Source organism: Mirounga angustirostris, unplaced genomic scaffold (assembly GCF_029215605.1).
Source record: "Mirounga angustirostris isolate CCGP_5_RB_7025 unplaced genomic scaffold, mMirAng1.0.hap1 SCAF_3, whole genome shotgun sequence".
Classification (NCBI taxonomy): Eukaryota; Metazoa; Chordata; class Mammalia; order Carnivora; family Phocidae; genus Mirounga; species Mirounga angustirostris.
This window is the reverse complement of record NW_026991711.1, coordinates 96,164,322-96,308,500: the sequence shown is the minus strand read 5'-3', so window position 1 is coordinate 96,308,500 and position 144,179 is coordinate 96,164,322. Positions and strand designations below refer to the sequence as shown.

General features: G+C 45.9%; 2 protein-coding genes across 6 annotated transcripts; one reads left to right on the top strand and one right to left on the bottom strand.

Annotated features, from left to right (window-relative positions):
* Window positions 1–26,883: 26,883 nt before the first annotated feature.
* Window positions 26,884–39,851, top strand: LOC123838556 (5-hydroxytryptamine receptor 5B). The gene is made up of 2 exons (XM_045867499.2): window positions 26,884–27,666; window positions 38,808–39,851. Exons 1-2 carry the CDS (start codon window positions 26,884–26,886, stop codon window positions 39,138–39,140), a joined length of 1,116 nt encoding a protein of 371 aa, XP_045723455.1. The 3' UTR covers window positions 39,141–39,851.
* A 9,810-nt stretch (window positions 39,852–49,661) lies between these two features.
* On the bottom strand, window positions 49,662–139,367 carry CCDC93 (coiled-coil domain containing 93). Of its 5 annotated transcripts, none has more exons than XM_064586430.1 (25): window positions 139,159–139,367; window positions 134,690–134,799; window positions 133,152–133,246; window positions 124,110–124,221; window positions 119,611–119,709; window positions 118,765–118,821; window positions 109,211–109,311; window positions 108,587–108,604; window positions 101,270–101,306; window positions 98,132–98,224; window positions 97,795–97,845; window positions 96,856–96,942; window positions 81,511–81,627; window positions 78,402–78,464; window positions 74,571–74,644; window positions 73,073–73,154; window positions 72,531–72,602; window positions 71,215–71,268; window positions 69,750–69,812; window positions 66,761–66,869; window positions 63,144–63,226; window positions 61,142–61,179; window positions 59,630–59,714; window positions 54,845–54,958; window positions 49,662–50,069 (listed from the first exon to the last, which is right to left on the bottom strand). In XM_064586430.1, the coding sequence occupies exons 1-25, from the start codon at window positions 139,358–139,360 to the stop codon at window positions 50,016–50,018; spliced, it is 2,070 nt and encodes a 689-aa protein (XP_064442500.1). In that variant the 5' UTR covers window positions 139,361–139,367; the 3' UTR covers window positions 49,662–50,015. The 5 variants fall into 5 exon arrangements, with proteins under 5 accessions (XP_064442500.1, XP_045724943.1, XP_064442501.1 ...); XM_045868987.2 differs by having other exon boundaries at window positions 134,690–134,803; window positions 139,159–139,346; XM_064586431.1 differs by lacking the exon at window positions 108,587–108,604.
* Between the last annotated feature and the right edge of the window lie 4,812 nt (window positions 139,368–144,179).

The window sequence follows — 144,179 nt, the reverse complement described above, 5'->3', positions numbered from 1 at the left end:
ACATGTTTTAAGCTTTTCTTGCTCCGTGTCTAGGAGATTGTGATTTGCGCCTTTGGTGGGGCAGAAGAACCTCTGGAGAGTTCTCATGTACGGGTAGGTTTGGGAACATCCATATGAATATAGCCTCTTATTAAACCTTTATGTTCTCATCTTGCAGGGTGAAAATGCCCAATACAGGAAATGGTGTTAGGATGTTTAGTCATCCACAAATGGGTGGCCCAGAGGAGGCACACAGACCAGGCTTTCCAGAGGGAACAGCTGTGAGTGGGTTTGAATGGCTCCCCACTGCCTCCAGCCGAAGCCTCGAGATCCCCCGTTCAGTTGGAATGTGGTTGATGGGTGTTGGCACAAGAGAGGAAACAGGTTTGCCTTGGCCACTTGTATAGGACTCCGCATCCTCATCTGTGTTTAAGGGGGAATGTGACAATTTTTTTTTTAAAGATTTTATTTATTTGACAGACACACAGCGAGAGAGGGAACACAACCAGGGGGAGTGGGAGAGGGAGAAGTAGGCTTCCCGTGGAGCAGGGAGCCCGATGTCGGGCTTGATCCCAGGACCCTGGCATCATGACCCGAGCCAAAGGCAGATGCTCAACAACTGAGCCACCCAGGCACCCCGGAATGTGACAATTTTAACTGGATGACACTAGTGGACATTTTTTGTTGGGGACGCTGCCCAGCGTCTAACCTTCCTGTGTTTGGAGACCATGCCATTTAAAAATGCCCTGCTGGGTCTTCAAAGCACTTCGCATCAGAAAAGTCCCCTGCAGCCAGGACTGGCCTGCGACCTAGCTTTGACAGATGAGCTATGCCTGCCCCGGCCACTGAAGGAGGTACTAGTGAAGTAGGCGGCAGCCTCATCATCCCGCTCCAGAGGCCGCGGCATCAAGATCAGAGGGCACTCTGGCTGGGCCACCCAGGCGACGGGCATGACCAGCTGCGGTCTTCCAACCCTGGCCCCGTAGCCATCTGTGATTGCCATTCTTTCAATTCACTCCTTTTTAATGAATTCAGAGTAGCTCTCTGTTGCTCATAACTGAGAAGCCAAGGCCCCTCTAACATCTAGTGATTTTCAGACTGGGTTTCTCGCTCTCCCTCTGTGGCTAAAATGTCAGGGTTGCTCCCCATCCTTCAAACTCTCCATGCCCAGAGCTGCCCTGCTCCAGAGCTCACGGGGAATGGTGGGTTCGGAGCAAGGCCGGGACTGGAAACATGAAAGGCAAGGATGTATCAGAGGAAGAACGAGTGGCCCAGCTCGCCACCTCTCGGGACAGGTCCTGGAAAAGCTGGTGCGGAGCTGGAGGCAGGAGAAAGTGGTACCCTCGGCATCGCTCAGCCTGTTGTGTGAAAAGTTTTCATTTCTCTTGGGAATATACTTAGGGGTAGAATTGCTGGACAGAGATCGATCGATCTATCTACTTACTTATCTAAAGAGAGATTTATTATAGAAATTGGCTCACCCGAGTGTGGGAGCTGAGAAGTCCCCGATACGCCATCTGCAAACTGGAAACCCAGGAAAGCTGGTGGTGCGGCTCAGTCCCGTTCCTGAGGTCTGGGGACCTGGAGGAGATCCAGTGGTGTGTGTCCCAGGCCACGTCTGAAGGCCCAAGAACCAGGAGCACCAAGGTCCAAGGGCAGGAGAAGATGAGTGGCCCAGCTCAAACAGGGAGAGGGCGATTCGCTCTACTCCTGCCTTTGTGTTCTCTTTGGGCCCTCAGTGAATTCAATATATATTTAAAAATTACAAGTTTCAGATATACTTGGAAGGGAAAGCCACCAAAATAGTGGGGAATACTTAGGTTTATGTTGTCTTAATGAAAATAAATGTATTTGGCTAAGAATGTGGGGCCCATCCGCTCAGACCAATGCGACGTGCAGGAAAGAGACTAGGTTTTCTGCACCGTCAGTCAACAGAGGTGGTGGAGTCGAGGAAGAGTGAGCCCAGGGTTGGGGGTGGGGGCTAAGCAAAGGCCGTCCTGTGCCCACAGCCCCCTCCGTGCCCCATGGTAACACAGCCCCTCATCAGATGGGTGATTGCACGGTGAGGGGAAGCAGACAAACGCAAATATCATCAGGAGCGGAGTCCCCTCTGCTTGTTTTCACACCTGAAGGAGGACCTGGGAGAAGATTACTGACTGAAGAAGTCTCACCTCCTCCTCAAGAGCCTCCGGGTACTGCGCATGCCCCCCTGCTTTGGTAAAAGCCCAACCCCGGAAACCCAGTGTTGGTGCATCTATATGGTCACCCCTGTTCTGCCCATCCCTGCTACAGCCTAAAACGAACTTCCAGGCTGGAAGCTCATCCTCCGGTTGGTCACAGGCCAGGCGGGCAAGGGTAGCATCCTGCTGCTTCAGCTGCCTTCCCTGCACCTTGATGTGCCTGGCAGGTGGAGAGCCGAGCCAGTCTCCGATGCTTAATGAAATGTCAAATGTTGAATGTCCAGTAGTTTGTATTTATTTACTTACTAGGGAGTTAGAACACTTTTCATTATCTTCTTTAGCCATTTGTATTTCTTCTTTTTGGATTGCCTCATTAGGACCTCTGTGTGCTTTTTTCTAACACTGTATTTTGAAAAAATTCGAACATAGGGCAAAGTTGAAAAAAATGATTCAGTAATACCCATCAATTTACCACTGACATTGTACCACTAATATTTAATTATACTTTCAGTCTGCTTTTATTTGGAATTTTGCTTTTTTATTTGTTGCATTGCTTTATCTATTAGCATTAACCCTTTATTTATGATCACATGTTCTAGCTCCTTGATGGAAGGATTTCTCTAGTTTATTGACTTTCTCTATTCCATACTTCTGCATACGTTCCTCTCTTCACCTTCTATGTTGGTTCACTTTCCTTCCTATCAAAATTCAGGGCCCGGTTGTCTGTCTGCAATTGTAACTGCTTCTTTATCATTCATTAGAAAATTTGTATTTTAAGTGAATCGATATACCAAAAATGCAGTAATAACTTAATCTACTTATGAAACAAGGCACTGGTCTGGGCATCAGGAGTCCTGGACCAGTGTGATTTGGGATTTCACCATTTTGGCCCTCAGTTCACTCATCTACAAAAAAAGAAAGAGGGTAAGATAGATTTTCTGGATCTGCCATTCCATTTTATGGAAAAAATAGAATAATAGTGGGATTACATTTTAAATAGAAATTAGATTCCAAATTCAGGCCATAATGTAGAAAACTTATATAGTTAAACTTTCCCTAGAAAATTCATTAAATCACCTAAAAAATACAGCGTGAATGTCTCTTGAGTGACCATTGGTGGTCATCAATGCTAGGTTCATTTTGGCCGTATTTTGCATGCCTGATTAGAGATTTGACATAATACTTCTCAGTAAATCCAAACAAAACTGATTGTTTCTCCTGAAACAGACTTTTTTTTTTTTTTTTTGGAGGACAGGTGAAGTGATTGTCTTTTTTTTTTTTAATATTTTATTTATTTATTTGACAGAAAGAGACAGTGAGAGAGGGAACACAAGCAGGGGAGTGGGAGAGGGAGAAGCAGGCTTCCCGCTGAGCAGGGAGCCCCATGTGGGGCTCGATCCCAGGACCCTGGGATCTTGACCTGAGCCGAAGGCAGACGCTTAAGGACTGAGCCACCCAGGCATCCCAGTTGTCTTTTTTTTTTTTTTAAGGGGACAGGTGAAGTGACTGTCTTGACTTTAGAGGTCATTTCCAATGGGGGAAAATGCTTGTCTCACACTCAGTCAAGTGAGATCCTCACTGTGATAGAAACATGGAACCTGACACCAGCTTCAGATGTAGCAGGTGGACAGCTCCCACGTCACTCCCTCTTCCTCCAGGGAGCACGCTCACTGGAGAGTGGAACTGTGTCTGTTGGGGGCTTTCATCTCTGATAGGACACTCAACCCCCAAAAGGGCCTAAAGTATAAAGGGCTTTTCTCCACCATCTAACGAGAAGTCTAGGGCTTGGGGATTCAGGGTTGGTCATTAATTGCTGTGTGATCTTCTCTGTGGTTTCCTTTTTTTTTTTCCTCATGGTGGCAAAAAGGTTACAGCAGCTCCAGGAATCACAGCTTCACGTGACAATATCCAAAAGCAAGAAGGAAGGCAAGTTTCTCTTTCAGTCTCTTTCTCTTTTTTTTTTCCCTGAGAGGTAAATATCTTCCTAGATTACCCTAGCAGTTTATCGTTCAATGTGTGGACCATGGACCAACAACACTTGAGAGCTTTTTGAAATGAGAAATTCAGACTCCACCCCAGACCTATTGAACCATGATCATTTTCCACAGCAGCTGGACCATTTTGCATTCTGGCAGAAAAGATTAAGAGTTCCAATTTCTCCACATCCTTGACAATACTTGTTATTTTTCATTTTTTATTTATTTTTTAAGATTTTATTTTATTTATTTGACAGGGAAAGAGAACGTGAGAGAGGGAACACAAGCAGGGGGAGCAGGAGAGGGAGAAGCAGGCTTCCTGCCAAGCAGGGAGCCCGATGTAGGGCTCGTTCCCAGGGTCCTGGGATCATGACCTGAGCTGAAGGCAGATGCTTAACGACTGAGCCACCCAGGCACCCCTATTTTTCATTGTTTAAATTATAGCCTTCCTAGTGGGTGTAAAATGGTATCTTGTGAGTTTAATTTGCATTTCCCTGGTGACTAATGTATTTAAGCCTCTTTTCATGTGCTTGTTAGCATTTGTGTATCTTCTTTGGAAAAATGGTCATTCGGATCAAAAGTGGGTTGTCTTTATGGTTGGTTGTTGTTGAGTTGAAATAGTTCTTTATTTTAGAATCTAGACCCTTATCAAATAGGTCATTTGCAAAGATTTTCTCCCATTTTGCAGGTTGTCTTTTACTAGTGTTTTTTGATGCACAAAATTTTTTAATTTTAAGTTTAATTTACCAATTTTTTTCTTTTTTTAAGATTTTATTTATTTATTTGACAGAGAGAGACACAGTGAGAGAGGGAACACAAGCAGTGGGAGGTGAAGAGAGAGAAGCAGGCTTCCCAGAGAGCAGGGAGCCCGATGTGGGACTTGATCCCAGGATCCTGGGATCACGACCTGAGCCCAAGGCAGACGCTTAACTACTGAGCCACCCAGGCGCCCCTCTTTGGTTGCTTGTACCTTTCGTGTTATATTTAAGAAAATATTACCAATGCTAAGATCATGAAGATTTTCCTTTATGTTGTCTTCTAAGAGTTTTATACCTTTAACTCTTACATCTTGGTCTCTGATCCATTTTAGTTAATTTTTGGGGGTATAGCTCAGGGGTAGAGCATTTGACTGCATTTTAGTTAATTTTTGTGTATGGTGTGAGGTAAGGATGTAACATCATTCTTTTATGTGTGGAGATTCAGTTGTCCCAGCTCCATCTGTTGAAGAGGATGCTTTTTTCCCCATTGAATGGTCTTGGCATTGTTGTCAAAATCAGTTGGCCATAGATATATGGGTCTATTTCTATACTCTCTATTCTGATGTTCTATTGTCTATCCTTCTGCCAGTACCACACTATTTTGATTATTGTGACTTTGTAGTAACTTTGAACTCGAGAATTCCTTCAACTTTGCTCTTTTTCAAAATTGTTACAGCTATTTAGGGTCCCTTGAGAGTCATGAATTTTAGGATTAAGTTTTCCATTTCTGCAAAAAAGCCATTGTAATTTTCAGAGGGATTGCGTTGAAATGGTAGATCACACTGGGGTAGTTCTATCTTAACAATATTGTCTTCTAATACATGAACACAAGATGTCTTTCCATTTATTTAGTTCTCTTAAAATTTCTTTCAGCAATGTTTTGTAGTTTTCATTTACAAGTCTCACACTTCTTTGGTTAACTTTATTCCTAAAGTTTTCTTTGGTGCTATTGTAAATGGAATTTTTCCTTAGTTTCCTTTTTGAATCACCCAGTTGTTTGTATATGGAAATATAACGTGGGACGCCTGGGTGGCTCAATCGGTTAAGCGTCTGCCTCGACCCTGGGGACCCTGGGATTGAGTCCCGCATTGGGCTCCCTGCTCATTGGGGACTCTGCTTCTCCCTTGGCTCCTCCCTCCTCATGCAGGCTCTCTCTCTCTCTCTCTCTTTTGCAAAAATGAATCTTAAAAAAAGAAAGACATATAACCCATTTTTGCATGTTGATATTGTAACTTGCAACTATAATGAATTCATTTATTAACTTTTAATATTTTTTATTCTTTAGAGTTTTTTACATGTAAGATCATGTTATCTGTGACTTGCTTCCTTTCTAATATGGATGCCTTTCATTTCCTTTTCTCATCTAATTGCTGTGGCTACAACCATGGTGAACAGAAGTGGTGACAGTGAGAATCTTCGTCTTTCTTAATCTTAGGGGAAAAGCTTTCTGACTCTCACCATTGAACATGATGCTAGCCGTGGGTTTTTCATCTCTATCCTTGCTTATGTTGAGGAAGTTCCCTTCTAATTCTAGTTGATTAAGTGTTTTATCTTGAAAGGGTGTTAGATTTGTCAAATGCTTTTTTTAATTATATGCTGGTATAATTTTTTAAAGATTTGGAAACAGCACCCAAAGGTCAGCTTTCCCCCATTTCATATTCAAAACATGCAAGAAAGAGAAAGAAAAGAAAGCATTTTTATTTTCCACTGTGATTGCCATTCCTGAAGTCCTTAATGGAAATAATGGCTAGTATTTGGGGAAGTTTTTAAAGAAAGACAATCTGAGAATTTCCAGATTTTGTCATGAAGTCAATCATGGCAGGGTAAGGGTGGGTCTGGTTGTAGTAACTTCCATAGCCCTGTATCGTTTCATCCTCAATAAAGAACACTGTGATCCTGTGAGTTTCATATCTGGCCAACAGAATATAAATGTTACCCCAAAAAGACAACAAGGACTAGCAGCTTTCTTGACTAGATGAGTTCAACTGTCTGATTGCTCAGGAAACAGAAAAATCCCCATTGGACCGTACAGGCATAACACAAAACATTCAAAAGAGAAAAAACAGAGAAAACAAGAAAATCTTCCATGACAAGATCATCTGGGAAGCGAAAAGCATTTTTTTTTTTTTTTAAGATTTTATTTATTTGAGAGAGGGAGAGCAAGAGAGAGCACAAGCAGGGAGAGGGGCAGAGGGAGAAGAAGCAGCAGACTCATGACTGAGCAGGGAGCCCAATGAAGGGCTCGATCCCAGGACCCTGGGATCACGACCTGACCCAAAGACTGACGCTTAACCAACTGAGCCACCCAGGTGCCCCAAGTGAAAAGCAATTTGAATGGAGAGCTTCATAGCACAAAATGTGAGCTCCTTGAAAGCAGTTAAGTCTTTTCATAATTTTTTACTTTGCTCCTTTGTGCGTGATTTAATTTGTATCTATTTCCAAAAAGATATACACTAAAAACCCAACAAGACCATGAGTAAGAGAAACAAAGCTAATTTATTAAAATTACTGCAAAGAAAGGAGACAGAAATATGCAAAAATAATTTCTGCAATTAAGAATTAAATATTAGCTGGGCGCCTGGGTGGCTCAGTTGGTTAAGCGACTGCCTTCGGCTCAGGTCATGATCCTGGAGTCCCTGGATCGAGTCCCGCATCGGGCTCCTTGCTCAGCAGGGAGTCTGCTTCTCCCTCTGACCCTCCCCCCTCTCATGCTCTCTCTATCTCATTCTCTCTCAAATAAATAAATAAAATCTTTAAAAAAAAAAATTAAATATTAGCTACAATGAGCTACCACTTCACGTCACTAGGATATCCACAGTTTGAAAAGTGGAAAATATCAAGTGTGAGTGAGAATGTGGAGAAACTAACTTGTATACGTTGCTGATGGAGAACGAAAGGGTACAGGCACTGTGGACCACAGGTTTGGTGGTTTTTCGGTGGGTTACACACAGCATTACCATATGACCCAGCAGGTGTATTTTCCACCACCAGGTGTATACCCAAAGGAATTGAAGACAGGGACTCAAACACTCACTCCCATGTTCACAATAGCCAGAAGGCAGAAACAACCCAGCATCCACCAACAGATGCATGGTGAAACAAAACGTGGTTTACACATTTCAACTGCATATTATTCAGCCATAAAAAGGAATGAGATTTTGATCCATGCTGCAACACTTGCCCCAGCCTCAGTCCCAGCTCCCTTCCCTCCCCACGTACATCAGTGAACTTGTCACCCACCTTGTTTCCTTCCGCCAACCTTGTCCCAACGCTAACCCAATTGTATAAACTGCTGGCAAAATAATCCTCCTAAACACACACCCAGGAAGGGGGCAAGCACAGTGGCTCGTGCCCGGTGCCCTCTCTCAGACTCCCATCATAATGTGCCCACAGCCCAGGAGGGGGAAGTGTACCTGCAATGGAACAGCCAGAAGTTCAGGACCAGCTATACCTGTCGTGAAATTTGGGTCATTGTTCTCCTTTACAACAACTTAAAAATTAGTGATTTTTGTTAAAATTAGGTCAAATTGGGAGTGATTTTCAACTACTGGCATCAAGTATTATGAAGTCTCTGCCCCCCCGGTGCCAACAGTCAGAGTCACCAGTACCTAAGCATGCTTCATGTGTCCCAATCCTGCTCCAGCGTGCCTACTTGTTCCTCACCACTTTTGAGTATTGGATGTCTTTGTCTGGTGGACAGAGTTCTTCCAAATCTGATGTCTAACCCCAGTCGAGCTTATCCAAGCCCTATACCTAGCTCCCTCCCACCCCACAACAAATGGTGTCCGCTTTGCTCATGTACAACTCCTATTTCACAAACTAGGGATGTTCCTTCTCAAATCGTTCGAGCAATTTCCTCTACCTGAAGCCTCCTATGCCATTCCTGGTCCATTTCAAATCCTACCCCTGGGCAAGTCCCAGCTCTTACCACACCTCCTCCAGGAAGCCTCCCCTCAGGCCTTGCAGCCCATCAGTGCTTTCCTGTGAATGTGTTGTTTGAATGGTAGCTCATGATTCTTTATTAGTCATCGTCTTGTGTTGCTACCCATCTATTTCATGTGTATTTCTTTTTTTGTCCATCAAATCATGTCTTCTCATGGCTGTTGCAGGTCATGTTCCCTGGGACACAGGCGCTGAGGTGGAGATTAGTGTGCAGGAGGTTAATCAGGTGTGACATAGGGGGAAACATCTCCTTTGGGAATGAACGGAGGTTTGGGCTGAGGGAACAGCTGAACCTTGATCTCGCTAATGTCATAGCTAACCCCATTGCCAGGTTCAGAAGCTGTGACTGACCCTTCCGAGTCTCGAGTTGGGCAAAGGGGGCCAGGACTGGAGAGTCTGTGTTGATCCTGGCTGAAGGCTGCCCCCGGAAGGGGCTGCGACTTTGGGCGAGGGACTCCCTCAGCGGAGGCAACTCCAGAAGGAGCTGGGGGTGGAGGCCCATCTGTGGCAGCAGCCCCAGGGGACGGAACAAGTCCTTCAGGCCAAAAAGGAGACCTGGGTGTCAACTATGGTAGCTTAAAGAGGAAGTGAGGGAAGAAAGGGGGAGAATGGAGGGAGAGAGGAAGGGGGAAGGAGTCCACCATGCTAACTTGCCGGGTGTCATCTGGAACAGACAGTGACGAGGTAGTCACTCCCTTATTAAGGGTGCAGGAGGACTGTGCTGAGCAGTGAAGTGTCCTGACCAAAGGGCACTCTGCTGGCCACCGCTGAGCTGGCGCCAGCGCCCACATCTTCAGGCTCCAGAGATCCCACTTTGTTCTTTGATCAGTTGGCAAACCAAGCCTCAGGTCAAGAAGTATGTAGAGAGGCTGCAGGAAAAGTGGGTGCCCAACAAAGAAAGAAAACCTTGAAAGCCCTCTGCTTTCTCTGTAACCCGGAGAGACGGAGAGAAAAATTTCATACAAGGAAAACGATCCATTGCATAAACTATGTTTTTCAAGGTAGAAGTCAAGTTTGCCTGAACTTTAAGAGTATCCAGAGACCAGACTCTCTGTAAGGGCCAGAAAAAAAGTTCAGGCTTCATGAGATAAAAGTGTGCCTGAAATGTGTTGGGATCAGAAATTATAAACATCAAAGAAGGTCCATGGAAGAGGCATGATAATCCCACCCATAGGAAGTCACATTCCAACAAAAAGAAAGATCAAAATGAGAGCGAGGCGGGGGGTGGGGCGGAGTGCAGAAAGCAAGGGGGCCAAGAAGAGCCCAGTCAGTGTGATCCTGGTGACTTGAAAGCATTATTCCCTGCTTTCCACTTCAGAAGTTCATTGAGGCAATTTCTCCCCCTCCTGCTCCCCTCCTTCACTCCCCCCCACTGCTTCCCCCCCGCCCCCCATCACAGCAGGAACACAGGAACCACAGGGGCCTCTACTGCAGCAGGAATTTGAAGTCATCTCAGAACCAGATAATAGTCCCCCGGACTGAAAGTCTAGGGCTTCCGGAAATCATAATACCTCTGCCCTCAAGGATCATGGGCAAAATTGGGATTTTCATCCAGGAGTGTGAGGCAGAACAGGGAGTGAGGGATTTTTCTCAGAATCTGTACTTTTTCCAAATAATTCATGCTTTTCAAAACTTTGCAGCCAAAATTCACCAACAAGGAGCGCTTGGGTGGCTCAGGCTCAGTGGGTTGAGCATCAGGCTCTTGGTTTTCGGCTCAGGTCATTGTCTCAGGATGGGGGATGGAGCCCCAAGTCTGGCTTTGTGCTCAGGACAGACTCTGCTGGAGATTCTTTCTCTCTCCCTCTGCCCTTCGCCTGAGAGAGCTCAGGCTCTCTCTCTCTTTCTCTCCCTCTCTCAAATAAATAGATGAGTAAAATCTTTTTAAAAACATACATAAAATTCACGAACAAGCAATAAATTGTAGGATATTTCCTGATGGCTCTCTGTATTCATCCTATAAATCTATATATTAAACTTACCAAGTGTCATCTTGTCTTGATCTATTTTTCTTATGTATGCTTCATGCCATTTCCTAATTCACCTTTCCAAATTAAGAGCCTTGGAGTTCTTGGATTCATTTTGTGTTTTAAGCACTTTTCTTTTTTGCTCCTGGGGAGTTCAAAATTGCAACTATTGGTCTTTCTAGAATGTTACAGGATCTGAGGCTAAATCACCTTGTCCTTGGGACTCAGGGCAGGGTGCGGTATGTAAATTAGCCTACAGGGGGAATGGAGGTGATTCCAGACCTCATTATAGCCCTCCTTCTCAATTTTGCCTTCCTGTGAACTGCTTACCACTCTCTTTCATGCACGCCTCTCCTTCCATGCCTTATTCTGCTTCTATCCCTTCTTCTGATGAAGGGCCCAACAAGTGGCAAGATGAGCCAGAGGGAATAAGACTCGGGTGGGAACAGACCCAGAGCCTCCAGACTGTTGAACTGGGCAGAGTCTTCAGCAGCCTGCTTGCGGTGGATCCATGCTGAGATGAGCTCAGTATGCGTGGGGTTCTGGGGGGACTGGGTTGTCTTTATGCTCATCATTGACTCTGGAGAACTTTCAGCTCCAGACCAAGGGTCTTTGCCAGAGGCCTTTGCTTTCACAAGAAAGGTGGGATTTTTAAGGGTTGAGGTTTGAATGCATGGAAATGTAAAAACAAAAACCAAAAGCACTTATTTTTGGTACTGTAAAAGAAAGCAGCCTGGGGGGAAGGGGGGGAACGAGCCCATCTGCTAATTAAGACTCCAAGAGTAGTGGGAGGAACAATTACTCTAAGACATTGTCTCTCCCCACATTCCTGCAAACAAATTAGCTCTGACACCCACATAATGGAAAAACAAAGGCCATTTATGCCTAGATGTTTCCTGGAACATGTTTTCTCTTCCCCATCACCATCTGATTATTAGCATTACTTTGATAGTGGGTTGGAGATAAGCCCATTGCTTATCTGGAGAAATTATTTTTGCTCACTTTCATTCAAAAGCAAAGCCACAGATTGAGGAGGGGGGAAAGATGACGGAGGAGTAGGGGACCCTATTTCAACTGGTCCCCGGAATTGAGCTGGATATCTACCAGACCACTCTGAGCACCCACAAAACCAGCCTGAGATGTAAGAAGATCTGGATCTCTACGAACAATATCGCAGGCGGTTGGTTTTGAGGTACAAAGCGGGAGCCATGATTCCGCGGGCAGATATCGGAGGATAAACGGCAGCGGAAGGGTGCCTGGCCGTGGGGATCCTACACCGCCGGTGAGTGACAGCATTGTGCGCTGCGGATGGGGCACAGACTCGCAGAACGCAGAACGGTAGCAGTGGGGAAAGGACTCTAGGGCAGCCCCCAGGGTGGAAAACCAGACCTGCGGGGTCGCGCGCACGCGAACCGCAGGCCCCCTGGACAGAAACCGGAGCCACGGTGGCGCGCACGCGAACTGCAGCCTCCAAGACGGAAACCCGGTGCGCCAGGGTCCGGCCGGTGAACTGCAACCCCCTGGACTGAAACCTGGAGCGGCAGGGCCGCGCGTGTGAACTGGTGGCGGCTGGCAGTGTTAGAAACTCAAAGGGCAGAGACGTGCCCCGACCTGGAGGCAGGTCTGGGGGTGCTGCGGAGGGGCGCACAACCCAGGACGCTGCAGTTTATAGCAACACGGACAGAAACGGAGACGGTGTGGCCTGGAGAGCTCACTGAAGAGCAGACTGAGGTTTCTCTGCTCTGAGGCAGAGGGTTGGAAACGGTCTCTTCTGCTCTGACTCGTGGAAGAGACACGGAAAGCCACCAGGAAAAGCCGCCAGAGAACAAAAGCCCCAAAGACTGATTCCCGCTGAGCCCATCCCCCGCCCTAGGGGCGCAGGGCAACTCCGCCCAACAGGGTTGCCTGAGTAACAGCGCGGCAGGCCCCTCCCGCAGAAGACAGGCTGTGAAAACAAGAGGCCAGCAACCCTAAGGTCCCAAGAAAACAGGTGCATCTTGCCTGGGTTCTGGTCAATAATTTGGACTCTATACATTCCCTCAAACACCCATCAACAGAATGACTAGGAGGAGGAACCCCCAAAATAGAAAAGACTCAGAGATTATGACTTATGCTGCAGATTTACAAATGGATGCAGATATAACCAAGATGTCGGAGATGGAATTCAGGCTAGCCATTGTGAAGACAATGGCTAGAATGGAGAAATCAATTAATGGCAACATAGAGTCTCTAAGGGCAGAAATAAAAGCTGAATTGGCAGAACTTAAAAGTGCTATCAGTGAGATCCAATCCAATCTAGATAATCTAACAGCTAGGGTAACTGAGGCAGAAGAGTGAATAAGCGACCTGGAAGACAGTATAATAGATAAAAAGGGAAAAGAGGAGGCCAGGGAAAAACAACTCAGAATCCATGAAAATAGAATCAGAGAAATAAGTGACACCATGAGGCATTCCAATGTCAGAATAATTGGAACCCCGGAGGGAGTGGAGAGAGAAAGAGGGCTAGAAGATGTACTTGAGCAAATTGTAGCTGAGAAGTTCCCTAATCTGGGGAATGAAACAAACATTCACATCCTAGAGGCAGAGAGGACCCCTCCTAAGATCAAGGAAAACAGGCCAACACCCTGGCATGTAATAGTAAAACTTACAAATCTTAGAACCAAGGAAACCATCTTAAGGGCAGTTAGGGGGAAGAGATTCCTTACGTACAGAGGGAGGAACATCAGAATAACGTCAGACCTATCCACAGAGACCTGGCAAGCCAGAAAGACCTGGCAAGACATATTCAGGGTACTAAATAAGAAGAACATGCAGCCAAGAATACTTTATCTGGCAAGCCTTTCATTTAGAATGGATGAAGAGATGCAGAGCTTCCACGACCGGCAGAAGTTGAAAGAATATGTGACCACTAAGCCGGCCCTGCAAGAAATATTAAGGGGGGTTCTATAAAAGGAGAAAGACCCCAAGAGTGATCTACAACAGAAATTTACAGGGACAATGTGTAAAAACAATGTCTTCACAGCAACATGATGACAATTAATTCATATCTTTCAATAATCACTCTCAACATGAATGGCCTAAATGCTCCCATAAAACAGCACACGGTTGCAGATTGGATAAAAAGACAGGACCCATCCATATGCTGCCTACAAGAGACTCATTTTGAACCTAAAGATACATCCAGACTGAAACTGAAGGGTTGGAGATCCATCTTCCATGCCAGCGGACCTCAAAAGAAAGCTGGGGTAGCAATTCTTATATCAGACAAATTAGATTTTAAACTAAAGTCTGTAATAAGAGACACAGAAAGACACTATATCATTCTTAAAGGGTCTATCCAACAAGAAGATCTAACAATTGTAAATATTTATGCCCCCAACATGGGAGCAGCCATCTACATAAGCCAACTGTTAACTAAAATAGTCACATTGATAACAATACGTTAATTGTAGGAGACCTCAATACTCCACTCTCAGCAATGGACAGATCATCTAAGCAGAAAATCAACAAGGAAACAAGAGCTTTGCATGGTACATTGGACCAGATGGACCTCATAGATATTTACAGAACATTCCACCCTAAAACAACAGAATACTCATTCTTCTCGAGTGCACATGGAACTTTCTCCAGAATAGACCAAATACTGGGTCACAAATCCGTCTCAACCGATACCAAAAGACTGAGATTATTCCTTGCATATTCTCAGACCACAATGCTCTAAAACTGGAACTCAATCACAAGAAAAAATTTGGCAGACATTCAAACACTTGGAAACTAAAGACCACTCTGCTCAAGAATGTTTGGGTCAACCAAGAAATCAAAGAAGAACTTAAACAATTCATGGAAATCAATGAGAACGAAAACACATAGGTCCAAAATCTATGGGATACTGCAAAGGCGGTCCTAAGGGGGAAATACATAGCCATCCAAGCCTCACTCAAAAATATAGAAAAATCCCGAATTCACCAACTAACTCTACACCTTAAAGAACTAGAGAAAAAGCAACAAACGACGCCTAAGCCACGCATTAGAAGAGAAATAATTAAAATTAGAGCAGAAATCAATGAATTAGAAACCAGAAACACAGTAGATCAGATCAATGAAACTAGAAGTTGGTTCTTTGAAAGAATTAACAGGATCGATAAACCACTGGCCAGACTTATCCAAAAGAAGAGAGAAAGGACCCAAATTAATAAAATTATGAATGAAAGGGGAGAGATCACGACGAACACCAAGGAAATAGAAACAATTATTAGAAATTATTATCAACAACTTCATGTCAATAAACTGAGCAATCTGGATGAAATGGAGGCCTTCCTGGAAACCTATAAGCTGCCAAGACTGAAACAGGAAGAAATTGACAACCTGAATAGGCCAATAACCAGTAACGAGATTGAAGCAGTGATCAAAAACCTCCCAAAAAACAAGAGTCCAGGCCCTGATGGATTCCCTGGGGAATTCTACCAAACATTCAAAGAAGAAATAATACCTATTCTACTGAAGCTGTTTCAAAAAATAGAAACAGAAGGAAAACTTCCAAACTTATTCTATGAGGCCAGCATTACCTTAATCCCCAAACCAGGCAAAGACCCCATCAAAAAGGAGAATTTCAGACTGATATCCCTGATGAATATGGATTCCAAAATCCTCAACAAAATCCTAGCTAATAGGATCCAACAATACATTAAAAGGATCATCCACCACGACCAAGTGGGATTTATCCCCAGGATGCAAGGGTGGTTCAACATTCGCAAATCAATCAATGTGATAGAACACATTGATAAGCGGAGGGAGAAGAACCATATGGTCCTCTCAATTGATGCAGAAAAAGCATTTGACAAAATACAACATCCTTTCCTGATTAAAACTCTCCAGAATATAGGGATAGAGGGAACATTCCTCAAGCTCATAAAATCCATCTATGAAAAACCCACAGCGAATATCATCCTCAATGGGGAAAAGCTGAGAGCCTTTCCCTTAAGATCAGGAACACATAAAGGGTGCCCACTCTCACCACTGTTGTTCAACATAGTACTAGAAGTCCTAGCAGCAGCAATCAGACAACAACAAAAAAATAAAAGGTATTCAAGTTGGCGAAGAAGTCAAACTCTCTCTTTTCGCAGATGACATGATACTTTATGTGGAAAACCCAAAAGACTCTACCCCCAAATTACTAGAACTCATCCAGCAATTCAGTAATGTGGCAGGATACAAAATCAATGCACAGAAATCAGTTGCTTTCTTATACACTAACAATGCAACTGTAGAACGAGAAATTAAAGAAACGATTCCATTTACAATAGCACCAAAAACCATAAGATACCTCGGAATAAACCTAACCAAAGAGGTAAAGGATCTATACTCTAGGAACTACAAAACACTCATGAAAGAAATTGAAGAAGACACAAAAAGATGGAAAAATATTCCATGCTCATGGATCGGAAGAATAAACATTGTTAAAATGTCTATGCTACCTCAAGCAATCTATACCTTCTACGCCATCCTGATCAAAATTCCAATGACGTTTTTCAAAGTGCTGGAACAAACAATCCTAAAATTTGTATGGAACCAGAAAAGACGCCAAATAGCCAAAAGAATGTTGAAAAAGAAAACCAAAACGTGTGGCGTCACAATTCTGGACTTCAAGCTCTATTACAAAGTTGTCATCATCAAGACAGTATGGTACTGGCACAAAAACAGACACATAGATCAATGGAACAGAATAGAGAACCCAGATATGGACCCTCAACTCTATGGTCAAATAATCTTTGACAAAGCAGGAAAAAACACGCAATGGAAAAAAGAGAGTCTCTTCAATAAATGGTGCTGGGAAAATTGGACAGCCACATGCAGAAGAATGAAACTCGACCATTCTCTAACACCACTCACAAAGATAAACTCAAAGTGGATGAAAGACCTCAATGTGAGACAGGAATCCATCAAAATCCTAGAGGAGAACATAGGCAGTAACCTCTTTGACATCGGCCACAGCAACTTCTTTCAAGATACATCTCCAAAAGCTAGTGAAACAAAAGCAAAAATGAACTTTTGGGACTTCATCAAGATAAAAAGCTTCTGCACAGCAAAGGAAACAGTCAACAAAACAAAGAGGCAACCCACAGAATGGGAGAAGATATTTGCAAATGACACTACAGATAAAGGGCTGGTATCCAAAATCTATAAAGAACTTCTCAAACTCAACACCCAAAAAACAAATAATCAAGTCAAAAAGTGAGCAGAAGAGATGAACAGACACTTCTCTGAAGAAGACATACAAATGGCTAACAGACACATGAAAAAATGTTCATCATCATTAGCCATCAGGGAAATCCAAATCAAAACCACACTGAGATACCACCTTACACCAGTTAGAATGGCAAAAATGGACAAGGCAAGAAACAACAAATGTTGGAGAGGTTGTGGAGAAAGGGGAACCCTCTTACACTGTTGGTGGGAATGCAAGTTGGTACAGCCACTTTGGAAAACAGTGTGGAGGTGCCTCAAAATTTAAAAATAGAGCTACCCTATGACCCAGCAATTGCACTACTGGGTATTTGCCCCAAAGACACAGATGTAGTGAAAAGAAGGGCCATATGCACCCCGATGTTCATAGCAGCAATGTCCACAATAGCCAAACTGTGGAAAGAGCCGAGATGCCCTTCAACAGAAGAATGGATAAAGAAGATGTGGCCCATATATACAATGGAATCTTACTCAGCCATCAGAAAAGATGAATACCCAACTTTTACAGCAACATGGATGGGACTGGAGGAGATTATGCTAAGTGAAATAAGTCAAGCAGAGAAAGTCAATTATCATATGGTTTCACTTATTTGTGGAACATAAGGAATAACATGGAGGACATTAGGAGAAGGAAGGGAAAAATGGGGAGGGAGAATTGGAGGGAGAGATGAACCATGAGAGACTATGGACCTGAGAAACAAACAGGGTTTTAGAGGGGAGGGGAGAGGGGGGATTGGGTAGCCTGGTGATGGGTATTAAGGAGGGCACGTACTGCATGTAGTGAATCACTACATCAAAAACTAATGATGTATTGTACGGTGACTAACATAACATAATAAAATTAAAAACTACAAAAAAAAAAAAAAAAAAAGCAAAGCCACAGTAGTGGGGAGGCTGGGACCAACATAGAAGCCAGGGCAATTTCTCCCTGGGTGAGAGGCGGGAAAGACCACCGTCTCCAGCCCCACGGAGAACCCAAGTCTGGAGGGCTGAGGACAAACCACCGTAGTTTATAGCAGAGAAGAGGAATGTGTTCTTAAAAAAGTATTAAATTTCAGTGTAAGACATAAATGAAGAAATGTGGTTAACAATCATTTTCTAAAGGCAGATGACACTATGGCAGATGTTAATGTATAGAGGATACGTTTCTAGATTTATTGTCAACTCTAGATGTAACGGGGTACCTGGCTGAGACTAGCTTCCATGCTTTTTAAAACTTGATAAAGGCAAGCAGTGGGTGTGGGGGGAGAGAGGGCTATTTTAAAGTTGCAGGCAGCTTTTTGGTGTTTCTGGAGGTGGAGGCCTAAATTCCACCTTTGCTGGCAGGCAGCTCTTTTGAGTATTTTGGTTATGCCAAGGCAAAGGGGCAATCCTTTCTGGAACAAGAGGTTCCAGAAGCACAAGGAGAGTATTTTCCCTCTGTGTGGAGTTCTTCTCAACTGGTCAGGTTCCCTTAGGGGAAAAAAATTCCTCCAATGTGGATTGAGACTATACTGTCCTTAAAATATTTTCGTTTGTTCCTGAGGGGTGTGTGTGTGTATGCAGAAGCACGCTTGTTCGAGAACTTAACCACCTGTGATAGGAGCAAAATGGCACTGGGACCATAGCCGGGAGCATGCAGTGCATGTCTTCTTTTCATCCTTTCTTCTTAATGCTTCACATCAGGCATTGTTGCAGATTGGATCATTCTGATTGCAGGGAACATACCTCTTCTGGGGTTTCAACTAGTATTTGTCTAGGAGAGGGAGGGACTTAGGCAAGGCCTGGGGAGGAAACCTTAACCTGGATGGGAGTAGACATGCTGGGGGCTGGACACCCCAGAAATGGGCTACAGGGTGTGAGGACTGAGGGGTTGAAGGTGGAGCTCCAGAAAGGGGAGAAATGTTCGAGGGCCCTCACGTGGAGGGAGGTGGCTAACCCTTGCAAAATGGTGATTCCCAACAGCTATATCCAGCACCCAGTGTTTTTTTTCGGTGTGATTGCTTGTAAAGAATGTAAGTTATCACATGGGAAACCATGCCAATGTTGAGGACCTTTCTCTCGGAAACCACAGGAGGGGTACTTAGAAGGACTCAGAATTCCTGTGGTCAAGCAGGACATTCCAGATGGGAGATGCCAGCTAGAGAGAGACATCTGATTGGCCTAAGTCCGTGGTTCTCAACTGCGGCTACTTTGACCCCATGGGGACATTTGGTAATGTCTGGAGACATTTTTGATTGTCACCGTTGGGGATCTACTACTGGCAGCTAGTTGGTGGAGATCAAAGATGCTGCTAAACATCTTAGAATAACAGCCCCCCCGCCGCGCCCCCACCCCGGACACCCTACACACAACAAAGAATTATCTAGCGCAAAATGTCAATAGTGCTTAGGTTGAGAAACTCTGATCTAGATGGGGGTAGTAAATGCATTTAGTTGTTTATATGAAAATATAACAAAAGCTGAATCTCCGAAATATGAATAATGTTGATTTTAAAAGAAAAGATTGTCTGGCAAAAGGCAACACAACAAGATGTATTTATTGACGGTCAAGAATATGTCAGGTTTGGGGGCGCCTGGGTGGCTCAATTGGTTAAGCGACTGCCTTTGGCTCAGGTCATGATCCTGGAGTCCCGGGATCGAGTCCCGCATCGGGCTCCCTGCTCAGCGGGGAGTCTGTTTCTCCCTCTGACCTTCCCCCCTCTCGTGCTTTCTCTTTCTCATTCTCTCTCTCAAATAAATAAATAAAATCTTAAAAAAAAAAACCAAAGAATATGTCAGGTTTTGTTCTGGGGACTCAGCAGCCAACAGAACAAATTTCTTGTCCTCATGGAATTTGTGTTCTAGTTGGGAAAGTAGACCCTTAAGAACTGTGTACATTTCACGTCATAATTATAATGATAGTCTTTGTGAATTGACTCATTTAATTCAACAATCCTCTGAGATATGTGCTACTCTAACCCCCACTTCTTGAAGACCGTGAGGCATAGAAGTAAGTAGCTTGTCCATGATCCCACAGCTGCCAGTTAGACCCAGCCTGACTTCTTGATAGCATTTAACATTGCTTATAGTCAAACAGACTTTAGAGCTTAACAACATGATTTTGGTACCAAAACTTACTTTGTCTTGCTCCTTCCTTCACGTGTAGAATGAAGGTAATAAAAGTATCTCATAAGATTGTTGTCAAAATTAAATGTGTTAATGTATAGAAAGCGCTTGACATTCAGTGGGGGTTAATGAGTTATATGGAGGAAATGGCAAGTGGATAGAGAATGACTGAAAACATACTTTAGACGAATGGTTCTCAAAGTGTGGTCCCCGGATGAGCAGCATCAGCAGCATCAGCATCAGCATCAGCTGGTTATAAATACAAACTCTTGGCCCCTAGCTCAGACCTAATCCTGGGGTGGGGGGTTTGGTGTCCCAGCAATCTGTGTTTTAACGAGCTCTCCAGATGCACACTGAAGTTTGAGAACCGAGGAATCAGATCATTCTGGGGAGGTGATGTTTGAGCTATGATGTGGGAATTGCTCTAGACCCTGCCCTGACTTCCTCCCTGGCTACAGACTGGTTTGCCTTTCTTCTTTCAGTCATTTGGAAATTCTATTTCCTTCCTTCTTTTTTTTTGCTGTTTCTTTCTTCCACTTAGCTTCGTGCTTTGCAGACCCTTTCTCCTCACCTTCTTTTTTTTTTTTAAAGATTTTATTTATTCATTTGAGAGAGAGAGAGAGCACAAGCAGGGGGAGAGGCAGAGGGAGAGGGAGAAGCAGACTCCCCACTGAGCAGGGAGCTCGATGTGTGGCTCGATCCCAGGACCCTGAGATCACGACCCGAGTCGAAGGCAGACGCCCAGCCATCTGAGCCATCCAGGTGCCCCTCTCCTCACCTTCTATGATAAAGTATTTTCCCTGATATCCTTAAACACCGTGAACTGTTCTTCATCTTCCGTGAACTGGCCCTTGCTTCCTTCCTTCCTCCCTCCCTCCCCTCCTCCAGGCAGGTTTCGGAGCCACTCCAGGCACTGAGTAATGCCTGGAGGAGGAGCAGGGAGAGGCCCCACCATATCCTCATGGACCCTGTCATCTAGTAGAGAGACAGAAATGTGTCCCTGTCCCAGGACTGGCTTCCAGGGCCAGCCCGAGCAAGGACACCAGCGGAGTCTGGGGGTGCAGAGGAGGTGGGGAACAGAACAGCTTCTCAAGGGAGGTAACGCTTGTCTGAGACTTAACGAACAAATAGGAAAAAAGCCTGATATAATGATATGTAAAAATCATCTGGAAGAACACAAGGGCAATAATATCAAAGAATGAATGCTTTTTAATAACTGCACAACAGCCCAGAAACAAAATCATGGGAGAGGCATGAAAGTAGTAAAGAGAAATAGAAGGATCAGCTGACTAAAGATGAGAGAAATGTTCTCCCTGTGTTTTCATAAAAACAAAAGCTGACAAGCCAAAACTGAATAAACTCTCATTTAGTCAGTGTTGGGCGATTCCTGATCATTCTCTGTTGGTATGTTTGGTATGTTGTTGCTCTTCTTTTGCCTCTAAGCCTTGGCTCACCCTTCTCCCCCTGCCCAGCATTCCCTCCTCCTCTTCTCTCACCTCTGTCGGTAAAAATCCTCCAGGCTCTTAATGTCCACGTCAAAATCTGCCTCCTTCAAGAGACCTTCTCTGCCCTTCCTCATCGGAGGTGATTTCTCTCCTCCAGCAAGACCAGAAACCGTTGTTTATACTTCTAGTCAGCTGCTGGCACATTTTGCTGCATTCTGGTGATCAGATTTTTTTCTCTGGTAGCTGGAAGGGATCCAGGATCAGGACAGCATCTTAGCTGCCTTTGTACCAACACCATGTCTTGCTCTCAAGAACCCAGGCTGGGCTCCCTTGGACAGGATTACACACAGCATGGGGATGAGATGGCCCAGACCCCATCACCTGCTGGGTCCCACACGACGCCAGAGGAATCAAAGAGTAACCTTTCTAAATCTGTTCATAAATTTCAATAGCAGAAATAGAGAGCAGGAAAGCAATTTCTGATTACAGAGTACATTAAGGACATTGATGGAGACAGGATCAATGTATCTTACTATATAAAAGAAAAGCTTATTCAACAAAATGTAATAGAATAAATGCACAGAGAGGAATGACAGGGGAAAAGGCATGTGACAACAACACTGATGAAAATCTGCTCCCTAATTACATTGCAGTTGATCGACAGTCATGAGTTCAGTACCCAGATTCCTGTATTAAGTAGTTAAAATGGGATGAAGAGCTCTACATAGATAGATAATAAATCACCATGTGGAAAAACGCAGGATTTTTAGCCAATGAAGAAATGCAAATGAAAACAAAACATATCATAATACACCATTTAAACATTTTTCTTCTAATGATAAAAAAAAAAATGATTTTGGCAAGGTTGTCAATCTTTCTCTCTTGTTTCTCCAAAGACCGGGCCAAGAGAACAATAAATCCATTAAATCTCTCTGAGGTACAATTTGGAAATATGTAAAAAGAACAATCATACTGTTCCTTTGTTTCAGCTCAGTTATTAAATTTGGGAGAAAAATGCATCAAAGAAAAGTCCCAAAGGGGCAAAAGAATGCTGCTCATTGTAATGTGAAACTCAGCAAACGGAACACCTGTCCAGTACTGTGCGGGGTCAGGGCTTTGATGGTCCTTGGCGGCCGCAAGCAACAAGCTACTTGCTAAGTGTTCCAGATGTTGTCAGAAGACATGAGACAACAGGTCAGAGACGAAGGACATTATTGCTCTGGGCAAGAGCTGTAGCCGGAGCTCCATGTGTATTTGTGCTGGCTCCCCACATTTCCCAAGGCCCACGGGGGTTATGGATGGGCCTGTGATGGACACCTGGACCTGGACGGGGTGGGGCATGAACTCCTGTGTTACAGGAGTGCAGCGCTGGGCTTGGGGGATCCTCCACCTTCTATGGTGAGCAGAAGCAAGCTTGCCCTGTGTCCGGGGGGAGAGGTCACCCCATCCGTTAAGCCCGCCTGCTGCAAACACAATTCTGCCAAGTGGCCTGCGTGGTGAACAGTCCAGGGCCCTGTATCCTTGGCGTGCCCTACAAGAACGTGCAGGAGTGCTCGGGGCCCATGGATCACCTCTCCCAAAAATGCCTTTCGTTCCTTCAACACATCCATTCAAATTTACTCAGGCACCTTCTGCGTACACAGAACTTGATGTTAAGAGACAAGAGTGAGAAGATTCTCTGCCTAGGAGGTGCTTAGAACTTAGTGGGGAAGGCAGGTAACAAAAAGGAATGAAATTAAACAACATGATGTCATGTGGTGAAGTGTTGTGAAGACAAATAAAGCAGAATAGTGAGATAGAGCACACCTTATTAAATAATTTAGCTTTCTGATAAATTAGATTTATTCATTACCAGAAAAACCTTCTGCTATTAACATTGTAAAATCTGAAGACATTTGGTTTATTTTTTATATCTTTATTCAAAAGGTAAAATTAGATGTTGGAGAGGTTGTGGAGAAAGGGGAACCCTCTTACACTTTTGGTGGGAATGCAAGTTGGTACAGCCACTTTCGAAAACAGTGTGGAGGTGCCTCAAAAATTTAAAAATAGAGCTACCTTATGACCCAGCAATTGCACTCCTGGGCATTTGCCCAAAGACACAGATGTAGTGAAAAGAAGGGCCATATGCACCCCAGTGTTCATAGCAGCAATGTCTGCAACAGCCAAACTGTGGAAAGAGCCGAGATGTCCTTCAACAGATGAATGGATAAAGAAGATGTGGCCCATATATACAATGGAATATTACTCAGCCATCAGAAAGAATGAATACCCAACTTTTACCTCAACATGGATGGGACTGGAGGAGATTATGCTAAGTGAAATAAGTCAAGCAGAGAAAGTCAATTATCATATGGTTTCACTTATTTGTGGAATATAAGGAATAACATGGAGGACATTAGGAGAAGGAAGGGAAAAATGGTGGGGGGAGAATTGGAGGGAGAGATGAACCATGAGAGACTATGGACTCTGAGAAACAAACAGGGTTTTAGAGGGGAGGGGGGAGGGGGGAGGGGTTAGGCCGGTGATGGGTATTAAGGAGGGCACGTACTGCATGGAGCACTGGGTGTTATACGAAAACAATGGATCGTGGATCACCACATCAAAAACTGATGATGTATTGTATGGTGACTAACATAACATAATAAAATTTTTTTAAAAAAAGGTAAAATTAGGATATTTAGAATCTCCTTTTTTTAATGATAAGCCTCTTTCCTGTTGGAAGTGATATTTTGATTCATTGATTCTTCGTTGCTCATTTCTTCTTCCTTTTGTTTATTTTCTTCATCCGAAAGCGTGTTCCTCTGTGTTGTTCACGCTTTACATTCCTCCCACATATTTCAGAGTTACTTTCTCACTTTGGTTTTAAGCAGATAGAGCACCTTTAGAGAGAGGAATAGATGGTTGATCAATGGTCAGGGGAGGCCCGAAATGGTGACACTGGAGCAGAGACCAGAATGGAGTCAGACCAGAATGAGCCTCGCCTGAGGGAAGAGCATCCCAGGGAGAGAGAGCAGCACATCCACCAAAGCCCTGAGAAAGGAATGTGCTTGACCCGTTCAAGAAACCTGAGGCCAGGGTGGCTGGAGTGCAGTGAGCAGGACGAGAGGAATCTGAGATGTGGGGGGAGAAGCCCAAAAGCCCAAGCTGACTTGTAATTGAGACAATAGAGTTTTCTTTCTTTTTTTCTTAGAGAGCGAGCGAGCCCGAGAGTGCACTCAGGGGTGGGGAGGGGCAGAGGGAGAGAGAGAATCTTAAGCAGGCTCCACACCCAGCACGGTGTGGGGCTCCATCTCACGACCCTGACATCATGACCTGAGCCGAAATCAAGAGTCGGACCCTTAACCGACTGAGCCACCCAGGTGCCCCAGAGACAGTATAGCTTTCTATCATAACAAACAGACTTTTTATATAAAGTAATTTCTAGAAGAGGGTTAAAGGAAAACAATCAGACTGGACCCCAGTCCAGTGTATAGAGGGCAGCTTGGCTTCATGGACACATGGGGTGGGGGGGTGGGGGAGGAGTCGGAAGAGCTGAGTCCCAGCTGTGAGGCACCAGGCAAGTCCAGAGACCTCTGTTCTTCATCTGCAAATGGGAGTGAGGCCTAAAAGGGGTGTGGGTAAGATCAAGTGAAATAAAATGCGTGCAAGAGTTTTCTTGTTACAAATGTTCGAGGGATTGCAATTGTGCAAACAGGACCTACATCAAAAGATCACAAGAGAGCTGAATGGAAGGTTTAAACTCAAAGTTAGATAGTCGCAACTTAGTCACCACGTACTGAACACTTCCTCAACCCTCTGTAACTATACAGTTCTGTGATCCTCTCCCAACAGATGAAGTATGCAGTAAGCAGAAAGTACCTACTTAGGAAACGGATGAAGAAGGGAGAGCAGAGAAGGACATTCTTGGGTGTCCTTCCTGCTAGGTCCAGATCCCCAAACATTGCCCCAGGTGCCAGGGGTGGGACTGCTTAAGAGAAGAAAACCCTTCCACCTGCTACAACCTCAGGGGCCCTTCCAGAAAGCGCCTCTCTGAGAGCTGACTCTCATTGCGCGGTGCCCACTCTGGCTGTTCTAGGATGTTAGCAAGAAGCCAGTGGATGACTTCTGGTCTGCTGCAGTGAAAAGAAAAGGGGCCCTTTCGGCTCTGCGTTCATGTTTCTATCCTACACCCAGGAACAGAAGTAATGCAGCTTTGGGTTGAATTAATTATGACTGAACTATTTTTTAAAAGCATGAGACTGAAAATGGGGGGCCGGTGGAAGGTTAGGGTGATTTCGCCTCCTCCAATTGGTTTCTACCTTTGCCTAAGGGTCAACAAAAAATAATTCCAACCTGGATGTGAAAGCCTGGAAGGTATATAATACAATCAGGAAAGCTAGCAGATGCAAAGGCGGTGTGGGGTGGGGTGGGGAGGTCGGTGGGGCAGGGTTAGGAATGGCGAGGACGGGTTGTAATCGCTCCCTCTTCTGGGACCTCGGCCAAACTGCCTAGAGGCTGCCTTCTTTCTGCCCAGAGCCAGAGTGAACTTGTCAAGGCACCGTGAACCCCTGTGTCGCGGGTGAAGCGGCAGGATGGGGCCGGCTTTAGGAGCGTCCTGTTTGGGGTACCTCAGTACCCGAACCTCCTCTTTCAGGTATACGTGGGATCGTGATTCGATGAAACTAGAACTCCTCCGTCCGGGAGAGGGGTTGGGGCGCGCCTCTGTTTGTCGATGTCAAACCGGGTCCGAGGGATCCGCGAAGGTGGCGGCTACGGAATGGCTGCGCGATCGTGAACCTTCTCCGGAGACGACCGCAGTCAGGGTTCTCTCCGCAGGGGGGAGGCGGGGAGCCCGGCGGGGCGGCGTGAAGGCCTGGCTGGTGTTGTGGCGGGTCCCTGGGCCGCCACCCCCTCCCCCGCCCGCCCTCCCCTGTGCAGCCCGGCTGTGGGTGGGGGCACCTCTCCAACCCGCCCCTGCGCGCGGACACTCCTCGGCGCTCCCGGATTCCCAGCCCTGTGACAGCCCGTTGCCCCGGGGACGGCGCGGAGAGGTGGGAGGGACGGGCGCGCCGAGCCCAGCTGGACTCCTGAGGGGGTCCCACTCTCTTTTCTTCTTCCACTGGGAAGGAGGTCCACGAGGGTTCAGAGCCGAGGAGCCAAAAGGGGGCTGCGACCCAAGGAGGGACTGAGTAGGGCGACCTGGACCCCTCACTGTCCTCCCGGGGGCACGCAGCGACCCCTTCCACGCCCGCACCCGCCGGGTCCCCACGAGTCCGGGGCGGCGCGCGCGTGTCCCCTGCCGGGAAGCCCGGATCCCGCGCGCCGCGCGCCATGGAAGCAGCTAACCTCTCGGTGGCCGCCACCGGCGTCGCCCTTCCCCTGGCATCCGAGGCCTGCAGCATGGGCCCGAGCCCCGGCGGGGTCGTCGGGTCGACCCCGGGCGGTGCCGCCCTGCCGGGCCGCGAGCCGCCTTTCTCCGTCTTCACGGTGCTGGTGGTGACGCTGCTGGTGCTGCTGATCGCGGCCACTTTCCTGGGGAACCTGCTGGTTCTGGTCACCATCCTGCGCGTCCGCGCCTTCCATCGTGTGCCGCATAACTTGGTGGCCTCGACGGCCGTGTCGGACGTGCTGGTGGCGGCGCTGGTGATGCCCCTGAGCCTGGTGAGCGAGCTGTCGGCCGGGCGGCGCTGGCGGCTGGGCCGGAGCCTGTGCCACGTGTGGATCTCCTTCGACGTGCTGTGCTGCACCGCCAGCATCTGGAACGTGGCGGCCATCGCCCTGGACCGCTACTGGACCATCACGCGCCACCTGCAGTACACGCTGCGCGCCCGCCGCCGCGCCTCGGCGCTCATGATCGCGCTCACCTGGGCGCTCTCGGCGCTCATCGCCCTGGCGCCGCTGCTCTTCGGCTGGGGCGAGGCGTACGACGCGCGGCGCCAGCGCTGCCAGGTGAGCCAGGAGCCCTCCTACGCCGTCTTCTCCACCTGCGGCGCCTTCTACCTGCCGCTTGGCGTCGTGCTCTTCGTCTACTGGAGGATCTACAAGGCGGCCAAGCTTCGTTTCGGCCGCCGCCGCCGCCGCCGGGCCGTGCTGCCGCTGCCCGCCACCGTGCAGGTGAGGGGCGCGCCGCCCGACCGGGGCGCGGGGCGCGGGGGCGCTGCGGGAGGAGGCGGCTCGGCCAGCCGGAGAGTCGGCGGCGGAAGCTCGCACACTTGGGCCGCGCACCCGGGGCGCCCGAGGAGCTGGGCATCTGCTGTCAAAGGGGCGCGCTGCCGCTGGCGCGCACGCGAGGGGCTGGCCCCCAGCGGACCTGGCGCGCGGGGGAAGCGCTTTCAGGACCCGCGCACTAGGGCTGGCGGGGGCGCGGGCGCGGGCGCGGGCGCCGCCGAGGCACGCGGCCGTAGGGGGTCTGCAGGGGCGGCGTTTCTGGGGAGTGCTGAGGGCACCACCGATGAGCCGAGCCCTTGGGGTTTGCCCAGGAGCGACTGTGTCCCTGTGACACCGGCAGCCGCCAGCTTCCGGGTGGCGGGACTGCGGCGGGCTGGGAGCGCGTGCGGAGGGCCACATGCCTGCGTTTTCCCTTCGCCGCCGCACCCAGGTCCACCCTCTGCAGTCCAGAAACGGAATCTCCAGCTCTGGCGGCCAGCTCCCTGCCAAAGAGGGAAGTGAGCGGAAAATAGAGCCCAAGTATCATGTTCCTCTCACTACCCCAACCTCAGGGTTTTCCTCTAGCGGCTTTGGAAGGAGCTAGAACCGTCCGTTCAGATCCCGGCTCGGGACACTGGGGGCAGGTGCTTAACCTCTGCGGGCCTCTTTTCCACGTCTTTAAACAAGTTCATTCCTGCTTCATAGGGCTCTTGGTGAGGAAGGATCTCACGAGATGGAGCATGTGAGGCCCCAGCACAGTGCCTGGCACCCCGGGGTGGCAGAGCTGGCTGGGGTAGGGATCACCGGGGTGTTGTTGCCTGGCAGTCCGCAATGGGCCGGAAGCAAACCCTGGAAATGAATGAGACAGAGGAACACGGATTTGGCAGAACGTCTCTGATTGCATTTAGAACTGGAGCTTTCTGCCTTTTGGCAAGACCCTAATAAATATCAGCTCCCTCCTCATCCTAGAAGCCCCAAACTTTCCTTTTTTGGGGGGGTAGTGGTCAGGCTCCAAGTCCTGGAGAATAATAATAGGACTTACTGCCCCTTTCCAAATACAATAAAATAGTTGCCCTTTGTCCTCAGGCATACCTTCCAGGACCCACAGTGGATGCCTAAAACCACAGATATGCTATTTTTTCCTATACATACATACTGAAGATAGAGTTTAATTTATAAATTAGGCACAGAGGTTAACAACATACCTAATAATAAAATAGAACAATTTTACCAATATACTATAATAAAAATTATGTGACTGTGATCTCTCTCTCAAAAATATTGTACTGTACCCACCCTTCGTCTGGTTATGCTATGAGATGATAAAATGCCCACGTGAGGAGATGACATGAGGTGGTGACGTAGGCATTGTGACGTAGTGTTAGGCTACTACTGACGTGGATGAATCAGGAGGATCATCTTCCAGACCTCGGTTGATCACAGATAACTGAAACTTCGGGAAGGGAAGTGAAACCATGGCTAAGGGGGTGGGGGGTGTGCCAGAGACCACTGTGCATGGCCCAAGGAAGGACTGCTGGTGGGCGGGGGCAGGGAGAAAGAGACAGTAAGTTTTCTGTTGTTAGTTTTGTTTTAATTTTGGAAAGTTAACTCAGATACGTAGGCTACGCAAACATATGTGTTTTAAAAAAGCAGGCTTTTTCCTCTTCATTAAATGGCAGAGGGATTTTGTAGCATAAAATAGGAATGTCAAGACTAGAATTGGAAAGTGTTGGTAGAGCAGAGCTTTATTCAGAATTAATGATGTTCTTTGAAAGGTCCCTTGGAAATGCCTGGGGTGATTATAGCTTTTCTGTCTGATTGCGGAGGTAGGGCTGATTTTTAATAGCTACATCAATCCAATGTGCACCTAGAGAAATCATGGCGGAATGGATGCCAGAAAGGCTTGCCAAACCTGAGTTGGGCATTCATTTTTGAACGACCCCATCCAGGCAGGTGATATCAAGAAGAAGAGAGTGAATAGAAGCCTGGCCAATCCGGGGTGGCCGTGGGTGGGGAGAAAGAGCTCGGGGAGGCAGGGCCAGTGGTGTGATTTTCCACTTGCTGGCAGTGGGACCCGGGGCAAGCCCTTCCCCCGCTCTGGGCTGCAAGTTCTCTAATACACAGTATGGGTCTAAGCCCTGGCTGGGGCTCTCCAGTCATGTGATGCTGAGATTGTAGAGGGGATTGTGTTGGACAGCATCCCGCTTCCTTAGGCTTCGGCCAGCCCTCACTCAAATGCCTGGGTAATGCTGCTCCGTCAGCATCTACAAGGTTTCTGACCACAAGACACCCAAACGGAAACTTAAAATAATATGTCTGGAGTACTATCTACCTTTCCCCCGCCCCTCCTGCTGTTTCCTGCACTCTAGGGAAAATGAGTTGAATTTAGGTCCTGAAACGTGTCTGTACTGCTTTCTGTGGGTGATGGAAGCACTTACGGAGTCTGAAGGCTCTGGTAATGGGGCTGTGTACATCCTTCATCTTTTCCGCGATTCTGTGGCCAGGTCCCAACACTGAGATATGATCAGAAAGGGACCAGCAAGAGTTCCTGTGCAGTGATTTAATTCTCTGGGGCAAAATGCAGTTTTTGAAAGTAGAACCGGAAACCAACGTTTACTAAGTGAGTCCTATAATCCAGACACTGTATTTGATGCTCTACACCCATCTTCTCTTTCATCTCCATGACCCAGCTGGGTTGACCCTATCGTCTCTATCAGTCTGGATCAGCTGAGACATACTCAGCCACATATGACCCCCAAATGGACAGCTTATCTCACTCTCAGAGTTCAGTGTGGGTCCCCTCCTGCAGAGCTCTCCACCAGGCAGCAACTCATGGACCTGGACCCCTTGCCATCTTCGAGCTTTGCGGTCTAGAACGACTGGCTTCCAAGGTTGCCGTGTGAAGGCAAGAGATGGATGGAAATATAGCAGCTTTTAACTGCCTTTCCCCAAAGCGGACACATGACAGCTCTGTGCTCGGCCCATTGGCCAGCCACTGGCTGTGACATCCAGGGAAACACGTGGATTATTTGGTGAACACTGTCTTTAGCACCAACCCTCATTTTCCACTTGATAAAACTAAGTCGCCACAGAGTCAGTTCATTTAAGACCACAGAGTTAAAGTGTGGAGAAGCTGAGGTCACTGTTCTTTACTTTGTCATTCCTCCACGCTGTCTCCAGGGATTTAACTGCTGAGCACTGTTCCACTGCCCTCAGGTACCTCACCTTCATAGGAAGGAGGCAGCCATATCTCAGTCAAGGTGGGGCAGCATGGGATCAGGGTCTCAAAACTCTGCTCGTGAACTCTGTCCTTTCCAGGAGAGCTGACCACAGCTGAGCACGGAGGCACTCCCCCGCCTTCTCTCAGGAGACAGGGTTCATTCCTACCCTGCCCTCCTTTCTTTCAGCTTTCTAGAATGCGTACCACATATAGAGTATGTCCTGCTCGCCTCCCCCACCCCAAGCAACCCCCATGGGTCATGATTGTTTCCCATTGGCCGGTGCCCTTTACTATTGAGAAGAAGAAAAAAGCAAAATCAATGGAGATTATGTAGTTGGCTTTTAAAATGTGACATCAAAAACTGTGGGGTTTTTTTCCGGTTGTTTGATTACCGTGCACAAGCTGATAAGCAGGGTCTGATTATTCGTTAGGCACAGTAGGTGCACTACCCAGAGCCGCAGTACTTTTAGGGGTCCATGGAAATGGTTCAATTTTAATTTCTTTTAAAATTAGGGGAAGAATGAATATAAGAGCAATGAATATATAATAATGTATCCAGCCTCAGTTATATTAGTCTTCATAATAATATGGTCATAAAATATAATTTTTAATATTTTTTAATGGAAGAAGGGGCCCACAGAGGCAGAGATGCCTAGGGCTCATGAATGTGATAATACAGCCCTGGCTGACACCCTTCACTCACTCACTCACTCAATCAATAAACATGTGGTGGGAGACAGTGTGCCCAGTGGTTAAGAGCATGGGATTTGGAAGCAAGCAGACCTGGATTTCAATTCTTTTTGTGCCACTTATTAGCACTGTAGCTGAGTGACTCAGTCTAAGCCTGCATTTCCCCATAGGTAAAATGGAAATATTGCCACCTGCCTCATAATATTCTTGTGATGAGTAAATGAGATAATGGTGTATACAGAGTCTCTAAAATAGTAAACCATAAATGCAAGCTGCTAGCATCTTCATTATTGTTCCCTAAAATTCCTCTTGTAAGTTCTAAAAAATGAATGATGATTTTATTCCTCTTACTGCTGTTACTCACCATCCTAATAGGGGAGTTACTTTTCACTTGTTTAACAAACTAGCCCAAAGCTTAGTGGTGTAAAACAACAAACATGTACTAAGTTTCTGTGGGTCAGGCTTGGGAATGGCTTTGACCTTCTGGGCTCAAGGTCTCATGTGGTTGTAGCCAAGATGTCGGGTGGGGCAGCAGTCATTCCAGGGCTTGACTGGGGCTGGAGACTGCTTCCAAGATGGCTGACTCACAGGGCTGTTAGCAGGAGGTCTCCCCAGGGCTGCCTAAGCGTTGTCACAACATGGCGCCTGGCTTCCCTTCTTCCCGGAGAGCACCGTAAGGAGGAAACTGCAATGCCTTTTATAGACTAGTCTCAGAAGTTACATGAGATCTCTTCCCCTATAGTCTAGTCACTAGAAGTGAGTCACCAACTCCAGCCCACACCCAAGGCAAGGGGAATTAGGCTCCACCTTTGGAAAAGTATCAGTGAACTTGTGAACAGATTTTAAAACGACCCCCGTAAGACACACAGATGGTGTTCAAAATTACTTGAGCGACTGTTACTGACCTGCATATTAGGCACTGTCGTAGCCTCTGAAGTTTCAAAGAATGAGTGAGCAAGGTCTCTATTCTCAAGGGATTAATTTTAATAGACCACAACTATATAATTAAAAATTCAATAAAATCTTATAGGTGCTCTGCTAGAAGTCTGTCCAGAATACAGTGAATGGTCCTGAGAGCCTGAATATGGGAAAGCACTTTGTACATGGCCAAGGGCAAAATAGATGTGTAATATTGAGCTGTAGGGTTTGCGACAACTTCGATCTGAGTGTTAGATAATGTTACGTTATAAAATATTGGCCTCTCTAAGCTAACTCTCTGTATTAGCATAAATAAGTTTTTGTGTTGTCAGAAAAATAAATAAGTTTTTGTGTTGTAAGCATACAGTACATAAGCCTTGAGTGACCTGAAACATCTGTACAGAGCCCTTTATGTTTTTGTCACTTGTCCAATGTTTAGTTGTCATCTGGACCACCCCAAAGACTAAGCTGCTGGTGGGACTGCGGGCTTGTTGGAGACAGGAAGAGCGTGGTGGAAAATCGTTCTGATTCCATCTGTTAAAAGAACTGTGGGCTCAAACACATTCTCATGCCAGACTGCAAGCTTATTTTAACTTTAGGAAAGTACATTTTATGAATCAAATTGTATCAGTGGTAATAAAAAATCTGGTTTATGGTTTGATTCTTTAAAGATTGGCACCTAAGAGTCTGCGAGTTTCCGGAAGTACTTGGATGTGTCAAGGAGCGTTTTTAAAATCTGCACCTTCAGAAATGCCCCTGGCCTTCCCGTCCCTACAAACTTCTCCCTTGCTGTTTCCTTGCATTGTTATGTTCATTCTGTCTCTTTACCTCTACTTCCATTTCTCTTTTCTCTCTGATTGGATTGTTGGAGAAGAGTGGAGGGGGAGAAGGAGAAAGGCGGGGTGGGGGGGTAGGCAAATACCGTGCAGGGACCATGTGTCTTCACCAATGACCTTGCAATGATCTACTCCTCAAATCTGTGTGGTTCTTGGAATAGATTGAGCTTCTCAGTGGAACACTGAGATCCAAATTCCATGGTTCTTAACCTTTGGGTAGGTCGCAGATGCCTTGGGCTTGCTGCCCAGAAAGGTATGTAGGTGCTTAGTCACCCGATTTGCATAGGGCAGTCCCTGAAGCCTATCTCTGAAGACTGATGCTGAGCCTTCCTTCCCTTGGCTTTTCTGAGAGATGGAACCCACAGTGTAATAGTAACTGTGACTCTCTGAAGCAGGGCTGTAGTTGTCAGGGCATGGCCCCCAAGGGGGGCAAATCAGAACCCTGAGTCTGGACAATACATGTGCAAAAGGCTTTGCCTCCCTTCTTTCCACTACTCCCTCCTCCCTACCCCCTGTGCCAAGAATCTTTGGCTTGGGCTTCCAGGGATTCCAGGGTATGAACTCTTGCCTCAACAGAGGCCCTTCCATTGGCATCCACTCGTAAAGTGGGGATGACTTCAGATCAGATGATATTAGAACAGAAAACACAGATGTATTCCCCTTCTCCGAATTAACTCCAGTGGATCCTTAGCCAATCCACGGTGACTAAACTCCCCACAAAAATCCATGTTCTCCAAAAACAAGAAAGATAGCAACTGTACCTTATGTTATTATGATCACACGCAAGAGCTCAGCAAAACTATACTCTATACTCTGTTGTGAATATAATTACACTGAAGGAAAGGTTATTTTTTTTTTCAAGCCCAGCATGCTCTGCTTTTTTTTCTGTAAGAAAACTTCCTGAATTTCATTTCTTTTCTCTTCTTTTTTCTTTTCACACAAGAGAAGCAGCTGAGAAAATTTCCTGATCTAGTTTGTCAGACATGCTAGACAGTTTCCGTTCACTTTGAGGGGCTATTTTGGTTAGTTAACTTCTTAAAGTGCCTTTGGGAAATGCACCGTGGAGCTTGGTTATCTCAGTGAACGCTGGGCAGAGAGATTGGAGCCCCAGCTGTCCCAAGTCCTGACCTGCCTAGCTCTGGATAGAAACAGGGAATTCCAGTTACAATCCAGATTGCCTTCAGCCCGAGTCAGAAATCTCTGTGTCCTCTCTCCCTCTCTCCCTCTCGGACGTTGTAGGGCTCAATTCATCACTAGGATCAGTATGGGCGCCCAGACACCAGGCTTAGTAAAGAGTCTCGTTGCCATACTTGCATGCCTGACCCGAGGGGTCACAGTGGAAACTACTGTTTGTTCCACCAGTGATTAGGACCATCTTTCTTCTTTTTGCTTGTCTCTCCTATTTCTTATTAGGATGTTTAATTGACAACATTAGAGGATTACAAATGCTTGTGGGTTCTTTCTGTGGCAGCTGGAATTTTTTTTTTTTTTTTTTAGAGAAGAAGGAAGGGACAAAGGGTCGGGAAGTTGAGGTTTTGGCGGGCCTCCCGTGTGTTCCTCACAGTAAGCCCGCAGCCAAGGCTCTTCACAGTTAGAGGTGTAGAAGTGAGGGCATGGCGGGGCTCTGGTTAGAATCCTGTCTGGCCACTGACTTGCTCTGAGCCTCGCTTCCTTGTGCCTTCCTTACTGGTTGCTGTTCTTACTGAGTAAGATAGCGGGGGGAGCCACCCAGTCATGTACCAGACCACTGTCAGCAACCTGGAAGTCAGCCTGCCACAGCTCACTGGGCACTGGCAGGAGCCAGGAGACTCCGAATCAGAGTCAGAGGACTTTATTACGCTCGGCACACAGGCCCACACGAGTGTCACATGGACACTGGTTCCCCTTACCCTCAGACTCGCGCGGGAGTGACCTGGAGCGGCCCAGATGCATCTGCATCACGGCAGAGAAACTCCTAGGTGAGAGAGCTCAACTCTGTATTGCCCAGTGTTGGACAATCGATAAACCTGCCTTGTGCTCTTAGGAAACCTGAATCTTTTGTAAGGGGCTGCAAGCTAAGCTGCTGTTTTTCCACTGGGAGACACTATCTCTATCTTCCAAGGTTGTTTGCTTTACAAACATCCTCGATAAGCCAGTCTAAACTTGGGGCTGTCAGTGCCTTCGTTAGCAAAATGTGCATAAATGCAAGAGACCTGAGAGAGAATCGTCTCCCTGAAACATCTCCCAAGTCAATAAATTTTTACTGTTTTTACTATATGCCATTCATGATACTAGGTGCTAGGGACTCTTCAGGGGACAGGACACTCATGGTCCCTGCCCTGCTGGCCTGTCCGTGGTGACTCAGAATCCTTGCCCTGACATCAGAGTACTGATGGGAACAGTGGGACAGAATATTTCAAATTGGGACTTGATGGGAAATTCTACTACAGAGTCCCCAGACACACAGTGGGTGGTAAATAAATGTTTAAGCATATATTGTATGGCAGATTTGGTCCTTAATTAATTTTAGATGAAAAAGCCTCAGATTCTATGGAAGGTTAAGGTAAACTCATCTTTTAGGTCCCGTCCCAGCATGGCAGAAAGAGGCCATACAGGCCTGGAACCAGATTGACCAGGCAGGCGCCTTGGTTCTGCGTTCCTCCCCCCGACTTGTGTGGTCTTGGCCATGGCATTTGGTGTCTCCAAACTTCTGTGTATTCAGAGCACCTTTCCTTTTACAGCAGGACCCAAAAGTGCCAGGGACTACTGGCTGTGTGTATCCAACAGCCTGGACTCTTCCCTGCATATTGGGGAGCAGGGGGAGGGTTTCTAGCCAGAGGTCAGAGGCCCCTTAAAGCCTGAATGGTCAGTGTTAAGACAGGTGTGCAGACGGAAGTTGGGGTGAAGAGGTGAGGAGAGAGAAGACCAACGAGGAAAGATGGAGAAGCTCAGGGATGGCTCCAGAGCTGGTGGCTAGAGACCCTAGACATTGCCAGGAAGACATATGTCCATTCTGAAAAAATCTCAAGCATATGTATTCTTAAAATAGATTCTACTGGGGCACCTGGGTGGCTCAGATGGTTAAGCGTCTGCCTTCGGCTCAGGTCATGATCTTGGGGTCCTGGGATCGATCCCTGCATCGGGCTCCCTGCTCAGCGGGAAGCCTGCTTCTCCCTCTGCCTCTGCCCCTCCTCCCACTCATGCTCTCTCTCTCTCTCTCAGATAAATAAATAAAATCTTAAAAAAAAAAAAAAAGATTCTGTTGGAACCCATCCAGATCAATCACCTTTGCTAACGGTGCAAAACAGGTAGGGATTAAGAGTGTGGTCTCTGGTTCAAAATACTCCCGTTTGACCTCCAGCTCTTACCATAAGCAACTGGGTGATCTTGGACAAGGTATTTAACATCTCGGAGTGTTTTCTCAACTCTGAAATGGAGATAATAATACTCCAAATTTTGATGTAAGAATGAATTCAAATCATCCCTTACAAGACTTAAGCATAGTGTCTGTTTATGTCTGTTTTACAAGACTTAAGCATAGTGTCTGTTTTATGGTTAACTTCTCTGGAGCTGTTCTTAGCCTCTTTTGGCTTTCTATTGGATATTACACCTCAAACGACAAAAGCCAAGGTAGTCAGTCTCCTTGCAAACCGGAATCATCATCCCAGGCTGTATGGCCTCTCTCTGCCACTCCGTTTCTTTGAAGCCGTTTCTGGAAAGATTCCACGGTCTTCCCGCATCTCTCTCTGCGAGGGGTGTAGCAGGCTCAGGAGGGAAGCTGGGAACACGGGCTTCTAGCAAACAGAGGCCGCGGCGGAGCGGAGCTGGATGCCGCTAACCGCCGCAGTGCTGGAGGCCAGGTCCTTTAAACCAACTTACTCTGTGAACTTGCCTTTTGTTTCTTTCCCCCAGGAGCCCCTTTGAGCTGAATTCACCCCATTTCTTTGCCTCAATAGCATACCAAGGATTTGGAATTTCCGTTCCCCGGGGGAGGGACTCAAGTGCCTGGGAGGCCATTTAGGTCAGCAGAGAAGTGGTTGGAAAAGTGCCCAGTCCTGAGCCCGGAGGGAGGAAAACGACCACGCCACCGTCCACTTTGGCTCCTGCTCTGATAAGATGGTTCCCTCCCCAAGACACGGCTCAGTACTCATGAGATGGTTTCAGGATGGCACGTCTCTATGGCTCAGACTTGTCTGGTGACTTGAGGATGGTCCGCTATGAGGGGATGGGTCAGCGCGGTCTCTTCTAAAGGAGAAGGGAGACGCAGGTGCGGACCTTTCTGTTGTCATGATCACTGGTTCACTGAGCAGCCGTTTCCTGAGCACCGGCCAGGCACCAGGTGCTGCTGCCGGGCAGCTGTGTGTACAAGGGGGACAGTCCCAGCGCCAGTTCAGCTTGGCCCGGGGTGGGCGGACAGGTGTAATCGCCATCGCCGCACAAATTGCTACAGAAGAGGAGAAAGGGGTGCCAAACAGGGAGATGTGTTTGAGTTTAGAGGGTTAGAAAGGCCACTCTGAGAGGCCACTCAGCCTCCAAGCTGAGACCCGAGAGGTGAAGAGGAGCTGACCAAAGGATGGGGGTGACAGGGTGGACGGTGCACCAGAGGCTCCTTAAATGGCAGTGAATTATTACCACAATGGCATTTACAGTTTTCTGTTTGTTTGTTTTTTTAAGCTAGGCAGTACAGAACTACTCCAGAATCTAAATCTGGAATCCATTTAGCACATCGTTGTATAATTTCTTGCAATATTGATGTTTATAGGCTGCCTCGCCAGCTGCGAACTTTGTGCCTGGGCTGGGCTGGGATCTGTTCTCTTTGGGGTCCAAGTCCCAGCCCCAGCCCACTCCATGATTGTCGAATGGGTCATGTGCCAGGAGTTGTGCCGGGCAGCCAGCACATTCCCAGTTCACGTCGTCTCCCCGGTGGCCTTACGATGGGGGGAGAGGACTTTGTCACCCAGCTTCACAGATGGGGGAAAAGCAGGTTTGGCCACTGGGGCTGGGACTCAAGCCAGAGTCTGACACTGAGGCTCCTGCTCTTATCTGCCACCTTCCCTTTTTATATCTTATTATCTGACATCGTGGGGACCACCACTGTCACTCCAGGAAGAAACTTCCAGACTTATTATTATTATTTTTTTAAGATTTTATTTGTCAGAGAGAGCCTAAGTAGGCAGAGCGGTAGGCAGGAGAGGGAGAAGCAGGCTCCCCGCTGAGTAGGGAGCGGGATGCAGGACTCGATCCCAGGAAGGCAGATGCTCAACCTACTTAACCGACGGAGCCACCCAGGCACCCCCTTCAGGGCGTATTTTAACCTACACTTTCAGGAACGTTTTCACCTAACATTTTGGATGGATTCTGGTATAAGCGCATCTTGAGAGGCCGCAGGAGAGGTGTTGGCCACACTGGATTTATCATCCCACGTCAGGTTTTATGTGTTAATCGCACGTTTCCTTTGTTCCAAGGTGGAGGAGGCCCCTCAGGAGGCTGAGGTGGTGTTCGCGGCGCGTCGCCCAGCGGTGGCCTTTCAGATGAGCGGGGACTCGTGGCGGGAGCAGAAGGAGAAGCGGGCAGCCGTGATGGTGGGCATTCTCATCGGCGTGTTTGTGCTGTGCTGGATCCCCTTCTTCCTGGCGGAGCTCATCAGCCCCCTCTGTGCCTGCAGCCTGCCCCCCATCTGGAAAAGCATATTCTTGTGGCTTGGCTACTCCAATTCTTTCTTTAACCCGCTGATTTACACAGCATTTAACAAGAACTACAACAACGCCCTGAAGAGCCTCTTCAGCAAGCAGAGATAAACCCAGGGCTCGGGGAGACCTGCAGGTAGGGCCGTGGGCAGAGAACTGCTGTTTCTTTCCGCCGCAGGTAGCTGATGCCGATGACATCAGAGCCGTACCGTCGGGCCTGGACGGTAGGCGCCGCAGTGCCAAAGGCTCGCCGGGAAGACAGCGCATGCGTGGCAAGCGTGCAGCCACGCCCTCTTCCCGGGTGTGTGGCAGACATTGCTAATCGATCGGGGCACGTTTCTCCCCGCAGCGGGACCTCTGCCTCAGGATCCTTATCCGCGCTCTAGGTACTGCTAACTGGCTGGAATGGACACAGGAGTCGAAGCTGACTTGCCTTTCCTTTATTTAATACCCTGTTCCTCCGAGGGGATCCCTCGGCGCAGAGCCCCAGGTGGCCTGTTTTGGGGCCCACTCAGGAGACTGTCTCCTTTGTGAAACAGCCCCCACCCCGTATCCACCTGATGCAACTTCCCTTCCCCAATCTCCCAGGCGGTGTATCCCAACTGGGGAGATGGGCATCATCTGAACGTTGGTTTTTTATTAAAAAAAAAAAAAAAAAAGTGTCTGGTGCAACCCGTTATCTACTGAATCAGACTTTCGGAGAAGTCTGATAATTGTATTATTGAGTTCTTTTTTCATCAGTGAGAGACAGTGCTAGATACTTCGATTGTTCTTTAGACCAATTAAATTGGCCTTGGGCGGGGGGGGCGGGGCACTCAGGCAGGAGTGCTTTTTAAAGCTCCCTAGGGGATTCTAGCCGGCCAGAGTTGAGGATCCCGGTGGGGTCCTTTCTCTGCTTCTGAACAAGGGAGAGCAGCTATGAGAAATGTTCCCACCACTTCACCATACACACGTGTATGTGTAATAAAAATACTATTGAAGCATTGATTTCTGGGCTCAAAATCATTCATATGTATGGCTGATCACACACACACACACACATTCACATATGCCATCGAAACAGGGATGACTGCAGTCTTAAGACACAACAATCCCAAACTGCCATAGTGAATCTTGGCCTTCCTGAAAATACCAAATGTGGCCCAGGTATATAGGGGTCCAAGGGCCTGTTTGAGGGAGGATACCTAGACTAAGTCATGCTGGCCATAGTCCCCCTGATTTTGGGAAGGGCTGGTTGCCTACCGATTAGGTTTTTTCAATATACCCAAAACAGTACACTCCCGCATCGGCTCACCAGATATTTGAGGTATGTAGACATTCTTTAAGCTTATACTATAGAGGACCTGTACTTTGGGGTTTATCAGAGAATAGAGGTCCACAGTGCCTTTTCCAAAATCTTTGGGGCCAGATGGGCTTTGGAACTTAGAAGCGTTTTCAAGTGTTAGAAAGGCAATATGGTGTATATTGCATAAATTAGCTAACACCCCCAGCTCGGTTGGGGGCAGCAGTCTCTACTCAACCTGTGCAGTAAAATGTATGAATATTTATACTGTGAGAAAAGACTAAAAATAGCTAGCTAGCACAGAGTCAGATCAGATTTTGTCACTGAATGTGTTAGAAACCACCTCTGGTTACCAAACTTTGTGTTTTTGCAATTGAGGACCCGTACCTCAAACCATCCACAGTCCCAGCTTTGCTGCATGTCAACCCTGTTGAGGGGAGGGATTCTGAAGGCAGTCTGGGGAGAGTACGTGGTTCAACTATTCCTTTGTGGCTAGCGGTTGGGACACCACAAAGGTGCTTTGTATGGCTTTCTACAACAGCTTTCTTGAAGTCCTATTTTGGAATTTTATTCTTTCATTGGAAGATACTTGAAGAAACACTCATGTGAAATATGTCAATGCACTTCACATAAAAATGTGAAGTCCTCTGTTTCACTCTTTGTGAAGCATGCTTTCTTATGATAATGAGGACTTTTATTATGTTTCCATTTTTCCCTTGATCAGGAAGAACAGAACCACATTTCTGGCCTAACTTTGGAATCTGTGTAGGAACTGGCATCCTATTGATTTGTGTCTAAGGTTTCTAGCCAGTCTATAATTCCAATTCTTACTTAGGTTTTCCCTATCCTAGTGTTTTCTGTTCTATTTGTATTTTACTATCCTAGTCTGTGTATTTCCTGCAACCACCTCAAATCCTCTGTGAACCAAGCCAGGAAAGAAAGGAATGGGCACATTGTTGTGTTTGAAGGGTTAGAGCTCACGCTTGGGGCTGTTGGGGATTTTGCCCTATCCGCTGAAACACACTAGGTGGTGGTAGAGATCTTCCCTGTCCCTCTCTTCATACTGTTTATCAAGCATCCACCATGTGTTGCTGCTGTACTAGGTTTTAGATACAAATGCTCATTTGATCCTACATCTATCCTGCGAGGTAGGTACTGTCCTCATCGAACCCCATTCAGAGGGTAAGTAGCCTGCCTGTGGTCACACATGAGTACATACATGGCAGAACTGGTATCTGGACTCAAGTTGACCTGTATCCAAGCATGAGGAAGGACGGGAACTCAAAAGAAGTCGGCCTGGACTCCATGTTTCACTGTTTGCTTGCGTTTTGCAGCATGAACACTGTACCTGGTGTAGTGGGTCTGCTTGCATTGTTTAGTTGGATTCCAGGCAGGAGCCTTAGAGGAAGAATCTAGGTAGAGTTGGTGAGGGGCACCTGTGGAATTTTTTGGTTTACTCTTCCTTCTGGGTAGGATGCTTTATGATCGTGTTCATTTGCCTGGGATTTGGCTTAATGTAGGATCATGATGGAAGCATCCCAGGCGGAAGGAATTACGTATGTGGACCCTTCTTCTTCTTCTTTTTTTTTAAGATTTTATTTATTTATTTGAGAGAGAGAGAGTGAGAGAGCACAAGAGGGGGGAGCGGAAGAGGGAGGAGCAGACTCCTCGCTGAGCAGGGAGCCCGATGCGGGACTCGATCCCGGGACTCCAGGATCATGACCTGAGCCGAAGGCAGTCGCTTAACCGACTGAGCCACCCAGGCGCCCCTGTGGAGCCCTTCTTAAAAGGAGGTTGCTTGCTTGCTGATTTGGTGGCAACTTCTATTGGACCTTTCAGACTTGACCCTTTTCTTCAGTTAGGGGGACCTTCCCTAACCACCACTATAATTACAAAATGCTTAATTTCTGAAACAGATCAGTTGATGACTGACTCTCTGTAAGGCTGCACCTGTAATTCCTTTTAATAAGAGTATCAAAATAACAGTCAATGACAAAGTATCTGATTTATAATGAACATTGCAGGAACTGCTTTAATAACCATAATGTCTCTGCTCTGCCTCAAATCTCTTTGCTTGCAGTACCTAAGACGGGGGTGGGAGGATGTAAGAGGAAATAGTCTCTTCCTTGTCGAGATTCATTTGCTAAAGTATCTTCATGTCAGAATCCAATTTCACAAAGTTCCAGGTCTGTAGGATGGATGGGGCTAACCCAATGGTATTCTTTTATAATGCAGTCATGTACAATGGATAAAGTATGCTCCCTTTCTCCCCTTTAGCATGGCCTCCATGTTTCTTCATGCCATGTTGGACGGGAATTTGGATTCTGACCATGATTGCTGGCCAGCATGAGCATCTATCCCCACGTGGGTACCATCCCTAGAAGCCTGCTCTTCTGGCCCCTGACCTGGTCCCTCTACACTAACACTGGGTAGTACAGAGAAGTGTCTGAGTCTCTGAAATGTCTATGAGTTGGCTGGGATCTCACCGATCCAGGCTGGGCTCTTCTGGGTCCAGCTTCAAGCAGCAGTTTGTTTGGGTCTAGGTCTGTTCCATGTGCCTCTCAACCTCCTTGGGCCAGCACGGTATGTTATTTTCAAGAGAGGTGAGCAAGTGGGCAAGCCTGACCACTCAAGCACGCTTCCAAACTTTTGCTCATAGCAAGTCTGCTAACAACCCACAGACCAAGTAAAAGCCCAAAGTCAAAGGATGGGGAAGAGCATTCCACCCACCAGGACGCCAAGACAAAGGTGTCTGTTCTGGGGGAGTGAAGAATGGCAACAAATAATTCAGTGTTCCATACGTGAAAAAGGCAGAACATAAAAAATCAGAGTGTGGTATAAAAAGGGTAAGCACAGTGTCTAAGACTTTTGTTTCTGGTATATGTTCATCTGGATTATCAGTCATCTCTTATCTGGGGTCCTTGCTGTTGCCCTTGCTTCCCTGGTCTGTGGTCAGCACAGCTCCCAAGGTGTCTCTGTTGAAATCTCCAAAGCCTCCAATGATTCCCCACACAGGTACCCTTCACGTTCCTCAAAACTCACCTGCTGGGCCTGCTTCTACCTCAAGGACTTTACACTCAGTAACCCCTCCGCCTGGCATCTCCCTCACACAGGTATCCCTCACCAGGTGGCTCATTCCCTCACTAGTCATCAGTTTGTTTGTATTTATTTAATGCTAAGAACACAGATATCCTAAAGAGACAATGGAGAAAGTTTTTTCTAGGCTGGATTTTGATCATAAAAACACGAATGATTCAAACTTCTGAAACAAAACAGCACACAGATCTAGAAAATGCAAAACATTTTATTTCTTACCTGAATTAAGTTGAAAACATGTAAATGTTATCTTTAAAAAATACCAATATTAGGGGCCTGAGTGGCTCAGTTGGTTAGGCATCTGCCTTCAGCTCAGGTCATGATCTCAGGGTCCTGGGATCGAGCCCCACCTTTGCTCCCTGCTCAGTGGGGAGCCTGCTTCTCCCTCTCTCTCTGCCCCCCTCCTGCTTCTGTGTGTGCACACGCTCTCTCTCTCAAATAAAATCTCAAGAAAAAATAAAAGTTATCAAAATTAAATTCATGCAGAGAAACTACCCATAGCTTTTAAACCATAGAACACCTGGTTTTCTATAGGACAAAAATAAAAGGATGTAAAATAATGTGCAGTTTATAGAATTCAAAGAAAATCAGGGTGGCTAAGAGTCGGTGAAAGAGGCAATTAGGGGCAGGAGGCATTTTTTAAGGTAGACACTCTGGTGACATCTACAACAAGCCTGGAGGGAACCAGGAGGCTGACACCGAGCAGGCCCTGACAGGGGGTACACCACTGGGTATGTGCAGTGGCCAGCAAATTAACTGGTGCTCTGGTGAAGTTTCTGGAATGACAACCAAGGTAGTTCCCAGTAAAGGATCTGAAGGTAGTCCCTAACTATTCATTATAAAATTGCAAATCACCACCAAACCAGACACTCCCGATCCTTCTTCCTTAACCAGTACGCTGAAGCAACACGGCTGTAGCTTACATGGTCTTACCTTGCTTGTAAGTCTTCCCCACTGGAATGTAGTGAAGGCAAGTTCTTCTGTCTGCTTTGTTCACTGCTGTATTCCCAGGGCCTGACCCACAAGAGAAGCTCAAATATTTGTTGGTTGAATGAAGGAGCTATCAGGGATTTATTTTTCTCATGGAACAAGAAATATGGGGGCAAGGGGTCCCTGGGTTGGTTCAAGAGGCTCGCCATGCTTCAGGGAACCAGGCTCTTCCCATCTTTTCACTCTGCCAAGCTCCCCGTGTCGGGATGTCTCTTCTCATGGTCTCAAAATGGTTAAGGCTGCTCTAGACACCTTGTCCTTCCCCAGCAACTTGCAAGAACAGAAGCTCTCTTAATGCACCTTGTACTGATTACCAGCAGCAACGTCTCCTTGGCTCAGGGGTACCATCTCCATCTTTTGCACCCCAAAGCCAGAGGGACAGGGGTGGTGCTGTGACCCTCACGAGAGAGGGGCAAACTGCTTCACGGTCCACTGCCCCCTTGCCGTCCCCTTACTGCTTCCTCTCCCTATAGCTGCTCTGTCAGAAGAGGTGAGCCCCCTTTCCACTTCCCTATTTCCCCCCAAGACCCAAGAAAAGGAGAGATTAATTACTTTGGGCATAGGACTTTAAATTCCTAAGGAAAGCAGACTTATCAAACATGAATCTTCTGTCATGTTTCTGTTTGGTAGAAAATCAAATCAAATTAAGATTTAAAAACTTTATTTTTTTTGAATAGATAATACATGTACATGGTATAAAATTCAAAAGGTACAAAAGGTATACAGTGAAAAGCAATTCCCATCCCTCTCCCCAGAGGCAAACAAAGCTGTCAGGTTCCTGTGTACCCTCCCAGAGATAGTCTAGGCACACGCTAGCAGGTATGCATGACAGATGTGCGTGAATGCGCCACGCACGTGTGTATACCCATCGACACACGTTTTCCCCAACCCCTCCCCTCTTTCAAAAACAAGCACCAGTATACCAAGAGCCTCTTGTCCCCCACTTAACCATGCGCCTTAGGGATCATCCCACGGCAGTACATACAGAGTGACTCTGTTGTTCCAAATTTAACAGCCCACTGGACGGATTCACCATGATTCACTTAACCACTGCCCTCTGTTGGTGGTGGTTTCCAGCTTCTTGCTATTACAGATAATGTTGCAGTAAAAGTCCCTGCATATGGGGAAAACTCCTAGAAGTAGCACTGCTGGCTCAAGCGGTCTGTGCATTTGCACTGTTCGTAGATACTGCCGGACTGCCCCCCGTGGATTTGTACCGTTCGTACTCCTGCCAGCACGGCATTCCACGGCTGCTCCCCACTTCCTGGTTTCATGTGGCTGAGTCACTTCAACCAGTCACGTGACCGTGAGGTTCACAACATACTTGGAGCCAAAAGAGACTCATGACCTCATCTCTGACACTGGTGTGTTCCCTTTCTCTTTCTCCCTGTCTGGGGAGAAAAAAAAACCCACGTGAAAGGTAATTGCTTTGAACGGTGTGAGACCTCTGACCCCTCGGTCATCCCGACCTTTGAGGTGCGAGTCTAACAAAGACACTCTGAGAGAGTCTCTCAAGCTGCTGAGTAAAACTGTCCACCTGTATGCAAACAAAGCATAAATCAGACGAAAGCTTCAGTCTAGACTCTGCTAATTAACAGGGATGCGAAGTTGTAATTTAGAGAAGCTCTTTTATGCGGCCAGAATCTCTGGGCTGTTGACCCAAGCCAGGCTCTGGGGAGACTGCACGGTTCCTGCTTTCACCGCTCTCCCACTCTGGGGGGTGAGCACGCAACAGACTTCGTGAAGGACGAAGAGATCCAACAGTAGCTTGTGCCACCGAGAGAGACAGCAGGGGAAAGGGTAGAACGTGACCAGGGCTGCAGGCAGGCACTGAATGGGTCTGTAGCAGATCAGGCCGTCCCGGAAAGCCACTGCCCGTGACCTTGGACGGATGGCGGACCAGGCAGAGGCAGCAGCAAGGACAACAACCACGGGCAGGTGCGAGCTCGGCGCATTTGAGGAACTGATGGAAGGCTGATGCGGAAAACCCACAGTATTCCCCACAATGTCAAATGTGCCACACACCAGCTACTAGATCCCCTCAGTGCTTTTACACATTTATCGTGAGAAGAGTGGGGACCGTGACAACATGATTTTTTACAAAACGTTTCTGAGCCCATCGCCATGTGCTGTTAGAAGAAATGCTCTGGACTTGGGGAAGAGGACTGAGAGAAGGCCCGGGGGGCTCCGAAGATGGCTCGCATGAGGCACGCCAGCTGACCGGTACCCAGCCACACAGATGGACGGCAGCTCCCTGCCCTTGCTGGGGCTCTCTGCGGGACTGCTGTGCAGTAAGATGTGCTTGTACCGGAAGCCAGCACTGGACACAAGGACAGCAGAAAGCACTTCCTTAACGTTCTTTCCCAAAGCAAGCTTCAAGCCAGCTCTGCACCTCAGGCTCAGCCAAAGTGCCCGCTGAAGTTTATCACTAGAATGGCTGCTTCCCTCGTACACGGATCATCAGTCACGTGCAGACAGGGCAAGACGAGGCCATGCCCGAGTGACAGGAATCAAGGTGGCCCGGGTCACAGGCCACTGCTTGTGGTCCAAAGTGCCTTTGCTGTCAGACCTGCTTTGGTCACTACAGACATGATCAAGGCCAGCAGTAGTCAGCCTGAGGTCATGGGGATGGTGCTGCATGAGGCTGCAGAGGGCTGCCTGAGGCCTTCCCCGTCCTCTGCTCCTGGTTGCAGGAGCTTCCAAGAGCTACGCTGTTTGTCAGGAAGTACTTCCTCAGCCTGAGAAAGGCCTGCTATCTGTTGCAGCCCCTCGGCCTTCTGGTCCTGCTTCAGTAGACACTGGCAGGACCTGGCTACCCACAGAATATGGGCAATGGACCAGAACCCAGTGAAAACCATACACTTGAGACTCTAACAAGAACTCAGGCCTGACAAACCTGGAATGAGCTTGCTCTCTCTGTTCAAAAAGGAAACACCCCAACATGTCACTTTGGCAGCATTCTCTAACATTTGGCACCTCCCTCTAGTGCAATGAGCTGACCCCAGGGACTCATGGGACCGAACCCTGGCCAAGGACAACAAGAAATATGTCCAAATGTCTCCCCACATGCCTCACGGTCCTCTAGTCTGTACTGCTCAGCAGCTCTGATTTTGGTTTAGACCAAGGCAGCCCCATGTACTCGGTGAGATGCATGTTGGGGAGGGTGGCGCCCCACCCCGAGACTGGTGGAGAATGCCAGGGTACCGGGTGGTCAGCTCCGGGAAGGTTGCCAGGTTAGCAAGCTCATGGCTCTGACCGAAGAGGGGAAACTGAATGCTTCCTCAGGAAGCCTCATTCCTCCAGAAGCACACATTTCATAAAAGTAACTTAAGCATGTTTCCTGCTGACTTTTTTTTTTTTTTTTTAACTCCAGAAAAGTCTGTGGGCTTAGCCCAATACCCACCCATACTCTGGGAACACAAGATATCCTGGGAGGAACGCTCCTGAGTGGCTTCTGAAATGAAGTGGGCCTTGGGGCATCACGTCAGCCTCTAAGGCCCGACTGTAAGGCACGCTTACGGTCCTAATTCCTCACAAAGGCACCATCCACTCTGTGGGGCATCTGTAGGAAACACACAGTTCTCAAAACTGGCTCCTGCAGTCTAATCCAAGACGTGTCCAAGGAATAGGAACACACTTGTAATCTGTACTAGACCTTGTGGATTAAAAGGGGAAAAAGATCTTCTGATACCTCCCTATACAAAACCAAATCAAATGAAATTCTTTGGAAACATACCCAATAAATGCCTCTCACTTTTAAAAATGGTTATTAATTAGTTGCTTTGGAGTGGTCATGCCATACTTGCCCCGACAGCATGGAGACGGGCTACGGAACCCCAGAATATAACCTCCCTACCACCTTTGGACAAACAGACAATTTCATAACTGCTCTCAACAAGAGAGCTTCTCAACAAGAAAACACACGTTTCCCTGAATCTGAAATAATCTGCAAACTGCTGTTCCCCCCTCTCCCCGCCCTCAGAGTGCCACCTGCTCTCTGGCTGTCACGTGCTTCAGCTTGTTGGGGCCCTTTCAAAAAATCAATCTGCAGATGACTGCGGCCGCCGGAGCAGCCGAGGGGAGATGTACGTGGCCCAGGAAGGACACACTTGGCACAGGGGAGCATCCCTCTGGAAGCAGCCAGCCTCATCGGACAGGCCTCGCTGCCCGGCCACAGAAACCAATGGCTGCTGCTAATCTGGCATCAGATTTCTAAAGGGTCGCGTCCGTACCTGCTGACCAGTATGTGTGCAAGGTTCACGCAGAATGAAGCGCAAACCTCCTGCTGGGGTTCACAGAACACGGCTGAGCTGCTGGATCCCTGACAGCCAGGGCAGGAGGGGCTCCGCGTCTGGTCTGCTCTGCTCATTTCCAGAGGACAGTCTACTGCTCTGCCTGCCTCCAAGGCCCCCCCGAAGGCTGGTCCCAGCCTGCCTGTCCTGCAGAGACAGGCCCGTCCACTCCTTGCCCAACAAGCACGCTTGGACTCTCCCTGCACCCTTTCAAGTTTCTAATTACAGTCGTACTTTATCCAAAATGGCCTTCCCACCTGTGTCTGCCTATTAAAATGCAACTCCCCACTCCGATCTAGCTCCAGTCCTACCTCGCCCACGAAGTCTCCTGGATCTTTGCACGCCCCACTGCTCTTCCTCCTCCAATGCCCTCTGCTTTCTGCTCGTGGCCGGTCGCTCTGGCATTTACCACATGCTGCCCTGGAGCTCAGCGACTGGTGCGTGAGTCTCATCTCTGTGCGTGGCCCAGGACCTGTCCAGAACGTGGAGCTCATGGCGTGTATGCGTAATGGGGAGGGATGCACAAGACCAGCCACGCCTGGCTGGTACTCATGTGAGAACTGGGCATATTAAGGTGTCATGCTTGTGTAGGGGTCCTCAATATGAGGCCCCTGTTTTCAATTTTTGGTGAAATAAACTTGAGTCGTATGTACGAGTTAAACCAATGGCAGCCACTGAGTTTTCATTCTTGCGGTTATACCATTAAGACTGCTAGCTGGTGTCTCGAGGAGCCAGGAACAAAAGGCACCAAGGGTAAGTGAAGGGCCCACATGACCAACACTCACATGGGCTGGTCATTCAGCTAAAAGCCTTTACTAAACAAAACAAAACAAAACAAAAATCTCAAGTGACCAAGCTCTGGGCTATTTCTGCCCTGCCGCGGGCCACTTGCTGGCTGCCCGAGGTGCAGGGCCTGTGTTTTATACTTCCGTCTCCCCCAGTGCTTACTTCTCACTGGTTGCTCAATTAACATTTGCTGAACAAATGAATTCCTTTTTATTCAGGGAGTCCATACAAATACAGGTATGTTTATGTGTGCAATGTTACTGGAGAAATTGAAGCTGATCCGATGCAGAACGAATACTGCCCGCATTTCCTCATAGGATGATGGGTGTTATCCGAGCCATCATGTTTACACCGTCTGATTCCATCAACAACAGAGAGATGAAATGGAAGCAAATGGGAAAAAGAAAATATCCGGGTGCTGAGATTATGACCCCTGCATCTCTCTACTGTAGTGTTCAGAACCATTTCACCATCTCGCAGTTGATACATGGCGTTAAAGGAAAAAAAAAATCAGTGACATACGATGATGTCCGGGAACTTTCAGGAGGCCTTGGCTTTTACCTTGGACAGCAGCACCTCATTCTTGCGGCCCTCCTGGAAAGGAAGCAGAGAACGTGTGCATGAGCTTTCCCAGTCCCAGGAGACACAGTGACTGACCGAGTAAACAGGCCCCCTCGCACGCCGCCACCAGCAAGACGGAATGGCCAGGACGGGTTCACCTGATCTTCGGTGCCAAAGTAACTGTAACGACAACGGGCTTCTGGACTGTAAGGCCGAGAACTGGATGAGGATTAGGCACTGTCATTCCACAAGACTTCAGGAAGCCACTGCAATCCTCAGGGGCCAGAAGCAGCCAGCAGATACTTAGGAACCCATGGACCACTATGATAAGGAAGGGGAAGGTCCTTGGAGCCCGTGGCCAAAGGGGTGACGAATGGCACACCTCAGCAAGCAGAGCCCATGGCGAAGTTCTTACTCTGACAGCAGTGGAGATTGGGTATATCCTTAGCTTTAAGAAAGAAACTCACAGAAGACCGGCTGAGAGACATGCACTGAGAGACACTTCCCCTTTTAAAAATGAGCTGTATGAAATCCATTACTGCAGGTGCTAAGGGAGGTCACTGGTCCCTCTGCATCCAGTGGGGCGAGGTCACCTCTGCATCACTCTGTATCCACCTCTTCAAACATGTTCCAGAGCTTCTCACTACACCTGCTCCTTCCCTCTTATTCCCACCAGCCTTGACAGCTCAGGATACCTCCACCTGCTAGCAAACAATGTCCCCTCCTTCCTTGGGCCATGTCACCAGGAATCTGGTTTCGGTTTAAGCTGAGAGGTGAACGTGGTAGTGGGAAAGGCCTGGAGAGGCAAGCTGGAGGGCCCCGGCCCAAGAGTGAGGCCAGGCCTCCAGGAGCCCTGCTTCCCTGGAGATGCCCTTAGTGTGGAAGAAATCCTTCCACCTTAACCCTCTGCATCCAAGACCCCCAAAGTCAGTATTTCCATTTCCCTGGGCCTGGCTAGGTGCTCCTGGAGGCCCTTGGTTCTTTCTGGCAGTGCCATGGCTCATGGATGCAGTGACCCTTTTTTTACTAAGTGCCAGTTCACCTGCAGGTACTTAGCCTTCTCCTCAGTGCTGGGAAATAGCTGGGCTCTGGGCCAGTGGGGAAGGCTGACTGACTGTCAGAAGCAAGGCACTCTGACACTTTTTGAGCACATGTTTCTGGAGGGGGAGGGAGTTAATTGTTCCTGGGCCATGGTAAGAGAAAGAGGTTGAGAGGAAACATTAGAGAAGAAAGTTGTCCTTTTAAAAACGAGTTACTGAAGAGAAATAAAATAAAATAAAATTAAATTAAATTAAAATAAAATAAATAAAATAAATAAATAAAATAAAATAAAATAAAATAAAATAAAATGAGTTATTGCGATTTGCTTGGGGAGAAAGCCTCCAGCCAAAAACAAAGCGTGGGTGTGGGGGTAAAGATGGAACAAGAACAGGCAGACAGTCATACTACTCTATTATTAAATTACCTTCTCTACTTCTGTGTATTTTTTGAAAATTTCCATAATAGAAAAAGATAAAACAACAAAAGAATGAATAAATACATTCAGTTGTCACCCACTTGAACTTTTTGTTTTGTTTTGTTTTAAATATTACAACAATTTATTAAAAAGTCCATCTTTCTCTTGTTGATCAAGTTTGCAACATAACAAACTTCTCTGTAGTCTATCTGGGTAAATCAGTTTTTAATTTTTTGTGCTAGGGCTCACTTATTTATTTTATTTTTTTCCACTTGAACTTTTAAATGAGGCAAAAACAGCTCAGCAGCATCAACATGCTCCTGTGGTGGCGTCCCCGGCAGGGGCCAGTCTATGTACACAAAGCTGAGATGGTGCCGGAACTTCCCAGTACGGGTATCCTGGGCCGTCACCTGCTCTGTGTGAGCGCTCATGAAGTTTCATGCAATCTACCGGAGGCCCTTGGGGAAATTACAGAATGATACTGTCCATCTGTTCAAAGCAAATGCAGAAAGGGTCCTTTAGGCATTTCTTTCCAGAAGAGAAGGGAAAAAACTTGCCTCTGTTTCTGTCCTACTCAAGACCACACAGGGCCCACCATGTGCCAGACACGGCACTTCAGCCCCCTCGAAACTATGTACTCAAAGTCAGCTTCATGGAAATGCACGGCCTGCATTCGTCAGTGCTAGGCTAGAGTTTAAAGCTCGCTTTGGTGACCTTATGAGAGACCGTGGTTTAGAGACGTAATTACTTAACGTAATACGGCAATTAAAGAGATTTCAGAGTACGTGTTGTTCCCTGGCCGCCTTGCTATTATCACACCTGCTGCGATGAGCAAGCCACTGGAAACTTAGAGGTCACTGGATGTCTCTAACCAGTGCCTCGACAGCCGGGGAGGCTGGGGGTCAGGATGAGGGGGCAACACTGGAGCTGCTCAGTGAACGTGCAGTACGCCAGACCTGATGAAGGGAACGACAAAGGTGGCCAGGGCCGTGCTCCGCGATGCTGCTGCGCTCTGCATGAATAGTACCTGCAGCCACCACAAGTGCCAGAGACCAGGATGCGGCAGGGATTTAGAACCCAGGAGGAGACCAGGCAGGAAAGAAAGCAGACAGAGAGGGTTCTGGAAGAAGACCCTGCCCTGGGATGAAAGTCTGCTCCTTCAGACCAATCTACCACACGTGAGATCTTATCTGGTAACTGCCGTCTGTAAAACAGCACAATTACTCCGGCTGAAGGAATGGGGTGGAAACTGGGGAGCCGTGAGCCTCCGCCAGCGCTTCTTCCTCAAGCTGCGGTGGCCCCAAGGAGGGGCCGAGTCACCGCAGAGAAGTGGGTGGAAAAAGTTTAAGAATTCAGGACAGACACGCAGTTGCTAATTTTAAGTTTTTGCCAAGTAAAATGTTAAAAAATAAAGAATAAATACTATCATTTTCATGTCAAAAAACAAGAAAATATGCTTCTTTTTTTTTTTTAAAGGTGAGTCCTTTATATGAAATCTATTCAGTTGTCTGAAGAACATATATTCCCCTTCCCTTTTTCCCCGACGAGCTTTGGACGGAGGGAAATGGCATGGGCAGGCACATGGTCTAGGGGTCTCAGCGGCCCGGAGGGACACACGCATGCTCTCTGACGCGAGGGTCTCTGCGCCTGGGGAGGCAGGATCACAGAAAGCCTGATGCTTACCGTCTCTGAAGGAACCTCTGCCTTGGGAGGTCATCTTTAGCCTTCAGCCCTGAGAGCGCATAGTGCGAGAAGGAGCTTTTCCATTTCGCTTTTATTTGCTTTGATTTTGACAGCTTATACTTATCTTCCTCAACTTATCTGCTTTTTGTTTCTGCTGTCATAAGGGTAGTGCTGGCGTGTCCCAGCAACATTTAATTCCTCCCCGCTGGGCCTTTTTTCTGAGTTACTTGCATTAAAGAGGGAAAAGAGCTCTGAGGGGGAGTGGAGGGTCCTGTTGGATCCCTGCCAGCTCGCTCACTAGCCCTTCCGAAACTTCAGCTCCAATGCCCGCTAACCACAAGGGGCTCCTAGACCCAAGCACATCACCCAGTCACTCTTCCAGCTGCCTGGCCTTAGGTCTCACTCTTGCTGTGCCCATGGCCAAATCCGCACCAAAAGAGACCTGCCCTGACCACACCATCTCCATTAGTGCTCCCACCCCCGGCAAAAACTGAAATTAGTTCTCATTGGTTATTACTTGTTTACTAGGCTTTGTGTTTCCTAGCTTGTTATCTGTCTCCCCAACCATGACACAAGCTCCTTGACACAGAGAGTGGGTCTGTTTAACAACCTGATGTATCCCCAGGGGCACGGTAGGAGCAGGAAGATCATTTATGGAAAGTGTGAGAGATTTTGAAATGTCTATGGGTTGTGGCCTCCACAAGTTAAATTTAAAAAAAAGGAAAGGAGAAGTAGAAAAGGAAAAATCAGGAAGGAAGGAAAGAAGGAAGGGAGGGAGGGAAACAAGTTTTTAAAAATATACAGGAATAAAATTATTGGTATGAAAAGACTAATTTTTATTCTGTGGACCTAACACCAGGCTACAACCGACACTTCCAGCCCCTCTATATTTAGCAAAATCTCTATACTCACTGAAACCACATGGATTTGGGTTAGGAATTCCTGAAAATGAAGCTGCTGATATCCTAGTAAGTGACACAATGAAGTCTCCTTTCCAGAAAATCTCTTAAGGAAAGGGCAAAACTTTTCTTTCTGGACCCATGGAGAGTAACCCTGTCCAAATGCAGGGAGAAAAAGATGGGGACAAATAAAATTCAGCTGAGCACTGGGTGTTACAGGAGGCAGACGGAGTGCTAGAAGCTTTCACCCCTCACCTGACCCAGCAGAACCCACCAACGAGGCAACAGGTGTGGGGGCATTCAGTCACTGCCCAAGTGCACAGCTGGTAAGTGGTAAAGGCAGGGCTCGAACCCAAGCCTGCCTTGCTCGAAGTTCACTCTTCCCACAGGCTTCTCAAGGTCCCTCCCCCACCTCAGATGGGGGGGAAGGAAAATTCCAGCTCTGAATGTGTAACAAATGCTGCTTCCAGGTGGCCTCTGATGCTATTTTACTTGTGAGTTTAATATGCTTACTAAACGTTAGGGGAATGAAAATAAAGTTGTGATGTCTCTCAGAACGTTCAATTCGAGACTCGAGATGGGCCAGCGAACCACGCAGTCCTGAACTACCTAGATGCGGTACTTTACTGTTGGATCACACTGCCAACCTGCTGTTACCCATCCCCAGACCAGTGGGAAACCAGGCAACCACTCTGGTTTTTAAAGGCTCCTCTTGAGATGAACACAAATCCCCCCACAGCCTTCCCTGCCTTGCCCTATCTCCCTCTTACCTCCTTGAACTCCTTCACAGTCTTAAAGTACAGCCTCTGCTTTTCTAACAATTCCAAGTACTGGTCGTTCAACTGGTCCCTTCTCATCTTGTTCTCTTGCTTCTTCTTTTCCATCTGTTGAAACATTTTGGGAAATGGTGAGGAAGGGCATGTAGTGACCAAGGCCTGCAGGCAACACCCAAAAGGTACTACTACCAACATTTTCATGGACTTCTTTACATCACTTCTGAGATTGACCTATTTATTTGCATGGTATTACATAGCGGTTTCTCTAATTTACTCAGCAATTCTATCATTGGGCACTAACTGTCCCATCTGTATGTGTGTGTGTGTGCGATTACAATTTCACAATCAACAGACTGGTGGTTCTCCACCAGGGGTGATTTTGCCCCCTGAAGGGCATGAGGTGGGATCTGGGGATGGATTAGATGGCCACAGCTGTGAAGAGAGTACCTTCTGCTAGGAGCCAGGGATGCTGCTAAACTTTCTACAACATGCAGGACAGCCCCCACACAACAAGGCGTCATCTGGCCCATCATGTTAATTGTGTTGAGGTTGAGAAACTCCTATGTAAATAACTGAGTCCTCTTTCATTCAATGTAAGTATTTCCATGCTATTTTACACTTTCAACAATCAAAACTTTAAAAACTCTACAATATTCCCAATCACACTGCTACCTTACCCATTTTTCTATTGGTGGAAAATTTAGAGTGTTTCCAGGACAGTGACCTCATAAACAAAAGGCTGGATTTGGGTTAAAGACTTTCCTAAGGTACCTGACAGCTTAGTCTTCCAACAGATATTGCATGGTCACCCTGAGGACTAAACACGGTGGTGACAAGGCGGTATCACTGCTCCCACAGAGGGTGGTGGCACGCTAGAGGGGCTGATGCTAACCAAGCACCTTGCGCAATGAGCTCCATGTGCAAATTCCTACTCATGATCGCTACTGTGAAGAGAGTGACTGGGTTGGGGGACAGAGAGGCGGGTGGGTGTACGGCCTCTTCAGCTGGATGGTCATGGAGGGCTCTCTGAGGAGGTGACATCTGGGCAGAGTCGGCAGTGGTATGTGCACTATTTCCAGCAGCAAGCGAGAGCATCACCCAGATGGTGAGGGCAGAAAGCTGTGGGGGCCAGCTGGTGCCTGGCTCGCAGCAGGTGCTCAAGAGCATGCTAGACGGAATCACTGGTCTTCTAATGCCCGAGCAGGGCTTCTGACTTACACGTTGGAAGGGACGGAGCAGTAAATCCAGGTTAAAGCTGAACTGGCTGCACTGTATCCCAGTCATCTGCCTCTCCAGGCCACGGGCCCATCACCTGGTGAACTGCAACCTGGTATCCCCGCAGCCTATCCCACCCACATGGGCATTGATCTGTCTGGTCCACTCTTGACCATGTATCCAGCTCCTAAATCACCTGGTGACCTACTGAGCCCCCTGCCCTCTTCTTTCCACAGGTCTGCACATGGACACCGGTCACATGCCTGAGCCCAGGTCTGGAGTCTGGTAACCTGCCTGCCCCTGAGGTCTCCCAGAGGAGGGCAGTCCCCCCGGGGACTCTGGTCAGGGCCATCTTACACTCATCCCTGGCTCAGCAGTCCGCCCTGCTCCCTTCTGGCAGGCTTCCTGATGCTGTCCAGATGATTATGGTTCCTGTCACCACTTCCCACAGCTGCTAGGAACCTTTTCTGCTGAGCTGGGTGGGACCTCACTGCTGGGTCCCTACCCTTTAAGTCGCATAGCCTGGCAGATAGATCCCAGACCTTTCCTGCCTGCTCTGTCCTCCAGCAGAAAATCTGGCCATGAATGACTATGTCTTAGCAACATAAACAGGGCACTTTAATAAATTTAATTTGAATGTCCCCAGGTCCAACCAGGAAAGGTAGTGTAGCAACCCTGAAACGGACTGACCTCGAGGCCAGAAAGGCCTGGGTTCCAATCCTACTTCTGTCACTCACTGCGTATCCCTGAATAGGTTATTTCATCTTTTGGAATGACAGGTCCCTTAGTTGCAAAATAAGGATAGTATCACCTAGATCACAGGTTACAAGGTATGTATGACACTAGTTGTTAAGTGAATGACACAGCACTTGGTTCAGGGTAGTACTCAATAAAGACTGTTCTGTCTTCATACTGGACACCTAGAATGCGCTTGGTAACAGGCGGTAAGAGCCCTCAGAATCAGGAGCTGACTCGTAGGTGTGAGTTTTATTTTCACACTGTCCTAGCAAGCCCTTCCCCAGGCCCACTGTTCCACTCCTTGCTCATCCCCCTTCACGCTCTAGGTCGGGAACCCTAGATTCTTTTGCGGAGCACTTGCTCCCAGTATTCCAGAGAGCCAGAGACTTCACCTCCTCAGGATGAGGTTAAAATGCCTTCCAGTGGGTATCTGGGTGGCTCAGTTGGTTAAGCGACTGCCTTCGGCTCGGGTCATGATCCCAGGGAACTGGGTTCAAGCGCCGCATCGGGCTCTCTGCTCTGCGGGGAGCCTGCTTCTCCCTCTCCCTCTGCCTGCCGCTCCCCCTGCCCGTGCTCTCTCTCTGTCTCTGTCAGATAAGTGAAATCTTTAAAAAAATAAAATAAAATGCCTTCCAGGATGTGACTCTCTCTTCACTCAGGAGCCCTTCTGTGCACTGTACACACCTTTCCTGTTACATGTACACACTGCTGGTCTGTGGTCTACTCCGTGCACGTCCCATACCCACCAATTCCGGGGCTGTGTGTGCTCCATGAGGACACAGACTCCCCTGCCACATATACTCTGAGCAGGAACCACCATGGCATCCAAAGAGGGAGGGCTATGATTTTTTAAACAAACACTTCAAAAGACATGCATCCAAACGAATGTTGTCCTGCAAAGACAGCCTTCTTGCATTTGAAATGCCGGCCAATAATCAAACCTGACCAGGAACCCTCTTTGAGAACTGCCTTTGCAGTCAATTGAATGAATTCATTCACTCAGCAAACAGGTCGTGAAAGCCCACCATGGGTCAGGTGCCGGGCTGGCCACTGGTGATGCTCACATGAGGAAGAGAACCCTCTCTGCCCGTGGGCATCTCGTACCCCACCATCTAGTTGGGGAGACAGACACAGAGCAGCCTCTTTCACTGGTCGGCACTGAGGTACCAACAGCATGAAGCCTGGGGGAGAATGGAGAGAATGAATGGATCACATCCACGTCCTTTCCTAGGAACGCATCTCCTGGTAAACAGGAGGGGGAAGCCAAAGAAAAAAACAACAACAAAATAATCAATTCCCAGTGTTCTTTACTATGGACAAGAGCAGCTCTGCGGGGTGCCGGGTGGCTCAGTGGATTGAGCCTCTGACTCTTGATTTCAGCTCAGGTCATGGTCTGGGGGTAGTGAGATGGAGCCCAGCATCGGGCTCTGCGCTGGGGGTGGAGCCTGCTTAAGATTCTCTCTCCCTCCCCTTGACCCCCACTTTCCAGCTCTCTTTCATTCTCAAGAAAAAAGAGCGGCTCCCTAAGGAGGAGCATGATGGCATGACAGCAGGGCGGAAAGGTCCGCCCCGCTGTGATCTGGGTCGTTAAAGGCTTGTGGTTAGCTAGGCTCTCTGTCCTCCTCCTCCTCCGTTATACCCTACCTAGCTCATCAAGAAGGGACCGTCCTGGCTGGGGTTTGTGTACGTGCACAAGGCAGATCACGTGCTGCCTCTTGACTGCTTTCATTTTTGGGGCTGAACAGTCTTGTCACTAGTGGTAATTTCTTTTTTTTCCTCCACTGACATCATTTTATTGAAGTCGTTAATGGAGAGATTAATATTTTCAACAGGGAAAGGGACATAAAGAGGTTTTGCCCTTAGTTCATCTCTTGTGAGATGAGATTATAGGAACCATGAAGGCTGGCCTTCTGTGAGCGGGTTTTTATGATGCCAAGTTCTACAGGCACCCTCTCCTTCGTGTGTTCGCATTCTGACATCACCCCTTGCACCACTCTGCCCCAAGCTTGAGAGAGGAGATGCCGAGTCCCCAGAGTTTGACTGCCATGCCTGAGGACCACTCTGGTGTGATCCACGTTTTTAAAGGGATCAAAAGTAAGAGATTCGGAAGTATTAGCCAAGACTCATCTGGTTATAACAGCAGAAAACTGTAGCTACGTCTGGTTTCTAAACAGTCATCAAATCTTTACTACGGTCAAAATGGCCCAAGTGCAGAGCCACAGAGTGATGAAAACTCCATGCTGGCCCCAGGATGAATGATTCTCTGTAAGGCTATCTCTGGAACTCTCAATGCTTATCAATTCCTCTTTTCTCTTCTGAGGCATAATATCCTCTCACTTCAGAATTCAGTTCAGTAATTATTTGCGTCTTTTACAGAGGATTCCTGAAAACTAAAATGCTCTCAAGCATCCTAAGGAATGAATCTCTAATGGTAGAATTTCAGGAACCAAAGATCCAGTGAAGAAGAGACAGTGGGCAAGAGAAGAAGTCCATTGGTGAAAGTTGGCTTCCTCATCTATACAATGCGGGTAACACTACTCATTTAGGAAGGCTTCTAGGAGGACTAGCACCATGCTTGGCCCATAGTAGATGTTCAGTCCGTGGGGCTACTGTTGAGAGCTTCCATTAAATCACCAGCCTGTGGAGCTGGTGCTGCCCACTGCAGGGTCGGAGGTCTGCTGGGAATCCAAGCTGCAGACACTGAAGGTGTGTCTTCAGGATTGGGAGCACATTCTCAGGATAAGCAGAAGAGGCCTGCTCTTCCTAAGGCCTTCTCCGTAACCGGTGTGAGATCCTGGCTGCACTACAGAAAACAAGTCCTCTCACCTTCATTCTGCTCTGCTTAATTCCTTCTACGATCTGTTCCATCTGACGTAAAAACTGGTCCCGGGCAGTAGGGGAGGCCATGGCTCTGAAAGGAACAATCAGCAGAGTGAAGACCAGCATGCAGGACGCTGAGGAAGGGGGAGGCATCAAGGAGTCCTCCCGGTGCCCAGATGATGCCTTTGCGAGGCGTGGTGGACTCCTGGGGGCCCCTGGGTCCCAGGAAGTTAGGGATTCTAAACTCCGAGGAAGGCACGACAATTAGCCTCCTCTTATAACTGAATATTAATATTAATCTGTTTTCCTCGCTTTCTCTACAATTTGCTTAAGTATGTATTTTCTTAAAGCAAAATACAATGTTATTAAAATCAACAAAAATACTTCTTACTTTGATGATCACATGCACTGCCTAAGAAATGAATTCCATTTAGTTTTTAGAAATCTGAGGATTTGGAGGTACTGCGTAAGACTGGTAGACATACTCTGAGATTTCCCTAAAACCACGGTCAGGAAACCTGCTTTCGTTTCTAAGGGCAGCAGCTAAAGGAGTGGATTTCCTGGTGTCCTGAAACCATCCCCTTCACTTCCTGCTCTGTGCTGGGAACGGCGCCACAAGGATCTGAGCAAGGGATGCAGGGACTGAGAATTCTGCCACAGGACGGGCTGACAGAGCAGAACTCATCACAGCACCATCACACACTGCAGCCTCTCTCAATTACCAGGAAATAATGATGAAGGCACCATTTTTAGAAACGTCAAGGCACTAATTGAATCTGAATCTTATCAGGGAGCTGTGGTTTCTTTTTGGTTTGTTTGTAGTTAGAAATGAAGCTTAAGATCTGGAGTTTGTAATCCATTCAGATCTTAGTCACCGGTCACCTGCCAGGGGCAGAGAGGTTTGTGCTGGAAGCAAAGGGAGCCTGCTATATAGACAGCAAGCCCTGGGCTGCCGGACGGTGAGCAGGCCACTGGGCATGCTTGAGGGCTGGTACGACTTGAGTACAGGTGGGCCTTGCCATACAATTTTTGGGGAAAAAGAATTCTTATCTGCATAAAGTACTTCGGAAGATGCACACTCACCTAGAAACAAAACCTATCATTAGATTTTAAAAATCTTTTAAAAAAGTAGATTATTTCATTATCTAAATTGTGACGCATCTTTATGTGCTCAAGAACTAATGGTATTGATCTAATCTTAACAAGACAAAAGTAATATACGAAGAGATTACAGTAGTGAGGCACAAATTACTTGAAAGTTACTTTTTTCCCCCAAGATACTCCTTGGTGTTTCTCAAACTCACTCTAACGTCACTGTATTTTTGCAAGAACGCTGAGAAATTTTTGCAAGAACATGTAAAGCACGACACAGGTGCACTTTGCAGTGGGGGTGAGAGTGTAAAACCACCTGTCTAGCCCCGTCTCGCCCCTCGTACTTCCTGTCACAGGGAGGCGAGCCGAATGCACAGTGAAGGGTACAACGAGGTACTGACAGGAAGGAGGACGGCCAGCACTTACTGTGAGAAGTTCTCATGAATGGAGTTCAGCAGGCTGATCTGAGGAGGAAAGGAAGAGAAAAAGGAAAAACCATAAGCAAAAGGTAGAAAGAGCCCTGCATGGCCCCAACCACTGCAAGGCTGTCTTGTCTCTGACACTGCTTCTGAAAGCAGCGCACCTTGTTTACAGAGATGAAAGAACGTGAGAAAAAGAGCAGCATGTGCTTAGTCCCACAATTTTTCCCAGAGCATCTACCTTCTGACAGCCCATGACCCCAGGAATGGAGGAAGAGGGCTCCCAGAAGGGCCTAAATTCCAGCAGAGAAGACACTCAGCTACCATTAGGGCCCTTTGGGCAGTTACCACCAGTCCCTGCTTCCTCACCAAACAGTCTTCTTTATTTTCAGGGCTATCAGCTTAGGGGTGAAGAGCAAGGACACTGTGCCCATCCTGTAATTTCCCAATGTGGCCAGCTGCTGGGTGGCTCTGAGAGCCCCCTTCCCACGGAGAACGCCTTAGCCCGCACAGGAGGACCCTCTCTCTGCCCCAGCAATACAGTCCGGGGCAGGGCTCTGAGTTGAGGGCCAGAAACCTCATCTTCTTTCTGGCTGTGTCACTAACTCAGCTTGTCATTGACCCTACTTGGACCTGAGTCTGTAACACGGAAATGGTATTCTTGCCCTTAGGACTCCACAGGGATGCTCGAAAGCTAAAACAGCACAGGCGTAAATGGATTTGGAATAAAAGGCACAATTTATGCAAATACAAAGTTCTATGTTAATGTGGCTTGGAATTAAAAGGCTCCCACCCCGCCCCTGCACACTCCTAGTTTTTAAAAGAATGCAATAACTTTAAACACTACTGATGAAGGAAGGTGATGGGCTTTCTCAGAAGGGCTGGCCTGTCCCTAAGTTAGGGTTGGTAAGTCTTCCCCTCACTAGGCAGAAAGACCCCAAGGCCACAGTGTGTGGCAGGGCTACCCCCCCAGGTCTGACATAAATCCTACCAAATGCACTCATCTCATACTCAAATATTTATCAAATGCCTATCATGTGCCTGTCACTGTGGATGACCCCGGATACAGAGAAAAACAGAACTCAATGCCCCTTCTCAAGAAGTGTCCTCTAGGGAGAGAGATTGATCTGTTCGATTGACAATAGCCAAGAAAGCTGACATTAATTACACATGCCTCCATTTGGGGGTCACGTGAAAGATGCACCTGCGATATCATTCTTCTTAAGGGGGCAATCAGTCCAGGCGGCAAAGTGACGATGAAATGGAAACAGATTCTGTTGACCTCAAGGTGAGGCGGTAGGCAGAACTAGTATGTGTCCGGAGCCACCAGATACAAGGACCTTCACCATCATTTCCCATTCTGTCTCCATCACAGTCAAGCAAAGCGGGTGTAATGCCCTCTCTTACAGAATAAAACCCCCATCTGTCCAACTGAAAAGTGCATGCTCTCTCCATCCCACTGTGTTGCTACTATGAAGACCACATTGTTCCTTTTCCTTCCTTAAAACACAGCTGCACACCCTGCCACCGTGCTCCAATCATCTGTCATCTGATGTGAGGGAGCCCTGAATCATGAGTGGATTTAACCTGAGTGTCAGAGTAATGTGGAGGGGGTGTCAGTGCCTGGGGCACCCCTTTTCACTCCTGGCGTGTCAACTCAAATGAGCCCACCATGCCCATTTTATGTGGCTACTCCTTTAAAACTCAAACTAAAGTTCTGCCAACCCAGGCCCCTTCCACTTGCGCCTTCTGAGTCTCTCTCCAGACATCGTTTCTCACAAGGCACGAGACTGCAGTCCCCCAGTCCCATGTCAGCCCATGCACCTGTGCAAAATTAGCTCTGAAGCGTCTCTTACTCTCTAAGGCTGTGACCCAGCATGGGGCACACAGCAGGCGCTCGTTCCACGCCCGCCCACCGCCTCCCACTCAGTTCGGCTGAGCTTCCTGGGGTCAACAGCCCTGTCTCTGCCCTTCTGATTAAGTTATCTGCTTTTCATACAGGTTCTTACCTCTTTTTCCAAATAAACCTTTTTATCATCCAGGGTATTATATAAAGTAAAGAACTGCTTGGTTTCTTTGTGCACTGCCGAAACTGTAAACGTAAAGAAATCAACATACGGATAAGAAAATGCATCAGAACAATCCTAAGCTCCCCCTGCCCCAGGAGGCCCACCCACAGGAGCCCGGCGTGTCAAGGCATCTGTGTGGAAGCCCCACCGTGCACACAAGCCTGTGCAGAGTTGCTTCAGGCTGGCGGGAGCCGGTCTGCTGTGACTGGCCCAGCCGGGACGAGGAACCTGGCAGCATGTGGGACGGGTGGGTTTCTCAGGTGAGGCACCCTGAGGGGAAGGTGGCAAGGATGAGGAAGCCACCATGCCACCTCCTCCTGCTTAGGTGGCGTCCTCCCTTCCCACACTGCTCCTGAGCAGGAGCCACAGTCTGCTCCCTTTTGGAATCCCTATGCTTAGCACGGGCCTATACAGCAGGCCCTCCAAGATATCTACTAGATGAATGTCATGCCTAACCTAGGGCAGAATATGTGCCTAAGGAGTATGAATTTTCTTCCCATTTCTGTGCATATGACTAAGGGGGGAGATCTTATTTACCAGGCTCCCAACATCCTTTCCTATAAAATTACTCTGCATCTCTGTCCACCTCTTGTTTTTCACTCTTCCCTATAGAATGACATAGGAGGAAAGCACCCAAATCTAGGACTGGGACTGGGCCGTATTCACCAGAGGACGAGGTCAGCGGGGAAGGATTCCTGCCCCAGCTCGTCTTCCTGCTTTGTGGCTGGGTGCATGGGTGGCCCCCACGTGGCTCTGCGCCTATGTGCCTTCCTCATCGCTCTGAGTTCTTTTAGCATACAGCGGGGGATAAAATCCCAAGACCTGGATTCACAATCAGGCTTTGGGCCTAAGCTGAGCCCTCCAATGTAGCTGTAACCAAAGATCCTGATGTCTAACAGTTACCAGGCACTGGCCGGACGGCAGTGGGGTCTGCTTTCCCAGGGGCTCTTGCTTGTTGAACGCAGGTCCCTCTGGAGCAGCACGAGTTGGAGAAGAGAGACAGGCAGAGCAGGCCATGGGCACTGGTGGTTTCCTTGGGCAACTGCCACTAACATTTAAACCCGAATCTTTAAGCCGATCAGCCAACTTTTAATCTTATTACCCAGTGAGAGCTGTGCCTCCCCACAGCGGTGCAGCTCAAAGATGAGCGGGGGCTGGAGATACTGCTGTACGTATTTGGTAACAGAGGTTAATAACCCGATACAGGTATTTTGAGGCAACAGTTAAAAATGCTCCCAATATCAAACTGTCTAATTTGTATAAAAATTACCACATGAACTACTCAGTATGAAATACTATTCTTTTTTTTTTTTTTTTTAAGATTTTATTTATTTGACAGGGAGAGACAGCAAGAGAGGGAACACAAGCAGGGGAATTGGGAGAGGGAGAAGCAGGCTTCCCATGGAGCAGGGAGCCTGATGCGGGGCTCGATTCCAGGACCCTGGGGTCATGACCTGAGCTGAAGGCAGATGCTTAACGACTGAGCCACCCAGGTGCCCCTAAAATACTACTCTTGTTCAGAGCTTTAGAACAGTGGATTTCAAGCCTGGCTGAAACACAGAATAGCCTGGGGAGCTTTTAAAATCTCATGACCAATTGAGATTTTATGGAGGCAGGATCGGGTGATTACAATGTGTAGCCAAGGTTGAAAATCACTGCCATAAATAAACCAATCAACCTTTAGCTTTGTTGCTCAGGAATGTGCCTGTCACCCTTCCTCTATTCAGATCAAGGACTGGGTGGGGGCTGTAGATATTTGACAATAATAATAATAATGAAAATGATACAGATATTTTGGTGTAACTGCTTAAAAATTTCTTTGGTATAAAAATATCCTATCAAAAGGACTTAAACATGTGTCAAATTTTACTCTGAAATATCCAGATGCAAGGTATTGTTGATTATTATTACTGTTAAAAGCTGGAAAGTAGGCAGGGATACAGAATTAAGGGAAAAGATTTAACTTAGGGCAGAAACTATTTTCTGCTGAGAAGCTGCCACTGTTGATACTTGTCCCTGACCATTGGAATCAAGCTCGAGGGCCGTGTACAACACCAGGATGGGGGCAGGCGTGAAAGGAAGCATGACTCTGACCCTAGTAAGGACAGTGCTCTGGCCTGAACCAGGAAGGATGTTCGAGAGGCCAAGGGCCCAAGACAAAATCTGAGGTGGATTCTGGAAGAAGGGATGGAGTTTGCCAAGTGGGAGTTGTAGGACAGTGGCATTCTGGACTTGGGGACAAACTCACAGGCCAAAATGTAGACGCCCTCACGAGAGGGGTGAGGCACTGAGGGACTGTAAGGGAAGCTGGCCTGGCTGATGCAGGACTCTGATCAGTGTAATTAGAATCTGAAGAGCCTCCAATAATTATGGAGAGCTATTAAATATTAAAGCTTTTAAAGCAAGAGTGTAAAATGATCAAATTTCTGTTTGGGAAAGACCTCTCAGACAAGAGGGCAGACTCTGGGCAGTGATGAGAAGGTGGCTACAGCAGTAGTCCAGAAGAAATGAACTTGACCATTACTTGGAAACAGAACCAGAAGAGCAGCGGGATCCAGACAAGACTAAGGGGCTGGGGTTGCTAGACAGTGATCCCCGTGACCAGGAGGAGAAATAGGGTAGGGAGGCTGAATTCAGTTTTGTATCTGTTGGGTCTGACAGAGTTGAGAAAGGGTTCTAGGCATAGGTAACGAGAGGAGTCGTGGCCTAAGCTGTGTGTCAAAATGCATGGTGTACTGAGGGGCCGTGTGTGGACCGGGGAAGCCAGAATGTGGGCTCAGAGAAGGAAAGGGGGCCTCCAGGCAGGCCACTTAGACTGGGGAGGTTCTGGAGATAATAAGGAGAGACATTTTCTTCAGGAGGCCCGGTGAGCTCCTGAAGACTGGACAGCAGAGAGAGGGGGGACATGACAGGTGGTGGGTGAGGGACTCAGACAAGGGTATACAGACCGGCTAACGAGCGTGCAGCTGAGCTCTGACACAGATAAGAACAGCTATCAGGGTGGCAGTGGGAACAGATAGGCAGTGACAACTTTGAGGGTCACTCTGAACCTGACAAGGCCAGCTCACTGATTCCAGCCAAGAGAGACCAGTCCTGGATTACTGGGTGAATACAGTGCTGTCAAAGTCAAGGATCACAAGGGCAAGAAAGTTCATCCAGAAGAACAATGAGTGAGGACTGATCCAGAGACGCTCTATCATGGAGTGCTCACATCCCGTGGGAGGTTGGAAAGAGGATGGGGAGCTCAGTGGAGCCCAATGGCTGACCAGGAAGAAGGCGGGTTCGAAACGTCATGCTAAGAGCTCAGTTAGCTCAGTCCGTCCACAGAGAGGGCGGCAGAGCACCCTAATGCTGCTCCTGGGGTTAAGGGTCACTTAGCAGTGGGTTATGTGGAATGAGGGCCGGGGGGGCCTGATGATGACAGGGAGCCCCTTCCAGTGGTGGCTTTCACCAACTATGCTATGATGCATGCCCTCCCACGCTCACATGGGACAGAACCCTCGCCTCTGGTGCCTCCCAGGACCAGTCTTGAGAGTGTTTGTGGTCAATGCACCTACTCTGGCGGTAGAGTTCAATAAATCTCTTCTGATACTGTATTAGCTCAGCTCGGCTGGGTACTTCATCAATCTTGCGATGCAAAATTGCTATTTCTCGATTTCTTCGAGCCTAAATGCAAAAGGAAGGGGGAGACAATACTATTTGGTAAAAGGTCTTACATGTTCTCTGGGGAGCCAAAATACTGCCCCCACCTCCTTCTGAGCGTAACCACACACCCCACCCAAAAAACCGCTATTGGCTTGAGGTCCCCATCTCAGATTCTGATGGACCCTCCTCCCCCTTTGTGACACACGGAGAAGGTGTGTGTGTGGCTATGAACTAGAACCAGAGAAGGCAGCAAATGAATGGCTAGGGGCAGAAGATCCTACATGGGAAAGGCTTTTGTGGACAGCCCTCGGCCGTCCCTCTAGGCCCCAAAGGACTCAAGAGTAGCTGATTCTACCATCACCAGGTGGGGAGCAGGAATGAAAAGGAAGGCTTCCCAGATGACGAGGAACGGATGCCACCCTGCTGCCTCCATATAAATTCCAAATTCCTTAGCCTATTGAAAAGCTCCTACAATTTACTCCTACAGTATCTTTCTCGCACTTTCGCCCTACCATGGACTGGGGGTCCAGTAGCCAAACTGGCCACTGATGGCACCTGGGGAGGTAGAGGGGTGTGGTGTGGATGGGCTCCCACACTGTTCCCTTTCTTCTGTGCCACCCCATCTCGCTCTCCCGTCTGCCTTGCTTACAACAGCGCGTGGGGGTCTCTAAGTACTGGGGAAAGACAAGCCTCCTGGGGAGAAACCCACCAAACCCAAAGTAGGGGCTCTGTGGCCCTGGTCAGAGGGAAAAATGTGCTTGTCCTTTTGGCCAAGGCTACCCTGTCCCTGGGTGCTCAGGCTCTGACTCCTGAATTTTTGTCTTTTTTTTTCCCCCCAAGAATCTTACTGTTTTTACTGCATCTTTAATCTTTCCCTTTCTACTGGCTCCCCCTTCTCACCAGCATTTAGATAGGCTAAGGTCCCTCACCCCTCAAAAGCCCCTCGCTAAGTCCTGATCACCTTTCAGCTAGCAGGCTCTTTCTTCTTTTTTTTTTTTTTAAAGATTTTATTTATTTATTTGACAGACAGAGACACAGCAAGAGAAGGAACACAAGCAGGGGGAGTGGGAAAGGGAGAAGCAGGCTCCCCACAGAGCAGCGAGCCCGATGTGGGGCTCGATCCCAGGACCCTGGGACTATGACCTGAGCCGAAGGCAGATGTTAACGACTGAGCCACTCAGGCGCCCCAGCAGGCTCTTTCTTCTGCAACAGCAGCCCAACTTCCTGAGAGCCAGCACCCCCAGTGCCTGTAGCTGCTCCCACGCCTGCAGTCATCCTTCTCCCCACTGGCAGCTGGCTTCTCCCAACATCTGCCGCACTGCTCTCACTAAGTCACCGCAGACCTTCTCTGGGAGACAGTTCATGGATAATTGTCAGCTTCTAGCTTTCTTGATTTCTAGCAAAATTTACCATTCTCTCTGCTGAGCCTTCTGCTCAGCTTCCACAAGACCCTGGCTTCCCCCCATGCCTCCAGCTACCTCACTGGGGAGTTCCTCCTTTTCCTCTGCCTGTCCTTACACAGGTTTTACCCCACTGTCACAGCTTTGGTTACCACCAACATAGTGCTGCCACCCAATGGCCAGCCCAGACTACCCTGAGCATCAGACCTGACACCCGATCACTTCTTGGACATTTCTACTTGGTTGAGTGCCCCAACTTTCAAGAGCCGCAAACAGATCTCAATAACACTCCTATTCACACACACCGCCTTGAACCCTGTTCTTTTTTAAATGCTTTTTCTCAATGAATACAAGTACCCACCCGAGTCAGAAATTCAAGCACCATCCTTGACTCCTCTGTTTCTTTGACTCAGCTGGTGCTAAGTTCCATCAGATACGGCTTTTCAATCTCTCCCATGCCAGTTCATGTCCGCACAGCCCCACGGTCCCCACTCTGGCTCAGGCCCCCAGCAGGCTTATGGTTTTACTGTAGCTTCCCTCTAGGGAGTCTGAAGCTGCCCATGATTGGCAATTTGCATATCAACTCCCTTGTATTTGATGTATAGGGACATATCGTGGTTCTCAAATAGCCAGCCAGCTCCCAGAAGATGGGCCATCCCATTTACTATTCCTGGTGCCTAACACAACACTGAATATACTTACAGTAAGCACATAGTCACAAAGTCTTCAAGTATGCAGTTGTGTATTTTCCTGGTTTCATTTAATTCTGTTTCTTTAAAGATTAGTGTCCCTGTATCAAGGACAAATCTGATGCACCCAAATTTAACCAAACAGCTCAGCAAACTAAGCAAGAGCCAGAGATAGGAGAGACAGGGGCTCACTAGCCCCTGCAGCCCTTTGACCATTCCCGTCAGAGCCTGGCTTTCTCTTCCCGGAGAACAGGGAGAAGACCCAAGCCAAAGGACAACACGAGCTAACTCTGGGCTTCTGAGCTTCCATGAGCCAGATTCTGGCAATGCCAGGGATTTTGCAAAGAAATTTTGACTCTGTGTGACTTCAGCTTTAGAACCAACCACATTTGATGGCTTTCTTACAAATCTCCAAGGTTATCAAATAAGACCGCTAAAATGGGCACGTGATTTTAGAGGAAAAGTACTAGACAGAGCTCTGGAACTTGAAGGCTGGCTTTGGCACTTACTAGCTTCTTGACTTTGGACAAGTACTTAACTGACTTGAGTGAATTACTTCATATAGAAAATGAAGCTAATAGCTACTCTCCACCCAGAGATCTCGATCAAATCCATCGAGATGACCGTGAAAGTAACGTACCGATGGGAGATGTTACTGTCAACATCTTAAACCACATAGTTCCACTCCAGACAGAACACTGGCAAACCGCAGCCTCCGTACTTGTCGTTCTTAGATACTGAGACTTCCTAGTTCTCTATGGGATACCCAGATAAGTGTATTTATGTGTTTTTTTGCTCTTGCTTTCACTTACCTGTAGTAAACGGATCTTGTAAAGTTTCTCTTTCTCCATGTTATACCGTCTGTCTAGGTCTTCCTAAAAATTGGAAAAGGACACAATTATCTGAGAGCAGGAAACTTTCATTCTTTGATAAAGTCTTTTGGAACTGAATATTTTTATCATATCTCTCCATTCTGAGGCCCCAAATTTCTTTTCTCAGAAGGCCGAGTTTAGAGTCTGGGTCTTATGTGAAGTATCCCCCAAATTTATGTGCCCCCCCAAAACTATGATGATAAGGAGATAATTATTACTTAAAGAATCTGTTGTTCTAAGTCCCCGTGTTTATAGTGACACTGGTTTGCTTTCTATGTTTCTACCTAGAGCTACACTGTCCAACATGCTAGCCACTAGCTGTGTGTAGTTATTTAAATTGACATTCACTGAAATTTAAGAATATTCAGTTTCTCAACTGCAATAGCCACACATCAAGTGCTCAGCAGCCACAAGGAGCTAGTGGCTATCATACTGAACAGTGTAGCCACAGAACACTGCCATCAATGCAGAAAGTTCTTTTGGACAGCACTGAAGTACGAGAGAGGAACTGGCTCTCACTGAGCCCCATGAGGTAAGACATGGTTAGATGGTTTGCTACATCAAAGAAAGCTATGAAAGGGGTCAGAGGTGTCTTCTCCCCCAGCACATGTATGTACACGTGAGCACACACCCCCACACTCAGTCTCCCCCACAGGGCTCAGCTGCACACAAACCCTACACGACTGTACTACAGGACTCCTGACGCGCATTCTCTAGTTTGAGGGCACAAAGGGAAGAGGCAAACATTAAAGGAGGCAAGTGTTTAGAGCTTTCCTGCTTTGCTCTTCTTCCTCTTTTTCCTTTTTTTCTTTCTCCTGGATGTTTGTTTTGGAGGGTGGGGAGCACTGGTTTAACTCAGAACAGGGGTCAGCAAACTATTGCCCATGAGCTAAACCATACAACCCTTGGGCCAAATTCACCTCACTGTGAATAGTTTCATAGGAGCATAGCCATGTTCTTTCATTTCCAGACTGACTACGGCTGCTACAGCGGGGTTGGCACACCACGCTGAACATATTTCCTATTTGGCCCCTTACAGTTTGCTGACCTTGGAATGTAGTACAGTAGAGAGTTTTCCCCCTGCAGCACCCCACCCCTCAGAGCCTACGTGCTGTGACCAGCCTGTGTGGTGAAGGCACGCCTCTCCCCTTCTCAGCTGAGATGCCCGAGCAGACACAGAATGCCTGCACAAAGTGCAGGGAGAAAACCCACCAGAATGGCGGTCTCCAGAACCATCCCTGCGGAGACCCTGCTTCCATCTGAGGGGCCCCCCGAGAGCCCGCACGGGAAGTGGTGGTCATAGAGAAAACTTCAGTCGGCCTGAGAAACTGTCAGGGGAGGGTACAGGGCTGGCCACCACTCCCGTGGAGGACAATGGCAGTGCTGAGAATGGGTGGGTACTTACATTATGAGTCATCCCAGGGGTTAGGGCACCATGTGGCTCTCCAGCAGACAGGCTCTGAAACGATGAAAAGTAATGCACGCATTCCTGAGTAAGGGGAATGGGACAGAAGCTGTGGGTCTGCATTGTAGGAAGGGGTGGGGGTGGGGGACCGGGTCCTTGGGCCCCAGATTTTAAATTGTTCTTAAATGGGTGTCACACCCAAACAAGCTAAACGGCAACTGTCTTTGAACGTAATAATCCCTCTAACAAGATGTGACTGCTAAGAAGAGAAATAGGATCCTGTCAGTCTGATTTGTACAAACTCAGAGGCTGACTGGACTGACGAATTGAGCCCTAAAGGTTCAGTTTTAGAAACAACCGGAAAGGCCCGCTGTGTGATGACGGTCCCAGGACACCACTGCACTGGGAGGCCAGACTCTGCTACTCCTCCGCGCCAGTCCCGTGCCACCAGGATGGAGGCACCTCCAAGACCTACATGCTACACAGCCAGGGGCACGGTCCCTGACTGGAGGGCACGCGGACAGGTGCTGGTTGGCTCGGACCCCTCTCATCCCCTTCCTGAGCCCTGAGCTGCCTGAGCCTGTTCTCAAGGGAGAGAGTGCAGTCAACAGACTCTGAGACCACATCCAGCTCGCGCATCCTAAGCACAGGGGGCCTCAGCGAATGAGCTTGGAATGAAGTGTGAGAAGGGGAAACACAAACAGCAATCCCTACAATCTTATTTGGTGAGAGAAACACTTTTCTTTCTGGCCTGTGTTTTAACTTAACTTTTAATGGAAACTCACACTAGCTCCTCGGAGGAGTAAGTCCTCTGTCCTGAGAGCAGCTGGTCGGACGTGTTCGTACGTCCAGCAATGTTCAGTGCCGCTGGGGCTCTGACGTTACCTCTTGTTTTCTACTTCCCGCTGCCTTTTAGGGGTGGGGCCTATCCCTAGGCAGGAGTGGAGGATGGGACCAATAAAGCCGTACAACACTTAGAGAACAGGTTGCCTGGCAAAGAGAGCTCAGAGTTCCTAGAAATACCCCTTCCCTAAATGGAGAGAGAGGCCAGACTTGTCATTTGGTTATTCCCGTCTGGGGTGGCTGCTTGGTGCACACCCACTGCTGCCTTTTACCCACCAGCGGAAGAAAAAGGGGAGGCATGGAAATCTAAGAAAATCCTGTGCTGAAAACAGTTGGGAAGTGTGTGTTCAGAGGACCAGGTTATGGGAAACTGGCCGGTCCCTAGCATCAGACTCTCTGCTGCAGTCCCCCAGAAATCCTTCCACTGAGAAGTCACAATAGCACCTAACAGGTCCTTTGGAGCCTGTACTTACCTTCTCCTCTCCGCCTGGTACTCTTTCGGCTTTCAGGTTTCCAATTTCCTGCTGCAGCCGTGTCATCTCCTCCTTTAAAAGTGAAACAAACATTTACAAAACTCAGACAAGCTAGGAAATGGACTTGTGCACGCACCGCCCCTCTGCTGGACCGCCCGGAGCTAGGGCTTATCACACACACGACACACAGACAACCTACTTTTACAGGACGGCCCTGGGTTCACATGATGTTATTTTTTCACACTTTCTAAGACTTTATTATACACACACACACACACACCTGTTTGTAAATTAGTGTTTGTTAGACTGTGCTCTCAATTTGGGGTTTGGAACACCCAGTTACTAATCTCACTCCCTTCCGGCACCCCTGGGGGGGCACCCACTGTAGCACCCTATTCATCCTACACAACTGACAGAACTGCTCCAGGATTCCACTTTTCCGATGGCAGCCGAGTAGGACGCCACAACAGATAAGGGGGTGTAAGGTGAGAGATTTCACAAGAGTCCTGGTTCAAGGTCTGCTGACATCAAGCAACACTTACTCGACAATGTGCTTTAAACTCTTGTTCCTGACTTTTCAGATTTTCATTCATGGCTACAAGTGCTCTCAAGTTCTGCAGGATACTGAAGAGAGAAGACCCAACAATGACATATGGAAAGCTGTTACGATTTTCTGAATCACAACTAAAACCAAGCCCCCAGCTAAAGAGGGATCCCTTTTTATTTTCCTTTGTCTCTCCCAAGACTGTCTAATGGGTTCTCCACAAATGATAAGGACTACCATTTAACTGACATTATTACTCATTTATATACCCAAGTCCATCAGGCCCTGTCCAAACAAACATCACAGAACCCAGAGTTAAAATGTCAACTTCAGAAACATCAATGAGTTTCAAGAGTCCTGGATCTCCTTGGTACCAATTACTCAACAGTCCTCAGAGCATAGACAGCATCATAAACTGTTCCTAATTTCCATGAAAAGGAAACAAATTACTTAGGGTCATAAAAGAATTAACTGGAAAATAAAAACATGAAGTATCTGACAGGACTTTGCTCCATATCATGAAAGAAGGGTTTCTAATTGGGGCGCCTGGGTGGCTCAGTTGGTTAAGCGACTGCCTTCGGCTCAGGTCATGATCCTGGAGTCCCGGGATCGAGTCCCGCATCGGGCTCCCTGCTCGGCAGGGAGTCTGCTTCTCCCTCTGACCGTCCTCCCTCTCATGCTCTCCGTCTCTCATTCTCTCTGTCTCAAATAAATAAATAAAAAAAAAATCTAAAAAAAAAAGAAGGGTTTCTAATTATCAAGCCACGTAATATGTGGGTACTTCTTTGCTAAAAATGTCCTTCAAATCTGGGGCTGCTCAATCTGTGCCTGAGGCTTTTTATCATTCAAATGAGTGACACCTAGGGAGCTTTGACCACCTCACTGACTTGGTGCTAAAAAGGTCAAATGTAAGTGTATCTTGTATGTAATTTAAATTGTTAAAGACAATTAATTTAAAATGAAAAAAAAGCCCAGCAGCTGTTCCTTAGTTAATAAATAAATAAATAAACAAACAAACAAATAAATAAATAAATAAAATACCGCACCTTTAATCCCAAGGAGGTGGGGCTGAAATGTTAACAGTAAAAATTCTGGCAGCCAGGGTTGATGCCAAGGAGGAGGACTGGGTGGCTGGGGCATGGGGGGTGGGAGGAAGACTTTCACCACATGCCTTTTTGTTCTGTGAATGTATTTTTTGGTTCTTAAAAACAGAAAAACCAAAAAAAGCAAAAGCAAAAATGTGCTGCTTCTGCTCCCAAGGGGAATCAGGAGAATGAGGTGGCCAGCTCCGTGCAGCGGCGCCATATGTCAGCACGTGCCCAAGCAACGGGGAGTCGCCACATTCTGGATCGGGCGTGTGGAAGGAAATGACCTGTGTGGGGCTGGAGGCAATGATCCTGGGCTCCTTGGTCCTGTGCTCAAACAAAATAAACTACCAGGCACTGGCAGACTTATTTTCTTCAAGGAGAAAATACACACAGGCTGAAACCTCTCACCTGGGATCTGCTTTGGATTCTATTTTCTCCAGGGCTGCTTGCTCTTTGTCCAGCTTCTCACTGTGATGCTTCAGCTGCGAGAGAGAAAGGAGGTGCTGCTGCTAGGGACTGGGGAGGACAGCAGAGTGAGTGCGTCCTCCCTCCCCAGGCTCACATCTGCGCCCCACTTCTGGCTGCTGGCCCAGCCCACCAGACCCGGCTGTACACTGGAGAAAATAGGTGGACGAGAGTAACAGGATGGGGTGGGGAGGACGGCACGGAAAGCTCAACACCAGACCCTTTTGGTACAAGAAACCTTGGCAATAGCTCTAAGTCACAGCAGCAGATGGGTGGAAAGCCAAAAGTAGTGCCGGCAGCAGGTGCCTTTCGGCAGGTCAGTGGGAAGGGGGAAATAAGAAGAGGCTACAAGAGACAGACCTGGTTGAAATGCCACACTACCACGGTCATGGCTCTGAGCAGGGGTAGGTTAAATCCATCTTTTTTTTTTTTTTTTTTTTTGAAGATTTTATTTATTTATTTTGACAGAGAGAGACACAGCGAGAGAGGGAACACAAGCAGGGGGAGTGGGAGAGGGAGAAGCAGGCTTCCCACCGAGCAGGGAGCCCGATGCAGGGCTCGATCCCAGGACCCTGGGATCATGACCTGAGCCGAAGGCAGATGCTTAACGACTGAGCCACCCAGGCGCCCCTAAATCCATCTTCTTGAATAGCTTCACTTTCTTCTTCTGAGTCAGACAGTGAGGATTTAAAAATAGAAATTTTAAAGAAACTCAGATTTCCATTTATAAGGTGTACAGTTATATCACAGAATGCTAAGCTGCTAAAAAAAAAGTAAGAATAAAGCAGCTCTTTTATGATGATTTATCTCCAGGAGCTACTGTTAGCTGGAAGAAAACAATGTACAAAACATCAATGCCATGTCTTTCCAATGTGTAAAAGGGAATGCATACCCTGAATGTATACATGTATAAAAGGATATACATGTTACTTGTATATGCATGAAATATTTCTGAAAAGATTCATAAGAGACTAGTTACCCTCGGGTAACTATATGGTTGGGTTACAGCGGTACAACCTTTGTACTTTTTGAATTTTGAACTGTGTGAATTGTTACCTACTCAAAAAAACCCCCCCAAAACCAAAAAACAAGTTAAAAAAGGTTCCAAGGGTACTAGCTGAAAACAGAAGAGCACAAGTTGCAATCAGCCCTTCTTGCCTCAAGTCCTAAAAAACCCAATTAGGCTCAACTACGGGAGCAGGTATCTCAGGGCTAAGAAGATGGCCAACAGAGAGGCAGGGCTGAGGAGGCCTGTGATGTGGGATCAGCAGACACAGGAAGGATGGTCTGCAGGGCTGGGATCACAGTGGGAGGGCCAGCTGGGCTAAGCAGTGAAGCCTGGCTCCCCTAACCTTGAGCTGGAGCTCAAGTCCCAGAGGCAGGCAGGCTCCCAGAATCGGCAAGACCCAGGTGAAAGGCAGAGTGCCCAGGTGCCAAATACCACTTACTACTGGCTGATCTCACCCAACAGTAGAACACACCCTTCCAGAATAATCACACGAAGCAGGCTGCAGATAATGGGGACAGAATCCACACAGCTGGTAACGGGAAGTTTCAGAATCAAAGATAAGCATACCACCAAGAACTATCAAACATGTGAAGGAAGATAAAACCACAAATGAGAAAGATAGAACAAATGAATTTTGATCAGAAGAAAGTTTATAGATCAAGAAAAACCTTAGACACAATTAATGCCCTTAGAGAAATGGGAGAGAATACTGCATATGCTACAAAGAATCAACCTCACACACAGGAAATTAAAGTCCTGATTGCCGAAATTAAAAAGTGGACAGGCTAGATGTGGGCGGCCCACCGCTGCAGGGGTGTGCAGCCTCCCCATGGGTGTCACATGCTGCCACCTGTCCTTGACCTTCCCTGCCCTGCTCGACTTTACCCAATCTGCCAGAAAGACAGGTCTTCCCTGTTTTTTGGGGCTGCCAGGTTACCCTGGGAGAGCAGGTGTCGCTGAGAAGGTGAAACCAGGGCACATAGAGGGTAAAGGGGTCAGAGTGCTTGTGTTGGCCAATCCTTGAATGGAACAGATAAGGAGGCTGAGACCTTATAAGTAATGAAGTTCATTACTTATTCAGGGGTCTGGTCTTCAGTATTCTGACCAGTCAGGCTTCTTCAGAAGTTGCTGAGTGCCAGGTTTGGTACAGATCCCATTTTCCTAGATGGGACTTAGTGTGACTGCCCTACTATACAGAGTGAGCCCTCAGAGAAGTCTTTGGGGCTACACAGACAGTGCTGGAGTTCTAGAAGCCTCTGCACGGCTTCAATGCCCCATCTGCAGAACAGGGATGGTAACAGCATTGCTAGCGTGGTCACGGAGTCAGGGGACTAGTACAAGGGAGGTGCCCAGAGCACACCCAGCACACACTGATGTTGGCTGTTATGATCATCTGAGGATAAGAAGACCACCCTCTATTATTGACTTAAATCACACTCCCTACCCTTCTAGCACATGAAAGTAGCTCAACAAATACCCGATTTAGTACAAAGAAAACGACTTCAGAGCCACTTAGGATTTATGTCAAGATGCTTTGCCTTTAATCTCGCCCAGATGGTTATACAAAAACTGATCCATGACTTGGCAAACTTCATGCCAGGGACTCTGTGGCATTAACATTTAGATAGTGGAAGGGTTCCACCCCAGGAGTCTGCCATCCAGCCCATAGGAATGCAGTCACTGAGCAGCGTAAAGAGAGCTCATCTGTCCAAATGCAACACAGGCATCTTTGGAAAGAATGAAAAAAAAAATTCATTCTAACTCTCATTCTTTGGCCTGCCCTTTTCATACATTCCGACAATCACTGAAGAGACGAGCCCAGGTCAGAACTACAAAGTTTTGTCAGCATGACAGCAAGGCAGTGCCACATATGGCTACAGAAACAAGAATTTTAAGTGGGCAAATTTCATATGAAATTTAAAGAAAAGGGAGGGGGGTTGCCTTAGTCTCAGAGAGGTCTCTGAGGATCAGTTCTGCTTCCACATGGTTCGGAAAGTACTGGGCGGGGTCCCCTGCATGTGGCCCTTGTAGAGTACAGCTAGAGCTTGAGCACAATCAAAATCACAACGAGGAGAGACCAACAGATCCAGATGAGGACAGCTTTCTATGGAAACGTGAGGGACAGAGATATCGAAACTCCCCTCATGACAGAGCGGGCATCAGAAGCGTTTGTTTTCCTGGCCCGGATGCCTAGGCAATGAGAAGTGGGAGGTAAACAACACTATGGCTGATGGGAGATGGCACACTTGAAACCCAGACCATGTGGTTTGAAATATACCCATCGCCCTACCCCTCCTCCTGAGACCCTGTCCTGCATCCCGCCTAGAAGAAAACCGGCAATTCTGAACAACGAATTACAGCCCTCTGCAGTTCTCTCATCTTATCAAAAGAAACCCTCTCAGTCTTTAGGAATTCAGGATTTCGAAGCTATTCTACAGCCTGCGGCTTGTGGAGGTTGTAGCAGAGTGGGGGCCACTTACCGTGAGGGGCCCTTCAAGTTCTGTGAGGCCCGTGCCCTGCCCGTCAGCCTGGCCTTCGGCAGGAAGCCCTTCCCGATCCTCAGGGCCCATGGCAATGTCTCCTGCCAAGATGGCTGAGGCTTTAGAATGTGGCAGCATGGGTAACCTGAGGGCAGGCGTCATGCACTACCATGTGCTTGTCCTCTGTCCCGAGATGGCCCCGAGCCCTGAGACCCCACACAGACTGACGATACAGGGCATTCCATTAGTGGTGCAGGTCAAAAGCGGTTCTGAAAATCTCCTCACCTCTGTCAGCATTTGCTTTGTTTCATCGTATCTGGCTTGTAGGCTGGTATGACTTGCCTGCAGCTGTGAAAGAAAGAGAAAAGATATCTGCTCTCATTCAGTCCTCACAACAGCACAGCTGTGGGTGGGATCCCCGTCTCACAGATGGGAAAAAATGGAAATTCAACAGAGATTTAAACTGAGTGAATGTGGGAATTTCAGAAATGGTTGCCAACAACAAATGAAGAAAAAATTCATATAATTAGCATCAACCACACGTCAGGTGACAAACCAGATGTTCTGCATAAATCCTATCATTGAATCCTTACATTCAATGGAAGAAGACATTTTTCTTATTCTACAGATGAGGAAACAAAGAGTTATTGGCCAAAAGTTTCACGGCTGCTAACTGATAAAGCCAGGATTCAAATCCAGGTTTGACTTTTCTGTATGGCTACAATCAGTTCACTTAACCACTGTGCCCATTCCCAGAATACAGACTGCATTTCACAACGCAGGATTCTAGCACAGATTATGACTGACTGGCAAACAATCTGAGATAGAAGAACGAATTCAGGATTCAACATGAAGAGACAGAAAATGAAATACCTTTCCTGTTCAAAGTTACATGATTGTAAACTTACATCAGGAAAATGTCATTTCTCTTTCCCTCCCTAAAAGGTATATCCTCGTGCTGTCTGTGAACTTTTAGAAATCTGAAAACATTCATCGAAAGCTCAAAGGGTTTGTACAATTCCACTTTTGAAAAGGGAAAGTAGCAGAAAATGACATCAGACTCTGGTGGTTACCCGCATACAAATTAGCAATGAGAAATTTTATCCTGTATCTCAATGATTGCTTCAAAATAACTTGCCCCATCCTTGAACATGTAAGCAACCCATTAAGAATTATGTCGCCTTCAGAAATCACTACTCCTAAATCATGCTTCTAGTCTTTATGACTGATGAATGGTTACCTTTCCAACAAGGCCTATCAAGAAGCCAACTCAAGCAGAGAAGAGTGATAAAGGAGGGAAGCAGATGGGCTCTGGCTTTTCCCTTTTGAAAGGAAGCCATCTGTGCAATGACAACTTTCATTGACATGTTGTGTAACCGGCAGAGAATATTTCTGGAGAGTTTGTTTTTCTCTTGAAATACTAATGACTGAACTCTTTTAAGAAGCCCTTTTGTGGCTCCAGGAAGGGGTCCTAGCATTCCCCACTTCCTGTCCACCCCTCACCCATGCACCCACCCAGTCCCCCCTCTGACATTTACCCAATGCTCTGCTCACATGAGGTATGTGGGAGGAGGTGATGAACATGACACAGTCCTTGCCCACAAGGATCTGGACCAGTGAACTGGGGATCAGAGTATGAGAATAGCTGGGGCACAGTCAGGCCCAGGGGAGGCCCAAGGAGAGTCTGGCTCATCAGGGCGTCTAAGGAAGGCTTCACAACAAAGGCTCACGTGAGTTGGATCTTGGCAGGAATGTAGCTTGCTAAGAAGGGAAGACTCATCTCTTCCCTTTGATTAATTTAACTAATAAGAGCTCTCTTCAGCTGCTCATCTGACCATCTTTTCTCAAACAGGGGATGTCCCAGTAGCTTAGCCTACTTTTCATCTTGCTAGAATCCTTCATGATTGTCCTACCCTCATTTTCTTCTTCATCATTAACCCCTAGACTCACCCCCAAATTCAGCAGCGGGTTACCACCCCCTTTCTGGATTCCTCTTTCCTTCCTCAATCTCAGGTTTCTCCTCAGCTACCTACTAGCTGCGTTCCAGTTCTATGCCTCTGTAGTGCATCCCCCTGTCGGACCATGAGATGCTCTTTACTCCTTCTCTTGCTTTGCCCCTCCTTCCATTTCTCTGTTGGGCTAGGACTCTCCCCACGGTTGTCACCAAGGCCACAAATGCATCCTGCTTGCTTTCCACCTGCATGATCTTGGAACAGGAGTTCTTGGATTTAAAGAGTTTGGAGTCTCTCATATACTGTTGGTAGACATAAAAACTGGTAAAATGATTGGTGAATAATTTGATGGTTTCGAGCAAAATAGAAAATGCCTGTATTTTTTTTTTTAATTTTATTTATTTATTTGAGAGAGAGAATGAGATAGAGTGAGCATGAGAGGGGGGAGGGTCAGAAGGAGAAGCAGACTCCCCGCCGAGCAGGGAGCCTGATGCGGACCTCGATCCCGGGACTCCAGGATCATGACCTGAGCCGAAGGCAGTCGCCCAACCAACTGAGCCACCCAGGCGTCCCGAAAATGCCTGTATTTTTGACCCAGCAATTCCACTTTCTAAAATCAATCTTACACAAATACTTACATATTTGCACAAAGATGACTGTACAAAGACGTTCATGGTAGCATAAATTTGCAGTTGGGGGGGAACCCCGAAACAACCTACATACCCATGAACAGGGGACAGGTACAGTAAATTACAGTACATATACACTATGTTGCACTATGAAGTCAATTCGAAACAATGAGGTAGATCCTTATATTCAAAATTTTGGCTTTACCATTAGTAAGCTGTGTGATCACAGGCAAAACTACTTCACTTCTCTGTTTCTAAGTTTCCTTATTCATAAAATGAGGATAAGAGTAGTATCTCCTCCACAAGGATGTTGTGTGAAAAGAATGAGTTAGTTCTTCATCTCCACAGCCTAGTTTTATGCCTAGCACAGAATAGCGCTCAGTGAACATTTGTCAGTCAATAAATGCTATTCTTAAGTCTTGTGATCTTCTAGAACAAGGCTGGCAAATTTTTTTTCAGTTTGGGCCAGATGGTAAATATTTTAGGCTTTGTGAGCCACATTTGGAAAGGGCCAAGTAGTCAATATTTTAGGCTTTCTGGGCCATGTGGTCTCTGCTGCAACTACTTAGTTCTGCCCCTGGAGCTTGAAAGTGGCCACAGAAAGTACGTAAACAAATAGATGTCCATGTATTCCAATAAAACCTTACTTACAAAAACAGGTAGCAGCTGGATTGGCCCAAGGGCTGTACTATGCTAATCCCTGTTTTAGAGCCTCCATTCTAACACAAACATCTTCACTCCTTCCCCAGTTTCTCCCTTCTTGAAGAAAAATTTCATATTACTTGAATGAAATTATAAAAAGAAAACACCAACCTCTTCCAGATGTTTGGTCTTCTGCAGAATCTGCTTGTTCAAGGAGATGACTTTTCGATGATGAAGTTGGGAGGTTCCTAATTTTTCTGGACTTTCTTCAGCTGACAGCTCAGACTGCTGTGGGAAACAGGGAGGGCAAGCCCAAAGGATTTAGTAAGACTACCTCAGTTTACAAAAGACAGACCCATCCCTGCTCACCCTGGGGCAGAGCACTACTCGGCAGCCTGTCAAAACCAAGCCAGAGTGGCCATGGGGTCCTATGCAAAACCCAGGTCCAGAGAAGAAGATTCTGACACAATGATCAAGATCCTTACCAAAGGAATCTGCATTCCTGGCAGAGGGATCAGCATGTGCAGAAGCACAGGAATATGTAACTGTGGTTATGCTGGTATCATATAGGCAACAGGCACCATCAAAGGAAGAACATGGTCATATCAATATCTTTGTAAGACTGCTCTGGAGTTATCAAGAATGATGAAATGATTCACTTTCACTGAAGTATTGTAAATATACGGTCAAAAAGTTTAACCGTTTGGAAGCATTTATCATGAAAAGCAACAGCCTATTAACTTATTTCCCCCCATCCATGGGTCCATTCCCTTTTAACCATTTCTTGTTTCTACTCTTGGTGTTCACAGAGGATAGATCTGAGAGGGATAGAAGTTGCTGACGGGGCAGTAGGAGATTCCTGAAACTGAATGTGAGGAAGGGAGGGAGAAAAAGGGTTGAGCAGGCAGCAGAGACCTGTCAGGCCTCGAAGTGAGTCAGGGAGAGATTTCTGGGTGAATGTAGCAACAGCACTGAGAAACCACACAGAGGAGGAGGTAGCTTGTTAAGGACACAGAACACAAACATCAGCCTCAGGACAAACAAAAGGTCAATCTTATTGTTTTTTTTTTTTAATTTTATTTATTTGACAGAGAGAGAGAGAGAGAGCACAAGCAGGGGGAGCAGGCAGAGGGAGAGGGAGAAGCAGGCTCCCTGCTCAGCAGGGAGCCCGATGTGGGGCTTGATCCCAGGACCCTGGGATCATGACCTGAGCTGAAGGCAGTCGCTTAACCACTGAGCCATCCAGGCACCCTTATTGTTAATAGGAGTCCTTCTAATACTTCTTAGATGATCATAAAAGAGCTTAGATGAGCTTTATTAAACACATGCCTATTTCCACCACATTTCCTTTTTGACTGGAAGTATCCCAGTACCAAACTAAGTACTGACTTTAAGCCCAAGTGCAACACAACTATTTGGGTATTCAATTTTTCCTGCATGTTTTAGCAGTGATCATAAGCTTGAAAGTCTGGAAGATCTGCCCATGTTGGGAAAAGAGATGGGAAACTGAAGAGGAGGAGAAATTGGATGGAATAGTCACCATTTATTTTGGTTAAGGATTTCCCTGAATAATTCAGCAGTACTACTAACAGATGATGAGTTTTTGCTGCTTAATGGCTCTGGGGGTGGGGAACAACCAGCAGGATATGGCTGCACAAAACAGTAAGGAATATGGCTTTCCATCTCCTGCACTGGTGGGCCATCAAGGAAATAGAAAAACTAAGCATTTGTTATTGCTACATATCTAGCCTTGAAACCCGGGACTGTGGAAATTGTCAACTAACACACTCCAGCTTATCTGAATCTCTGGGAATTGGAGTTAACTTTTAAAAATACATTTGGTCATATCAAGATATTCACAACCTGTAGTCTAGGGAGGGAGAATTGTTTCTGAAAATGATTTGAATATAAAAAAAGAGGGTGCAGGAAGGACCACTCCCTCTCAATTTCCAAATCACTTGTCAGAAACAGAATTATAATGAGCTAATTATATCTCCTTTACTTTGATGGTGTCACCCTGAACTATGCTATTAATTTGGCCACTTTTGCCTGCTATATATTTAATAGCTTTTTCTTATAGTTCATTTTCAGATTTGGGTTTTAACATCCAACTCAGATTCCTGGACACTGATTTCCTACATGTCTCTGGCATATCCTCAGAGCATTTAACTTAACTCAGAGAATTACATAAGCCTTCTAGCTCATGATTTATTGACATCTGAAATAGAATTAATTCCCTGTTCATTGGAACTACCCCACACGTTATGTCCCTATGTTTGATGTCAGGATTATCTTGAATATCCTGACCTCCTCCAACTTGCCTGTGTGGCTCTGGACCAGATAGAGCTGTGGGCTGGCAGGCTCCAGGGAATCAGTGTTTTGCTTACCCCCCAGACTTCCTCCAGTCTTTGGGGGCAAGCACAATTCATTCAGTGCTGTTCTGCACCTCTGGCCTGGCTTGGATGGTGTCTCCAAGTTTTAGAAGGTTTGCTGATGAACTGCTTTTATGGCCAAGGTCCTAAGACCATGAAAAGTGTTATTTCCTACCGAGCTTCTTTACCTACCTGGCATACATACAACTTTGTTTTAAAATCAAGGCCTCTGACTTCACTTCTAAGAATGCTTCTTACAGGAAAACCAGTAGCTATCTTGCTATCTGGAAAGTAGGTTTCCAGGGTAGTTGGCTATCTCTTTCTTTCTCTTTTTCTTTCTCTTTTACTATCTATCTAGATTTAATTTTTAGCCACATGGTCCCTCAAGACCCTCACAGGGGTCTTTGGGGTCAAAATCTTTTTCATAATACTAAAATGTCATTTTTTTTTCATTTTTTTTTTTTTAAGATTTTATTTATTTATTTGACAGAGAGAGACAAAGTGAGAGAAGGAACACAAGCAGGGGGAGTAGGAGGGGGAGAAGCAGGCTTCCCGCGGAGCAAGATGCCCAGTGTAGGGCTTGATCCCAGGACCGTGGGACCATGACCTGAGCTGAAGGCAGACGCCTAACGACTGAGCCAACCAGGAGCCCCCATTTTTTTCATTCTTATTCTCTCATGATTATACAGTGAGGTTTTCCAGATGTTACATGTCATGTGATAATATCATTGCTTTGATGTTAATATATAAAGCATTTATTATTGTTCTTTGTAAATGAATTAATATGTAAGCTACTGAGACCTCAGTAGTCTTGAAGAGTTCTTAAAGGGTCCTGAAACTGAAAATTTTGAGAACCACTACTTTAATCTAAGGGGCCTGGCTCACTAGAGAATCATGTATTGGTCCCAACCATTGATTAGGGCAGCCTTATTAGGAAGGAACTCCAATCAGTGGAGTGGGCCCATCCACCACTTATATAACATTGAGAGAGGAAAGTTCTTTCACTAGACAGGTGATTCAGAGAACCATACACATAGAGAGAAAATATAGTGCACAGAAAGAACCTTGAAGTCACTCTACAAACTTACTATATCTGTTATGATATGCTCTAAGCAGACATGGGCTTTCAAAATCCTTTCTCTTACTGATAGATAGCAATTCTCATTGCTAAGAGCAGTCCCTTAAATTTGAATCTGCAAAGCATTAATATACGATAATATCAGAACATTAAATGCCATTTCCATATCTGACATTTCTCTAGCCCAATTAAAATGAATAATATGCACATAAACAGGCCCATAGTTCATATGAATTTGTAGGTTCCTCTGTTTGCCTTTGAGTCTAGAGATGGTGCTATGCAAAGTGCTTTGTGTAATGGGAAGTTATTTTTGTGCAGATATAATAATTATTCTAGAGCTGAACTGAAGAGTCTTAACCTAGGCAATGGAAAGCTGATAGCTCTATTTTTCAAACATACTTTTTGTTAAGCAATCTAGAGACTGATAAGGGCAGAAACAGGTCTTTAGAGCAGACTGATAAAGGCAAAAACAGGTTTTTAGAGCATCTGGCATCCTGGTCACTGACAGTCACAGTGAGAAGGAAATTGAAGATGACGAAGTTGATCTGGAAGGATGAGACAAGGCTGGACAGATGGAGAACAGGAGAGGAAACTTTAAAATAAATCCTTGACAGAAAAAATTTAAATCCTTGGGGCATCTTAACAGATTTCTACATGAAAAGTGTAATATCTCTCCACGAATGCCAATCATCCACAAATAATTCCATTTGTGTTTACACTGGAGGGAGGGCTAAAGAACCAATCTAATTTTGTTCAACAATTTCAGATTAAGAACGTGCTTTCAAAACCGCAGTGTGGATTAAGACGACTTCTAGTGCAGATTCAATGTTTCCTAACAAGTGACAGATATTCACAACTTCCACTGTTAGGGAAACCAGATTTAAATGTCATTCGATAATATTAGTCTTGTTCAAAATAGTAAATTCCTAAGAGAAACAAAAAATGATTACTTTAGCTAGAACTATATACTTTTATAATGAAAGAGACCCCAAGGGTTATCTACATATCAACCTTCTTCCTAAAATAGGAATCTCTCCTATATTACCTCCCTCCCCGTACTAAAATACCGTCCCTAAGCTGTCAGTAAGAAAGATCCCTATCTCATGATACAGTTCTCTGTCCCGAACAGATGGACTTCAGTTTCTGGCACCCTGATGAACCCTTCTATTGAAAGCAAATAAACAGATGATATAAAATATTTTTATTTATTTATTTAGCGTGTGCATACACACAGGAGGTGGGGGGGGAGGGAGAGAGATAGAATCCCAAGCAGACTCTCTGCTGAGTGCGGAGCCCAACATGGGGCTCAAGCTCAGGACCTTGAGTTCATGACCTGAGCTGAAATCACGAGTCAGATGCTTAACCAAGTGAGCCACCCAAACACCCCAGAATATTTTTTTTTTAAATATTTTACAAAACCTATGAGTGAGCAAGAATGTAAGAAAACCTGCAAGGCCAAAGAGTTAGTGAAAGCAGAGCTCCAGGAAGGTATATATAACCACTGAGGTTGGCTTTTCTCTTGAAAGTACTTGCCAATGCCAGGTGATCTCAAGTGTTGATTTTTATCATTCAATAACCGTTTTGCATAAACAAGTGAAAGAAGAAAAAAAATCTGCAGTGAGAATTTGTAACAGATTGGTCCAGTTCTGTAATTTAAATGCACACACTACGTGGATGGTCCAAAAAACCCACAAGTCAAGACATGTATATGATGGACTTGGGCTGGGGTGTCTCCAGATGCTTGCCAGAAGTAAAAGCAAATCCCCTCTGGAAGAACAGAGATTCAGCTCTAGGCTTCAAAGAATTTCTATTGGTAAATTTCCAGGGCATACGAACTCACAATCAAAATTCGAAAGCATGTACAAAGTATGAGCAAAAAGCCAGCAGAAACCAACAGAATCAGACCTGCAAAGACTCAAACACGTGGGGCGCCTGGGTGGCTCAGTTGGTTAAGCGACTGCCTTTGGCTCAGGTCATGATCCTGGAGTCCTGGGATCGAGTCCTGCATCGGGCTCCCTGCTCAGCGGGGAGACTGCTTCTCCCTCTCCTGCTCCCCCCTCTTGTGCTCTCTCTCACTCTGTCAAATAAATAAATAAAATCTTAAAAAAAAAAAAAAAAAAAAGACTCAAACATGTACATGGCCATTCTTCCCTGAAGCAACGGAGATTAAGTGTAATTGCTCTTTCACGTAACAGATTTATCTAAAAGTATCCACAGCTCTTTCCTCTCCCCTTCCTATAAAACACGTCAGGACCCTTCCCCATCTTGGCTACTATCCTCTAGAAATACTCCAGCTGACAAGTGACCTTTTCAAGTACTCTTCAGTGGAGTCTGAGCCCTGCAGATGGGATGGGACTATCACTCACCCTCTTTGCTTCCATTGACGAAACTGGATAAACATTCTTCAATATTCCTGACTCCCACTAATGAAATCCCACGAATCTCAAAGACCCATATTCATGTAACTGCTGAATCTAATAAGGCACAGCTCTGGGTTCCAAGGCAGGCAATATGGTATATCTGCCCAGAAAACACTTAACATTTAGGAGGCATGAACAAAATCCAGAACTTCCCACTTTTATCTCCATGAACTACTGTTAGGTCGGATGGCAGGCTCACCAAATCCTGAATTGGTATGACTGATTTTTCTGAAATGAAATGAACAGTTCATATATACCTTCTTTAACAAATGAATTTGTTTGGGCTCATAATTTCAATCTAAGATATTTTTGAATGTTGATTCTTTTCTCCAGTATGCTAGTCACCTCTTCTTTTTTAGCTTTAAGTGATGTCCAAATCTGACAAAACTAATTCTATGCCTTTATCCAAATTGATAAAGACTCTGAAAGGTACAGGTTGTGCTATGCAGCTTGAGACAATCCTACCAGGTCAACAATTCATTAGCTGATACCATTGTTTTCTCTTTTTTTATTGTTACTGTGTATTGCATCAGTCCCTCAGATTTTAGGAAATCTTGGAATATTTTAGAAACCCCACATTTAGCATCATTCTCCCCAGATTTATAGGGTTCCTTAATCTCTAAATTCAGATTACAGTTTAAAATCTCTCTCTCCGGGCGCCTGGGTGACTCAGATGGTTAAGCGTCTGCCTTCGGCTCAGGTCATGATCCCAGGGTCTTGGGATCGAGTCCCACATCGGGCTCCCTGCTCCTTGGGAGCCTGCTTCTCCCTCTGCCTCTCTCTCTCTCTCTGTCTGTCTCTCATGAATAAATAAATAAAATCTTTAAAAAAAAAAAAAATCTCTCTCTCCCACCTTCCTTTACTTCGCTCAATTAACCTTTACTCAGACCCTATCATGTGTGAGGCACAGTGGTAGGTAGTGGGGACATAGAAAGAGACATAGACCTTACCCCTGGACCTCCACAGTCTAGTCAGGGAAAACCGACTCATTCACAAATAAAGGTGTTATCCTCCACATTCTCTCCAAGCCTAAATTGTGCCACAGAGGAAGAGAGAGTTTTGAAAGCTCTTCTTGTTCTGTCTTCTACCTCCCTCCCATTTTTCCTTCAACAAATGTTCATGAAAACCCTATTATGTTGGGCACTGGGTATATACAATGATCCCAGCCCTCATTTACAGCAAACATCCTAGTCCTGGGAGACAGGTAGAGACAAATGAAAACAGCGCATTGTTAGCAGTGCTTGGAAGGAGACTGCCAGGAGTGGAGCCACACAACATCACGGAAGAGCCCAGCTTAGGAAGGAAAGTCACCCTTCATGGCCACTGGGTGCTTGCAGACACTTGTCGGCCTCTACTGAGCACTTGTTATGCGTTAGGCAACAGAGATACAGAGATGAAAGATGAAATCTTGGCCCTCTGGAAGTTTACAGACTTAGGGTGTGACTTGTCTAACACTCGTGACCTTGTGTGAAGAAATGCAGTCCAGAAGGAAGGAGTATAACGATCAACCCCTGGAAAAAAACAACAACCTTTTTTTCTATCTGTGGTCACAGCAGGAGGTTCCTAGGAAGATAACTTCTCCCTTGCCCCATATTTCTTCCCTAGCTCACATGCTAATGCTGCTGGAAAAAATGGTAAAAATGCTTTTCTGTGTTGGGGCTGGCTGATGGGGTTAGAAACATTTCGTATCTAAGCTGACTAGAAACCACACTGGTTCTGATTCAGGCCTGATTCTTATAACAAAGTAGTCAGAGTCTCCCAGCTCCTAAGGTTCCCAAGATCTGCTAATCTCGGCAAGGCCCCTGGGGATCGGTAACTTTCCTCAGTCCCCAGCCCCCTTTAAACTATCCCTTTCCATTTCACCTCAACTGGGTATAGTTGTAAAAAGTCATTCATTGGGGCACCTGGGTGGCTCAGTTGTTAAGCGTCTGCCTTCGGCTCAGGTCATGATCCCAGGGTCCTGGGATTGAGTCCCACATCGGGCTCCCTGCTCCGCGGGAGACCTGCTTCTCCCTATCCCACTCCCCCTGCTTGTGTTCCCTCTCTCGCTGTGTCTCTCTCTGTCAAATAAATAAAAAAATCTTAAAAAAAAAAAAAGTCATTCATTCTGCCTGTTTATTCCTAGGACAAAAAGTTCAATATCCACTCTACCAACCAGTTGGCTTTGGGCACATACTGACATTTCAAATGGCAACACAAACCAAATAGCAACTGGCATCCCTTTGAGATCACACAGGTTAAATTATTCTGTAACTTCTCTTTTTACAGGCTGACTGACCGCTAACTAGGAGCTCCTGGAGGCAGCATCCTCGTCTTCCTCGTACCTCTGCCCTGCCCCCCACACCTGACGCTGTCTGGGTCGCAGTGTGCGCATAACAGGTGTTTGCTGCAGGAGGAAATCATCCCATCTCGGGGCTCAGTTCTGTCAGTCCTCTGGCAGAAAAGAAGTCAAGTCAAAGACTGAAAATATCTCTAAAATGATATCAATTTTCTTTGTAACCGTTTGAAAAAGCTAACTGGAATTGCCCCACCTGGAAATACAAAACCAGGGTAGAGAAACAACAACACAAAGGCAGTTACCTCAAGAGGGTGGATGACATATTAACAACTGACTCTTCTGGGTTAATCCCATCTGATTTAGACAAATTCCCCGAGGAGGCGCCAGCCGCAGCATGTGCCTAGCATCACTTGGTTTCTAACAGTTCCTACAGGGGTCCACTATCACCCATTCGTTCTTACTCCAGACCGGCTGCCAATCAAGAGGCTGGCGGCCGCCTGGCCCAAACAATTGGTCCCCAGAGGAATATGTGACCTAAGCCATGGCAAACAGAGATCGTCCTTAGGACTTTACGCACAGAAGCGGGGAGGGTGCTAGAAGACTGACAGTCCGTGGTGAAGCTGCCAGGTGGCAACAGAGGAGAGAAACGAAGTGAAGCAAGGGCAGAGAGATGACAGACACAAGCCTGCTGGAGTCCCTGGGACCCCTGCATTCACAGACCTCCCAGTTATGACAGCTGATAAATGTTCCCTTTTTGCTTATACCATTCTGGGCAGCTTCTATCACTTGCAAACAAAAGGCTCCTACACAGCATACTGTCCAGGTGAGCGAGTGCAGAACTTAAGAGGCAGCTTTCTTTGCTGGTTTTGCATCATAGTGGAATATAAATTATCACAGAAGAGAGGGACAAAGTCTAACCAAATGTGGTTGTCTGCACTCTCGAGAGGAGACTTTCTTTCCTTTGTGCTTTTATATGTGCACCCCCGACCATACCCTGGCTATGACCTCTTTTCGGCTACACCCAGCTCTAATTATCTGAGCTCCCCCAGGTGCTCCTAAAAGATAAAATTTCAAGACAGTCTGGGCTTCCGATTAACTGCCAGAGAATGGTCCTCAGAATCAAAAGTTCAGAAGCAACGGTGCCAGAATTTCTTAATTGCCGGAAAGGAACATTTCCGAAACTTATTAAGAAAAAGAATACCTTCCACAAATAAGTCCTTTGATGGCCGAAAATTCATGAAGAAGTTGACAGTCTTCTGGCCAGGATGTTACAATCTAGAGGGTTGTAGGAGATTATTTTCCAGTGATATGAAAAACCACATATGCACACACCCCAAACAGAAACTTCCACAGCTTTTAGCAGCATAGATGTGATTGTGTGTGAGTGCCTGGGCCACACCATTTTCATTTTACTTATTTCTGTGGCTAGTTCCCAACATGACCTGGCCTCTTCTCTCTACTTAGCCCAAGGTAGGCAGCTGGATGGTGAAAGAATCTAATGAGGCTTTTTCACTGCAAGCCTGGAAGGCAGACACGAAGGATGACAGCAAAGGAGGCCTTCCCTGCTTTCCCCTGCAGACGCTCTACCTTGCCAAGGAGACAGGTTTCAAAGTCAAGACAGTCCTGTATATGAACCTGGAACTTCTTAGCTACATGATACTGGACAAGTTACTGAACCCTTTAGTATCTTCATCTGCAAAATGGATATAATATCACATACTTACATACTGAACACCAACATTACCAGGTCCTTGGCAAGGCTCCGAGTTACAGAGAGGAGTAAAACATGGTCCACATACACATAAACAGAGTTTCAGCTGCACATGAGTAAGTATAATGATGAAGGACACAGAAGATTATATGCAAGGAGGCAGCCCACTGCTCTGAGAATTAATGAGATAATGGTATACAAGGCACCGAGCACAGAGAAGGCACACAGGATAGATTCTTCTGATTCCCCAAGGCAGATGCGTGCTTCTAGATTTACAAAATGTTCTAAGATTCTGTCTCAGGGAGATGCTGACCAAGGAATGATTTAGCTGGCTGTCAAGTATGAAAGTGGTTGAAATGGTACATGGTTGGTTAACATGTGGCATTAGGGAGAGTCCCTACTTGCCCTTCTAGGGACCTGGTACCTTCCCTGGGTCAGCTTCCTTCCCTTTCTTCTGGCTCAGGCTAGTGGGGCATTCCAGAGCAGAAGTGGGTTTTGGACAGTCAGGCTTTTTAGTGCTTTGCAAATCACAGTCACAGACTCTCCTTCCCAATAAAAATGAATGCTAAGATGCAGTGAGCATATTAGACATCAACACGAAAAAGCACAGCAGTGTCTCATCTAGCACATTCTGGGAAGGGCATTACCCTTCGAAAAAAAGGGGAGATGGTGCTCCTTAGCTGAGAGCCTACATGAACTCATGAATTATATATCTGGGAGCTTCTTCACATTCCTCTTCCCTGCTGCTTTACAGGAACCATATTAAATTGAGTTACATATCTCAGAGGTTTGCTTTGAAACACATGGGCTACTTATCATGTTACACTATTATAAGAACTTGTGAACTTTACAAATCAAAGAGAAGCTTGCACATGTGTTTTACCACATTTTTATATCCCAATGCCTGTCAAGTTTCCAACTTGCACCAGGCCGACTGTTTGATTCATTCCTTGGTCACAAAATCATTTTCACTCTTTCATCCTCCCAAAACTATCTTGTCCCTTTCCTTTTCTTCACTAAGCAAAACTCCACCCTGTTCACAGCCTAATTTGGGTTTCTTTCAAGTGCCTCTGATGGCTTCCCTTTGGGGCATCCCTCAATACCATCCCCACTTCCAAGGGATTCATTACTGAAACCCTGAAGGTAAGGGCATGGATTTTAGATAAATTGCCAGTGCCTGGTATCAGCCCAATTCATGGCAGTAAGATTATATATATACATATATATAATTTATTTATTTATTTATTTGACAGAGAGAGACAGTGAGAGAGGGAACACAAGCAGGGGGAGTGGGAAAGGGAGAAGCAGGCTTCCCGCAGAGCAGGGAGCCTGACGCAGGACTCAATCCCAGGACCCTGGGATCATGACCTGAGCTGAAGGCAGACGCTTAACGACTGAGCCACCCAGGCACCCCTCATGGCAGTAAGATTAAAGTGAAAAACATACACACTGTGGTGGACAACCCACAAAGCCCTATCCTTCTGCTTCCTGGTGTTCAGGCCTTTGTGTAAGCTCCTCCCCTGAATGGGGGTGGGACCTGTGACTTGTTTCTAATCAACAGAAGACAGCAAAGTGATGGGATAGATGTGAGTGCATGTACATAGCTATTACAGAGAAGTGTAATGTCTAGCCTATGAGGAGGTGCTCTCCCTTGCTGGCTTTGATGAAACAAGTAGCAATGCTGGGGAAGGCCACATGGCAAGGAACTGAGGGCAGCCTCCAGCTGGCAGCCAGCAAAAGCTGAGGACTTCAGCCAACAGGCTGAATGCTGCTAACAACCACATGAGCTTAGAAGTGGATCCTGCCCCAGTTGAGCCTCAGATGAGAAAGCAGCCCCGGGCAACACCTTCACTGCAATCTTGTGAGAGTCCTAAACAAAGAATCCTGCTAATCTATGCTCAACTGCTGACCCACAGAGACTGTGAGATAATAAATGTGTGTTGTTTTAAGCTCTATGGGCTATGCAGCAATAGATAACTAATTATATGAACAAACAGAGAAAAAGTAAAGTATCCTCTGGCATCTGAAAGCCGACCTGGCATTCTCAGCAAGGCCTTGATGTTGCTGGGAGTTGCCCTGCACATACTTGGTCTTGGTGTTAAACACAGGTAATTCCAAAGAATGTCAACATCACACAAGGTCTTGAAGATGAAGGCAAAAACACGACCACTCTGTAATCATGTCTGAACATGGACAAAACTTAATCATTGCTCAAATCACAAAAATGGACCAAACATCCCCCTATACTGGCTAATATGAGTACACAGCTTTAACCCTGACTCATTACCCCATCTTTTTAATTTTTTTTTCATTCCTCCATCTTATAAAATTTATTTAGCCACTCATCTATAGAATTGCCCTTCCTTAAAACATCCAACACAGAGCAAAGCCCTACCTTCTTGGTCCTTCCCTCAAAACCCCTAAAACAAGCCCAAATCCCGTAGTAAGTCTTTTCTAATGCCTCCTTACTGAGATGCCGTATGGCTTCCCACTGGTGCACAGTCTCCCCCACCAGCACCAACAATAAACCCTACTGTTCAACTACAGTTGTGTTCCTCATGGTCTCTGGTGGGAGGCCACTGATAAAACAAGAGCAAACAATAATGCATACAACTGCAACAAAGCCAAACATAACGTCACCATGGAACTTGCATAAAATTAGAGGAGTGTAAACCAATAAAGTAAGAAACAGTCCATATACAGTTTAAATTAGATCAAAGCCACAAAAATAGAGTAAGCTATCTCTAAGTAAGTATAAAGAAATTATGAATAAATGGTATTAGGAGAGTGGACAGGAGGAGGAAAATTAGCACGGATCCCATTTTAGACTAAATAAAAGTGAACTCCACATAAGTTAAAGAATTAAACATAATCAGTAAAAGATGAACTGAAATGTAATGGATTACTTTACTAGATCCATGGAAAAATGATGACCCTGTCACCTGGAAACAGTAACAAAAAGATCCACTGATTTAGGTACAAATTCCTTGTTTATAATGAAAAGCAATTCAAAAATAAAAGAACAGCCAAGAAATACTTCTGTGATGAAATACATAAATACAGAATACAGACTATATACAAATTTACAAGAAAAACATCACATATCCAAAAGATAAATGAGTACAGGGAATAACAGACAATTTACATAGTAGAAAACAGAGTAAACAAAACATGGAACCATGGTCCAACCTCTTGGGTTCAAAGAGGTGCCATTTTATGGTACTAAAGTAGCAAGTTAGACAAATGAACAAAGTTGGAAATGTTGGGCCATGGTGAAGCCCCTTCACCACTGACAGTATTTTATGTTGTTACAACTTATTTGTAAAGCAACAAAGAGAGGTCATAACCCAACATCCAACTCCTAGGAAACCTTTTAGTAGAAACTATCTGCTCAGAGTTTACGACAGTGTTATCCACAATGGCAAACACAAACAAAAGTCGAACAATAGGGAAATGTTTGAGGAATTGGGCTGTATTAACACATGGATTATCCAATATTCAAATAACTGCAAAGGCCAGAAACACAGAAAATGTTTAGGATTTGAAATGACATAAAAAAAAATGCAGACTATAAAAAAGCAAATGAAAGCGACCATTAGCTGAATAGCTATCACGTGCCAGACACTGTTCAAGGCATTTAGTCACATTTTACTTAATCTTCACAACACCCTGACAGCAAAGTAATATTATCCCCATTTTATAGGGGGAGATAGGAGGACAAAGAGGGTTTAAATAAATTGGTCAAGGTCATACAGCTGGGAAGTAGAGGAGACAGATATGAACCAAGATATAACTTCAAATGCTGTCTTTTTAACTATATCACCCTACCTCTTTTAGATATACATGATGGCTGCAACTAGGAATAACCATGGATATGTGGGACAGACCCTGGGGGGTAATATGTAAATGTGAGATGACTGTGATATGGGAATAGGATTAATAGGATTTAATTTTAAAAATCATTACCTTTAATGCTGTATGATCTACAGACATAATGCAAACAACACAGACAGTCAAGCAGTGAACTCTGCACCTCTAATTCTTCATGAGGAGTTTAATTATATATGTTCTTAGAAAGAGACCTGTCCAAAACTACTTCTAATGTCACTCTCTTCTGGAAGAATGGAATGTAGGTAGAGAGTGCAGCCACTGGTGTTGGGTATAGATCACTGTACAAGGGTGAGGAGGGGAAAGTTCAGGGGATAAGAGAACCAGAAGGAGACATGGACATGCAGAGCTGACTAGGGAAAGAGGTAAGCTTCAGGACTCCCAGGCAAGGAGAGGCATACTACCAACAAAGGAGGGTCAGCCTGCTTGCTTTCCCTCTTAAAATAATCTGAGCTCCTATCTGCCTGCAGTGGGTAAGTATGAAGACAAAAGTCAGGGCCCCTGCAGTGAGTGTCCCATCTTCTAGTTGTCTTTTTTTAAAAACTGGATTCAGCAATGCTGTGTGGCAACATAAGGGCAAATGTAGGCTCATACTCTTGTCATCCACGTGTGTGCCGACCACAAATCAAGAAACTTTCTTCTTGGGGCAATGAATGAATCATTCTCCTCAACTACATTTTCAAGGCTTTTAAGCTGGTTTGTACTTTTAGGATTATCTAAATCCTTTTCCGGTCAAATCTCTGAGGACACTTTGACCACAGTCACCTTTCCTGGGTGGCAAATTGAAACAGAGGACACTTTGGACTCTATGAAAGTTGGATTAGAAAACCCATAGTAAGAAGCACTGACTTGGGAGGGAGGGCATAGGGGAAACATGAGAATCGCACCCCCAGACATTCTAAGCCATTTTACTCACTGTATTGCTCAAAGACCCCTCACTTGGTGGGAGGTGACCATCTGCTGTGTTTACAGTAGGTCATAACTCTCAGTTTCAGGAGACATCCCTTCCCCAAGTACATCATCTGTGCAAAATCACTTCAGAATATTGCACGGAGGGTCAGAGCAGAACTAATTTGTGGTCAAGGTTCTGAGACGGGGAAAGCAAAGCTGGATGTTTCAACAGACATCAACGTTTTAGGGGGATGGATTGAGTATGGCTGGGAAAGGAAGGATGTGAAACAATGCCCTGTAAATCTGATTTTACTGATACTACATCTCAGCCGGACCAGAATCAGTTACATGCAAAATGATTAATCACTGTCTCCCTGAAATAGTCAAGGTCCTGCTGCCCATTCTTAGGATAGAAAAAAATCTAACACTGAAATATGACTTTCAGGCTTTAGTTCATTCTATACCCTTTTAATAAAGTGGAACAAAAAATTTTGCCTTGGGCTTGGCTGAGTTATGGGGTTTGTCTCCTAAGTGGCAAAGCTTATTCTTCGACCCAATCACCAAACTGAGCCCGAGTTATAAGCCTGGTACAGAAGGAAAAATGTCTGTGCTATACCTCAGGAATCAATTTATCAGATGCGATCATTGCTCTGAGAGACAGTTTTCTCTTTATATGTATAGAAAAATTGGCACTACAGAAGAAAATTAACTGAGCTAATGGGCAAATGCTGACGGCTTTGCATGGCATGCATGTTTCTAACAAATGTTGCTGCTGAATTACAACTTGACTCCATCGATGATGCAAAAGGGTTTAGGGACACAGAACAAATCCTGGGGGCATGACCTGAGGCAAAGACTCCAGCCGGGCCCCCACGTACCTTCTCTGCATACTCGGACACAATCTGCTTGATCTCAGCGGAGCAGAGTCCCACGATTTGGCCCACCGAGCTGGCGGTGAGGCGGCTCTGCAATCACAGGGAGAGGGGGTTCTAGGTCATGCTTGTCTTTCACAGAACTGGAAAATCTGAACGCTCTGAGTCGTAGAGCAAAAACAGATAATATTCCCAGGGGGAAGAATACTCTGGCTTTTGTTTAGGTATCCATCAACAAGGAATGGGGAAACAAGCCTTGGGACAAATGTTAAGCCATCTCTCTACCTTCTGAGTCATTCGGTTGATTGTGCCAGATTCTTCCTGGTCCCTGGGTGCCCCTGGGAGATCGTTCTTTACCCCAAATACCCCATCTCAGGGTCTCTTCCTCAGCATTACTGACAGAGCCTGTAGGGAACATGGAGGGCTGACAACTCAGGGGAAAAAGAAGTACAAATGGGAGAGGAACAAGAATCTTAGAACTCTCCAAATATCTTTTAACTACCAAAGCCCTTTCCTGCCCTAAAAAGGAGGGATCCTTTCAAAGCCCTTGGTGAAACCTTTTGGACAGGCCTTGAGCTCTGGAAGACCAACGATAAATGCGGTATTCTATTTTCTACCCAGATGGCGTGGGAAGGAAACAGAAGACGAGGGCTCTTCTGGCATGGGTGGTTATGGAGAGGCAGGGCTGACACGGCTCCTCTACAGAGGGTAGAGGGACCCTCCCAAGGGTCCTTCCAGACCCCCAGAGGTTCCCAAGGATGGCAACGCTATGCACTGGCAGAAAGCTTCCTAAAAGAAAGACCCTAAGGAAAGAGGAAGCATTGAGTGCTGAAAAGACAGGGCTCTGATGAAGGGGGTCCCTCTGGGAGGAGGCCCCCCGGGGCAGCGCAGGGCGGTTCCACGTCCCCACCTCCACACCGCGCCCCCCGCGCAGTCCCCCCTCACCTCCTCATTCGCCATGGCAGTCATCTTGGTCATCAATGACTGAATACGTTGCTGGAAGAGGAATGGGGAAAAGTAGCAGTGAGTGGACCCCAGCACCTAAGGCTTCCGCGACGGGTCTACACAGACCTTTGTGGTACAATCCAAGGGTTGTTTACTTGCTCTCTCATAGTGAGGCTCATGGGGGAAGGGGTGAGAAAAGGAAACTGGAAAGAGTGTGAGAGGCCAGCTAACAGCAGTGTGGGAGGCAGCTAGCCATTTTGCAAAGCTGGGGATGAAGGGGCAATTTCTCCCCAGATGACTGAAACAGAAACCCCAGGGACCTATGTGGGCCACACACCTCTTCAGCAGCTTGAAGCTCATCTTCCTCATGGGCATCAGCTTTTTCCGCAGCCGAGAGCCCTGTGGAAAGTGCCGTCTTCTTGTCCTCGGCCTGGAAAGGAAGATGCAAAAATAGCTGGGCCCTGGAGACGAAGACTCAGTAGAGAAAGGACAACAACACAAAGGGGCACAGATCTGTGAAAGACAACACGCAGATCTGGAAAGGTGAACCGGTCCCTGACAAAGAGTGGGGAATCCAGAGACCTGAGCTTCCAGTCCAACCACAGACCGAGCAGGTCGAGCTCCGGGCCTTGGCCCATGCCTTGCTCCATTGCTGCACTGCTTGCTGATTCAGTTCCTATCAGGTCGCACACATTTGCCAGATTTATCCTTTGACTGGGGTTCCCCTTTGCTTTAACACCTTCAAAAGCAAATCACTGCCTAAAGGAGTGTTTTACTCAAATGGCCAGTTGAGACCCATCAGTGGGACATGAAAGTCCTTTAGCAGGTATGGCCAGCATCTACATAAATTAAGCAAAAATAAGAGAACAGGACACATCAGAGTGCTTTGCATGTAGTAAAGGGGTAAGTACTGCTGTGTGAAACTTTTATTTTGGAGGGGTGTGTGTGTGTGTGTGTGTGTGTGTGTGTGTACTGAATCATGATGAAAAATAGAATTCTTACTGCCGAGAGTGGTCAACAAAGTTTAAAAACCACTGGCCTGAAGGATAAACATCGAACTGCTTCACCTGGTGATCAAGTTTTTTGCTCTGGACCCAGCCTCAGGCTCTAAATGTATCTAACACCACGCTCAAGACACCTGGATTAAACGCTGTTTCTCAAACCTGCACAGCAAGTCTAGAGTGCTTGGTGTTAACTCCATCTCTGCACCCACCAGCTGGGTGACCACCGGCTTGCCTTCTCTGGGTATCAGGGTCTTCTTGGGTTGAAAAAGAGAACTGGTGGTCTCAGACACCCCCCTTAGACCATCCCAATGCTAGAAGGCCTTTCTATAACCTGCCTGTAACTGACCCCAGGGAACACTGTGAGCTCCTAATTGCCAGGTATACAGGTATCCCCTGCTTCCGAAAGCTCGTGTTAGGCCACTTTGCTTTCACAAAAGACCTACATTGGTACCTATTGTTGCTGACCAAAAGAAATCTGAAAAGGATTTTTGCTTTTACAATAAAAGGTGAAAGTGAAAACAGTTTTCAGTGTTTGTTTAGCCGTGAGCCATTAAGAGGGAGTGTGTAACCGGGGCAGTGAGGGTGGGCTGCCAAGCTCCTCCCCTGGAAATGACACTCAGCATCTCAGCATCAAGCTGCCAGAGCTTAGAGCTGTATCTGAGCATCTGTGCTTTATCTCAATTTATTTTGTGTGTCTGTTAGTAAGGCGTGTATCAGAAAAGCCTAAGAGGTTATTTTTGGGGTCTAGGAATGCTCAAAAAATTTTTTCATATAAATTAATGGCAATTGCTTCTTTGCTTTATACCATTTGGGCTTATAAAAGGCTTTATAGGTACACTCTACTTTGCAATAGTGGAGGAAACCCATATCTGTATTTGTAGACAAGCCCAAGGTGAATACTATTTAATGGGCATCACATGACTTTTCCAATCATAATTAATACACCCAATATCCACACGCACAGACATTCTTTTCAGACTAAATTACATACCAAATTGAATGTACACATCAAATTCTTATTATGTATCAGATGCCACCTGACATATACTCAAATCCAGAAAACACCTTGCTTTGGAGGAAATGACTGTTTAGTTTGGAATAAAAACACCACTGTGGAAAAAGTAAATGACGAGAAGACCAAGAAAGAAGCTATCCTAATCGATGATAAATAAATAAACGCCACTGATAAAATAGCTAGTGCTTACTAAATATCTCCTGTGTGATGAGTCAGTCTTCCCACCAATGCTGCGAGCTAAGGCACGGCGAGTCGGTACACCGTCCGAAGTCATGCAGGGGAGGGATCTGAAACCAGCCAGCCTGGCTTCAGCACACACGCTCCCAGTCACCATCCGTGCCCTCCGCTGACTGAGACAGCAACCACCACGTAACGTGGTGAGAGGCTGGGAGCCAGGGCAGGCTTTCTGGAGGGACTGAAGGATAGGGGTTCTGGACAGAGGGGGGCGGGGGGTGGCCGGAGAACAGAGCAGAGGGAGGAAGTGTCCAATGCAAGAAACTCTGGGCGTCTGCTGGGGAATGAGGAAAAAAAGGGTACCCAAAGATCTCGGACTCTAGGACTCTGCTTTTTAAGAGGCCACTGACAACTTTAGTTAGCACTTCATTATTTAAAAGCCTGTGGTCAAGAGCACAGGCTTTGATGTCACACAGACCTGCCTGGGCTCAGATTCTTATTATGGCACTTTAAGGGCTTACGTGATCTTGGACAAATCCCGGAGTCTCTTTGAGCCTCACAGCTTTCTGACCTCGGCTTTTCTGAAAAAAGGTAGTGTCTTCTTCATAGAGTTGTTCAGAGAAGTAAGTGAAAAAAAAAAAAAATACATGCAGAGCCCTGAACAAAGGGCCTGAGACACAGTAAGGGTTTGGCACTGTAAGATTTACATGACTGCCCTGCAGCCAACAATTAAGGGTCATCAATAAATATATAAATTAAGGGAGATTTCTGAGACTGCTCTGTGAAGTTAGAAACGCCACCTTGACTTACCTGAGTTTTCCACACTAGGTTGTCTTAGGGCAGGCCTGCAATACATGGCTGTGTTCTATGTCACTGGCAGCACCTGCTCACACCTGTCTAGGGTCTCCCTCATCAAGGGGGCAGTGCTCAGTGCCCTGAAGCGGACTTCCTCTTCACACCTCTGGAGTTAGGAGAGCCCACCTGGTTGGCCCTGGGGCCATGATTCCCATCACCCTTCACTTCCAGGCCTTCCATGAGGCTGCTGCTCTCTGGCCTGCAAAGGTAGCATGCTGCAGCTACGAGAAGGGAGATGCAGGGGCCCAGGGTAGCTGCCACATCCCCGCTGCCCAGGGTTGCCCAGGGACCAGAGCCTGGTGCGCCACAGTGCCGCCATCCCCCCGACTCTTGCTAGACAGGCGGCCTGTCAGGGTCAGACAGAGGCAAAGGGGAGGGGCGCTTCCATCTCTCCAATGTTCTCTCCCGTTATCCTTGCTTTTCTTACCTTCTCTGTTTTGCTCTGGCGGCTAAATCCGTATCTCCTGCAGGCCACAAAAAAGGGGAGTTCAATTACTATTCAAAAGTCACACAAATTTGGCCAATGCATTTTGGTTGGATTTTTATATGAAAAGCACCAAAGAAAATTTAGACCATATGGTAACTGGAGAAAAGGTCTTAAGTGCCTGAACCACAGACATATTCCACTGTTTTTGAATAAAGGACCAGCCATTCTATTTGCCACACGAATACTATAAATGGGAATTCTCAGAGGGCGCAGAGTGCAATATTCTCTTTAAGTGTAACCATTACTCTTTGATTTAGGAGCTGTATTTCAGGCCCACAGTTTAAGCTAAAAGCCTTAAAACTTTCTGTATAAACAAATGTGAGTATATTTGCTCGGGCTAAGGATGCTCTCTAATGATTATGTTCAGAACCTGGAGTCCGGCCCATTTTCCATTCTCAGACGTAGCCCAAGCATGATGCCAACAATGTTATGTGTTCACTTCAGGCAACCTTAAATTCAAAGAAACTCACAAATGCACCTTAGTTTAAATTAGTTTATTTTTAGGTTCTTTTTTTTTTAAAGCAAGTGTAACAATGCAAAAACCATTCGACCTAAAACAAAAAGCATGATGCAAAACACCACACCTCACTTACCTCAAGTAGTTTCTAAAGAGATAAAGGTACATGCGGCCATTTAAGAAAAGCAAATGAAGGACCCCTGCTCTACCCTCGCTCATGCCATGCCTCACCCGCTGGGCTGGTGCGCTGGTCCCCAGCCTCACTGCACCCCCACTCTTCCTCACTCCCTCTCCAGCTTCCCGGTGGCCTCATATACACGCGTCAATGGCGGGCCTCTTCCCTCTGGGCACCTTCATTAGGGCTTCCCTTCCATGGCTATGCCTAGCAACCTCCTAGCCTCACCTCCTCACCTGACAAGCTCCTGTGCATCCACGGCCTGACAGAGAGCTGTGCACACACTGTGCCCTTCTCCTACTTTCCATCCGCGCCCACACCTCAGCTCTCAAGCCACCTCCTCTGCACGTGTTCCCCCCACCTCCCAGATGGCGATCACGTCCAACAGTCTGTGTGCCTGTCTGCATCCTTTTCCCAGACGGCATGGGAGCTACTTTTTTTTACATTTTGTATTTCTAATGTATGTTGAACAAATAAACTCAACAGAAGTGGAAGAACATGCAGGAATCAAGCAGCCAAAGCATCACCTAGCCTTGTAGTAGGCTGTCATATAACTGGAGAGACCACAGAGTCCCACCCGGGCAGTGTGCCCATTCATTCAGCATAAATGTCCAGGTACGAAGTGCAGCCAACTGAAGGTAAATTCGGAGTGTCCATACACAGTTTCTAAAGGACCCTAGGACAGATTCTGCGCATTAGTTTCACAATATCTACTACATCTTCCTATACTGCAGAGGCTGGGAAACAAAAGACTCTATTTTCTTTTTCTTTTTTTTTTTTTTAGTGGGGCCGAAGGGCAGAGGGAGAGGGAGAGAGAGAATCTCCAGCAGGCTCCACTCTGAGTGCGGAGCCCGAGGCAGGCCTCCATCTCAGGACCCTGGGATCATGACCTGAGCCAAAATCAAGTTGGACGCTTAACCGACTGAGCCACCCAGGAGCCCCAAAGACTCTATTTTCTCTACTCCCTTGCACCCAGGGCTTGGGATGCGACATAGGCCCCACCAATCAGCTGCGCTTCCTGGCAATGTGAATGTGCAGTAGCCAGCTGAGCACACAGGTGTTGTGCTGCTGTGGATCACAGAGGTGACCTGGCTCTGGGGCCACCAGCTGTGGTGGCAGCATCCTGATTTGGGCCGAGGTGGCATGGTTTTTTTGTCAGCAGCCGTGAGGCCGGCGTCCCCACCCCACAGGCCACCAGCTGGCTGCCCCACGGTGGAAGCAGAAGCAGCATCCTTGGGAGGCCCGGTTCCGATGTGCTGCCTGGGAAGTGACCCCGGTTCAGCCTGGATCCCACCTCTCAAACCTTCCCAAGGATCCATGGAGTCAACCCCTGTTGCTGAAACTAGCTGGAGGAACCCTGGTTGGTCAGAACCCTGACCAATAGAGGGTCTTACCACAGTTCTCCACTCCTAGAAGTAACCTTGCACCTTGGGTGTTCCTTCGTTTTCCAGGTGTTTAGTCTGTGGAGACCCGTAGGGCAGACGACATACCCTCAGGCAGAGAGTCCTCATCTAAGGACCCAAAACTTTTTGGATTTTCCAAATAAAGCAGTAAACAACTAAATGTGAGTGACTCAGTTACTGCCCCTCCTACTCCTTTGTAAAGACACAGGTTGTGGGAAGACCCTTCTGACCACCCAAAGGCCTAGGTTAGGAACCAGTGTGCTCATCCCACAGGCTACAATAATTACATCTAATCCCATAAATCTGTCTGTTGAGCTCCTGGAGGGAGTGCTTCACTCATTTTTTTTTTTTTATCGTTTTTTAAACTGAGATATGATTTGTATCACATAAAACTTACCATTTGAAACTATATACTCCAGTGGTTTTTAGTGGATTCACTATTTGTTCAACCATCACCACTATCTAATTCCAGAACAGTTCCATCACTCCAGAAAGAAACGCCATACCTATCAGCAGTTAGTCCCAATTCCCCCTCTCCAGTCCCTGGCTACCACTCATTGGTTTTCTGTCATTTGATGGATTCGCCTATTCTGGACATAATCATATTTACAGAATCTTAGGTGTCCGTCTATAATTGGCTTCTTCACTTAGCATGTTTCAGACAGCTCCATTCGCTTTTGTACCCACAGCACCTAGGACAGTGCTTGGCACATAGTAGGTACTCAATAAATGTATGCTGAATGAGTAGAGTCCATCTGATTTTTCTGAAGATCTTCACCATGTGACATGGTGAGAAGGCTTCCATGACAAAGAGCTGTCCTCGGTCGCCTATTAATGCCTGCCTCATTATGTTCACTGGTCAAGATGTCTCTGGGAGACTTCCATGTTGTTTGAGCTTCACCAGGAGAACATGGTATCCCTTTCTGGCCTATCATCCCTCACAAAGAACAAGGGGATGCTTCAACTTATTTCTATTACAAAGCATTTACTTCTATCTTTCATAGGTATGCTGCTCTACCCTCCCACCTCCCTCTCCTCTTGCCCTGTCTGCCCTGCTCTTTCCTCACAAGTACCAGCCTGATCGGTGCTGCCAGAAGCTTTAATCTGTTTCCACCTTTCCCTGTGTTAGCTCTGACCCACCAGCCCTGCTGATGTCCTACGCTGTCAGCACTGACAGAACTCCAGCTTCTTACCCCCCCTTTACTTCCTCATATCCTACACCTCACACTTGATCTTTAACATCAAGGATGTACATCTTCTAGAACAGCACAGTCTGAAAAAAAAAATGCTAACAAGAGCCAAATAGATAACTTTAAATTAGTAGGTTTACATATTCAAGTTATTTCAAACTTAAACTTTTCCAATAACTAAATCAAGCATGAGTCTTTAATTTAAATGTAACTTAATTTAAATTAAAATTCTGTTCTTGAGTCACACTGGTCATACTTCAAGTGCTCAAGAGCCACATATGGCTAATACTATCGTATTGATAATTCTAGAAAATAAACTAACCTTCAAAAACAACTGCCACAGGGCAAATTAAGTCAGATATCAAACTATCTGGAATCCTGAACACAAAAGGGGCATAAAAAAGCCCTAAATACTAAGGACTGTGGACTCCGTTCTTCATTCATTCCACAAGCGTTTACTGATTTACTAAATACCTTCTATAAGCATGTCACAGGCCTTGCCATCGCAGAGGATACAAACAGGTTGGGAGAGTCATGTCATATTTCATTTACTAAGTACAGAATGACTTCAAAGCAACTAAAATTAGGCCTCAAATAGTGTGGAATAGGCTAATGCCAGTATTCTAGTGGTTATGCTTCAAAATTCCACCTCCAAGTTGTTAGAGAAAGCCACAGGCCCAAGGTACAGTCACTTGCCCTGTGACAGCAAACCAAGACTCAATTGCAGTGTCAACCCCTCCAGGAGTGGAATTTCAAGCTAATCAATCTGGAATTTTCTGGTCGGCACCAAAGAGGTAATCTGTCACAAGGGCCCTCTCCATCCTCCAAAGGAAGATGAGGTAATCACCTAATAAGACCCCATCTCTTCCCCCTAAAGGAAGGTGACCTTGCCTGAAACAATTCTTTGTTTTCTTTTGTTAATAACTTCTTACCCTACCCTCCTTCCTATAAAAACCTCCCATTTTGTACAGCTCCTGGGAGCTCATCTTTACTTGCTACACGGAAGGCTGCTGGATTCATGAATCACTTAATAAAGCCAATTAGACTGTCAAATGTACTCAGTTGAATTATGGTTTTTAACAGAGTCAAATATACCGCATATAAAATGCATTTCTCCACAGCAGCAATTTTATAGCATGGTTAGGTGTTTTAATTTAGCTCCTCAAAGCTGACTGGACCCGTAACAAAACTGAAATACGATAGACTTGCAATTTTGTTTAAGTCTAAAATCAAAACCATGAGTCTTGTTTTTCCAATACCATAACACTTAAACCAATCTATCCAAACATGAACAGGCACACACAGACCTTAAGGCCTTCAGCATGGCTGACGGGGCTCAAAGTCCAACTTCATTTCAGCAAGTAAGTCAAAAAAGGTGGAAGATGCTGGAATGCTGACCTCAAAGCCAGATGCACTGTGGGCCTAGGCTAATGAGTAACCTTCAACCCCAAAGAGTTTCAGACCTTCTTATTCCAGGAGTCAAAATACTTGCCCTCTTATCAAGAGGTGAGATAGACAGAAAACCAGAGCCACTGACAAGAGATGGGGGATGTGGATTCCTAGGTGGGGATGAGTAATTAGGGGTGCCATGATGTTCACACTGACGGGAGAGACAGGACGGAGGAGGGTGAGTCCCAGGGCCAGTGGAGGCCCAGCCTTGCTTGACTGGGGAAGGAAGGGAGGAAGAGTGGGTGACACTTCTCGCAGGGCGGGGGAGGGCTAGTGCTAGGGGTACAGAGCACAGGGACAAGGAGAACTAAAAGGAGAGGCGCATTTGTTTTTTTTGTTGTTTTGTTTTTTGTTTTTTTAAAGATTTTATTTATTTATTCATGACAGACAGAGAGAGAGAGAGAGGCAGAGGGAGAAGCAGGCTCCCAAGGAGGAGGGAGCCTGATGCGGGACTCGATCCCAGGACTCTGGGATCATGATCTGAGCTGAAGGCAGATGCTTAACCATCTGAGCCACCCAGGTGCCCAGGAGAGGCGCATTTGAATCTACAGGTCATATTTAAGGGCATTTGAGAACTGAAAACTGTTGCTGCTGCTGATGCTGATGACAGAGCCTAGCAGTCAACGTTTACTGTTTTCTGCACAGGACAAACTACTTAGATTTCTTCACGTGTGTATTGGTATGTAATCCTCGTTTAATGGACAAGACCATTTGTCTAGGGGACAGTACTGACCGAACACTGAGGAGAAAGTCTGATGGCCAGAAAGGAGGGGAGGGCCTTCCCAAGGAGAGGGAATGAAACGAACACTTGCTAGGGCTTTAAGTTTTGTCCAATTTGCTCCATCAGTTTTAATAAGCACTCTCCTCTTGTTCTGTGTCAGACCAAACAACAAAGACTGGGCCTGTGTTTCTAAAACCAGAAGCCAAACTTCCCCTGGAGACTCAAACAATACCTGGAGCTAATGATAAAAGCATGCTATGAGGGTCCAACGAACCTGAGTTCAAGTTCCAGTGTGAGGCTCTTAATAATTCTTAAGAGTAGTTAATAGTTGACTTTGGGCAAGTTACTTTTTAAATTTTCTAACGCTGTCTTTACCATTCTCAAAAAAGGGAGTTGAGCTAATTAAACCATCAGAATGTCCTAAGTATCCACTTCCCCACTTCTCACAAACTCAGCCTCTCCTCATCAGGAAAGCTAAAAAGAGAGTAAAATAACTTCTCTCCTAAAAAAACAGAATCCTTCATCGAACACCTACCCTAAGCTTGGAACTCAGCAGAAATCAGCCTGACCCCACCAACAGGAACCAAGATGGACGTTGACACACTCTGCTCTTTCTTGCACTCCAAATTTGAGAGGAGTCACGAAGAAAACCTGTGCATTGCTCCCTTCCCTAAAGAAAGCCCCGCCAGGCTCTGGACTCCAACCACACCAACCACTCGTGAGGATGGGCAGGGGCGTCCTGAAGTTACCCAGCCATCACTTGACAATAATGACTACCCTCTATGACACACGCAAAAGAGCCAGTTTAAAACTGAGAATTTCAAAACAGGGAAATATTGTCAGCCTGGTCTCGGTAAGGTGGACAATTCACCGAATCTCTGACTCCTCTTCACCCCCAGGAGCGTCTGAGTATCCATGACAATGGGCAAAAAATGGAGCTATGAACAATACAAACTAAGAAAACCACAACATTCCCCTGAGTATTCTTTGGCCCTGGAACACGGGACACCCGGGGAGGTTGTCTCTCCAGCTGTGGCTCACCTAGAGCCGTGCGCCCTCACCTGCCCACCTACAGCTGGGGCTTGGCTGGAAAACCCCGTCGCAGTGCCCAGGGCATACAGCTCAGAAGGGCCCCACACCTGGTTTTTGTTGCTGTCTTGAAATTCTTTTTTTTTTTTTTTTAATTTTTATTTATTGGTCAGAGAGAGACACAGTGAGAGAGGGAACACAAGCAAGGGGAGTGGGAGAGGGAGAAGCAGGCTCCCCACCAAGCAGGAGCCCAACGTGGGGCTTGATTCCAGGACCCTGGGATCATGACCTGTGCCGAAGGCAGATGCTTAATGACTGCCACAGGCGCCCCTTGAAATTCTTAATAATTAGTCATTACTAGTAATTCTTATTTTATCCTGGGCCCCACAAATTATGTAGATGGTCTGGTGGTGCCTGACTCTGAAGAGGAGTTCAATTCACAGCCGCGACTGGGGAGCTGTGGAGCAGCCATCGGACCTGGCTGAGGGCCAGCACTAACACCTTCCTCTGAATGAAACAGACTAGCTTTCATTCTTAGGAAGGACGGACCTGACACCACACAAGCCCCTCAACAAGAAAAAGAAGAAAAAAAAAAAAAGGTGGCAACTTTTTTGGGAAATTTTTTCCATTTGAAAGATGAGGTATTGAAGCCAATGAAGCCTAACTTCCTTCCAGTTGTGTCTGGGGCCTCAGAGGGGGTAAGCCTTCAGATGCTCACTCGGGGAGGCGAGCTGTTAGTCCCAGCTGCCCAAGGAGGGCTGGGTTATGAGGCAGAGCAGCATAGAGCAACCACTCCCAGATTAAAGAAAGGAAGCACAAGGAGCCATACTCACATCCAGGGATCAGTTATCCTATGTAGAAAACGCAGGACATAAATGAAGGTTAATACCCAAGGTCAACCAAGAAATTCAATGAGGACAGTACTTCTTTGTGTGCTTTTTAAGTAAAAAATGAGGATAAAAGATAAATGGCTTTTTAAAAAATTAGGAAGGTTATTAAGAAGTGATAAAATATTTCTAAATTCTTCATCTTTCTGCTCAGGACAATCCCTCACGGGAAACCAAAACTATTACTCTAACACTTAGAACTACCGTAATTGTTTTCAATTCTGTAATTTTCCCCGAAGATTTTAACGAATGGCAGGGGCATGAAGGGCAGACCACTCCTGGCCTCTGCAAATACCCCCAAACACCTCAAATCCCCAGGAGGGCAGAGCCAAGGTGCACAGTTACACACATATTTCCGGAGGGGAACTGCAAAGATCAGGCCTCCACCATCATCAGGGAAGCTACCCAGAGAGAAAAGTCCCTGGTGATGGAAATCTCAGGCCAAAAACAGTAAACTGTCAGGTAAAAAAAAAAAACCAACCAAATTAATCTCAATGAAGCAATCCAAATCAGTTTTTCTTCTCAAGGGTTTTATAAAATAGACACCTCAGGCTGGGTCCCCTTCATTACCTGCCATATTCCAAAAGCGTGGCATGGACTCGAGATTCTTCATCGAGCAGCTCTTCTGCTCCCTGTTGGCGTTTGTATTTCCGACGGGGCTTGTAAACATCCTAAGAAGTGGATGAGACAGACGACTTACTGAGTGTGAGAACACTCTCCTTCTGAACTGCCTGCTGGGTGCATCCAGCCAGTTAGGGAAGCACGTCTTTCCCCATCATGGTGAGTGTGCCCGCCTCCCGCAGGAGAACAGTGGGCACTCAGGGTGGCCGCCTTCAAGGAGTCTGCTCCTTTGACATTCATATAGGTAGCAAGTATTTCCACTCAAGATATAGCTTGTCAACTTTAACTTGGGGTTTCTTTTTTTTTTTTTAAGATTTATTCACTTATTTTTAGAGAGAGGGAGAGAGAGCGAGCGAGTGTGGGGGGAAGGGCAGAGGGAAGGGGAGAGAGAGAATCCCTAAGCAGACTCCCCGCTGAGCATGGAGCCCGATGCGGGTCTCAATCCCATGACCCTGAGATCACAACCTGAGCAGAAACCAAGAGTCGGACACTCAACTGACTGAGCCACCAAGGCGCCCCCTTCGTGTTTCTTTTGTCCTATGGCATTTTAATATTTTATGTGGTCAAACTTATCAATCATTTTATATCTTACTTCTTATTACCAGGGATTGTAAAAAAAAAAAAAAAAAAAAAAGTTCTCGTATGTTACTTGTATAGGTTATACTTAGCTTTTTAATCTATTCAGAAGCTTTTTTTCCTGAATGGAAAATTAAGAATCCCAACATCATCAATTTAATAGTCCAGCCTTCCCCAGATCTGAAATGGCATACATGTATAACATGTACCAATGTTACCCTCTTCAATTCCTCTTGCTTTATGAACCTTTATCCTGTCTCCACTGTTCTTTTTCAAATTTCCTGGCTATTGTTAAACATTCTCTCTTTCAAATGAATTCTAGCATCAACTTGTCAGGTTCATAATAAATAACTGTTGAGTTTTGATTAGAATCACACCAAATTTATAGATTATTTTGGAAAGAACTGGCATATTTATAATATTGAATCTTGTCTTGAGAAGCAAGGTTTATCTCTCTATTCAGATTTTTTTATTCCTTAATAAAATTTTCCAGAAAAAAATATAAATTTTCTTGTCACTGCATATCCAGACCTTTCCGCCACCCAGGGTCACAAACCAGTTAAACAATCACAGGTGTACAGGTTAACCCAGAATCCTTAAAAAAAAATTCCTAAATGGTAAAGGAGATTTCAATTCCTAGACTCTAATAGCAGAAAAGAAGAGTAGATACAAACCCTTCAGCAATAATATCTTTTTTACAAAAGTACCAGGCTGAAGTTTATTAAAAAAAAAAAAAGTGTATAAAAACACAAAATGCTCTATCAACTTTCACTGACTTTTAAAATTACTAGAGTGTGATTTAATTACAAATGTAGAAGCAAACATAGATCTATTTTGTATAGGACACATTCTGAAACATAGTATTTCTTGAACAAAGTATGTGGCATGTAGTAGGTGCTCAATTAATGTAGTTCTTTACCCCTAGATGACCTGATTTAGCATTCCGCCCCAAATGAATGTCCTTCTTGAGTGTCGAGCTGGCAGTCAAATAATATCTTAGTAAAATGTGTTCAGGGCTCTGGGTGCAAGTAGGCAAATATTTATGCAAGGAAGGTATTCCAGTTGTTCGTCCCTGGATCTTTTCTTCTCCACGACCAGAGTTCATCACAACTAACCTCTACCTGGACATCACTAGGACAAGCACTACTATCAGGTTTCTTCAGATAGTGGTATTTTTATTCCAAGTAGAATTGTACCTCCCATGATAATTCTTGTTAACTTTGTTATTTTACTTTTTATTACGAAAAGTTTCAAACATACAGAAAAACATCCTTTTGTAACACATACTATGTAATTTTAACAATTCTGTAAAAGAAAAGGAATGGACTAGGGTCTGGGATGATGCTGGAGTGTTGTTCTTATGACTTGCCGCCAGAAATAATTCCTAGTTTGCTGCTGGTGTCTACACGAATAGGAAGCTATAAATAATGGAAAACAGAATCATGGGGAAATGCAACATATAATGAATCCACATGACGTTAGTTACTACATATGATTTAATTCTCACTGAGCTCTATTATAGCAGTACTATATAATTGAGCTTAACAGCTATCTTCCTTAGTTACCACCGATAGAGTCAATGACCCAAGACAGGAAATTGGATTCTTCTAAAAAAAGGACTGACTCCAAAACAATAGCATACTGAAACCAACAGCTACAAGGACCTTTTATTCTGGGAAACAGTGACAATGTTGGCCTTTGTGTAATTATTCCTTACACTTGAAAGCACCTCATATACACCTCACCTTTGCATTTTATAACTGTTCCCAGAGGTAGAGACAAGGCAGATGCTGTTACCCCCACTCCACTACTGAAGAAACAGAGATTAAATAATTTGTCCAGGATCTCTCAAATAGTATTAGGCCTGGCCCTAGGTCCCGTGGCTGCTAGTCCCAGGGTTTTTCCAATACCCTCACTTGCTTCTGGTGGGCATTCCCGCCACCCTCCAGCCATCTTAGGTGAGTCCTCTCATGAGACCGCCATATACCTGAGGCTGCCACATGGATCATTACAGTGGTTCGCTTAAATAACAAGGACCTAAATGTCAGGTTTTCAGGCCAACTTAAAGAACTATTGCTAAGTTACCCTTTAAAGCAACAGAGTCAGAACCACAGATGTCTAGTCTGGTCTCTGCCATTTACTAGCTCTATGACCTCAGGAATTCCCTTCAATGGACCTGTTTCCGTCTCTGTAAAACCAGGGCTAGACTAATAGCCCTTGAACAGGCTCTTGTTCTCTGTGCTAAAGGACACATGAGCAGGGTGTGAGAGTCACAGATTTCTACCTTACAGGTCTGGCTACAGGACACCAATTAGGAGAATTCCTGAGTCACATTTCAAATGGCAGGGGAGGGAAGTGGGGGAGCACAACATCGGGGCAGCGTCTGCAGCAAAGATTAATCACAATTACGGTGGGTATCTCCTTTCTGAAATAATGAGCAGGCAGTGAGACAGCCATCACCAACTTGGCATTCTCTGGTTAAGAGCTCCAGTGGGCCAGGCCACACCCAGGTCTGCAGGGAGTGACATTCCCCTGACTTGCGTCCACTGACGTCAACACATTCTCTCAAGGCTCAACCCTCAGACATGCCTCAGTCCAGGAGCCCCACGAACTAACTCTGCTTCACCTCACGGGGCTCCACAGATGTCTCCACCATCAAGACCAATGTCCTGAAAGATCCTGTAGGAAAAAGTTATTATAATTGGGACAAATACATTTGCTTGCTTTTTTTTTTTTCCTATTCTCACGCTAATAAAACAACAAATGAAACAAAGCCCCTGGGTACTAAGTGAAGGAAATGGGAGACCAATGGATGGCAACTATTTCTGGAGAGGGGAACACATCTGCAGGGAGGAAAGTGAGCTGGGGAGGCAGTTTTCTCCAGACTTTGTTTCCTTTCTCTTCTCTTTCACATGAGCCCTGCTCTGCAGCTTCAGGACCGGCACACATCCCGCCACAGGGCTCCTTGAGTCGAACAGTATAATTTGCTGGTAAGACTAAGGTCACTGTATTAAGTAAAGGAGCCAAAGATGGCTTCTGCACGTTGGCTCTTAGGTTTATTTCCTCACAGCAGGCTGAGACCTAGTGGCTCAAAAGCACGCCAGGGCCAAAGTCAAATTTTTACACATCCAGTTGTTTCAAACATGGCCCAAAGAGGCAGATTTTTAGCCACTTACAGCCTGTCTATGTTGCATACTCTACAACACTGCATTTGCTAACCAGATAGGATAAAGCCTGGGACTGTAAAGACCCAAAACTGCTGCTGCAGATCTCTTTCAGAGACCTCTGGCTAGAGATTCTCTGTGCTGTTGCTGCGTGACATCACCGAGGCACGTGGACAATCTCCAGGACCCCCTGGCGGGTTCCCTTGCTACCCTCGCCTTCTGGATGCAGCCCCGGTGCCTAGAACTCTGGATGGTGGCTTGCTGTGAGGGACTGACTGCCCCATCTTACAAGCAAACCTGTCAAAGCATCACCCCAATAAAGCTTATGTGTGCTGCTTGCCCCCTCGTGGTCATATCTTTTTCCTTGATGAGACCCCAAATTCCCTTGATTCCCTTACTGCTTTTACCTCACCTCCTAGAGTGCAATCTGATACACAGTGAGTGTGCAACTAATATTACTGAATGAATACGTGGACAAACAAGCTTTTGGTCCTAACCCCATAACCTACTACCTGTCTGATTTGGGGCAAGTTACTTTAACCTCTGCGATTTTCCATCTCTAAGAAAGATACAAGTAGAGTTATTGTAAGGACTATTTCATAGTATCTGACACACAGTAAGAGCTAAGTTAGATAATATATACCTAAGCTAAGAGATATATATATCTAGGATAGATAGGACAGCTATACATTTTGGGGGGGGAGGGGCAGAGGAAAGGGAGAGAAGAATCTCTGAGCCAGAATCAAGAGTCAGACGCTTAACCGACTGAGCCTAAAATATACACTTTTAATATACATATGTATATATATTATTATTGATAAAATGCACTAACATTGGTTTATGTATGTAGCCACATTTATATATATATATTTTTTTCAAAGATTCTATTTATTTATTTGAGACAGAGAGAATGAGAGACAGAAAGCATGAGAGGGAGGAGGGTCAGAGGGAGAAGCAGACTCCCCGCCGAGCAGGGAGCCCGATGCGGGACTCGATCCAGGGACTCCAGGATCATGACCTGAGCCGAAGGCAGTTGCTTAACCAACTGAGCCACCCAGGCGCCCGCCACATTTATATTTTATGTGAATGAAAAGGCCTTCCTCATAGCATTTCCTGTGGAAGAACACACTGGAGTAATAACTTCAAATGACATGGTCTCCTCGGGGATCCCATTAAGTTCTGCAAAACATTTCTTTCAACTAAATTAGAAGTTCTAAGAGTCCTTTTCCCCCCTCTATTCTTATACAAAATTCTAAACATTACCAAAAAATGCTCAATGAATAGTAAACAATTACTTTTTGGTGCTTTGGGTAAAATTTGACAGGTACTCTTAGTCAAGGTTAACAGGGAGTAACAGACCTCACTGCACAGAACAGATACTTGAGGGATATGAAGGCTGACAGCTCAGACAGGGAGGAAGTAAGCTGTACAACAGCATGCTAGGTGAGACAAACGAGCGACTATGTTATGACACAAAAAGGAAAAGGTGGTAAGGGGTGACCTGTCCTGGGTGGTGAGAGTTTTGATTTCTTATGTGCTTTGAAAATATACTTCCCATCAGCCTTCCACAAAGCAGCTAGCTATTCTGTAAAAAGGAGGTATGCAGAAGCCAAGAAGTAACACAATTCAAGAAGAAAGCCAAAGGACTGGGAATAATCCCCAAGAGGAAAAAAAATGAGGCCAAGACAAAGAGAGAAAACCCCAAAGTGATGAGTGCAGAAATTCAAGTTCACAGCAGCCTTTCTGCCTGGCAATCTGCCAAGAGGTACTAACAGCCTTAGGCATAACCTCTGACCCAATTCCATTTCATCCAATGTTTCCTAAGTAAATAAAGATCAAAGGAAAAACTTAGCTATAAGAATGTCCTACATAATGGAAAAAAGAAAAAAAAGATACAAAGTGAGCTAGTTAATACCACACAATGAATAATCTACAGCCCGTAAAAAGGCTATAGAGGTATTATTGGCATGGAAAGACAGCCTCAATTATATTGTTGAACAAAAAATAAAACAGAATATACAGTATAATGCCATTTTTAGGGATCTCTAATTCTCTGTATTGATATCCCTAACTTTGTATTTCCTACTTGGAATATGTATCAGTAATTATCCCTGGCTGGTGGTATCACGATGACTTAGTCTTTGTAATTTTTCCCCATTTCTTCATTTTTTGTTACTATTACTAAAGTACTAGTACAAAATACATAGAAGCTTTTTTAAAACAAAAAATCATGCACCCAAAAATGGCTGGGCTACATAACCAAGGACAAGTACAAAAGACTGGAACAGTCCTATAAGGAGGGCTAAGGATAAGAATGAGCTATATATTTTGAAAAATATTAAAATGTTTAATATTTATTTTTTAAAAAGGGGTTATATCTAAGCAAGAATAAGTAAAAGCCTGCTGGTATTGTGTTTGTAGATGAAGAAAGACAACAGGATTGTCTCCACTTGGCAGACATTCTCTAGCTGGACAAAGGGTCTTCAAGTGGAAAAGTCACAGTAAACAACCCCGCAGGGGACTGACAAGGTGGTGGAAGAGCACCTCGCCGCTCTGGACGCCTCCGAGTCTCTGGGACCTAGATGAGTAACATCTCAGAGTCCTGAAATAAGCCAGGATTGTTGCTGTAAAACTGGTGCCAGGAGTATGTGGGAAATCAGAGTCCAGGTGAAGAGAGGAAATGGGAGGAGCACCACACCTGTCGTGTTTGAGGAGTCTGATGTAAAACCAAAATCTGGCTGCCTCTTCCTCTTCTGCAAATACGGAGGGAATTTGTTAACCTTTGTGGCTTCAACCTTCTGATTTATAAAACAGAAATAATAATATAGAACTCGCTGAGTGTTGGAAAGGCGCTAATGAGACGATGCTTGTGAAACGCCTCACTGGGTGCCAAACACACAGAAGGCCCTCAATCAGTACGCGGCAGCTACAGACACATATTATAAAAGGCTGGGTCCAGAAATTAGGCACCTACTGTGTGACCTTATTTGAATCTGTAAGTTACCATTCACAATTTAAGTTTGGGATTCTAGATTCGTCCATAAGGAGCAGATAAGAAACACTGATGAGTCATGTGAAGGGCAGAACTGGGAAAAGGGTAGAAGGAGAGGGAAACAGCCTTCAGAACCTGAGACCTAAAAGAGCCACAGCTTCTGGTAGTTGAGAAAAGACTTCATTCCCTTCACAAAGGGACAAATTTCCCTTGGGGAGAGTGACGACGAATGAAAACCAGCACGCTGTTCCATTCCTTACAGGACTCACGAGGATAAGCCAGGGACATGCACTGCAACCCTGGAGTCTCCAGTAAGCTTCTGGAACTCCAATTTCAAGGCAAGGAAGTGACAAAGCACTTGCAGAAGTGGTGGGCGGGAGGGAGGGAAGTGAATGGTAATGGAGCTCAGCTAAGAATCCTAAGAAGAGAGCATCTGGAAGTGAGGGGTAAGAAGAAAACAAATAAAACCCGAAGGCCAGCTCTGGCCATCCATCAAAATTCTTATCATTCCTGCTACAAATGTATTGACAGTCAACTAAGGAGTAAGTTCATACATAAAAAAGGAAATCAACTGAGCAATCTGAACTATTATCAAGAGACTTGCAAATTTTCCCCATTTTCCTTTATCTTGATATTATTTTTGAATTAGCTGTAAACAGCATTTTATCTAGAGGCCCACAGCATAGTAGTTACAAGACTGGGTTTGCATCCTGACTCCATCATCACCAATGTGACCTTGGGCAACTTATATAACCTATCTGTGCTTGAGCTTCCTCACCTGTAAAAAAGGAAAGAAAATACTACTACTTCAGAAGATTGTTGTATGGACTAGGTAAGGTATACATAAATGCTTACAACAATGTCTGGGCACCAGGTATTTGTCATTATCATTACCTCCTTAAATCGTATGCAGTCACATTACCAAGCTGAAGAGGCGGATTTTCTTTAAAAACTCCATTACAAATAAGAAGAAAGAATGTGTCTCTAGAGGCCTGAAATGTTTAATGGGTATGGGGATGCCAGGCCCAGTTCCACTGATAGGATGACTGACAGCTATGCTGGCCTTTTCTTCCCAGTGATAAGGCTGAAAACTATTATTTCTCGCTCTCTACCCAGGGCTCAGAGTGAGATTTACACAAGAAGATATTCAATTAAGCATTTAGAAAATTTTACTTTTGTTTACCGTTTCTGAATGAGTAACACACAGACTTGGTATAACATTCAAATAGGACAGGCTTTACAAGGCAAAGAGAATTTCCCTTCCTCTCCTGCCCCGGGCTCCCCAATTCCCTGGATGAGAGGTAATGCCATCACTTGGTTCTCCTAGCTTTCCAGAAATGAAGCATCATTTAAAACAAGAGAAAGCAACCACATATCCAACAAACTGGTTAATATTTTTCATGACAAATGCAGTTAGGAGGAATCCTTAATAGCTTACAAAGACACTATATTGGTAAGTTAAAAAAACCACAATTTCATTTAAAGTATGACTCCAATTCGGTATAAAAATGCACATTAAAAACATGGAAGAGGGACGCCTGGGTGGCTCAGTTAGTTACTTGTCTGCCTTTGGCTTAGGTCATGATCCCTGGTCCCTGCTCAGCGGGGAGTCTGCTTCTCTCTCTGCCTGCTGCTTCCCCTGCTTGTGCTCTCTCTCGCTCTCTGACAAATAAATAAAATCTTAAAAAAAAAAAAAAGGAAGAAATTATGTCCAAGCACCAAAAGAAACTGCTTCTTTGTTGTGAGATTAAGGTTGATTCTCTTCCTCTGTATCTATCAACCTTTAAAAAAAAAACAAAAAACTTTAGGGATGTCTAAACTGAACAACTATTTCATAACTAGGGGAAAAAAATTACTCTGATGTCATATCATGTCCCGTTATTATTATTATTTGATATCGCCACCGTATCTGAGAACAGTATCTGGCTTCAGAGTGTAACTATCTTGAAGGTTTTCCACTCCTTCCATTTCCAAAATGGAATTGTGAAGAAAATACAAATCACAACTCTAAAGTGACAAAGATTTTTCTTGTTTAAAATGAGCACTTCATGTCATCAAATGATTGTTACTCTTTTTAGAGTGATCACCTTGGAAGACCACACATGTATCCTTAAAGTAGGGGGAAAAATGCAAAATAACACTATGCATTATTTTTGGAAGAAAGCGAACTTACCCCCATGCACCGTGGCTTCATTGCCAGCAGCTCAGGTAGGAAGGCTGGGGCTGGGGTTGGATGTGTGGCACTGAGAAGGTTCTGCTGGGCTCTGGCCCAGAAAGGTTTGAAAAGCTCTCCTCTGCCCCTTGCACTGGGGGAGTGGGCATGCGAGTACAGACTCCATGGTTAAGATTCACTGTGTCAGTGACCAAGGCTATCCCAGTGTGTCCCACACAAAGCTCAGGAGCTGTTCTGCCTTTCCAGAGCCATCATGGGGTGCTAACCTCAATTTACCACCTCCAGTTCAAGAGGAGCTATTCAAAGTTTACACCTGCCACTGGCACAAATGAGGAAAGGCTATGGGTTTGGAAAATTTCTCCTGGAAAACTGGAACTAAGAAAAACACAGGGCAGTGGTTGTGGCGCTTTCTACCCATAAATGCTGGCATCCAGGTATGGGCACTGAGGCAGGCGGGGCTTCCCTCACACACCCACCTGAGGTCAGCACCTGGGCAATCCCAGGAGGGATTGGGCAAGGGTTTTGGGATTTGAATCACGGGGCTATCTGGAGGCTATGAACTTATGTCCTTCCCTTACACAGGGGCAGGGGAACTTACTGCAAGGTCGACAACTGTCTTGATGGCCTTTTCTTTCCTCTTTATGAAGTCATCATCCTGCAAGACAAAACACAGGGATTAAACAAACCCTGTGTGAAGACTGAAACTCAACCGGACTTCTCAGAAACCTATCTTACAAACTGATTTCTCATCACAGCTTTGCCTGCAGAAGCCTCAATCTTCTAACAAAGTGGAATACATTCTACATGGGTAGAAGCTAGGGCCTCTGCAGATGGCTCCAAAGCAGATCCCACAACAGTAAGAAAGACGGGGACCACAAAGTGTCCTGGCGAAACCAAGCATTCCCGGTCAAATCCTTATGAACTCGGACACCCTGGGCAAGCCACCTATCTCTAAGCCTCAGTTTCACCATCTGTAAACGGGGACACCACCACCTACATCAGAGAGCAGCCGTGAAGATTAAGGAGGAGAAGGCATGTGTTGGGCTGGGACTGAGTGTAGTAAGCACTCAGTGGCTATCTGTTGTTATTATTGCCATGGGGGTGGTTATTATTAAACCATTACCATAGGAATGCCCTAGGCAATGACCTAGGTGGTCTCTTGAAAAGCTTTATATGACTAGTAAAAAAAAATATACTCATGTTCTTATAATTTAATAAAAGTTCTGAATCAGGTACTAAAATTGGGAGAAAAGGAGAAAAGGAGAAAATTACTTTTCACCCAGGGCCCATTTAAAGAGGCAGTTCTGATGTACCAGGATGCTGCCCAGGCAGGGGCAGAGACGTCACACAGAGGAGCCTGAGCTTACTCTGCTCCCTCCCGGGGAGTCTCTAAGTGTATACACATGCTCGCAGTTGGATGAGAAAAGAAAAGGAGAATACTGACCTCAGGGAGACTGTAGGTTTTCTGGAACTGGGATATGGAGTAGGAGCGGATGTAGTCACCCATCTCTTCCTTTGTTTCTATAGCTCGCTTCACCAGCCACTGGGAAAGAAAGTTAGGAAACATGAGGATAGAGATGAACCACCACTGTGGTAAAGGCCAATTCAGGGATGGTACAACTCGTGAACCGAAATCACCACACTTGAACTGGCCAGGTGATGAGAAACTATCCACACCTACTGTCCTATGTGAAAAGCAGCCAGTTGGGCGTCTGAGACACTGAGATCCAATGGGATCTAGAGCAGAGTGGCTGTGCAGGAGCCTTAAAGCCTCACGTCGGATGCTCAGGCCTCAGTTTCCCTCTGTGTAGAGGTGAGAATATTGTCTTTCACCTCACAGAGCTACTGTGGGAGCAAATGAAATCACAAGGACCAGAATGCTCTATGAATGCCTGAAGCACAACACAAATATAGTTACACAGACACCTGGTTCTAGTGGCAGATCTGAACGTTACTCTCTTGTGCTGCCTGCACCACAGGCCAGGGAAAGGGAAGAGAGCCTCAGAGAACATCTAGTACAATCCCTTGTTTCCTTGATTCCAACAACCTCCCAAGTATTCAGATTTGAGAACAGGCTTGCTGAGTACACAGCCCTAGGCTTCAAGGGAGCCAGGCACTCACAGCATTTGCTCTCCTAATCCACACAACATTATAAGGTGACTGATGCCAGCCACGTTGTACAGACCCGAAGCTCAGAGAGACTACACAATTTGTCCACTGCTCTGTAGGTAGCAAGCACAACAAGGCTGCAAGTCGCAACTCAGAGGCTCTTCCACACCGGAAGACTGGACATATGAGTTTTATTAAATGTTTTCCAGCTTTACTGGGCTGATACGCAGAACTAGCTGTTCTTCATCGCTCCCTACTTATAATTCCAGTTAATGGCAACACATACAGGCACACCCCCATAACCTGTGGAAGATCCAGGTGCTCTGAGAATAAGAATGCAAAATACAGAAACACAGCCTCTGTTTCTCCTCCCTGGCTCTTCATGCATTCCCTTTATAACTGAAGAGCATTATGGAGGGGGATGCCATCAGTCAGAGTCACCATGCTCTGTCCAGAGAGAGCTACTACATCTCGAAAGCAGTTTGTGGACAGTAGTTGTATTTCCCCACGAGCACCGCACACCTGGCAAGGCTTAGCTACCTAGGAAAGCAGACACGTGGCATATGGACGGCATGGTGCTCCTGCAGGGACGGACAGAATGCTTGCTCGCCGGGGGCAGCCAGCTCAAGTAAAGGACATGTTTAGGACATAGCTGCCCAAGATGGGGGTGGCTGAAAAATAACTCTATGAGGAATACTATTTTGTTGTTAGTATCTTCCATTTATTTCCATCAGTCCACCCCACCACCTCCAAACAATGACCCAGAAGTCAGGACAGAAGATCAGACAGTATTCAGGGCTTTTGTAGCCCCTCTCTCGCACCCCGACCCAGCACCGTGGCCCAGGACAACTAAGGAGGCTGACTCCTTGCTCAACTCAATTTCTCTCTACTTTCCTTTGGATGGGGAGATCCAGTTTCTGGACTTTCAAAGTTGTTTCTTTTTCAGATGTTCCTCCATGAATTAGATCTACACTGAGTTGTTACTTGGCTGGATCCTGGTGAGTGTGATGAGATGAGGAAGGTAAGGAGTCTTAGGATTCAGAGAACTGGTCGCTGTTTTGGAGTTCCTAGAGTGAAGGGCTATGGAGGGAACCTCCTGGATAGCCGAGCTCTGCTGCGGGTCCCTACCATCCGAGGAAAGTACCTACCCTCATGGGGTTCACCTGTCCGGCGTGGGAGAAAAAGATGTGATCTAGAACTACTGGGGCCGGAAGTTAGACCCATTCTTCTCTGGGCTGGCATCCAGAGTGTTCTTAGAGCTGTGCTAACCAGTGTGAACACAGGTGGTGAGCCTCCAGAGGCACATAAGGCAGCTAGCTCGACGACTGCTCTTTCACTGGTCTCCAGCAAAACAGGCAAAAACTACAAGCATGTGGTTAGTTTTTCATAAGACTTTCATAGTATTCCATTGAAAGGACTGTCCTTTATTCTGAGATTGGGGGTTAAAAGGCCTTTCTTTTAGGAGATGCCAGAGAAAGATAGTTGTTACTTAAAACAACTTCTTTATTGAAGTATAATTGATATACAATGTTATATTAGTTTCAGGTGTACAACATAGTGATTTGACAGTTCTATACATTACTCAGTGCTCATCACCATAAATGCAGTCACCATCTGTCACCACACAATGTTACTACAATAGTATTGACTACATTCCCTTTGCTGTACTTCTCATGTCTGTGAGTTATTTATTTGAAAACTCTAAGTTTGTATCTCTTTACTATTCCCTTCACCTATTTTGCCCATCCCCCATCCACCTCTCCTCTGGCAACCAGCAATTTGTTCTCTGTATTTAAGATTCTGTTTGTTTTGATAGTTGTTACTTTATAAAGATATTCTTGCCTGGCAAAATACACGTGGCAACCATGGGTCAGCCTCCATATTTGCTTTAAAATTTTACACATCCATGTAATTAAGAAATCTGGTAACTACTAACCTCGGTTCTCACATCCAGACAGGAGGCCCCCCCCCAGCATTCCATGTACAACACGGAACATTCAGACGTTCGAAATACCCAAACTAGCGACAGATGATCACTTCCCTTTCATCACCTTCTCCTACCTGGACCAGATTTTTTGCTCTCAAAGTTCTAGCCTAGGGCTGAGTAAGGTCTAATCACTAGAGATTCAGGCTTTGGGGGAAAAGCCAGCAACTTCACAGCATGGTGGTGGTGGAAGTTTCAGTTATAATCAACACAGGGTCCCTATTACTGTTTTCACAAAAAGGAGCAGGTACCATCCCTGCTGCATCAGAGAGAGAAAGTCCAATGAACCTAATGAATCAAATTCTGAGTTAAAGTCTTAGCTTCCAATTTACAAATTTCATAGGATTTGATTGAAAGTCTAATGCAGGGGGAAATCCCCAATAACAGTAACAAAACCAGAAATGACTATATAACACTTATAAAGCACTCACTAAAATGTGCTGGTCCTTCAGCTAAGTGCTTTCTACATATTAACGTACGTAATTCTCATCCTGCCAGGTAGGTACTATTATTGTTTCTACTTAACAGACGAAAAGTTAAGTCATTTGCCCAAGGTCATGCAGCTAAGTGGCAGAGCCAAGATCTGAACCCAGGAAGTCTCCAGAGTCCATACTCTCAACCCCTGCGCTATATAATTTTTTTTAAAATTTTTCTATTGTTATGTTAATCCCCATACATTACATTATTAGTTTTAGATATAGTGTTCCATGATTGCGCTATATAATCTTAACGCAGGACCGGAAGACTCTTCAAGCAGGGGCTGCATGAACAGCAGAGTGGGAACAGTACAAGGTTTAGTGACAAGGAGTTTAGGCTGCAATCTTGCTTGTCTTGCACACCAGTTCTCTGCCCTTGAGCAAAGCAGTTACTCTCTGCATCTCACTTGCCTCAGACATAAGGACTGGGATTATAATAGATGCTTCAAAGAACTCTATTAGGATCATTTGCAAAGCGCTGTTCACACAGCAGGCCCTTTGCTCCTCTTCTTTTCAAAGTGCCCAGAGGAGGCTGAGACACCAGACAGCAAGGATGTAGAGCGCTGTACAGCATGAGCCACTTAATCACAAAGCCTTGGGAAACAGCCAGAGTGGAAATAACCTCCCATCAGACATCTAGTTGTCAAATAAAGACTAACTGCCGACATGGTACCAGACTTTCCACGAGGTACTGGGGAGCAAGGCAGCTATGGTGCCTGCCCCCAAGAAGCCCATGGTCTGCCAGGAGGGGCAGAAATGACCAGATATACAGGGTGACAAACTATAGCAAGGAAGATTCCTACAAAGGAAAGGAATATGGTCAGTATGAATGGATAAAGCAAAGGAGCCTGTTCTAGATTGGGGGGCTGGTCAACAGAAGCCTTCTTGAGGAGATTTGGTAGAACTGAAATCTGAAAGATGAATATGGATTAAGTAGGAAATGAGAGAAAGAGAAGAGCTTTCCAGCCTGAGGGAAAGGCCTTGTGACAGGAGGAAGCACAATGTGTATGAGAAAATCGGAAAGAAAGTCAGAGGGGCTAGAACAGAAAGAACAAAGAAGAGCGAGGAATAAAGTTAGGCTGGGACAGGACCAGAGCATGGGGGGCTACGGAGTTCTATCTTTACCAAAAGGGCAATGAAAACCAATTAATGGGAACATTCAAAGATCACAACAGGTGGCGGTGAAACCAGGGTACAAGGGATGGAATACTGTCTACCTTCTGAGAATGACATCAGGAAGCATCATCCTGTCCTGCTCCCCTAATTCCACACCACACCCATTAGACCCAGGATCTAGGCCAGATGGCCTGCTAGCCAGACCCGCTGCAGGAATCCTGACGTGCAGAGGACAAGAAACCACAAAGAGGCTCTCACCTGGACAACAGGAAATATGTGAATAAAATCCATGCCCTGGATCTGGTGGGGCTCCAGCTGGTGTGGACACTTCATCCTTGGCAGGACTGAGACAATTTTTTCTGATAGTGCTCTGTTTGGAAAAAACAACAAGCAAAGAGTGAGAACACACTAAGTGGCCCTTAAGACATCTCTCACGTCTGGGTAGCATTCCAGAAGACTCTGGGGCTTCTCAGTGCCAGACCATAACCAAGCTTCCCCTGGCTGCCTACAAAATGAGAAAAATAAGCACAATTTAGATGGTATGTATGCGTGCGACTGAGGCCACAATACTGCTTTCATGCTTTATTCCAGAATTTTTTTCTCCCTATCTTTTTTATGTTAAACCACACTGTTTCTTTATGAAATTGTGGTGATGTTTGAGGTAGTAATTATTACTGAACATCTTTACATGGTAAAATAGAAAGTTTTCGGTGCCCTATGTTCTTTTACATTTTGTTTTACTGACCTACTTTTTCCAAAGATCTGGGAACCACTAGGTTACACATTAAAAAAATTGTTCTAAATATCATTCAGGCAACAAATAATTACCAGGTCCCATGCCGGGTGCCCAGAATATTACGACAAAACATGGGGCCTTAAAAAAAAAAAAAAAAGAAAGAAAGAAAATGGAGTTCTTCACTGTCGTATAAAAGTATTTTTAAAATAAAAAATAGCCTTTCATTTTTTTAATACTTTAAAATTAATCCTAGATTTGGGGAAACCACGTCCTTGTTCTTTTTTTCCAGAGAGCAGAACTTTTTTGCTTCTCATGAGGGGCACTCTGATGTCTCTCCAACACCTTGCTTCAGTCCTAGGAAACATCGGGGAGTTGGCGGGGGGGAGGACGGGGCTCCTTGAGACCCCAGAGCATCCTTCTAGCTCAGTCAGGAGGCCAGCATCCTCCCCCTGCTCCCGCCTGGACCTGGGTGGGGCACTTATATGGGTGGAGTGATAGAGAGATCTGTGTGCAAGTCCACCCCACGGCAGACTTCAGTTTCCTTCTCTACTCAGCTGATGTTTAATCTCCAGATGTCGGGTTCCTGTTTCTTACATCTTAATTGGATCAGACTCAAGAGGAGAGAGCAGAGGTTATTTAGTGGGTCTGCCTTGAGAAACAGTCACAAGGCATGTCCTTATGGGGCCATATGGAGAAATGGGAGCCTCTGCCTCAGCTTACATGGATAGTTTAGGTTATAGTCCCACCTAAAACCCTTAAAAAAAAAAAATCTTAGCCGGTTCCAGCAGCTACAGTGGCTTTCTCTGCAAGTGAGGACTATTTCCCCAGGTCTTACAAGAAACTTCAAATTCGGGCGCCTGGGTGGCTCAGTTGGTTAAGCGACTGCCTTCGGCTCAGGTCATGATCCTGGAGTCCCAGGATCGAGTCCCGCATCGGGCTCCCTGCTCAGCAGGGAGTCTGCTTCTCCCTCTGACCCTCCCCCCTCTCATGTGCTCTCTCTCATTCTCTCTCTCTCAAATAAATAAATAAAATCTTAAAAAAAAAAAAAAAAAAGAAACTTCAAATTCAGCAAGTCTGGGTCTACCCAAAGTGTTCCTTGCTCAAAGAAACTTTTATCTTTCTGCAGCTCCATAATCCTTCCCAAGAGACACACACCCTTAAGACCAACATCTAATAAAGGCCTGGATGACAGCAATTATTGTCCTACCTATGCTGCCCTTAGTAGGTTCCATCCCCTTGGTCTTGGTGGGAACTAAGTAAAATTTAGGGAGAAAAGCTAAACGGCTCCCCAAGGAATGGTCCCTAGAGAATACACAAGAAAACTGTTTATTCCCGGAAAGTAGCTTTACATGGTGGCACCAAGGTTAAAACTGCTAAGAGAAGTAGTCACACCTACAGCTCCGCGGATCATAATATCAACGTCAAGTCCAGTATGTTAAGAGAAAAAAATATGGACAGGGGAAAACGGACACCCCACTGCATACATTCCCAGGAGGGAAGCCTATGGGAGAACATTTTCACCCCCAACAGAGGGAGTGCATATGTGAATTATCCAAAAGGTCTGAGACATGGAAGGAAACTGTCCAATGACGCTCAGCCACTACTGTAGTCTCTCCTTTCTGAGCAGCCTGTCTTTAGGACACATGCATCTTTTTTGTCATGAGATGTGTGGCTGGCCCAGTGGGGAAGCCTATGGCCTTCCAACTGTTGCTGGGGCTCAAATGGGATAGTTTGGTGGGCAAGTATTAATGAACCCAAATGGCAGGATATTTAAGGCCCTCTCTATAACACACTTTATTTTTTATTTTAATCTCCATCAGACTCTCATGCCTTGTTTAATTTCTCTGAAACTCGTGAGGGGAAGAGACTGGTGCTTAGTTGGCCTTGTTCCCTAAACTCTAAGCTTAGCAAATGAAGATGACCCTGACTTAGCATCCTTGGTCAGGGCAGGTATTAACTATTGATAGACATGGGGCCTTTCTGCTCAGTTATATTTGGGTTCAGTGGGAGGAAAGCTCCCCCTAGTGGCTACAGATCTGAGTCTGCATAGGGTTACTGGTTGCATGGGCAACTGAAGTAGCTTAAAAATAAGAGTCTCGGACCCCCAACACTATCTAGCCCAACCCTCTCTACCTTCAGACCAAGTTGTTTCTGGCCACTGATCAGAGACTGACTACCTTCCCAGGTCATAAGGGCCCTGAGGGAAGGATGCCCTGGGTCACCTCCGGGTTTATAAGCCTCTTAAACCTGCCTCCCAGAAATCACTGCCAAGACTGAGGTCTTACTCGGCAGCATATGGAAGCAGCTGGAGGCACAAACATTGCTGGACCGAGGGAGGGATGTGGGGGAGACATAGGCAGGGATAGGTGGAAAAAGTCAGGAGGACTTCTTGTAGAAGCCCACCAGCCCATTTCTCCCTGGAGCTCAGGGTAGACTCTCTGACTTTCTGAAAATCTGGGTAAGTGACAAATGCAGAGGTCCCCAGTCAGGTTTCCTAGCCTAAGATTTGAACAATGCCCACTTGTTACTACAGGTGATTGGTTGGATTCCTTCAGCTTTTAAGAGTGTTCAGTACACAGGGCGCCTGGGTGGCTCAGTTGGTTAAGCGACTGCCTTCGGCTCAGGTCATGATCCTGGAGTCCTGGGATCGAGTCCCGCATCGGGCTCCCGGCTCGGCAGGGAGCCTGCTTCTCCCTCTGACCCTATCCCCTCTCATGCTGTTTCTCTCTCTCTCTCTCAAATAAATAAATAAATAAAATCTTTAAAAAAAAAAAAAAAAAAAAAGAGTGTTCAGTACACTGTTTCCTCCTCCACTGCAAACAGTTTGAAAGAGAGTGAATTAAACCAGGCACTAAATTACAGCTCCATCACTGGCTCTGGGACTTTTGGCAAGTCACCTGATCCCACTGGTCCAATACTCCCATCATAAAACAAGGAATAATGCCTGTCCTACCTATTCAAATTTACTGTGAAGATGAAATAGTAAAATGCATGCATAAGTGCTCTGCACACAGGTGCCTCCTACTTGTGTGTTACTGAACTCAATTAGAAGCCTAAAATCTCATGACCTCTGGGCATAGGACTCTGCAGTCATGGGGCTTTAGGACAGGCTGGGAGGGTAGAAGGAGGATATAGACAGAAGGCAGAAGCTCTTGAAACCCTCAAGAAAAAAGGATCAACAAGAACAGAAAGGCCTCAATTGGGCACACAAGAAAACAGCCTGAGGGCGCCTGGGTGGCTCAGTTGGTTAAGCGACTGCCTTCGGCTCAGGTCATGATCCTGGAGTCCCAGGATCGAGTCCCGCATCGGGCTCCCTGCTCGGCGGGGAGTCTGCTTCTCCCTCTCACCCTCCCCCCTCTCATGCTCTCTTTCTCTATCTCATTCTCTCTCAAATAAATAAACACAATCTTTAAAAAAACAAAAACAAAACAAAAAAAAAACAGCCTGAAAGATAATGATGCCCTCAAGAGGCAAGTGCACTCCTCAGACAGTGCTACCTGCCCCACCCCCCATCATATCAGCTGGGACATACTGAGGCACTGCAAACGTAAGGCAGTATTAGTCTAAATTGCACCTAACCAGAACATACTACAAAACCAAACAGAAAAGATTTTTGAATAATTCAGTACATTGCTAGGAGTCTTGGTGGATCTTCAGTCCTGCAAACCGCAGTCTCCAGCTTTGCCCACAATTACAGTTCATGGCTCTGCACTTAAAAGCATATCAAGTACTTACCAGAGAACATAATACTGTATATCCTCAACCCCTTATCCAAACCCTTTGGGGCCACATGTGTTTCAGAATTCAGAACTTTTTAGATGTTTGCACATTCCTGTACCTAAGAGGCATATACTGTATATTATGTAGAGCCCAAGTGAAATCTAGAGTAAATCATATATACTGTGTATTATGTAGAGCCCAAGTGAAATCTAGAGTAAATCATATACACTGTGTATTATGTAGAGCCCAAGTGAAATCTAGAGTAAATCATATACACTGTGTATTATGTAGAGCCCAAGTGAAATCTAGAGTAAATCATATACACTGTGTATTATGTAGAGCCCAAGTGAAATCTAGAGTAAATCATATACACTGTGTATTATGTAGAGCCCAAGTGAAATCTAGAGTAAATCATATACACTGTGTATTATGTAGAGCCCAAGTGAAATCTAGAGTAAATCATATATACTGTATATTATGTAGAGCCCAAGTGAAATCTATACTTGAAGAAATTATTATTTCTGCAGCAAAACTTATGAATGTTCACCTAAGTGGGATCAGTATAAACTATAAATAGCCTTTAAAAAGTTCAGGTCATGTTTTGTTCCCAAATGAGTTTTGTATCCACACTTAGAAAGAAAAAGCCTGTTTTCATTGTTTTTCAGATTTCAGATTAAGAATTTGTATAAAAACACTGTACTCCAGTATCTATTAAGAGTACTGTCACTGATGGGAAAGTATCATAACCCCCAAGGACACCAAGGTGAAAAAGGGGCTAAGAACCACTGTAAAACACCAAGGGAATTTAGGAAGAAGGGATAGATAGGATCTAGGAAATGCTAAGATTGGTGCAGAAAGAATGCAACTGAAAGAAATCCCAGCAAATCAGGGGTGCCGCAGGTATCAAAAGCAATCACTTAAGCTGAAACAGAAAGAGGCTTCAATCAAGAGTGTCCTCGAGAAGATGGTGAATTTATGTTAAAAAACAGACTAAGAATCTGGCTGATCTTAGCTACAGGTAAGGCTATGTGCTTCTTTGTCAAAAAGAAAAAAAAAGGCAATCAGAAACTCAAGGAAAATAAGCTGTATAATTATGGGACAAATTACAGTGTGCCTGATTTTCAGTGACTTTTCGTAGAGACCACCTCCACTTGCTCAGGCCAAACACCTCAGAACCATCTTGACTCCCCTGTTATTCACACCCAAATCCAATCTGTCATGACATCCTGTTGTTTCTACCTTCAAAGCAGATCCAGAATCCCTCCACTGCCAGCCCACTGTCCTGGCCACCATCTTCTCCCGTGAGCCTGGCTACAGTATGCTAAAAAATCTCCCTGCTACCAACTTCACCCCCTTAGTCAGTAATCAGATGGTTCCTTCTAAAACCGATTATGAACAGATTATGTTCTTCCTCTGCTCAAAACCCTTCAAGAATTTCCCATCTCACTTGGACTAAACTCAAAGTCTTTACTCTGACCTACAAAGCTCTACCTGATCTGGCCCCCACAACCTGTCTGCACCTTTTCCATTGCCCTTCTCCCCCTCCCCCCACCTCACTATACTCTAGGCAAGCTTCTGCTTGGAGCCTTCACACTCAGAGTCTCCCTTGCTTGGAACCCTCTTTTCTCAAGTCTGAGCTCCCATATCACCTTCTCAATGAGGCCATGCTGACTTAAAGTTAACAACTGCCTCCAAACCATGTCCCTTTTCATATACCTTTCCAGCTGTAATTTTTTTTTCCATAGCACATATATTACTTCTATATATAATTATTTATTAAATTAGTTGTTTATGGTCTATCTCCCCCCTGCAAAGACTCTAAGCTCTGTGAGGGCAGGACATTTTTCATTAACATATCCAAAGTACCCAGAACAATGCCTGACCCAAAGCAGGGACTCAATAAATGTTTGGTGAGTCAATGAATAAATAAGGATTCCTTTTGACTGCAATATTTTGAATATTCTCCATCAAACAGCACCATTATGGTCCAGAAGATTACATTTCTTTTTCTCTGGCACCATCACAATTCTTAGTTCTTATTGTAAACACTGTTTATAGATTTACTTTTAGAATCTACCTGTAGATAAAGCATGGACAATTTAATTGCTATTATAGAAAACAAACTATAAATATTATGCCCTGAACATTGTAAGAGTAATGATATGATGGTAAATGGAGGCTGAAAGTAAGAAGGAAAAACAGATAGCAAAACATTTATATACATAGCTAGGAACCAGGAAAAACCATCTTATGAAAATGAGTCAAGAAACAGAAGCTTATATAGGTTAAAGCTATTCAAGTGATCCTAGAAAAACAGATAATAATTACAAGACTGGAAGATGGGAGACAAAGGGGATGTAGGGAGTAGTACAGGTGAGCTAAATTCCTCCTCTTATCAGATCTGAATGAAACATACAAAGTTAGAGATGTGGAAGTGAGCTCTCTGAAAAATCTAAAACCTAAACAGGCAAAGATGATTCTTTCCAGGGAATAAAACCAGGGTACTGGGAGAGACAGTAGCTGTGTATTTTGTACCCTTCGGCAGTATTTCAATTTTTTTTTTTTTACTTCATGGATGTAGCACCTACACAATAAAAACAAAATAACAAACACACAAGAATAAAAATCTATGTCTGGATTAGCCCAGCCAGCAGAGAGCAGAGCCACATGCCTAGATTCTATCCCGCAGACTCCCAGTAAAGGACTTTTCACAACAGGTCACTGGCTGCGATGCCCCGGTCCCAGAATGACAGATGCTACAGATGTAGAGCTCTGCTATTCATGGCTGGGCACTGATGAACACAGTGTCACAGAGAACAATATGTCCTTTAATGAGCAGCCCAGAGATGTCCTTTGGTCTTATTATTATAAGAATTTTGGTGATTCTGCATGGAATCACCGACTTTTCTTCTGTATGGAAACTGTGACTTGGGTAATTTATCATGTTTTTCTCTTGTTGTTGGCTGCCAGAAAGCTTAGAACCAAATCTGTGGCCCACCCTTAGGAAAACCAGGCATGTTGTGGCCCATGACAAATGCTGTAGCCTTATCCCCAACTTGATTTGTTTTCCTTTTGCTTTGCTTTGACTTTTCTCTATCACTGCTTCATACGCATATTTGTAAGCCACCTTTAATCCATTTGGAAGAGTTTTTTCCTGGGGGAGAATAAAGCTTCAGAAAAATGATTAAATAAGTCACAGATGCACACAGATCTGAAATCACAAATCCCTCTCCTGACAGATAAGGGAACTGAGGCTTGTCCAAGGTCACACAGCTGCCCACTGGCAGGGCTGGGCAGAACTGGGGACCCCTAGTGGTCTAATGAAATCCCCAAGCCCCTGGTGAGCTATGGAAGACTGCGCAGGCTACACTCAGGTGAAACCTCTAGCAAGGAGTCCATGCTGCCTTCTCTCGATGGCAGGCAAAGTGAGGCTCTGCATTACACAGAGGCAATGGGGAAGGAAAGATTCTCTCCTCACTCTATTCAACTTCCATCAAATACGTTCCTTCCAGCTGCCTTTGGAAAGAGATAAACAAAGCAGTCACTGGAAATTCTTAGAGAGTATTAGAAAAAGTATTAGAGCTGCTGAACATCACTCATCATTGGGAAAATGCAAATCAAAACCACAATGAGATATTACCTCACACTGTTAGAATGGCTAAACTCAAAAAAGACTAACTAAGAAGATAACTAACACTGGCAAGGCTACAAAGAAAAGGGAACCTTTGTCCACTGCTGGTGAGACTGTAAATTGCTGCAGCTGCTATGGAAAGCAGTATGGATGTTACTCAAAAAATTAAAAAATTAAAAATTTTAAAAATCATAGAACTACCATATGACCCAGCAATTTCACTTCTGAGTATTTAACAGAAGAAAATGAAATCAGTATCTTGAAGAGATATCTGCACCCCACATTCATTGCAGCATTATTTACAATAGCCAACCATGGAAACAACCTAAGTGTCCATCCATGGATGAATGGATAAAGAAGATGTGGTGTGTGTGTAAACACACACACACACACACACCCCGGAATATTATTCAGCCATAGAAGAAAAAAGGAAATCCTGCCATATGCAGCAACATGGATGGACCTTGAGGGCATTATGCGAAGTGAAAGAAGTCAGAGAAAAACAAATACTGTATGATTTCATGTGTATATGGAGTCCAAAATGACTGAATTCATAGAAATAGAGAACAGACTGGTGGTTGCCAGAGGTGAAGGGTGGGGGGTGAGGGAAACGGGTGAAGGGAGACAAAAAGTACAAAAGGTACTTGCAGTTATAAGATAGATACGTCCTGGGGATGTGATGTACAGCAAGGAGCCTCGAGTTAACAATACTGTACTGTATATTTGAAAGTTGCCAAGAGAGTAGATGTTCATATCACAAGAAAAAGTCGTGATAAGAAAGTTCATATAAAGTTGTGATAAGAAAAAGTTCACATCACAAGAAAAAACATTTATAACTATATGAGGTGATGGATGCTAACTAAACTTACTGTGGTGATCATTTTGCAATACATATACCAAATCATTATGCTGTACACCTTAAATTAATACAATGTTATGTGACGATAATCTTTCAAAGAAACTAGAAAAAAAGAGAGACAGAGAAAGTGTTAGAAACAGTCTGAGCATTAAAGGACTTATAGGCTAGCTGTGTGACCGTGGCTTCTATCAACCTCCATTTCATAATCTATAAAACTGTAATAATACCTGTTGCAATGAAAATTAAAATGAAGTATGTGAAGCATCTAGCACAACTTCTGACACATAGTAGACTCTCAGAAGTCAGCTCCCTTCTCCCCTTTAGGCTCTTCCGTGGCAAACTCTGATAACTTACATTTTTTGTCCTATTGTGGAGTTTTCCTGAAAAAGCAAATCAACGTCTATGTCAAAGCTGCAAGTGGTAATGCACCAAGTCATTCCTCCTACTACCTGCAAGACACAAAGAAAATATCTGTTTTCTCATTCTAGTTTGGGGAGAGGGGAAGAAGTGGAAGGGAGAAAAAAATATAAGTTTTTATAGAATCAATGACCATACAAAGTATGTATCTTTAGAGAGAGAGTACATGTGTCCTTCTGACTCCATCAACTACAATTCATCTAAAATAGCACCACTGAATAAAACTTCTGCAGCGATGGAAATGTTCTGTGTCCACACTGTCCAATACACATACAGCTACTGAACGCTTGAAATGTGGCTAGTGTGACCGAGTAGCTGACTTATATTATGAAACGGACATATCATTCACAGATCCTCTTTATACTGAGGGGGATGGACATTAATTCTCAGCCAGGAGAAGTCTTAATCCAGTTTCGGGTAAGTGCCAGATTCCAGAGGAATTATGTGTTTTGCAGATCAGACAGGTTAGCAGCAAGGCTGACATTTGTGGCTCATTACTGAATTTCCACACATCTTGTTTTTTTCATGTATCTAAAGGAGAGGAGAATCCCTGCTCTACTTTTCTCAGAGGACTTCTCAGAGATACAAATGAGATCGAGGTTAAAAAACCACCCTGAAACAAAATCCTTTTCAGATATAGCTTGATGGGGACTCTGATCTCTGGCTGTGTTTAGACACATGTGAGATGCCTATAAAATACAGATTCCAGGCCCCAGTCTAGATCTAACCAAACTATCAAACGGTGAGCCCTCAACATCTGTATTATAAAATAGTCCACAGTGATTGTTATGCAAAGCCAGGCCATGGCCCACTGGAGCACTCAACACTTTCTTCCACCGGGAAGATTTCCTGGCCTGCTCTGTCTGATCTGGAAGCTTCATTTCTGCTGCACTTACTGCATCGTGACACTGATTCTATGTATGTTGCTTTACTTGTCTTCCTTCCCTATTCTATAGAAGCTGGGCTCTTTGAGTACAGGGCCTTGGTCTGATCTCTGTGCCCTCAACACTTATTACTCTGCCTTGTGCATGATTCTCGAAGGTTCTGCTGAATTAACAGACTTTATCCCATAGTGACTTCTCTTTCCTCCAAATTCAAAATTTACCATCATTAGAATATGTGGCAATTGTGAGCACACTGACTTGGGACAGCTCCTTATTAACTCAGATTTTATCTTACATAACTTTTATCTCTCCACTCAAACTGTAAGTTCCTTAAAAGGAAGAACTACTTCTAATGCTTTTTTGTACTTCCCAAAGCTCTGTACACAGAAAAGGAATTCAAGGCATATCTACTGATACATTTTTATTTTCTTGTAATAGGAAATTGGAACATTTCTAGTAACAAACCTGAATCACAGAGAAACATGGACACTGGAGAAAGTAAAAACACAATCCCTCCCTCTTTTCTCTGCCCTGGTAAACCATTCCGTCCCAACAAAACACAGCCTAATGGTTAGAAAGGTTTCCCCTTACCTTGTCAAAAGGTGATAAGCCTTTAATTCTTGCCCTGAAATACCCAGCTGCAACCAAAAGCTCCAGAATTTCAGTCAGCTTGACATTTTGTTCTTCATCTTCTCTTGTTTCTACCTAAAACAAAAGTTAAAAGTTAGGCTGGTAAAAGCTAACTTAAACAAAGGAACACCGGGTGTATCCCCTGATGCCACAATTTAACAGCTAAGGAGCAGCTGACATTGGCTGTCTCACTGTTCATGCAGGAGCGTGGGGACACAGGGCTGCCATAAAGAACAGCGTCCTCGGGCCTCAATGAGCTGTGTTAATCGTCAGACGTAGTAGGAGAAGACATACACAGGTAGTACAGATTATTCATCTGGTGCTGAAGGAATCCAGGGATAGGAAGATTACAGCACATTACCTCCCTGTTCTCTAACACACTGTTTACTTGACAGGTTCCCAACTAAGTTATAAACTCCTTACAGACAAAAAGAAGGTTTTTGTTGTTGTTGTTGTTGTTTTAAACTTTATGCACATCTTGGTCCCAGAAGCTACTGACAAACAGGGCAAGAACAAAGAAGGGAGTTCAAGTATGTATCTTTCTCTGCACTTCTCTTTTGGATCTCTAAAGCAAATACAAGGAGGGCTTTCAACCTAGATACACTGAAGGATGATTACTGCCACATAATGGGATTGCCTTAAAAATAAGAAATTCATCTAATGTATGAATAGGGATCTAATTTCAAAAAGTTAAGTTGTATCTTACCTTCACTCCCAGGTGTTGATCTACAACTTAAAAACAACTGAAATATTCTAGTACTTCTGCCTCCACCTACTTTCATGAACGGTACCTTTCCTTTCTTCCGTTACTGCAGAACATAAAAAACCAGTTCTCTATATAAAACACGGCCAATGTGTAGCTGGCTCAAATTCTTGTACCCACCTCTAACTATCCCTCACCCAACAATGCCTGTGAACTCTTCCTTTATACATGTCACATTTACCTCTTCCCTTTTAGTTACTCTTCATGCCAGGACTATTGCAATAGCCTCTCAATCTTTCTTCTAGTAATCTGTTTTCCTCACTCCTTCCTAAATCACAGCTTTCACATCCTCCCTCTTTAGCTCATCCCCCAGTCCTTATCATTAACACATCATACACTGTCTGTAAGATAAACTCCAAAGTTTTGGGTTTGGCATTCAGATCTTTGGCTGCAACCTATCTTTTCAGCTTCATCCTTTACCTCCCTCCAAAACAATCCAGTTATGGTTATGGCCAACCTCAAGCATGGCTCATTCCCCTTTCTTCACTGTTCACACCCCTTCCCTTCTGATATTCTCTAGCCACCCAGAAACCAGCTTCAAATTCTAGCTCCTATTTGATGCCAACCCTGACAAATGCAGCCTGAAATGGTCACTCCTCTGCATTTCTATTTTATTTATAGTTCTTGCCATTCATACAATTAAGTTGCAACCTCTTCTGAGTAAAATGTCTGGTGTTAATATATATGCCTCTTTTTTGAAATGGGCTATTAGCTGGATCAGGAAAACCCATATATCATTCAGTCATGTTTAACACCTCTTCTGAAGTAGCATTAGGCTCAAAGGACAATTAAATATGGAATGACATGTTCAATCATCACATAAAGTGCATGACCTATGCCAGTCATGGATTAACAAAATGTTTTCATAGTCATGACACTGATAATGGAAATTCAAGTTTATTTTGAAGTACAAATGCCAGGAGAGGGAGCTTACAGATTAACAAACAGTTGAACAAAGAATTATTAAAGTGATTGACAATCTCTTGCAATAGGAGGTGGTACAGGTGACAGCCTGTTTTACTCCTCTCTCAAATCACCTTGGTCCAGCCCATCAAAGTATTCCCTGGTTCTTAGGGGACATGAAAAATAAAGTAATATTAATTATTTACACCTTCTCTTCCTTTGCAAAAGATGTGGTATAGTTAAGCAACATCTCTAAGTGGGGAGACTCAAAGAAATGAGAAGGTAAAGAGCAATATGGTTCACAAAGATGGGGTAGAAGAGAAAAATGGGATGATATAAGTATTTTCTTTAAACTCCTAGGATGTAAAACAGGAAACTTCATTTGTTCAGTCATCACTTATCATGAAAACACTTCCAAGAAGAGGACATTTCATCCCAGGAGGATCATTCCTGCTTTGCCTTGTACCTAATGAACACCCACTGGCCAACCCCAAGGCAGATGCATGGCCCATGTTTTTTTATCCACTCACCCCCAGAATGGAGAAGTATGTACACTTTTGCAATATAACCTGTGAAATAACTTCTTGGTGCAAGACACTGAATGGAGAATGTTAATAAGACTCCACATTCACTTCACAGATTAATACTGAAACAAAATGAGAAAGGGCCACTGGCTAACACATAGTGACTGAAAGAATACCCTCTCTTGAGGGTATAAAAAGCCATCAGATTGGTTAATACATCCATTGTTAAAAAACTAAAATTCTGATAAAGATGAAAGACTGTGAGCTCTTAAGCCAGGCACGCTAAATTTTCATTTGCTCTGTACTGTAGTTCACGGAAGCTGGAAGGCAGAGCCAATTCTAGCTATCTTCCTATCCTTCACAGACATACAGTAAAGGGTTTAAAAAACTGAATTTAAGGAATTAACTGGATTAGTGACAGCTTAATGACACAGACTATCCATAGTCATATGTACTGGTCTTTGAACTAAATGATAGTAATTTAACTATATCTATCCTGTATGCCTCCTAATTGCCAAGAACTGCCTTAGGTTCCTAGAAAAGTGACAAATCAGACCCAGCCTCCTGGCAGTCAGAGAAGAGTTAAACGAAGGACTCAGAGGATCATGTTGTTTTTTACTTTAGAAAGACCCCCCATTGGGGCGCCTGGGTGGCTCAGTCATTAAGCCTCTGCTTTCGGCTCAGGTCATGATCCCAGAGTCCTGGGATCCATCAGGGCTCCCTACTCAGCAGGAAGCCTGCTTCTTCCTCTCCCACTCCCCCTGCTTGTGTTCCCTCTCTTGCTGTCTCTCTCTGTCAAATAAATAAATAAATAAAATCTTTAAAAAAAAAAGACTCCCCCTCCCCCCCATTTATAGTACTGTGGGATACTGAATTGGAGGGATTTAAGGTGAAACCTGAGAGGCCAGACAGGAGTCTGTAGCAAAAGGCCAGGCAAAAACTTGATGAGAGCGTAAAATAAACAAGTGACCAAAAAAAGAAATATCAAATACCAGGATACAGTTCTGTCTTCACAATCCCCCATTCCATCGATGTAATTTGCATGTAAGGTTTTACCTAATACAAGGGTTCTGACAACATGACATTTCTTAGGGTTTCCTAAGGTTACAACAAAATGGACTTACATTCTGGGAGCATACACTGACAGATAAGTCTGTCCTTCCATCACTATATCCCCAGCCTTTATGCACAGAACAGTGATCCCTCAATTACTGGATACTTGTGGGATGAAAGAATTGAGGATTGGCAGGGGGTGGGGTGGATGGGATGACAGGCAGTTGAAAGGGAAGGAACCACTCAGCATGTCAAGGTATCAGTCCTCCTATCAAATGCCTGCTTCAGAACTTTAGGAGGGGGGTAGAGGTGCAGTGTGGGTTCCATTTCTTTCCAGAATCTAGTACTCTAGACTTAGCTTTGGAGTAAATCGACTGGAAGAGAAGACACCTGCAAACCACCTAGCTATACGACACTTGCAGCCAAAAGGAAATGCACGTTCCCTTTATTCCTAGCCAATGTGGAAATCCGGAAACCACTGATTATCCTATCCCTCAGGATCCAGTGAGTATTTAATAACAAACACCTCTGTAAGGAAAGGCACCCGCTACGTTCTGGGGAAGCAGCAATGCTTCCGCTAGGCGCTCTGCCGGGCCACACAGCCCCACCGGACAGCGCGTAGCCTCCAGCACACAAGCCAATGCGTGCACGGTTCCCAAACTTCCTGCTGCTACAAGGGTCTGGCGTGCATTCCCTGCACGCACCGAGGCGAGTGGGGCGGGCCGTCGGGACCCCGCCGCCGCTCGAGGCGGCAGCAGGCGCCACAAGGTCAACGCCCTTTGCACAACCCGAGCCCGGACCGTCCTAGCACGCGTCTCGTGACTCCCAGGGCGCAGCAGCCCCGGGCTTCGAGGGAGCCCTGCGGCGCTAGGAGTCGGGGGACACTGCCTGGGAGAAGTGGGACCCCGGGCCCCGCGGCGTCTGGGGCTGCGTGGGGCTAGGTATTGGGCTCAAAGACCACCTCCGTCCCGGGGGACCCGAGAGCGGCTGAAGTTTGTCCCCGCCCCCGCCCAGGCAGGGGGACCTGCTCGGTCCCCGGCGCACAGGGCCAGCTCGCCCCGCGGGGGACACACCTGAGAAGGGGGCGGGGCGCCCCAAACGTTGCCCGGGCCCCGCTCTGCCCGCCGCCCCGCGGGCTCGGCCCTCTCCCAAGAACCCGGACGTGTCAGGGAGAGGGAGGTCCTTACCTCCGGGAGACCCTGGCCCTCCGGCCCCTTGGGCAACCCCATGGTCCTGTGACAGACGTGAGGCGGCGGCAAAGCTCGCGGAGCGTCCGGAGGAAGCTGTCCCCGGCCGCGAAGCTGCTACCGGGGTGGAGGCAAAGCGGAAACTTCCTCCGCAGCCGCTGCCGCCGCCGCCGGCCGGGAGCTCGGCGGCCCGGCGGAGCATGCGCGCTGGGACGCGAGCGCGGCGCAACTGCGCCTGCGTGAGAGCAGCCCGGGGCAAGGCTGGTCGGCTGGGGAAGTGGGAGCTGCTGTCCCGCTGGGCTCTCCGGCCGGTGTTCGCGGGAGCCTTTCTCCAGAGCTCCGCAGTGTTCTCCGAGGTGCTTTACAAAAGGGGCGATTCCTTCATCTCGGGGAAATTTTGCATTTTGGCTCCCTTTCGGCGTTTCACAGGCATCGGATGCCCCAAGTGGGGGTGCTGTCAGCTCCGTGAGCCGGACTTCGGAAGCCCCCTCGCTCTGGTGTTGGAATTCCAGCATGAATGCGTTTGGGAATTCCAGACCCCGGCCCGGTTCTAGCTGAATCGGGGTGTTCTCTGCTTCACGCGCACTTGGGCAAGCTTCTCGCTGTATATCCGGACCTGGGAACGGAGCCCCCGAGAAAGGCTGCACGCCCGCTGCTTCCACAGTGTTCCAGCCAGTGCGTCTTGTTTCCCAGGAAACCTGGTTTGGGATAATATCCCCCTTCCCCCAACATCGCTAGCTCTGTTTCTTAGGAAAAGGTCATCTCTGAGAGTGCAACTCGGTTTTGACGTCATTTTAGCTGCTACGTCGCTTACAAGATGCACCCCTTGTCTGTCCCAGAAGATGGATGGCAGTTATATTTTAAAAGGGTTGTCTCCCGGGCCACAAGACCCCCTCCAAACCCTCACTTGCTTCACAGGGGCTTCTCCAGCTTTTTAAAATTTATTTATTTCGTTTTAGCGATGAAGAAAGAGGTGACATGAAAATTTGCTGTATAAGAAATCGTTCCCTCTGTGTGTTTGGGGGGGGATGGGGGAGTGGGGAATGTGAAGCTCTGAGCTCCTAGAGATCAAGAGGTGTGTGTGTGTGTGTGTGTGTGTGTGTGTGTGTGTTTCCTCTCTGCATACCTAGCATAATAAGTAGATACTCAGTAAATGTTTGTCCTTGAAGGAATTCTTTGGGCTTTTTGGTACTTTTCCTGGAGTTTGTCCTGACCCAATACCCATGTGGTCTCAAAGGCCCTAAGAACCGCCATTTCCTTCTTAAATGCAGTTTGCTAATACTGCTAACAAAACTGTGTGCCAGGCAGCCCAAATTTGAGAAAATTGAATAAGGAAATTAAGGTGTTGAAATGGGAACTCTCTTAGCAGAGTTATGTGACATCTTGAACTCACCCATTGGGAAGCCAATGAATCTCAATTTTTAAGGCACCCATTCTCAACTTCCCAAATGTATTTATTTTTGTAATTTTAAAATCGCCCTTCCCCGAGGTGGTATAGGATGAGAGGGAATGGAGGGTAATTTGTGGCCGCTGTTGAATGACTAGAAAGTATTGATGCCTGGGGACAGATAGCAAAATCTCACATAGCAGGCAAGCCTAAATAGCTGTATATAAAGTAGTTCAGAGAATAGGAGGGTCTGGAGAATAATAAAACTCAGGTGGGCCACACGCAAGTTCCCTGTTGTAAATGCCTTTGCAATGTTTAAATAAACATGAGCAGCTAACTTTCCCAGTTTTACAGCCTGTGTGAGGTGACAGTAGCAGAGTTGGGTTGGGAGCATGCCTTTTTTTTGTTTTTTTTTTTCCTGAAAGATCCCAGCAAAACGGCCATGGCAGCAGTCAAGAAAGCTTGGGCTTCCTGTGTTTGAGAGCAGAGCCCCAGTGCAGCTTTGGAGAAGACCTTGAACAGACAATGTCAGAGAAGGAGGTTTGTGAGGACTTTGGAATAAATGCATCTCTGTCCCTCTCCACTGGCTCAGGGTACCCATACACACATTTTGTCACCCTAGTGGGATCTTTGGGGATTAGGGATCATTCTCTCTCTCCTTTGCACATTCAGTACAGAGCTGTGTGATGTTTTTCTAAGTGCAAGATTCTCAGGAACCTCACAAATAGTTTCCCTTTTTGGGTAAAAAAAAAAAGGGGGTGCCATAGTAAAGAGCTTCCTGTTAGGATTACCTTTATCCTAAGTGAAGTTTTCTAGAAAGCCTCAATCATTTTGTTCTCATTTCTCCCAGCCCTTCCAACTTGGCTCTTGCTGTGACCAAGAAGGAGTATATGAAGTCTTAAAGAAGGAAGGGATCTTAAAGGCATCTAGTGTGTGTTTAGGGAAGTAGAGTGACACAGTTTAGGTCACATAGCATGTTAGTGGCTGTGCTGAGACCAGAGCCCCAAATTTCTGATTCGTGATGTCCTTTTATTCATCTATCAAACGTTCATTCATCCAACAAATATTACTTCTATGTCAGTGGCTCTCAAACTTGCTGCACATTGGAATCATGTGAGCAGTTTTAAAAGCTACCAAAGTCTGGATTCTACTCCCAGAGATTCTGCTTTAATTGGTCTGGGGAGAGACATAAATATGGGAATTTTTTTCCCTTGGCGTGTATTGCTTTACATGCAGCACAGTAGTGAACAGTGACTTCAGAAGTTTCTTTATAGATCACAGTGGCACACAGAATTTAAGATCCATAAATGAGCTAAGAGTCTTTAAGTTAAATGAGTTCTTCCTGAAAATTTTTAATCATATGCTAATCTATTCTCAAGCAGTAAAGTTTTACAACACACCATCCTATATTTAGCATATCACATTTCTATAGTAAAAAATGAAGGCCCGGGCCGTGCAAGCAAACCTAAACCTCCTCTGCTTCTGGACACGACCCAGCACGCGCGCGCGCGCACACACACACACACACACACACACACACACATGCATTCTGTATCTCCCATAGAAAATGAGATCTCACATTTTCTTGGTAAAGTGATTTAATAATTAAAAATTTCTTATTTTGGGGGGGCAAGATTTTTAAAATTTGAAATGTTTAAAATTTCACAGGTGATTCCGATGAGCAGCCAATTTGAGCCCCACTCTTCCCTGTGCCAGGGAATAGTTCCTGGTGCTAGAGAAATTGTAGTCAGCAAGCCAGACAAGATAGTTACTGCCAGAAATGAAACATGCCACTTAATAAGATAATATCGGCTAGATTAGTGCTCTTCAGGAAAAAAAAAAAAAAAAACCCAGTGAAAAATATGATAGGGAATAGCTGGAGCCCAAGACTCTTCTAGATGGAGGGATGAGGATAGGACTCTCAGGCACCTTTCGAGGGGCGATCTAAGTCTCAAGAAGGCACATGAAAAGAGCTCAGAGAAAAGCATTCCAGGCAGAAGGAACATATGGGATGTTCTGGACAACCTCTGCCCCCCCTCCAGACCCACTGTTTCTTCTCTCACCTTGCTTGCCACCAGACAAGGCTGGCTGGTAAAGGCTTCATCAGCAGGGCCTGGCACGTCAGCACCTGTAGTATGAGGAGCTGGAGTGTGGGTCCTGGAGGGTAGAGTCTCAGGAGTCATTTGGCAAAATGTATCAAGAACTTAAAAAGTAGGGGCGCCTGGGTGGCTCAGTTGGTTAAGCGACTGCCTTCGGCTCAGGTCATGATCCCGGAGTCCCGGGATCGAGTCCTGCATTGGGCTCCCTGCTCGGCAGGGAGTCTGCTTCTCCCTCTGACCCTCCTCCCTCTCATGCTCTCTGTCTCTCATTCTCTCTCTCTCAAATAAATAAATAAAATCTTAAAAAAAAAAAAAAAAAGAACTTAAAAAGTATCCTTGGATGTGATGCTGCCACTTTTAGGGCTTATGTACAAAGATCTTTATCACAATGTTATTTGTGAGAGAAAAACCTGGAAACCATGTCAATAGCCCATGAAAGGGAGTGGTTAAATACATTTTAATGTGTCCATTTTGTGTGACAGGATGTTGCCAGTAAAAATGTTTACTGCAGCAAGCCATGCAAGAAAAGGGTGAGATGAAGCTAAGTAAATAGGAACAATGTCTGCCTGTCCTGTCAGAAAATCAGTAAAACATTTGAAAGGCAAACTGGAAAAATATTCATTACCTGTGACAAGAATTCTTACAAATGAGAAAGAAAAATTTAATACAAAAGTGAGCGAAAGAAAAAAAATTGGACAAAAGACTTGAAGAGAGAATTTCTAAAAGAAATGGTCACTAAACATATGAAAAAAATTCTCATTAAATAATTAAAAAATTAAAATGAGGTACCTTTGCATGAAAGTAATAATTACTGTTTAAAGGACATTAAACCGCCATTGCACTCCCTAGTCAATAAGTAAGTTTTTATGAAGGTTCTAGAGGGTGATTTGGCAAAGTTAATTTTTCGCCAAATATGCATTGAGTGCCTACTGTGTGCCAGGCACTGAGAAGCAATTTCAGTGAGGGTGGCAGGAGTGATTCAGCATCCAGGGGGGCATTTGGAGTTTTCACGGCGACTGGGAAGTATTATCAACATTTAGCACCCAGCTGTTACTGATGTCAAGGCTCCTGCATTGACTTTGGGTCATAAGAATTGCTTTGGCCAGAGGAATGTGGGAAGCTATGGGATTGTGTCAGTTTGGGCTGCGGTGCTAAGAACTCTTCTGTGTTTCCATCACTCTCTTATGGTCATTCCATCCATCATGAGAACCTACCCAGGCAGCTGCTGCTCCCCTGGCCTGGGCCTCTGACTGAGAAACAGACATGAGAGAAGGGAGGGGACCTGAAACCCCAGCCCAGCTCAATCCAGCCGGCCCTGTGAGCAGGATATCAATGTTTGTTCTGAGCACTGAGATTTGGAGTCGTTTGCTAAGTGTGGTCATCATGGCATCATCTGACTAATACACCGTATGTACAAGGAAGAATTGTCCCTCCAAATACCATCCCCTGCCTGGCAAACACGGGATACAGAAAATGAGCAGTGGAGTTGTGGGATGAACGTGCAGTCAACAAATAATCACATCAACAACTATATG

Coding starts and splice junctions, on each gene's coding strand:
- LOC123838556 (XM_045867499.2), top strand. CDS start 26,884: ATGGAAGCAGCTAACCTCTCGGTGGCCGCCACCGGCGTCGCCCTTCCC. Junction 27,667..38,807: donor CGCTGCCCGCCACCGTGCAG/GTGAGGGGCGCG, acceptor CTTTGTTCCAAG/GTGGAGGAGGCCCCTCAGGA.
- CCDC93 (XM_064586430.1), bottom strand. CDS start 139,360: ATGCTCCGCCGGGCCGCCGAGCTCCCGGCCGGCGGCGGCGGCAGCGGC. Junction 78,465..81,510: donor AGACCAAACATCTGGAAGAG/GTTGGTGTTTTC, acceptor TTTCTTTCACAG/CTGCAGGCAAGTCATACCAG. Junction 74,645..78,401: donor CAAAGCAAATGCTGACAGAG/GTGAGGAGATTT, acceptor TCTCTCTCGCAG/CTGAAGCATCACAGTGAGAA.